Source organism: Lutra lutra, chromosome 1 (assembly GCF_902655055.1).
Source record: "Lutra lutra chromosome 1, mLutLut1.2, whole genome shotgun sequence".
NCBI classification, from domain to species: Eukaryota; Metazoa; Chordata; class Mammalia; order Carnivora; family Mustelidae; genus Lutra; species Lutra lutra.
This window is the reverse complement of record NC_062278.1, coordinates 123,705,684-123,849,862: the sequence shown is the minus strand read 5'-3', so window position 1 is coordinate 123,849,862 and position 144,179 is coordinate 123,705,684. Positions and strand designations below refer to the sequence as shown.

The following is a 144,179-nucleotide window of genomic DNA, read 5'->3' as shown; positions in this document are numbered from 1 at the left end:
GTTAAATTCTCTAGATTTTCTATGTTCTAAATCTGGGGAAAGAAAAGCCAAGAAAGGTTATCAAAGTTAACATTCCTAGTACTCACCTTGTATCAGGGACTCTTCTAAACTGTTAAACTCATTATCCCATTTATTCCTCACAATGACCCTGTAATGCAGGTATGGGGATAGTATCATCATTTCGCTAATGAGAAAACCTAGACATGGACAGGTCAAAGTGATTAACCCAAGGTCACTAACTTAGTAAGTGACAGAGCTGGGGAAAGGTTTGCAAAAGCCTCACTCTTTCTACCCCTTTGTTTCCCAGCCATAGAAGAGACAACACTTTGGCTGGTTGCAGATTAAGTGCCTACACCACATCCTGCACTGCAGTCCCCACCACCAGCCCTCTGAGGTGGTGCCTCCAGAGAATGCATCACTGAGTTTTCCAGAAGCTGTGGGTGATAAGGCACATGATATGGTCAACAGAAATGAGTTTTTGGCACATGATGTAATGAGCACTGGGTATTATATAAGACTGATGAATCACTGACCTCTACCTCTGAAACTAATAATACATTATACGTTAATTAGTTGAATTTAAATTTTAAAAAGAACACAGTAAAATTTGTGTAGATGGGGAAATTTTAATCATATATCTCCCACTCTCCCCAAAGGGTTGAGAAACTAAATGGACTTTAAGACAATAAATTTAAGAAGAAACTACTTGCCATGCTGAAAGTTTAGATGTGAAAAGTTTTTATATTCATCATTAAAGAAGAACTGGCAAACCTAAATAAATAAATAAATAAATAAATAAATAAACGAGTTTGTGCTCAGGGGGAAAGAGAACTACAACTGCTGCCTCCAACTCATCCCCCTCCACCCCTACCACTTACTCTTTTGCAATCCACCCTCCTCCCTCTGACATTCTGAAGTCAGTTTCATCCACTCACTGTTCTTACATTTGTTAACCTGGGCTAGAAAGCAAAAAGTCATCTCTGACTACTCCCCTCCAACCACTCCCTCAGGACCCACTGCCACCCCACCTCCCTGCCACATTTGGTTATCACAAAACCAAGCAAATATTCCTCTGACTTCAGCAACTACAGTTTTTTTTGTCATTTGGGTCCTTATTTCCTCATTATAAGAGTATAAGAGCATGGCTATCACTACCCAACTGATTCCAGTGTACTGTCTCTCTTATCCTGCCTTCTGTCCAAATCATCAAAAGGAACAAGCAGGTAAATGTGAAGAAAAAAGGTCGCATCACATTCCTTTTCCCTAGCCACACAGAGGCAACTATGATCTCCAGGTTCTTATGTATCTTTCCATAGACACACTATGCCTGTGTTTGTGTGTGTGTGTGTGTGTGTGTGTGTGTGTGTACATATACATACATAAAAATAGTGAACATACATATATACATATACATAGATAAACGTATGTGTGCATGTGCGTGTACACATTTTCTCCCTCATTCAGGTAGATTTGGTTTTATTCTACACCTAACTAAACAGCCTAAACATAAGACTTCTGCTAAGACAAGAGAGAAACCAGCCTTCAATATAATCCTTCATATTTTTTTAAAGATTTTATTTATTTATTTGTCAGAGAGAGAGAGAGAGAGTGTGAGCACAGGCAGACAGAATGGCAGGCAGAGGCAGAGGGAGAAGCAGGCTCCCTGAAGAGCAAGGAGCCCGATGTGGGACTCGATCCCAGGATGCTGGGATCATGACCTGAGCTGAAGGCAGCTGCTTAACCAACTGAGCCACCGAGGCATCCCATAATCCTTCATATTAAAAACATTATTGTATCAGTTTTTAGTCTCACCCATATACCAGCATTACTGTGCATTTTATAATAAAAATAAAATTCGTTGGCTTTCACCATGTCTGCCTGTTCACTCCATAAGAAAAAATACTTAGAGATGTGGAGTCTTGCACTATTCTTAGACACATTTTTTTAAAGAGAGAACATATGCAAGCAGTGGGGGGAGGGCCCAGGGGAAGGGGCAGAGGGAAAGAGCAAATCTCAAGCTGGCTCCAAAGCCAGCACAGGAGCCCAACATGGGGCTCAATTTCACAACCCTGAGATCATGACCCGAGCAGAAACTGAGAGTCGGATGCTTAACCAGCTAAGCCACCTGGCCATCCCTTTAGACACAAATTTTTAAGCCTCTCCAATTTGAACAAAGTATACCCTAGTTCTGGTCAATAACAGTCACCCTGAACTGGATTTCCCATTTCCTGTGTATCATTTTTTTTTGTCTTTCTTTATTTACTCCCTCACTTTGCTGGTACAATATGCCAGTAACTTTGTGAAGAAGAACATATGGGAAATTAATTTAACGAGATTTTGTGTATCTGAAAATGTCTTTATCCTACTTTCCCACTTAATTAATCATTTGTCTTAATATGGAATTTTTGATTGGAAATTATTTCCACTCTTTCTAGTTTCTAGAGTTGTTCTTGAGAATGCTATAGAAATTCTGACTCCTTATCTTCTTATGTGGGAGCTTTTAAGATCTTCTCTCTATGTTCAGTGTTCTTAAATTTTGTAATGATATGCCTATTCATCTACTGTGATTTACACTGAGGTGGCCTTTGTATCTGAAAATGTATGTCTTCACTCTAGGGGATTTTTCCTGAATTATTTTGCTGATTAATTTTTCTCCTGTATTTCACTGGTCTCTCATTCTAAGACATGGGTTCCAATATCAGATCTCCTAGACTGATCCTCCCATTTTCTTATCTTTCTCTCCTCCTTTCATCTTTCTGTCTTTCGTTCTATTTCTTAAAGATTTCCTCAAGCTTATCTTCCACACCTTCTATTGTATTCTGCTATCATATTTTAATTTTCAAGAGCTCTTTTTTGTTCTCTGAATGTTTCTGCAAAGAGTCTGTTCTTAATTGTTGCATATCATCTTTTGACTCTCTGAAGATGTTAATGATAGGTTGTTTAAGTCTATTTCTCCTACCTTATCCCTGTGTCCTCCAGGTTGTTTCTTGTGGTTTGTTTGCTTTGGTCTCTATCATCCATGTTGGAGGATTCCTCAGATGCCTAACGATGCTTGAGTGTCTGTTCATGATTAAGAGTAAGGAATTAAAAATTTGTTTGGAGGATCTAAGTCTGTGGATGAACTTGTTAACTTTAGCATTAGAGTAAAGGGACCTAGGTGAGCCTTGGCTGGGAAACCATATTTAAATCTTTCCTCTTCAGCTGGTAGTTTTCCAATATTTTGCCTGGAAGGTAGTAGTTTGGCTGTCAGCACTTTGGGAGCTGAGTGAAAGAAAAGAGATGTGTGTGTGTGTGTGTGTGTGTGTGTGTGTGTGTGTGCGCGCGCACATGTGATAGTGGTGGGGTTTCTGCAGGCTTTATTCAGTATGAATAAATGTACTTAATCTATATGCTTTCAGTATGGCAACTTCATCCTCAAATGTGTGTGATATTTCCCAGCTGAAACACTTTCTGCTTTACCCTTCCCAGAGAATGAGACTCTAGTCTTCTGCCAGGGTGGGAGAGGGCAGTTACCCAGTGGTGTGGAGTGAGAAAGGAGAGCTCAGCTCTAACTTACTATCAAACAAATTTTACCCAGTCTTCCTTATTTTGGCCCTTATCTTTCCACCCAAACTTCGCCCTCAATTTGTTCTCAATCCTGCCAGTTCCTGAGGCTTTTGATGATTCTGGAGTGTAAACTGGATTGTTTTTTGGGTTTCTGTACTGAGAGATAAGACTTGGCTGTCCGGCCTTATTAAGTTAGTTATCACTCATCCATCTATTTTTCAGATTCCAAACTGTCGTCTCCTTTCCTCTTCTTGTACTGTTAAATTTTTCCACTTAAATTTAAAAAATAATTTTTCTTTAATTTTAGTGGAATTTCGGAAGCAATGGAATTAGATGTGTGTATTTAATCTACCATTGTACCTGGAACTCCACTATTCTAGGACTCTACCATTGAGTGCTTTCAGTCTAATATCCAAGTCATCAACAATGTGTCTTGAAACTAACTCAATTCTTTACCAATTTTATTTTTCCCTTCTTCTCATCATATTGGAAAACCATGATATTGCCAGATTTAGCTACTAATAATTTCTGAAATACACCCTGTATTATCCAGGCTGTTTCCATTTATGCTATTCTGTATCTCCGGAATATTTCTCCCCATCTTCCTTTGTTTATTGGACTCTTGTTCATCATTAAAGCCTGGCTCAAATACCACTGCCTCTGCTGGGCCATATACCTAACGATGACACATATCCTTGGATCACAGAATACCCTTTCCAGCAATAATTCATTCCTATCCTAAAACTTTCCTTCCTTACCAAGCTCCATGATTTCTGGTCATTGGCTAATACACGGAGGAACTGCAAGTTTCCCAGGACAAATTCAAGCCACCAAATAAGCAAGTGTTATTTTGTTATACACACCTTTAGTCTTAAACCACACGGTCCGGGTAGTTTCATGCTCTACATGCCAACTTCTCCCAATCATCCTAGATTTGGCTTTTGACCACCCAATTGCCTCCTGTCCTTTCCATACCACTTAGACCTGACAATCACTTCCTTCTCCCAGGTTAAAATCTTAGTTTCCGGGGCGCCTGGGTGGCTCAGTTGGTTGAGCCGCTGCCTTCGGCTCAGGTCATGATCCCAGGTCCTGGGTTCGAGCCCCACATCGGGCTTTCTGCTCAGCGGGGAGCCTGCTTCCTCCTCTCTCTCTGCCTGCCTCTCTGCTTACTTGTGATTTCTCTCTGTCAAATAAATAAATAAAATCTTTAAAAAAAAAATCTTAGTTTCCTCACTTTAAGTATGGCTTGGATTCACTCCCTAAAAAAGCTGCGTCTGGCCACCCAGGATAATCATCCCTTGACCCATCTCAGCCTTCTGAGCCCATTATTTCAAAGCAGTCACACCAGACCAGATCTTCCCAGCCAACCGGAAGCAGGATTATAGTCACAAGGCCCTACACAGGAGGTAAAGGTGTGCCCTGTATCTACTCCTTAATTTTAGTAGACATCCTCATTAACTTAAGTAAAACCTCTCATTTCATGGAATCATATAATTTTAGAGCTTAGAACTCAAATAGTTCTTGGCCCTCATGGGAGGTGGAAACTGGATACCACAGGAATTGAGAAGCAGGGTCTAGAGAGATGTGGAAACAGAAAGCAAGACTCACTCAGAGGTGGGTAGGGTGGTGGCAAGGCTAAAACGAATAGAAAAGGAAAACTTTCTGTTTACAGCAACATTTCTGAGCCTTGCTACACTTTAAGTTTGCTAGCATGTAATAAGACACTTCTAATTATGTGAGCAGTTATTCTTGTCTGTTCCTTATACATTTCCTAAGAAAATATTTGTCTGCAAATAGTGCGTTAACAAGCATTAAGGATAAAAGGCACAGATAATGAATGAAATGGCAAAGAGATCAGAATCAGTAGTTTACACATCTTTTTTTTTTTAATTTTTTTATTTTTTCAGCATAACAGTATTCATTATTTTTGCACCACACCCAGTGCTCCATGCAATCTGTGCCCTCTACAATACCCACCACCTGGTGCCCCCAACCTCCCACCCCCCACCCCTTCAAAATTCTCAGATCGCTTTTCAGAGTCCATAGTCTCTCATGGTTCACCTCCCCTTCCAATTTCCCTCAACTCCCTTCTCCTCTCCATCTCCCCTTGTCCTCCATGCTATTTGTTATGCTCCACAAATAAGAGAAACCATATGATAATTGACTCTCTCTGCTTGACTTATTTCACTCAGCATAATCTCTTCCAGTCCCGTCCATGTTGCTACAAAACTTGGGTATTCATCCTTTCTTTCTTTCTTTCTTTTTTTTTTTTTTTTACAGCTTTATAAACATATATTTTTATCCCCAGGGGTACAGGTCTGCGAATCACCAGGTTTACACACTTCACAACACTCACCATAGCACATACCCTCCCCAATATCCATAACCCCACCCCCTCTCCCAACCCCCTCCCCCCATCAACCCTCAGTTTGTTTTGTGAGATTAAGAGTCACTTATGGTTTGTCTCCCTCCCAATCCCATCTTGTTTCATTTACTCTTCTCCTACCCCCTCAACCCCCCATGTTGCATCTCCTCTACCTCATATCAGGGAGATCATATGATGGTTGTCTTTCTCCGATTGACTTATTTCGCTAAGCATGATACCCTCTAGTTCCATCCACGTCGTCGCAAATGCAAGATTTCATTTCTTTTGATGGCTGCATAGTATTCCATTGTGTATATATACCACATCTTCTTTATCCATTCGTCTGTAGATGGACATCTAGGTTCTTTCCATAGTTTGGCTATTGTAGACATTGCTGCTATAAACATTCGGGTGCATGTGCCCCTTCGGATCACTATGTTTGTATCTTTAGGGTAAATACCCAGCAGTGCAATTGCTGGGTCATAGGGTAGTTCTATTTTCAACATTTTGAGGAACCTCCATGCTGTTTTCCAGAGTGGTTGCACCAGCTTGCATTCCCACCAACAGTGTAGGAGGGTTCCCCTTTCTCCGCATCCTCGCCAACATCTGTCATTTCCTGACTTGTTCGTTTTAGCCATTCTGACTGGTGTGAGGTGATATCTCATGGTGGTTTTGATTTGTATTTCCCTGATGCCGAGTGATATGGAGCACTTTTTCATGTGTCTGTTGGCCATCTGGATGTCTTCTTTGCAGAAATGTCTGTTCATGTCCTCTGCCCATTTCTTGATTGGATTATTTGTTCTTTGGGTGTTGAGTTTGCTAAGTTCTTTATAGATTTTGGACACTAGCCCTTTATCTGATATGTCATTTGCATATATCTTCTCCCATTCTGTCAGTTGTCTTTTGGTTTTGTTAACTGTTTCCTTTGCTGTGCAAAAGCTTTTGATCTTGATAAAATCCCAAAAGTTCATTTTTGCCCTTGCTTCCCTTGCCTTTGGTGATGTTCCTAGGAAGATGTTGCTGCGGCTGACGTCGAAGAGGTTGCTGCCTGTGTTCTCCTCGAGGATTTTGATGGATTCCTTTCTCACAGTGAGATCCTTCATCCATTTTGAGTCTATTTTCGTGTGTGGTGTAAGGAAATGATCCAATTTCATTTTTCTGCATGTGGCTGTCCAATTTTCCCAACACCATTTATTGAAGAGGCTGTCTTTGTTCCATTGGACATTCTTTCCTGCTTTGTCGAAGATGAGTTGACCATAGAGTTGAGGGTCCATTTCTGGGCTCTCTATTCTGTTCCATTGATCTATGTGTCTGTTTTTGTGCCAGTACCATGCTGTCTTGAGGATGACAGCTTTGTAATACAGCTTGAAGTCCGGAATTGTGATGCCACCAACTTTGGCTTTCTTTTTCAATATTCCTTTGGCTATTCGAGGTCTTTTCTGGTTCCATATAAATTTTAGGATTATTTGTTCCATTTCTTTGAAAAAAATGGATGGTACTTTGATAGGAATTGCATTAAATGTGTAGATTGCTTTAGGTAGCATAGACATTTTCACAATATTTATTCTTCCAATCCAGGAGCATGGAACATTTTTCCATTTCTTTGTGTCTTCCTCAATTTCTTTCATGAGTACTTTATAGTTTTCTGAGTATAGATTCTTAGTCTCTTTGGTTAGGTTTATTCCTAGGTATCTTATAGTTTTGGGTGCAATTGTAAATGGGATGGACTCTTTAATTTCTCTTTCTTCTGTCTTGTTGTTGGTGTAGAGAAATGCAACTGATTTCTGTGCATTGATTTTATATCCTGACACTTTACTGAATTCCTGTACAAGTTCTAGCAGTTTTGGAGTGGAGTCTTTTGGGTTTTCCACATAGAGTATCATATCATCTGTGAAGAGTGATAGTTTGACTTCTTCTTTGCCGATTTGGATGCCTTTAATTTCCTTTTGTTTTCTGATTGCTGAGGCTAGGACTTCTACTACTATGTTGAATAGCAGTGGTGATAACGGACATCCTGCCGTGTTCCTGACCTTAGCGGAAAAGCTTTCAGTTTTTCTCCATTGAGAATGATATTTGCGGTGGGTTTGTCATAGATGGCTTTGATAATATTGAGGTATGTGCCGTCTATCCCTACACTTTGAAGAGTTTTGATCAGGAAGGGATGCTGTACTTTGTCAAATGCTTTTTCAGCATCTATGGAGAGTATCATATGGTTCTTGTTCTTTCTTTTATTAATGTGTTGTATCACATTGATTGATTTGCGGATGTTGAACCAGCCTTGCAGCCCTGGAATAAATCCCACTTGGTCGTGGTGAATAATCCTTTAATGTACTGTTGAATCCTATTGGCTAGTATTTTGGCGAGAATTTTTGCATCTGTGTTCATCAAGGATATTGGTCTGTAGTTCTCTTTTTTGTTGGGATCCTTGTCTGGTTTTGGGATCAAGGTGATGCTGGCCTCATAAAATGAGTTTGGAAGTTTTCCTTCTATTTCTATTTTTTGGAACAGTTTCAGGAGAATAGGGATTAGTTCTTCTTTAAATGTTTGGTAGAATTCCCCCGGGAAGCCGTCTGGCCCTGGGCTTTTGTTTGTTTGGAGATTTTTGATGACTGTTTCAATCTCCTTACTGGTTATGGGTCTGTTGAGGCTTTCTATTTCTTCCTGGTTCAGTTGTGGTAGTTTATATGTCTCTAGGAATGCATCCATTTCTTCCAGATTGTCAAATTTGTTGGCGTAGAGTTGCTCATAGTATGTTCTTATAATTGTCTGTATTTCTTTGGTGTTCGTTGTGATCTCTCCTCTTTCATTCATGATTTTATTTATTTGGGTCCTTTCTCTTTTCTTTTTGATAAGTCTGGCCAGGGGTTTATCAATCTTATTAATTCTTTCAAAGAACCAGCTCCTAGTCTCGTTGATTTGTTCTATTGTTTTTTTTTGGTTTCTATTTCATTGATTTCTGCTCTGATCTTTATGATTTCTCTTCTCCTGCTGGGTTTAGGGTTTCTTTCTTGTTCTTTCTCCAGCTCCTTTAGGTGTAGGGTTAGGTTGTGTACCTGAGATCTTTCTTGTTTCTTGAGAAAGGCTTGTACCGCTATATATTTTCCTCTCAGGACTGCCTTTGTTGTGTCCCACAAATTCTGAACCATTGTGTTTTCATTATCATTTGTTTCCATAAATTTTTTCAATTCTTCTTTAATTTCCTGGTTGACCCATTCATTCTTTAGAAGGATGCTGTTTAGTCTCCATGTATTTGGGTTCTTTTCAAATTTCCTCTTGTGATTGAGTTCTAGCTTTAGAGCATTGTGGTCTGAAAATATGCAGGGAATGATCCCAATCTTTTGATACCGGTTGAGACTTGATTTAGGACCAAGAATGTGATCTATTCTGGAGAATGTTCCATGTGCACTAGAGAAGAATGTGTATTCTGTTGCTTTGGGATGAAATGTTCTGAATATATCTGTGATGTCCATCTGGTCCAGTGTGTCATTTAAGGTCTTGATTTCCTTGTTGATCTTTTGCTTAGGATGATCTGTCCATTTCAGTGAGGGGAGTGTTAAAATCCCCTACTATTATTGTATTCTTGTCGATGTGTTTCTTTGATTTTGTTATTAATTGGTTTATATAGTTGGCTGCTCCCACGTTAGGGGCATAGATATTTAAAATTGTTAGATCTTCTTGTTGGACAGTTCCTTTGAGTATGATATAGTGTCCTTCCTCATCTCTTATTATAGTCTTTGGCTTAAAATCTAATTGATCTGATATAAGGATTGCCACTCCTGCTTTCTTCTGATGTCCATTAGCATGGTAAATTCTTTTCCATCCCCTCACTTTAAACCTGGAGGTGTCTTCGGGTTTAAGATGAGTTTCTTGTAGGCAACATATAGATGGTTTTTGTTTTTTTATCCATTCTGATACCCTGTGTCTTTTGATTGGGGCATTTAGCCCATTAACATTCAGGGTAAGTATTGAGAGATATGAATTTAGTGCCATTGTATTGCCTGTAAGGTGACTGTTATTGTATATTGTCTCTGTTTCTTTCTGATCTACTACTTTGAGGGTCTCTCTTTGCTTAGAGGACCCCTTTCAATATTTCCTGTAGAGCTGGTTTGGTATTTGCAAATTCTTTCAGTTTTTGTTTGTCCTGGAAGCTTTTAATCTCTCCTTCTATTTTCAATGATAGCCTAGCTGGATATAGTATTCTTGGCTCCATGTTTTTCTCTTCTAGTACTCTGAATATATCATGCCAGCTCTTTCTGGCCTGCCAGGTCTCTGTAGATAAGTCTGCTGCCAATCTAATATTTTTACCATTGTACGTTACAGACTTCTTTTCCCGGGCTGCTTTCAGAATCTTTTCTTTGTCACTTAGACTTGTCAATTTTACTATTAGGTGACGGGGTGTGGACCTATTCTTATTGATTTTGAGGGGGGTTCTCTGAACCTCCTGGATTTTGATGCTTGTTCCCTTTGCCATATTGGGGAAATTCTCTCCAATAATTCTCTCCAATATACCTTCTGCTCCCCTCTCTGTTTCCTCTTCTTCTGGAATCCCAATTATTCTAATGTTGTTTCGTCTTATGGTGTCACTTATCTCTCGAATTCTCCCCTCGTGGTCCAGTAGCTGTTTGTCCCTCTTTTGCTCAGCTTCTTTATTCTCTGTCATTTGGTCTTCTATATCGCTAATTCTTTCTTCTGCCTCATTTATCCTAGCAGTGAGAGCCTCCATTTTTGATTGCACCTCATTAATAGCTTTTTTGATTTCAACTTGGTTAGATTTTAGTTCTTTTATTTCTCCAGAAAGGGCTTTTATATCTCCTGAGAGGGTTGCTTTAGTATCTTCCATGCCTTTTTCAAGCCCGGCTAGAACCTTGAGAATCATCATTCTGAACTCTATATCTGACATATTACCAATGTCTGTATTGATTAGGTCCCTAGCCTTTGGTACTGCCTCTTGTTCTTTTTTTTGTGGTGAATTTTTCCTCCTTGTCATTTTGTCCAGATAAGAGTTTATGAAGGAGCAAGTAAAATACTAAAAGGGTGGCAACAACCCCAGGAAAATATGCTTTAGCCAAATCAGAAGAGATCCCGAATTGTGAGGGGGGAGAAAGGGGATAAAAAGGGGTTCAGAAAGAAAGAAAGAAAAAAAAAAGAAACTATTAAAAAAAAGAAAGCCGATAAAGAAAAAATCTAAAAAGAGGAAAAATATATATATATTATATAAACTATTTAAAAAACGTTAAAAAAAGAAAACGGTAAAAGTTAAAAAAAAATTCAGCAGAAGAAGAGAAAAAGAAAAAAAAATTGAAAAAGAAAAAAAAATTAAATTAACTGCAAGGCTAAAAAATCATGGGGAAAAAGCCATGAGTTCCGTGCTTTGCTTTCTTCTCCTCTGGAATTCCGCCGCTCTCCTTGGTAGGTGAACTTGGTCCTGGCTGGGTTTCCCGTTGATCTTCTGGGGGAGGGGCCTGTTGTAGTGATTCTCAAGCGTCTTTGCCCCAGGCGGAGTTGCACCGCCCTTACCCGGGGCCGCGCTGAGTAATCCGCTCGGGTTCGCTTTCGGGAGCTTTTGTTCCCTGAGCGCTTTCCGTAGAGTTCCGGAGGACGGGAATGAAGATGGTGGCCTCCCGGTCTCCGGCCCGGAGGAGCCGAGAGCCCGGGGCCCCACTCCTCAGTGCGCCCTCAGAGAACAGCGCCCAATGTCTCCCGCCACCCTGGCCTCCGGCCACGCTCCGAGCTGACCGAGCCTGCGACCGGTTCAAGGCAACCCCGAGCTGAGAGTCACTCCTCGGCTCTGTCTCTGCAGCCTGCTTCCCCGTTCTAATACCAGTAAGCTCTGCGACACTCAGACACCCCCGATCCTTCTGCGACCCTGTGGGACCTGAGGCCGCGCTGACCCCACCTGGGCTTCCAGTTAAGCCTCTGGAGCGATGTCCCTCAGCGGAACAGACTTTTAAAAGTCCTGATTTTGCTCCGTTGCTCCGCCGCTCGCCGGGAGCCGGCCCCTCCCCCCGCGGTCTATCTTCCCGTCGCTTTGGATTCACTTCTCAGCCAGTCCTACCTTGCAGAAAGTGGTTGATTTTCTGTTTCTGGAATTGCTGTTCTTCTTCTCTTCAATCTCCCGTTGGATTTGTAGGTGTTTGCAATCTTTAGATAAGCTATTTAGCTGATCTCCCGCTACCCGAAGTAGTCTCAGCCTGCTATTTCTCCGCCATCTTGACTCCTCCCCCAGTAGTTTACACATCTTATAAAGCACATAAGATTTCCCACTTCTCAAATTATTTTCTATTAACCTACACTTCTGCTATAGCAATCAATAAATTGTCTTAAGTGAATGAGGAGAATACATCTCAGTTTTTGTAGGACCCACTTATAAAGTCTAAGTCAGAATCACAGAGTTGGGGGAACAATAGATGCTGTGGCTTGGGTCAAGTCTGTTTACTAATGATGTCTTCAGACAAAACTAAGTACCCGTGCCTTCTTCATCCTGGCACCATTTACATTGTTCCCTATTCACATATACACAATAACAATGTAGTATTTTTTATAAACAAGTGTAACATGACAAAGATTAGAGTACTTACTGCTTCTTAAATGTTTTATTGTGAAAAGAAGCCCTTTAAAAATATATATGAAGTTATTTCAGAAAGGTGCTCTCCACCATGGCGGTAGTGCCAGTTTACTCCTACCCACTGCATGAGGCAAAGTGGCTTCTTTTCCCATGATCTGATTGTATAACACTGCTCCTGAGATTACACACTGTGTTTACTGAGTACAAAGTAAAAAGTCACTAAATTGTCCTAACAGTCTATTAGACATGGAAAAAATATAAAAAGCAATTAAACTATTGGGACTACATCAAAATATAAAGCTTCTGCACAGTGAAGGAATCAATCAACAAAACTAAAAGACAACCTATGGAATGAGAATATATTTGCAAACGATGTATGTGATAAAGCATTAGTATCAAAATACAGAACTTCTAAAACTCAACACCAAAAAAAAAAAAAATCCAATTTAAAAATGGGCAGAAGAGGGATACCTGGGTGGCTCATTGCATTAAGTATCTGACTCTTGATTTCAGCTCAGGTCACAATCTCAGGGTCGTGAGTTCGAGCCCCATGTTGTGCTCTGCACACGGGGTGGAGTCTTCTTTAGATTTTCACTCTCCCGCTCCCTCTGTCCCTCTCTCCACTCTCTCTTTCTCAAGTAAATAAATAAATAAAATCTTTTTTCAAAAATAGACATAAGATATGAACAGACATTTCTCCAAAGAAGACATACAGATGACCAACAGACACATGAAAGGATGTTCAACATCACTCATCATCAGGGAAATACAAATCAAAACTACAATGAATGGGGCGCCTGGGTGGCTCAGTGGGTTAAAGCCTCTGCCTTCGGCTCAGGTCATGATCCCAGGGTTCTGGGATTGAGCCCCACATTGGACTCTCTGCTCAGTAGGGAGCCTTCTACCCCCCACCCACCTGCCTCTCTGTCTACTTGTGATCTCTGTCAAATAAATAAATAAAATCTTAAAAAAAAACTACAATGATATTTCACCCCACACCTGTCTGAATGGCTAAAATCCAAAACACAAGAAGCAAGTTGGTGAGGATGTAGAGAGAAAAGAACACTCATGCACTGTTGGTGAGAATGCAAACTGTTAACTGGTATAGTCACTGTGGAAAACAGTATGGAAGTTCCACAAAAAATTAAAAGTAGATCTACCATATGATCCAGTAATTCCACTACTGGGTATTTACATAAAGGATGAAAACACTAATTCAAAAAGATGGATGCTTATTTATTGCAGTATTATTTACAATTGCCAAATAATGGAAGCAGCCCATGTCCACTGAGAGATGAATAAAGAAGATGTGAGATATATAGATATATAGATATATATTCCATTATATAATATTCTATTATATGTAATGGAATATTATTAAGCCATAAAAATGAAATCTTGTCATTTGCTGACAGATGCTGGCGAGGATGCGGAGAAAGGGGAACCCTCCTACACTGTTGGTGGGAATGCAAGCTGATGCAACCACTCTGGAAAACAGCATGGAGGTTCCTCAAAATGTTGAAAATAGAACTACCCTATAACCCAGCAATTGCACTGCTGGGTATTTACCCTAAAGATACAAACGTAGTGATCCAAAGGGGCACGTGCACCCGAATGTTTATAGCAGCAATGTCTATAGCCAAACTATGGAAAGAACCTAGATGTCCATCCACAGATGAATGGATAAAGAAGATGTGGTATATATACACAATGGAATACTATGCAGCCATCAAAAGAAATGAAATCTTGCCATTTGCGACGACGTGGATGGAACTAGAGGGTATCATGCTTAGCGAAATAAGTCAATTGGAGAAAGACAACTATCATATGATCTCCCTGATATGAGGGAGAGGAGATGCAACATGGGGGGTTAAGGGGGTAGGAGAAGAGTAAATGAAACAAGATGGAATTGGGAGGGAGGCAAACCATAAGTGACTCTTAATCTCACAAAACAAACTGAGGGTTGATGGGGGGAGGGGGGTCGGGAGGGGGGTGGGATTATGGACACTGGGGAGGGTATGTGCTATGGTGAGTGCTGTGAAGTGTGTAAACCTGGTGATTCACAGACCTGTACCCCTGGGGATAAAAATATATTATATGTTTATAAAAAATAAAATTAATTAAAAAAAAAAGAAATCTTGTCATTTGCAATGACATGGATGGAGCTAGAGAGGGTAATGTTAAATGAAAATGGCCAATCAGAGAAAGACAAATACATGAGTTCACTCATATGTGGGATTTAAAAAACAAATGAACAGAGGGAAAAAAGAGAGACAAACCAAAAAACGAACCCTTAACTATAGAGAATAGATGGATTACCAGAGGGGAGGTAGGGAAGGGATGAAATAGGTGAAGGAGATTAAGAGTACACTTACCTATTGCATGGAGTACTGGGTGTGGTGCATAAACAATGAATTTTGGAACACTGAAAAGAAATAAAGCAAAATAAAATGGGAATAAAAAGAATATACTTACCTTGATAAGCATTGAATAACATACGGAAATGTTGTCACTCTATTGTACACCTGCAACTGATTTAACACTGTATATTAACTACACTAGAATTAAAATTTAAGGAAGGAAAAAGACCTAGATTCTTTAATAAAATGGAAACTTTAAGTATTCAGTAATAATACTGTTATCTTTCCAAAAAAATTAATAAATATATAAATCACAGTCTTTGATATAGTCACTGAGATGAAAAGATCCTTTTCTATTTCACAGATCCAGTACGGGGGTCGAGCAAAAGTAATTTCAGAAACGAGACACAAAAGACATGGAGCAGGAAGCAGAGGCTCTTTGCTTCCAGAGCACTGGCTCCCAAATAATCGGTATGAACTCTTTAGGTTCATATTTGCAACTCACAGCATATACCTGAAGGTTCTTATTAGAACATGCCAGGGTAGGTTTGCCATGCTGACTGGCAACACAAACTAGTCACATGCTGTTTTCACCAGTCCACCTGCCACTTTTTAACTGCACACATCAAGTATGTGCCCTTAGGCTTCAAGCCTCACAACCTTTGTAGAACAGTTGAGCTGTATCCACTTGATGGGAAAACATCAAGTCTATTCCATTTAAAAAAAAAAAAAAAACTAAAAAAAACTCCAAAAACCCAAACCTAAACAATCAAAACATGGTGGGTTTCTTTACTGATTTACTTTTTCCTCTACTTTTCAATTTATTTGTTGAATCCTTTTAGAGTCATAATCTCAGAGTTTGAGACTGTCATTGTTAATTTAGAAAGAAAAAAAGAAGGAATGCTTTTTTTAATGCTAAAAATAAATTCTATTCCTGTGCTGAAACCAGGCATGCATATTAACATCTGTCAGTGTCCATAGGCTTCAAAGAGTCTTGACCAGAAAAAAAATATTGTAGCAAGACTTATAGAAACAAGGTGACATGTCAATGAAAATTTTAAGAATTTCATTCTTCTTGAGTAATTGCTTATATTCAGAACTTACTAGATGTAACTTATTTGTAGCAGAAGTACAGGTAAGTTATAAAGAAAACATTGGGGACGCCTGGGTGGCTCAGTTGGTTAGGCAGCTGCCTTCGGCTCAGGTCATGGTCCCGGCGTCCTGGGATCGAGTCCCACATCGGGCTCCTTGCTTGGCGGGGAGCCTGCTTCTCCCTCTGCCTCTGCCTGCCACTCTGCCTGCCTGTGCTCACTCTCGCTTCTCTCTCTATGACAAATAAATATAAATAAAATCTTAAAAAAAAAATAAAGAAAACATTGCTTCGGGGTCTTAAATATTGGTTTGGTCAAATCATCCCAGAACAATGTAAGGAAGGGATGTTGCATCATTGCTATCATTGTCATCACCGTCATCATCATTATCATAGCTATTTACTGAGCATACCATATGTCTGGCACTATGTTAACCACCTTGGGAAGAAGAAAGAAAGGCTGCATCATCTTGCAGAAGTTTAAGAACTTGTTTGAGAAGGGAACACCAAAAGGAAAGCATGGTGAAGTAAGGTAGTATCTGAATTTAGAGAAGGGGGGCAAAGTATGAGCGCAGCAATGAACAAGTATTTTACTGTTTTGGGACAGGATGGGGAGGTATAGTCCTACATTAAGAGACAGGTATAAGTGATCACGAGGACAGAATTGGCAAAGAAAACTGAGAATACTATGAAACAATTTCTAAAGAAAGAATTCAGAGAAGAATATCTAGGTATCATGGAACTACTGCCAAAAGTGTACCCTCAAAAGGGATTTTGAGGAAACGAGAGTATTTCTCCCCCAGCTTATTGTTTGATTCATGCTTAAGCTGAAGATGGAGCCAGTCCCAAGAAAGCAGATCCAAGAGATGGCTAGATCATAGTGATGTCATGCAGACCCTGTTTCCAGCCACACCTTTGGTTAAGTGAGCCAATAGTTTTTCTCTCTCCCTCCCTCTTCTTCTCTCCTCCCACCCTTTCTTATCCCTCAAGTTGCTTTTCTTTCTTTTTTTTTTATTTCTTTTCAGCATAACAGTATTCATTGTTTTTGCACCACACCCAGTGCTCCATGCAATACGTGCCCTCCCTATTACCCACTACCTGGTTCTCCCAACCTCCCAGCCCCCACCCCTTCAAGACCCTCAGGTTGTTTTTCAGAGTCCATAGTCTCTCATGGTTCACCTCCCCTTCCAATTTCCCTCAACTCCCTTCTCCTCTCCATCTCCCCTTGTCCTCCATGTTATTTGTTTTGCTCCACAAATAAGTGAAACCATATGATAATTACTCTCTCTGCTTGACTTATTTCAACTCATCATAATCTCTTCCAGTCCCGTCCATGTTGCTACAAAAGTTGGGTATTCATCCTTTCTGATGGAGGCATAATACTCCATAGTGTATATGGACCACATCTTCCTTATCCATTCATCCGTTGAAGGGCATCTTGGTTCTTTCCACTTATTTCTTAAGTCAGACTTTCAATTCTTAATTGATATATCACAGAATGGAAAGTCTTGGTTCAAGCTGAGTCCAAAGGTACAACCAATATCTTCAAGCTACTCCCATCCTCGCTTCTGCTTCCTTTTGGCTTGGATTTTCTTTGCATTTTGACCTCCTCTCCTATCATAGGAAGATTCTTTCAATACAGCTAGGAAAGATGGTCACAAGAAGTTCCAGCTTCTGTTGTCTGGAGAATCTTTTTTGTCAGCCACAGCAGAAATATTCTTGAGAGAATGTTGATTGGGTTTGTTTGGGTCACAAGTTCATCCCTGAACCAATCACCATGGCCGGGGATTTCTGACTTTATTAAATAGGTCCAAGTATTGCTCTCTTCTCCCTCCCAAAAATCCCAGGGGAGTGGAGTCAACTCAAACTGGAATACAGTATAATGTTATATGGGGGAGAAGTGGTGTAATGGGTGTTGGTGCCCCATCCAGGTTCCCTTATCTGGACAATGCACCCATCCCCCTGGAGCTGTGAATGTTGACGCTAAACAACCCATAAACTGCCTTCTCTCTCTCTGAGACTTGCCCTTGGCCAAATAAGAACTTCCTCCCCTAATTCTATCTTTGAAATTTGATTTTATTCATTATGATTTTGAATTAATTTTGATTAACTTAAAATGTTGCGTTAAAATGGTGTTCATCTTCATTACTGACTCTTTGCCATCCTTCAAATTTTACCCTGCTCCACTCACCCTAGTCCTGGCCCCAGCTAAGAAGCTATTGCCAGCCCTCCACCATCCCCTCTGGGGACAGACCTCAGTCAATGATTAACTGATGTAAGGGTACAAAAGGTCGGGCCCCATTGCCTCAAGACAGGCTAACTCTGCAGGAGGAGCTTCCCATAGGATTAGATCCTATAGTTAGTTTCCAGCTAGGACCACGTTCTTGCTGGTTTTTATTCCTGCCTCATTTCTGCCTTCCTCTCTTTTTCTGAGAGCATTCCCTGCAAGTTATATGGATAAGAATGCCTGTCTTCAGGGAACCCTACTTAAAACAGTTGCTATCCGGAACAGTTCTAGAAAGTAGAAACTGAAGGTGAGTTTCTGTAGTTCAGTAATTCACCAGCTGGATAACAATGAGAACTAGGTTTTGATACTGCCTGGATGCTGTGGCAGTAGATTATTGAAACTTACCTGCAGTGAGCTATTCTGGGATCCAGACCCAAGAAGATGCATTAACTGGTACAATGTCCTAGCATTAAAGTCACCTAGAATCTCTAAAAAATTCCTAAGTCCAGACCACATAAAAGAGAATTACATCACAATTTCCTGGGAGGAAGGACATAGGCACCAATCTTTTTAGAAGCTTCCAGGTGATGTCAATGTGCTGACAAGTTTAGGATCCACTGTCTCAGGCAGTTGAGGGGTATGGGAGCAATAGTGACTGCAAGAAAGTACTGTGGAATCAGCTTTTGGAACTCACTAATTCTTTGCAGAGAGAAAAATCACAATTTTATTAATGAACAATTTTAAACAGTAGAAATGTCAGAGTATCTCTTTGACAACATGTAAAGAGACACTCTGTTTCCTACAGCTGGAAGGGAGACATGGCTGGAGACTAGGCTGAGGCTATATCAAGAACTTCAAATTGTCTGACACTCTAGGCCTATAGAACTGACCAGCTGTCTCCCCTGTTGAAAGATACTGCTCTCCTGCTGCTTAAAGGCTATAAGGAGATCTAGAGGAGGTAATGCTTTACAAGTAGAGTTGCCAGATAAGATGCAAAATGCTCTTGAATTTGAATTTCAGATAAACAGTGAATAATCTTTTAGTATCCCAGTCTCCTGTATCCTGTATTGTTACTTGCTAAAGCTGGCAACACCATTTTTTTTCAAGATTTATTTATTCATTTGGGGTGGGAGGGGCAGAGGGAGAAAATCATCAAGCAGGCTCCACATCCAGCCCAAGAGCCTGAAGCGGTGCTCAATGTCATGACCAATGAGATCATGACCTGAGCCAAAACCAAGAGCAGGACGTTTAACCGACTAAGCCACCCAGGCACTACTGGCAATCCTATTTTTAAGGCAATTCTTGCCCTCTTCATGGTCTGTCCCCACTTCCATCTGGCTACGGGACGCATCATTAATACTAGGGCTAGGTAAGTGCTCGCTTCGGCAGCACATATAATACCAGGGCTAGGTAAAACCTGACTGGGAAGTCTGACACTTGCTAAAGGAACAGGAGAGAAACTATACCAAAAGAGCTAAGGACCTGGCTGGCATATACTGGCAGGAACAGGGAAAGTATTCCTGGGAGTGAATCCTGAGGTGCTGGATAAAGGGAGGAGGAATGAAAATCTAGACAAGGGATTTAACACATGGCCCTAAGAGGATCTTGTGTGACAACTTCTAATATATTACTGAAATGGCACTTGAAGATTGGAGAAAAACATGAATGAAGTAAATGAAGTAGAGGTGTCAGAACTGTGATGGCAAAGTGTGGAGAAAGCCTCAGAAGGCTGGAATACTAGAGGGCAGGGGCAGCTCTTAAACCTCAGAGGTAATGGGTGTAATTAATGTGATGGGCAGCAAGACTGGAACAGTAGGTAGGGGACCTCACTGATCCCTAGAGATGACTCCTAAAAATGGTACCCCTCGGGGCAAGGAAATGGGCCACCCTCAGAGGTCCTGTTTAACATATGTAACCAAAAAGGATCAGAACAGATAAGAAAACTGAGGTCTCAAGCCCACCATCACCCCACATCTGGAGGTAATCTTTATCTTTGTGATAAAATTTTTTTGTTTGATTTATTATTTTAAAGCCTATGATGTACCCTAAACAACATAATTTAGTTTCCTTCAGTTTCCAACTTTTATATAAATAAACTTATACTCTACAGTTTTTTAGGTGTGATTAATTTCCTTCAGTCTATATTATGTTTGTGAGATTCATATGTATCACGAGTGTGCTCCATGTTATTCCATTGTATGAATATCCTATACAAGATCTGCTTTTGGATACCCTGCAACCAGGGTAGTCATACAGGCTCTCACACTCAGCAGGACCTGTTCTTGGTTTAATAATTTTATCTTTGAAATTTAGTTTTGTAAGGGAAGTTTGATGGAACAATGCAGCATGTGGTACAGGCTTGAAGTCTTGGCTCAAGAATGATCCTACCTCCTGCCATCTTCCTGGAGTAGGTTTCAGCCAACCACTCCCAACCCCAGTCTTTGCAGGCTTCCTGGCCCAGCCCCATTCAGCAATGGTTAACACCCTATCAGAGGTCTGGGCAAGGGCCCAGAGAGGGTCAGGAGAGTGTCCTACAGTATCTGGGTGTGGGCAGGGGGTGGAGTATGGTGGCAATCATCCCTCTAGGTTGGGAATGCCATGGTGAATTTAGAGGTAACTTGATGGAGACAAACCTCTCATCCACCTATTTCCAGGAATCTAGCACTTTCAGGCAGTTGATTCAGGAAGTTTCAATACTTTGTGGATTAGAAGGGGAGAGGACTGCCTCAATTTTGGGGGCCAGTTCTGGAAGCTGGTGGGAAGAGTAACCCAGCAGTTGGTGGGTTTTGTGCCTGCACCAGAGGATCTGTACTTGCTCCATGAATGTCCCTGAATCCAGTAAAGCATACATTAGAGAGCAAATCATAACCACCATGACAAATTGAGAGAAACCACAGAAGAAAGGAAAAAGCTTTCTTCTTGCTTTCAGAAGGTGCCCACGTTTTCATTTGGCACTGGGCCTGGCAAATGATGTGGCCAGCCCTGATGCTATAGTTTGTTTGTCCATTATTATTTAAATCAATTTGCAAACCTTAAAAATTGTACCCATATAAAAATGCATATTTAGGGGCTCCTGGGTAGTACAGTCAGTTGAGCATTTGGTTCTTGGTTTTGGCTCAGGTTGTGATCTCTCAGGGTCATCAGATGGAGCCCTGTGTGGGGCTCTACACTCAGTGCAGTGTCTGCTTAAGTTTCTCTCTCCCTCTGCCTCTCCCTGCCCTCTTCTCTAAAATAAATAAATAAAGCTTAAAAAATGTATAATTAGATGGGTTTGACATATTTATACACCCATGATGCTGCTGCCAAAACCAAAATTCAGAACATTTCCCAAAAGATTCCTAATGTCCTTTGCAGTCCACTCTTCCCTCCATCCTGGCCCCCAGACAACCACTGATCTGCTTTTTGTCATTATAGATTGTTCTACAGATGACAGGTTGATTTTCAAGAATTTTACATAAATGAAACCATACAATATGTATTCTTCATTTTTAATTAAAACATTTTATGGAAGTATAGTTGACATACAATGGTAGATTAGTTTCAGGTGTACAACAGTGATTCTATAACTAGTATGTATTATTCCTTTGTGACTGGCTTTTTGGACTCAGCACTGTTTTGAAAAATCTACTTAATCTTGATGGACAGTTGAATTTTTCCCAAGTACAGCTGTTATGGAAAATACCATTGTTGACTTTCTCACACACATGACCTGGTGCACCTGTGAACAAGTGTCTCCAGGGTTCATACATAAGGTCTTGGGCCATGGTTAGTTTCTATTTTATTAGATAAAGCCAACATCTTCCAAATTTGTCATTCCAATTTAAATTCCCAACAACATATATGACAGTTTTCCCTACTCTATATCCTTGTCAAATCTTGGTGGTGTCAGTCCATTTAACTTTTGCCAATCTAGTGGGTGTGTGATGACATTTCATTTGTGGTTGGTTGGTTTTAATTTGCATTTCCCTTATTACATTATTTCATATTCTTATTGGCTAATTAAATTTTGCTGTATTATGAGGTACCCATTTATACAGTTTTTATATTAGATCTAACTTTTTCTTTTTGATTCATAGGAGTTCTTTATATATCTTGATTCCTAGTGAGTTTTTCTATCAGTTTATATGTTACAAATATCCTCTCCTCTTCCATAACTTGTCTTTTCATTCTTTTTATTGTACCTTCTGAGTAACAGAAGTTCCTCATTTTAATGTAGACAAAAGCATCAATCTTTTCCTTCATGATCAATATTTTTTATATCTTAAGAAATTAGTCCCTACATGCAAATCATGAAGATATTCTCCTCCTGTGTTATCCTCTAAAATATTTTTGTCTTTTCCTTTCACATGTAAGTACTATCTACAATTTATTTTTTTTGTATCATTCGGAGTATATATCCCAAATAATTTTTTCTTCAATTTGGATACCCAATATTCCCAGCATTGTTTACTAAAAAAATCCACCCTTTCTCCACTGCTCTGATCTACTACCTCTGTCATAAGACACTTGTCCAGATATGCATGGATTCGTTGGGGAGATATCTGTTTTAGCTATTTATCTATTTTTCCATCCTTACACCAATACCACCACACTGTCTGGTTAGGGCTTACCAAGAAGTCTTAAGCTAAAGTCTAGTAAACAAGTTATTCCACTTTCTATCTTGACTAGTCTTAGCCATATAGCACTTTCATATACGTTTTAAAATTTGCTTACCAAATTCCACAAATAGATCTTTTTGAATTTTGACTGTTACTACACTAAATCTATGAATCAATTTGTAAAGAATGGACATCTTCACAAAATCATGTTTTCTATCCTATGAATATGGTAGAACTCTCCAATCACTTATGTCTTCTTTGGTGTCTTTCAATAAAATGCTTACATTTTCTTCATGGTAGCCATGCTCATTTGCCCATCTTTTGATAGAAATGATCCTTGGCACTTAATGTGATATTTTTAGTTTTCTTTCATGTCTAATGAACTGTTGCCATTATCGAGAACTACAATTTATTTTTGCACATTGATTTTTGTATCCAGAAAACTCCGTAAATGCTCTTGTTAATTCTACTAATTTATCTGTAGATTCTTTGAGGTTTTCTACTTACACAGTCATTTCATCTGAGACTAGTGATATTTTTATTTCCTTTCCAATCTTTATACCATCTATTTCTTTCCTTGCCTTACTGTATTTCCTAGGATTTTCAGTACAACACTGATTAGAAGGCATTCTAATTAGCAGGCATTGTTTTATTTTTTATCTCAAAGGAGATGCTCTCTAGTGTTTCACCATTAAGAATGTTTGCCATAGGTTTTTGTACAAATTCATTATCAGCTTAAATATATTTTTATTCTTAGTTTAAGAGATTTTTTATCCTATAACTATAAATGGATATTTAATGTTATCAAATGGTTTTCTGTATCCTTTGGGACAATAATACAATTTTTCTGTATCATTCTATTAATGTGGTTAATTATGTTCATAGTATTTCCAAAGTTATTTGATTTTATATTTCTGGGATAATGCAATTTAGTCTTGATCTTTTTTATATATGACTAGATTTGGCTTGCTAAATATTTGGCTTCAGATTTTTGTACCCATTTTCATGAGTCAGGTGTCTGGTAATTTTCCTTTCCTCTCCAGTGTTCTAGTGCTAGTCCAGTTTTTGTATCAAAAGTATATTAGTTTCCAAAAATGAGTTAGAGAAATGTTACTCCTTTTCTATTTTCTTTTTTCTTTTTTTTAAAATTAATTAATTAATTTATTTATTTGACAGACAGAGATCACAAGTAGACAGAGAGAGAGAGGAAGCAGGCTCCCCGCGGAGCAGAGAGCCCGATGCGGGGCTCAATCCCATGACCCTGGGATCATGACCTGAGCCGAAGGCAGAGGCTTTAACCCACTGAGCCACCCAGGCGCCCCCCTTTTCTATTTTCTAAGAGTTTGTCTCATACTAGAATTATTTCTTTTTGTTGTTGTTGTTGTTGTGTTTTGTTTTGTTTTGTTTTTTAAGATTTTATTTATTTATTTGTCAGAGAGAGAAAGAGCACAAGCAGGGGGAGAGGCAAGCAGAGGGAGAAGCAGACTCCCCCTTGAGCAAGGAGCCTCATATGGAGCTCAATCCCAGGACTCTGGGATCGTGACCTGAGCCAAAGGCAGAAGCTTAACCAAGTGAGCCACCCAGGAGTCCCTAGAATTATTTCTATTTAGAATGTTTGACAGACCTTGCTGGTAAAGCCATCTGTGCCAGGAGTTTCCTGTAAGGAGATTTTGACTACTGATTCCATTTCTTTAGTAGTATAGCACTATTCAAGTTTACTTTTTCTCTTTGAATCAGTTTTGTTTGCTATATTTTTCTGGGAAATGGTCCAATCTATGTAACTTTTCAAATTTATTGGCATAAAATTATTTATAAAATCTTCTTGGTGTGATTATTGATGTGTGCAAGATCTGTAGTGATGGCTCCTTTGTTATTCCTAATATTAGTTATTTGTACCTTTATTTTCCCTTTCTCTCTTTCCATGCCAACCTTTCTCCCATACATGAACTCAATGTCACCAGAGATTTGTCGATTTTATTAGTCTTTCCAACAAACTACCTTTTGGCTTTGTTGATCCTTCCTATTTTATACTATTTCCTACTTCATTCATTTTTGCTCTTATATTTGTTATTTCTTTCCTTCTACTTTCTTTTGGCTTAGTTTGTCATGCTTTTTCTAACTTCTTTTTTTTTTTTTAAGATTTTATTTATTTATTTGACAGAGAGAGATCACAAGCAGGCAGAGAGGCAGGCAGAGAGAGAGAGGAGGAAGCAGGCTCCCTGCTGAGCAGAGAGCCCGATGCGGGGCTCGATCCCAGGACTCTGAGATCATGACCTGAGCCGAAGGCAGCGGCTTAACCCACTGAGCCACCCAGGTGCCCCTCTAACTTCTTTAAATAGAGAATTCATCCATTGATCTTCAGGTGATTTCCTTTCTGATCTACTTACATAAGGCTATAAATTCCATCTAAAAACTGCTTTAATTATATCCCAATACTATGCCATGCAGCATTTATATTATTGTTCAGTTCAAGATATTTTCTAAATTCTATTGTGATTTCTTATATAACTCATGGGTTACTTTTAAATATACTTCTCATTATCTAAATATTTAGGGATTTTCTAGGGGTTTTTTGGTTTTGTTGCTTTGTTTTTACCAATTTTTAGATTAATTTTACATCATAATCAGAGAACATGAGCTGCATGATTCCTAGTCTGTGATTTATTTTGTTGTTCTTTATAGTTCAGTATGTTGTCAAATTTTTTAGTTTGTTCCTTTTGAGTTTGAAATGGAAGTACTTTTGTAGTTGTTGGGTACAGTGTCCTATATAAATACATTGTGTCAAATCCATTAATGTAGTAAAATCATTTAAATCCTTATTGATCTTTTTTTGTATTGTTATCCTATCAAATACTGAGAGAAACTTTTTAACTCCCCCATGATAGCTGTGAATTTTTCCATTTCTTATAATTCTGTCAATTTTTGCTTTGTATATTTTGAGGCTATATAATCAGATGCATTGTAAATTTTAAATTGTAATGTTTTCCTGGTGAATTAAGCCTTTTATTGTTATAGAGTGATTCTCACTACATATGGTAATTCTTTTTGTCTTTAAGTATACTTTGTGTTATGTAATTAACCATACCACATTTGTTGGTTAGTATTGCATACTGTATCTTTTTTCATCCTTTTAAGATATCTCTTAGTGTCTTTATGTTATAGATGTGTCTAAACATTTATTCTTAGTTTTTATAAATCCAGCTTATCAATTATTATTTTATTTATTGTAATTGTTGATATATTTTGCTTAAATATATCACTTTTTTGGTGCTTTTTATTTGTTCCATCTGTTCTATGTGAATTTTTCTCTCCTTTCTTGCCTTCTCTTAGATTAAGTATTTTCCAGTATTCTACTTTTATTCTCTACTAAGTGTGAAATTAAATATTTTGTTTCCATTATTTTAAAGATTTCTATAAAAATAACAAAATTAAAAATTAATTAAATTTTAAAAATTAAAAATAAACAAAAAAAATACAAAATTCTCAAAGTGTACAATTAATTAATTACCATTTCCTCTTGGAAAATACAAGGCCCAACTACACTTTTTTTTTTTAAAGATTTTATTTATTTATTTGACAGAGAGAGATCACAAGCAGACAGAGAGGAAGGCAGAGAGAGAGAGAGAGAGAGGGAAGCAGGCCTCCCGCTGAGCAGAGAGCCCGATGTGGGACTCGATCCCAGGACCCTGAGATCATGACCTGAGCCGAAGGCAGCGGCTCAACCCACTGAGCCACCCAGGCGCCCCCAACTACACTTTTAATACCATTTAAACCCCTTCCAACTTACAAATTATTGTTTATGTACTTTAACCATATCTTTTCTTTTTTTTAAATACCGTAGACATCATTACTGTTTTATATAGTCTATTTACCCACATGTTTACTACTTTTACTGTTCTTTATTTCTCATTAAACTCTAGGCATTCCTTCTAAGTATCCCTCTAGGATCATTTTCAGTCTATCTAAAGCATATGCATTAGGCCTTCTGTCAGTGAGAGTTTGCTGCTGAAAAACTCTGTTTTGATTACTAACACTTATTCTTAACAGATATAAAATTCTATGTTAGCAATTTTTTTTTAAGTCCAATGAAGATATTACCCACTGTTTTGTAGCTCTCCTTGTTATATGGAGAAGTCAACTGACAATCTGTCACTCCTTTGAAAGCAATCTATTTTTTTTTCCCCTTTCTGGCTTCTTTTAAAATCTCTTTATCTTTGGAATTCTGAAGTTTCACTATGATGTGTCTAGGTATAGGATTTCTTTTTATTTATGTTTCCTGGGTTTCATTAAGCTTCTTAAATTGCTGTATTGATATTTCTTTTTTCATTTCCAATAAATTTTGATCCATTATTTCTTCATATATTGCTTTTCCAAATTTCTCTTTCTTCTACTAGAGTTCTGATTAATTTATTCAGGTCTTCCCATACTATCCTCCTTGCCTCTTAACTTTTTGTCTGTGTTCTCCAGGGTTTTTTCCTCTAGACATTTTTTCCTACCCTATCTTGTAATTCACTAATTATATCTTTACCTATATCTAATTTGTTGTTAAACATTTCTACAATTCATCTACTGTGAGATACAATTCTTGGTCCTTCTCAAAATAAAATGGTTGTCATTCATTCATTCATTCATTCATTCAATTAACACTGAGTATTTACTATGTTTCAGGCACAGTGGATGAATAAACTTGGATATATAGTAGTGAATAAAGCAGACAAGACCCCTGCCCTCATGGAGCTCACAGTCTAGTAGAAAGAACATACATTTAGGAGGTACTTAAACATGCACACTCATTCATATTGTAGTAAATATGATGAAAGAGAAGAACAAAATATTGGGAGAGGAAATGGGTGTTGGAGTTTCCACTGTGCCTCTTTCACTTTCACGAAAGCTCGCATCATGATTTATTCTAATTGTCTAATACTTGTGGCTATTCCTCGGCTACCAACTCATCTTTTGTCTGACACTATTCCTCTCTGAGCCATCATCCCTAATAGGGATACACCCAAGTCTGACTTGGCTTCTCTTTCCCCTGGCTTCCCTGCTGACCTAGCATGGCATGAGTCAGTCTAGCTCTGAGAAACAAAGTTCTGAGAAAACTGAGCCAATGAAGAGGTGACAGAAAAATAAAACTCCTAGCGTAAGGGATTTGGAGCATGTAGGGGTGGAAAAATCACCCTGGAGTTGTCAGATGAACCTGATCCAGATAAAATACTCTGTGCTTAGATGAGCAAACAGATAGAGAAGTAAATAAAAGTACATTTTGAGTACTGTTTGGAACAGTGGCGCATAAATACCTCCTGTGCCTTGAGAAACCCTCACAGTAATAGAGATCTCATGACAAAACCAAACCTAAATATTTAGACTGTGAAAAAACAGAAAACCAAACATGCAGTCAATGAATCCACATTTCCCTAACACCAGAGTTTGGAAAATAAACCATTAAATTCTCAGGGTTTCAGGATTTTTAAAAGAAGTCCTAAAATGACAGGAAATTTCCTACCAGTGTCTTCCTTGAGCTAAGGGCATTTACCGTCAAATCTCTGTTCCACCAGCTACATGGTCTTAGGGAGACTGTTAAGTCTTATTCACTTTGAGCTCAATTCCTCATCATAAAATGTGAATAATAATGGGCCTTCTAGGGGTTTTGATACTTAACATATGATAGGCATTATAATTTTATAATAATTTTTTCAGCATCCAGCTCCATGCCGAGCACTTATTAAATGCTCAATAAATGTTTGGTTGTTCTATGAGATGTACTTTTATTATTGAAGCCCCCCTCAAATAGTGAGGTTACATCTCTAAGATAAATGAGTAGGTGGTATCTGCAGCCCCACAGAGGCTTTCAGAGGTCTGGTGATCAGATCTACAGAGAGTGACACAAAGGTACTACAAGACACATTCACCCAGCCAAGCCCCCCAAGCACGGAAAGGAAAATACTTTTTCCATTTACCTAGGCCAGGTGCTTTGCTTGACCTATCTACCTTCCACCTCCTTAGGTAGACATGGTCACAGAAATAGAACAATTTGCATTCTTTATTTAAATAAATAAATCATTATTTATAATAATTATTATAAACATTCTTAGTCTAGCTGAGCTAAAATGAAAACTCAAACTGACTAGAGGGGCTTTGCCAACCACCTGCTCAACATATAAGGTTGTGGTAGAGTAGGCAGTTAGTTAGACATGAGCTGCAGGCAAGAACACTGATAAATAGGTTGCACATTAGAAGACTGGGGGCACAGCATCCTGACTTTGTGGCTTTTAAGACCCCTCAACATCCTGGCCTTTCAGCTTCCAAGGCCCCAGGACTAACATACCAAGAGCCACCTATGCAGTACAAGCACCGTACCCTTCTATTTCTGCCTCAGTATAACCCATAGACTCATTATAATGCACATGCACTGTGATTTTAGTCCCACCATGGGGAATGCTGCCATGACTGTTCTGGTATAAACCTTGTAGGGTCAAAAACTTCCCCTCCCAACTTGTGAGAAAAATGTGCCAAATGTTTGGAAGCCCTTCATTAGAGACCACTCTCCATGATCCAAGACCCAGCTCACATAAAAGGAAAAGACCCCTGTAGCCTCAGGGCACACCTGAGGGGCCTGCCCTCTCTCCCTTCTTGGGGGTCTACTGTCCTTAACAAACTGCTTTGTGCTTACTACTTTCCTTCTGGCTGTCTTTATTCAAGCATGGATCCTCATGTAAATCTTTCATGGAGAATCCAAGAACCAAGACCTCCATTCACATAATGTAGACTCTCCAAACCACTAACAGTTGCATGGATTTAGCTTTACAAGAAGACCACTGACACAGTCCCAGGCCCTATACCTCTTTCCTGACCAGAGTTCTAGCCTACACCCTGGTGGTCTTCAGTCAGCTCATATGTTTTAACTTTCCCCATGAAGCAGCAGAAATTATCTTCTTTGTTCTGTCACCAGCTTCAGCTCCGTAGCTACGAAATGGCAAATCATGAACTGTCAGAAGATGGGGCAGGAGCTGTCTGCAAGGTCATCATCTCTGGCTGCCTCCCTGAGTATTTAATGGAAACTTAATCTCTAAGGAAACTTTGTTGTTAAGGCCCTGGTACCTGGGGTATAAGGAGACTCTCTTGGAACTACACTTGGTCCCAAACCAGTCTGTGGCACAGAAAAAGAAGGTATTCTCAGGGAAGGAGAGACAGTCTGCAGGGCTCCCCACCTGAAAACGTAAAGTTCACCTTAGAAAATTTGATGGACCTAATCAATAAATCGTCTAAAATTCAAGGAGATTTGCTCCTACCACAAAGAAAAATAAGGTCAGAATTTTTCTTCTCAAAAAAACCAAAGCTACTCTTTGGAAAGGAAGTTTGATATTTATAATTATGGGTTTCTTAGTAATCAGCCGGCAACAATTTTATAAATCAAGAATGGAGACAAAATTAAACACTCAGATATGAGTTTGATACATCATAGTTAAGGTCAATCCTGTGACAGTAAAATGGTTAATCATGGGTTTATAGCTGTTCGGTAAAACAGAAAAAAAAAAAAAAGATAATTTATTTCCTGAAAACTAAAGACTAGGCTTTCTCTCTAATCCCAGACCACATTATCCTGATAAATAAGGAAGTTGGGCTTATTAACAGGAGCTTAATAAGATTGCATCCCCCCCTTTAAATATCCTGAAGACATTGGTGGCTTTCCTCTCTAACATCAAACTGTGGTAAGCAACTCAGAGTCATTTCCTGCCCTGCTCTTGACTCCCGGCAGCAGCCTGTGGACATGGCTGACCAGGGCACAGGGCCATGATTCATCTATCTTCCAAGCATACGGATATGAGGGCAGCACCATCTCACAGGAAAGCACAATTTTGTCTTACATTGTTTAATGTGCTTCTGGGACAGCACAAGCTGTCCCTACGCTAAGGCTAAAGAATTTGATTTCCTCTCTTGTTTGTGGAAATGGGCTCCATATCTGACCCTATTTAATCACAGATTGATAATACTAAGCAGAGGCAGACAGCAGCACTAATCCTTCTCACTGAACTTAAGCCCAACCTCAGAATACAGACGTCTTGGCAGCCCCACTAATAAGAGTAGGCATGTGTGATTAAAACCATCATATATTTCCTCAGTTCAACAGTTCATATTATTTTTTCACCAGGAAAGGAAAACAAGTTACTATTTCAACAGTTAGCATGGAATTCTATTAAGGGAAGAGAACAACTAGTTCTCTTGTACATTCTTCTGATGCTTTTTTTTTTTTCCTCAGTGTTACTTTCAAATTCTCCTCAGAGCTCCCTAACTCCTCAGTCAGAATCCAATATAGACAATCATCTTAGTATTCCTGCAGACTTTGGGGAATGGAGGAAGAAGGATGGTGCCTATGTGAAATGAAGCACAAGGAAGAGAGGACCACAGATGCTGAAAGAAATGGTAGAAGCCAGGAAAGAGTAGAGAGGCAGGCTGCAGAGGGGATAAACTCAGAAAGAGGCAGACACAAGAGAATCCTGCAGACAATTGGGCAGGGAATGGGGAAACAGGTGTGTGAGTGTAGACGGCCTTGGGGGTTGTTATATGGTGAGTCAATCTCCATTTATTTATTTATTGGACTACTTTTCTGGTCTATTTTTACTGATATCTTCAAATTTTTCACTTTGTCTTATCTTTTTACAACAAGTTTATTGAGATAAAATTCACATGCCATAAAGTCCATCTTTCTAAAGTGTATAATTCAGTGATATTTAGTATATTCACAGAGTTTTGCACTGATCATCACTATCTAATTCCAGAAGATTTTTATCACCCCTAATGGAAGCTCCATATCCATTAACAGTCACTCATCATTTCTTTCTTCCACATAGCCCCTGGCAAGTACTAATCTACCTTATGCCTTAAGGATTTGCCTATCCTGGACATTTCATATAAGTTGAATTACACAATGCATGGCCATTTGTGTCTGGCTTCTTTCACTTACTATAATGATTTCAGTGCTCATCTATGTTGCAGAATGTTATCAGAACTGAACTCCATTTTATGTCAAACTCCATTAATTGGAGATACCGTATGTCATTTATCAATACATCAGCTGATGGATATTTGGGGTGTTTCCACTTTTGATTATTATGATAATGCTGCTATGAATATTTATATGTAAGTTTTTGGTGGACATATGTTTTCAATTCTCTTGGGCATATACGTAGGCTATAGGTATATACAATTAAACATACTTGGAAGTACTAGATCATACTTGGAAGTACTAGATCATATGATAACTCTCTAACATTTTGAGGAATTGCCAAACTGTGTTTCAAAGTGAGACGCCCCTCAACAGCATTTATTAAGAAGACTATTCTTGGGCACCTGGGTGGCTCAGTGGGTTAAGCCTCTGCCTTCGACTCAGCTCATGATCTCAGGGTTCTGGGATCGAGTCCCGCATTGGGCTCTCTGCTCAGCAGGGAGCCTGCTTCCTCCTCTCTCTCTCTGCCTGCCTCTCTGCCTACTTGCGATCTCTGTCAAATAAATAAATAAAATCTTAAAAAAAAAAAAAAGACTATGCTTAAACCTAGCCAAAGAGGTAAAGGATCAGTACTCAAGGAACTACAGAACACTCATGAAAGAAATTGAAGAAGACACAAAAAGATGGAAAAGCTTCCCATGCTCGTGGATTAGAAAAATAACCATCGTTAAAATGTCTATACTGCCCAGAGCAATCTATACTTTCAATGTTATCCCAATCAAAATTCCACCGGCATTTTTCAAAGTACTGGAACAAATAATCCTAAAATTTGTATGGAACCAGAAGAGACCCCGAATTGCTAAGGAAATGTTGAAAAAGAGAAACAAAACAAGGGGCATCACCGTTGCCTGATTTTAAGCTTTACTACAAAGTTGTGATCACAAGACAGCATGGTACTTGCACAAAAATAGACACATAGACCAGTGGAACAGAGTAGAGAGCCCAGATATGGACCTGCAACTCTATGGTCAAATAATCTTTGAAAAATCAGGAAAAAATATACAGTGGAAAAAAGACAGTCTCTTCATTATTATTTTTTTTATTTTTTATAAACATATATTTTTATCCCCAGGGGTACAGGTCTGCGAATCGCCAGGTTTACACACTTCACAGCACTCACCATAGCACATACCCTCCCCAATATCCATAACCCCACCCCCTCTCCCAACCCCCTCCCCCCATCAACCCTCAGTTTGTTTTGTGAGATTAAGAGTCACTTATGGTTTGTCTCCCTCCCAATCCCATCTTGTTTCATTTACTCTTCTCCTACCCCCTCAACCCCCCATGTTGCATCTCCTCTACCTCATATCAGGGAGATCATATGATGGTTGTCTTTCTCCGATTGACTTATTTCGCTAAGCATGATACCCTCTAGTTCCATCCACGTCATCGCAAATGGCAAGATTTCATTTCTTTTGATGGCTGCATAGTATTCCATTGTGTATATATACCACATCTTCTTTATCCATTCGTCTGTAGATGGACATCTAGGTTCTTTCCATAGTTTGGCTATTGTAGACATTGCTGCTATAAACATTCGGGTGCATGTGCCCCTTCGGATCACTATGTTTGTATCTTTAGGGTAAATACCCAGCAGTGCAATTGCTGGGTCATAGGGTAGTTCTATTTTCAACATTTTGAGGAACCTCCATGCTGTTTTCCAGAGTGGTTGCACCAGCTTGCATTCCCACCAACAGTGTAGGAGGGTTCCCCTTTCTCCGCATCCTCGCCAACATCTGTCATTTCCTGACTTGTTCGTTTTAGCCATTCTGACTGGTGTGAGGTGATATCTCATGGTGGTTTTGATTTGTATTTCCCTGATGCCGAGTGATATGGAGCACTTTTTCATGTGTCTGTTGGCCATCTGGATGTCTTCTTTGCAGAAATGTCTGTTCATGTCCTCTGCCCATTTCTTGATTGGATTATTTGTTCTTTGGGTGTTGAGTTTGCTAAGTTCTTTATAGATTTTGGACACTAGCCCTTTATCTGATATGTCATTTGCAAATATCTTCTCCCATTCTGTCAGTTGTCTTTTGGTTTTGTTAACTGTTTCCTTTGCTGTGCAAAAGCTTTTGATCTTGATAAAATCCCAATAGTTCATTTTTGCCCTTGCTTCCCTTGCCTTTGGTGATGTTCCTAGGAAGATGTTGCTGCGGCTGAGGTCGAAGACAGTCTCTTCAATAAATGGTGCTGGGAAAATTGGACAGCTATATGCAGAAGAATGAAACTCAACCATTCTTTTTCACCATAAAAGACCTCAACGTGAGGCAGGAATCTATCAAAATCCTAGAGGAGAACATAGGCAGTAACCTCTTTGACACAGGCCACAGCAACTTCTTTCAAGACATGTCTCCAAAGGCAAAGGAAACAAAAGCAAAAATGAATTTTGGGACTTCATCAAGATCAAAAGCTTCTGCACAGCAAAGGAAACAGTCAACAAAACAAAGAGGCAATCCACGGAATGGGAGAAGATATTCGCAAATGACAATACAGACAAAGGGCTGATATCCAAGATCTATAAAGAACTTCTCAAACTCAATCCTCAAAAAACAGATAAACACATCAAAAAAATGGGCTGAAGACATGAACAGATACTTCTTCAAAGAAGACATACAAATGGCTAACAGACACATGAAAAAATGTTCACCATCATTAGCCATCAGGGAGATTCAAATCAAAACCACATTGAGATACCACCTTACACCAGTTAGAATGGCCAAAATTGACAAGACAATAAACAACAAGTATGGGAGAGGGTTTGGAGAAAGGGGAACTCTCTTACGCTGTTGGTGGGAATGCAAGTTGGGGCAGCCACTTTGGAAAACAGTGTGGAGATTCCTTAAGAAATTAAAAATAGAGCTACCTTATGACCCTGCAATTGCACTACTGGGTATTTACCCCAAAGATACTGATGTAGTGAAAGGAAGGGCCATCTGTACCCCAGTGTTCATAGCAGCAATGGCCACCGTTGCCAAACTGTGGAAAGAACCAAAATGCCCTTCAACAGACGAATGGATAAAGAAGATGTGGTCCATATATACAATGGGGTATTATGCCTCCATCAGAAAGAATGAATACCCAACTTTTGTATCAATATGGATGGGACTGGAGGAGATTATGCTGAGTGAAATAAGTCAAGCAGAGAGAGTCAATTATCATATGGTTTCACTTATTTGTGGAGCATTAGGAATAACACAGAGGACATTGGAAGAAGGAGATGAGAAGTGAGTTGGGGGAAATTGGAGGGAGACATGAACCATGGGAGACTGTGGACTCTGAGAAACAAACTGAGGGTTTTGGAGGGGCAAAGGGTAGGGGGTTCCGTGAGCCTGGTGGCAGCTATTAAGGAGGGCACGTATTGCATGGAGCCCTGGGTGTGGTGCATGAACAATGAATCTTGGAACAGTGAAAAATTAAATTAAATTAAATTTTAAAAAGAAGACTATTCTTTCACCCACTGAATGATCTTGGCACCCTTGTCAAAAATCAGTTGACTACTAGGTATTTACCCAGAAGGATAATATTTACCCAAAGGATACAAAAATACTGATTTAAAGGGATATGTGTACCCCCAGTGTTTATGGCATTATCTACAACAGGCAAATTATGGAAAGAACCAAAATGTCCATCAACTGATGAATGGATAAAGAAAATATGTTACACACACACACACACACACACACACACACACACACACACTGGAGTATTACTCAACCATAAAAAGGAGCGAAATCTTGCCATTTGCAATAACACAGATGGAGCTAGAGTATTATACTAAGCAAAATAAATCACCCAGAGAAAGACAAATACCATATGATTCCACTCACATGTAGAATTTAAGAAACAAAACAGATGAACATAAGGGAAAAAGGAGAGGCAAACCAGAGAACAGACTCTATTGGAAGGTTAGGTGGGCGGGGAGATGGGTTAATGGGTGATGGATATTAAGGAGAGCACGTGTGATGAGCACTGGATGTTGTATGTAAGCAACGAATCACTAAATTCTATAGATGCAAACTAACACTACGCTGTATGTTAACTAACTAGCATTTAAATAAAAAACTGAAAAAGAAAAAAATCTGTTGGCCACAGATTCATGGGTTTTTTTTCTGAACTCTCCTTTCTATTCCATTGATTTGTATGTCTATTCTTATGCCAGTAGTTAGTTCATGATCTTGATGACCATAGTTTTGTAGTAGGTTTTGAAATTCTAAAAAATGTGAGTCCTCAACTTTGTTCTTCTTTTTCAAAATTGTTTTGGCTATCTCAGTGACTTGCAATTCCATATGAATTTTAGAATCAACTCATCAATTTCTATAAAAAGTCAGCTAGGATTCTGATAGGGATTACATTGACTCTGTAGACCAATTTGGGGAGTATTACCATCTTTTTTTGACTTTTATTTTTCAGTGTTCCAAGATTCATTGTTTATGCACCACACCAAGTGCTCCATACAATATGTGTCCACCTTAATACCCACCATCAGGCTCACCTAATAACATTAGCTCTTCTGAATTATGAACATGAGGTGTCTTTCTATGTATTGAGGTTTTCTTTAATTTTTTTCAACTGTTTTGTTATTTTCAGAGTACACTTGTTTTGCTGAAATTTATGCTAAGTATTTCTCTTTTTTGATCCTATTAAAAAAGTGGAATTTTTTCTTAATTTCATTTTCAGATTGTTCATATTTTGTGTATAGGAACATATCTGATTTTGCCTATTGATTATGTATTCTTCAACCTTGCTGAACTCATTTATTCATTCTTATAATTTTTACAGATTTCTTAATTTTGTTTTTATATAGATAAAGTCATAAGATAGTTTTACTTTTTTCTTCCCAACATGGACTTTTTAAATTTATTTTTCTTGCCTAAACACCCTTGTTAAACTCTCCAGTACAATGTTGAATAGAAGTGGTAGAGCAGACATACTCACCTTGTTCTTTACCCAAAGAACTAGTCTTTCACTTTAATGTATGATTCTCTAATTTGTTGACATATAACTTTTCATTATATTATCTTGTAATGCTTTTTATTTTTGTAAAGTAAGTAGTTATGCACCTCTTTCATTCCTTTATTTTAGTAATCTGTAGTTTCTTTTTTCTAGTTAACCTAGCTAAAGGTTTGTTAATCTTGTTGGTCTTTTCAAAGAACTAAATTTTTTATTTATTGATTCATTGATTTTATTAGTTTTCTATTCTCTTTTTCACTTATTTCTACTTTAGTCCTTTTTTCCTGCCTTCTGCTAGCTATGTGTTTAGATTTTCCATCTTTTTCTGTTTGTTTCTTTTGATGGAAGACTAGATTATTGACTTAAGATCTTTCATTCTTTTCCATATAGATGTTTGCAGCTATAAATTTCTAAGCACTAGTTTACTTGCATCCCATAAGTTTGGTGTGTTTTTCATCTCAAAAAATTTCTAATCTAGCTTATAACTTTTCCTTTGGCATAGTTGTTATTTAAGAGTGTGTTTTAATTTCTACATATTTATGAATTCCCAAATTTCTTCATGTAATTAATTTCTAATTTCATTCCACTGTGGCCAGAAAGCATGGTTTGTACTATTTCAATCCTTTTAAATTAATTGAGACTTAATTTTTTTTAAGATTTTATTTATTTATTTGACAGAGAGAGAGAGAGATCACAAGGTGGTGGGGGGTGGGGGTGGGAAGCAGGCTCCCTGCTGAGCAGAGAGCCTGATGCGGGGCTTGATCCCAGGACCCTGAGATCATGTCCTGAGCCAAAAGCAGAGGCTTAACCCACTGAGCCACCCAGACACCCCAACTGAGGCTTATTTTAAGGTTACAAACAAAAAGTACATGTATATCCTCTCTTTTATTTATCTTTGTAATTACCTTTACTGTGCTTTTTATTTCTTCATGTGGGTTTGAGTTACTGTCTGGTGTCTTTTCATTTGAACCTAAAGGACTACACTTAGTATTTCTTTTCCAGTTAGTTGACATATAGTGTAATATTAGTTTCAGAGAATGGTTGGAGATATTGTTTGACCACAATCTTATTGTGCATCAATACTGTGAGAGAGAAAATTTTAGAAAGAGCCAACTCAGGCAAGTAATATTCTAAATTTACCATATTCATCAGTCAAATCAGTCTGGGAGCCCAGACAGAAAGAGAACTTTAGCAAACTAGAGCTCATACTAAGGAAAGAAGACAATATGAGAGAGTCTTAAAACCTGTCTTTGAGGAACTGCTAAAGGAATTGAAGCACATAGCTCAGAGAAGGGAGTGCTGCTGCAGAATAACTGAAGAGCCAGCACATACTAGAAGAAGACTTGTTAGGGATGCTTGGATGGTTTAGATGGTTAAGTGTATGTATGTCTTTTGCTCAGGTCATGATCTCCAGGTCCTGGGATCTAGCCCCAGCTCAGCAGAGTCTGTTTCTCCTTCTCCCTTTGTTTCTCCCCCTGCTTGTGTTCTCTCTCGCTCTCTCTCTCTCTAAGTGAGTAAATAAAATCTTTTTTTTAAAAAAGACTTATTCTGTATTGTCCAGAGGCAGGAAGTATGAATTGCTAGAAGATGTCAGTTTGATATAAGTCAATTCAACTCAACAAATATTTATGGCACCTATTATATGCCAGGAATTGTTTGAGGCACTGGCAATAAAGTAGTGATCAAAATTTCTATTATCAAAGAGTTTACATTTTATTTATTTATTTTTAAATTTTATTTATTTGACAGACAGAAATCACAAGTAGGCAGAGAAGCAGGTAGAGAGAGAGCAGGGGGGGAGGCAGGCTCCCTGCTGAGCAGAGAGCCCAATGCGGGGCTTGATCCCAGGACCCTGAGATTATGACCTGAGCTGAAGGCAGAGGCTTAACCCACTGAGCCACCCAGGTGCCCCAAAGAGTTTACATTTTATAAGAGAGATAGACAATAACACACAAATATGTCAGGTGATGAGGTGATAATGTATCCTAAGAAGATAAATAAAGTATCAGTGACAACCAATTAAAAATGAAATTTTAAAATGATGCCAGATACAATTGTATCAAAAACCATCAAGAGGTGCCTGGGTGTCTCAGCAGGTTAAGTAGCCAATTCTTGATTTCAGGTCAGGTCATGATCTCAGGGTTCTGGAATCGAACCCCACTGGGAGCTCTGCACTTAGCGGGGAGCCTGCTGGAAGATTTTCTTCCTCTCCTTCTGTCCCTCCCCCCGACTTGCTCACCTACTCCCTCTCTAAAAATTAAATAAATAAATCTTTAAAAATAAAGGATTCCCTCAAATGCTTAGGAATAAATCTAGGAAAATTTGTGTAAAACTTATGCACAGAAAACTCTAAGTTATTAATGAGAGTAATTAAAGAAGACTTAAAAAAGTAGGAGAGTATTCATGTTTATGGATTGCAAGTCTATGAGATGTTAATTTTCCCCCAAATTGATCTATAAATTCAGTGTAATTCCAGTAAAAAATCTAGAGCTGTGTGTATGTGTGTGTGTGTTGACAACTTGATTCTAAAATGTGTATGGAAATACAAAGGAGCAATAACCACCCACATGATCTTAGAGAGGAATAAACTTAGAGAACTTTACCAAATTTCAAAACTTACTATAAAGCCACAATAAAAAAGGCAGTTTGGATCTCAACAAAACAATAAGCAAATACATAATGGGATACAATAGAGAGTCCAGAAACAGACCCACACATAATTGGGTATTTTATAACAAAGATGACACACAGAACAGAAGGGAAATGTTGATCTTTTCAGTAATAGTGCCAAGTCAATTGGATATTTTTGGGGAAAAAAGAAAGCTGACCATAAAAAATTTAATTCCAAGAGGATCATAGATCTTAAAGTAAAAGGAAAACAACAAGGCTTCCAGAGATAACATTGGAGAATATATTCAAGACTTGGTGTAGGCAAAGCTTTCTTAAGCAGGACCAAACACACTAACCATAAAGGAAAAGACTACATTTTCTTTGAAGATTTTATTTATTTATCTGTCAGAAAGAGAGAGAGAGCACACAAGCAGGAGGAGCAGCAGGGAGAGGGAGAAGCAGACTCCCCGCTGATGTAGGATGTAGGATGTAGCCAGATGTAGGATTTGATCCCAGGACCCTGGGTCATGACCTGAACCGAAGGCAGACATTTAACCAACTGAGCCACCCAGGAGCACCAGGAAAAGACCACATTAAAAATAAAACTCTTGTTCATTAAAAGGCAAACCACAAAATTGGAAAAGACATTTTTCATATCAATAATTGCAAAGAACTAGACTATAAAATGTATGCAAATGTTTAGCGCCAGAAGAGATTGTCGAAGAATGTTCTAAAGTGGTCAGAGTAATTTCTATTTCCACCAGTAGTAAATGAGAGTTCTTAGTTATCTTATTAACCCAGTAATTCTACTCTGATATATTGCTCAACAGAAATGCAAGCACATGTACACCACAAAATATCCATGACAGCATCATTTGTAATAGCTAAAAACTCGAAACAACTCAATGCCCATCAAATAAAGTGGATCAATAAATTGTGATACAGTCATATGAGAATACTCCACAGCAATGAAAGGAACAAAGTACTGCACAATATGGTTGAATGTCACAAGTTGTTGAGTGAAAAAAGTTAAATATAAAAGTATTTACTCAATGAGTCCATTAATATAAATATAAATATGGTGTTATAAATCAGGACAATGGTTACTTTCTGGGGTTTTTACCAAATGGAAAAAGGTACAAGTGCTGGTCAAGTTGTACATATTTCTAAACATGTGTTCTACTTCAATAAAACAAAAACAAAATGATTAGGCCCCATCTGAGTTTCTTAGCGCATCTTAAGAAGGATCAGGGTGGAAAGAGGACATGGGCTAGAAATGAGAGTGTGAGAACATCCTCTAGCAATAAGACAGGAAACTAGGAATCCAGGAGGAAAAACAGCCAAGGAGAAATTCATGGCAGCTAGATTCCTACGTGTTTGTAAAGAACAGAGTATTACATATTCATTTTTAAGTTGTGTTCTGGGCTGTGATTTGCTCCAACTTCTCTGACCCCCTCACCTTTCCCCCTTCATTTCCCTCAAGCCATATATAAAGTTCACAACACCCTAAAAAATGGTAAAGCAGAATCAAGAAACGGATGATGTGGAGAGAAAAAAGGACTATGCTCTTAGGGGATAGGAATCCCAGAGGAAGGCATCTCTGAAAAGGTAACACTCGAATAGAGATCAAAAAGAATGTTCCAGATTGGGAAAAGTAAATGAAAGTCTCTGAGGCAGGATCTGCTGCGCACATTCAAAACGCAACAAGGAAACCAGTGTATGGGAGCTAAGGAGGATTATAGGAGATGAGATCAGAGAAATAGCCAGATGACGCTGGCTTTTCTGGGCCATGAATTTTACTGGATTTTAGTCTGAGTGAGATAGGAAGTCATTACAGACAGGGTTTTGAACAAAGAAATGGCATAATCCAAGTTGTGTCAAACGTATTCTTCCAGTTGCCAAGGGAAGAACAGATTGCAGAGACGCAAGGAAGGATGCAGGAAAAATTAGGAGGTTTTCTAAGGGACACTGGCTTAGATGAAGCTGGTAGTGCTGGAGGTGGAGAAAAGAGGTTGATTCTGGCTGTATTTTGAAATTAGAGCCAGCATGACTTGCAGATGGATTGGGTATGGAATGGGAGGGAAAGAGAGGTCTTTCAGGGAAGCCTTTAACTTTCTAACCTAAGAGCTGTCCATTGAATGAGCTTCTCTGAAAGCAGTTATTCTAATGGAGGCAGTTACTCATTTGATCTGTTTGCTCTTTTCCTTCTAGCTTGCCTGTCAAATAAGATCCTAAGAGGAGGGGCGCCTGGGTGGCTCAGTGGGTTAAGCCGCTGCCTTTGGCTCAGGTCATGATCTCAGGGTCCTGGGATCGAGTCCCACATCGGGCTCTCTGCTCAGCAAGAAGCCTGCTTCCCTCTCTCTCTCTCTCTCTCTCTCTCTGCCTTCCTCTCCGTCTACTTGTGATCTCTCTCTGTCAAATAAATAAATAAAATCTTAAAAAAAAAAAAGGATCCTAAGAGGATTCCTGCCTTTAGAGGCAAAAGGCCCCAGTGACTTCTAAAGATATTCCAAGTACCAAATACTCTGGAGCTTTAAGGCAGTCCGATCGTGATCCTGTACTTGATGAATTTTTAGCCCATACAGTTGTAAAGTAAATTTCCTACACCAAAGTAACTTTTTAACTGCTGTGTACCTTTTTCACACATACGCATTTTTATACTTGTCAAAATGGGTCAAAATGAACAGCAGAGATAGCTGCTTTGGGGCAAGCAGACACCACACAAGCATGAGACTGGCAGATACTGATATTTGAAAGAAGGAAGAGATGCCTTGTCCTCCTGGCCTTTGGAAATCGTTATGAATACAGACTATACCAGAAGAAAGTGCAGTTAAAGAGCAAATGATTGAATTGTAAACAAACACCCTAACATTTTCAAACCCCCTCCCCCAAATGCTATCTCTTTCAAAGCAATTACCTTCAGAGTAATCTACCAGTGTTTCATAATAATACAATTGTCACATTGGTGCTGCTGTTGCTCAAAGTTCACCTGGAACCCTTCTTTGGGAATTTGTCCTAAACGGGAGTTGATGTGACTTTTTTCAAAACGCAGTTTTTCCAGTGGTCAAGTCTCTGGGAAGCTCTGCTGTCAAGAATCTCAGATTCTCCTGGTTGGCAGGAACGTCAGAGTTTATAGACTATCTAGTATGTTTGCCTTCCCATGTCATCACTAGTGACAAGCAGGCATCTAAATTCCGCTTCAGTTCCTGGAGGGAGGGCAATGTGGTAATACTGCCATGGCAGCCCTTTCAAATCTTCTCACCCAGCTCTGATTGTCAGAAAGTTTCCGTTCATTTTGAACTGAAAGCTGTCCCACCATACCTTTCATCCACTGGTCATAATGGAGTGTGAGGCAGTATTTCCCAAAGGTTAGGCATCTGTGTACCACCTTCATCATTTGGCCATTGCTACCATATCCAAATATCACTGGTCTTATTCATTCTTTAATATCTTTCTTTGAAGTTACCCAATTTTCTTAGGTAAGTAAACTTACCTTAAATGAAAGCTACAACATCTTGTAAGTGGAAAACCTGTATCAGTCAGAAATTAACAGTGTAAGGAATAATAACGGAAGGAAGCAAAAGCAATGATATTAAATTCTACTTAGGAACTGTTGCCTAGCAAAGGTGTTGAGCCTGAGGCAGGCTTTCTCTTTGTTAAAAACAGATTAGCAAGTGTTAGAGAGGTGTAAAGACAAAGAATCACAAAATGTTCTTCTTTAGGCATAATCCCTAGAATCGAGAGAACTGAAAAGGACAGAGCTCCTTTCACCATGTGATCCACTGTTATTTAACTTCCTCACCTGTATACCACTCAAAGCCATCTACTACATCCCCAGTGGGAGATGTACACACTGGAACTCACTGGCAAAGGGGTCAAACACCTTGGCTGTGGTCAAACTACTCAGATTTCAGGTCATGCTTCTGCCACCTCCTAACTGCTGTAAGCTTCAGTTTCTTCTTCTAAAATGTAATAAAAGCTCTTCAGAGTGATCCTTTCTTAATTAAAGACATTTAAACGTTATGCCCAGGTGTGAGTTGATCACAGAAAAGTATTAATTCAGCCCAAGGCTGCAGTGTCATTCAGTTTTGGGGCGGAATTATTTCAGCTTTTGGGCACTGACTACATTGTGCTTAAAGCCAACTACAATCTTCCAGACATCTTGATATGGACGCCTGCTGAGCCAAGTCCCCCACTGTGAACTTGCATTGCTGGGCATTTGGGCCTGAAGGAGGGCTTGGCATTTATTCTTATTAACTAGATTCTCCTGGTGCTTGAACATTTATGCAACTCCCCTTATGCTGCCTTTGAGGGGAAGTAAGTCAAAGGGCAGAACTTGGCTGTGATGAGGATGTATTTGAGAGACTACATTGAGTCTCTGCTCCTTTGAACCAAGAAAATGGAAACTTTTTGTGGAGTAACCACTACGTATCCGGCATTTTCCCCAAATACTTAACTACATTTAATACTCCAAGAATCCCTCAAGGTGTTAGCCCCATTTTACAGAGAAGAAATTTGATTTTTTTACTTGAAGTTGTTAAGCTTAGTAACTATGCAACTTTTTACTCTTTTGGCTTAATGTTATTTTGTAAACACTTCACCATGTTACTTCATCTTTTCCTTTAAAAATAACTATTCCCTGGGGCGCCTGGGTGGCTCAGTGGGTTAAGCCGCTGCCTTCGGCTCAGGTCATGATCCCAGGTCCTGGGTTCAAGCCCCACATCGGGCTTCCCGCTCAGCGTGGAGCCTGCTTCCTCCTCTCTCTCTGCTTGCCTCTCTGCCTACTTGTGATTTCTCTCTGTCAAATAAATAAATAAAATCTTAAAAAAAAAATAAAAAAAATAATAATAACTATTCCCCTCTTGTTCTAAAAACATTTTGAGGCACACATGCCTTGATGTTTTTCATTTTAAGGATTGTGCAATATCTCATTAAGTTATCTTCCCATAATTTATTTAACCGATTTCCTATTGTTGACAGTTTGGCTTTGTTTGTTTGCTTTTTGTGTTTTTTATTACCATTAATTTATGTAAAAAGATAATAATCTTGCTACAAACATCTACACATAAACATTATTTTGTTTTGGAAATTTCCCCAAGAATGAAATTACTGCATCAAAGGGATAGTTTTTGTCATTCTTTATAGATGCTAGCAAACTGCCCACCCAAAGGGGTATGTGTTGTTTGAGAATAAAAAGAAAAACACGGGCTTTCTACAAAATAAATTAATTTTCCCTACTGAAAAAATATTCGAGCGTCTGATAGGTGGCGGGCGCTATGCCAGGCGCCCGGGACTGGAATGAGCAAGGCATCGGTCCCCGTCCATGAGGAGCGCAAGGTCGGGTCGGTGCAGGAAACCACAAGCTACAGGTGCCTGCATCTGGCGGAGCAGGACCGCGAGTCTTTCGGAGCAGGAGCTTGGACAGAAGCAAGGAGGGAGCTGTTTTCGAGCACCGAGAAAGTCTCGCAGCGTACGCAGCGCTTGACCCGAGTCTTGCAGAATGAGTAAGAGTTTGGGCATGGGATTTGTATTTATTTTACTGTGGCTCTCTGGCCTTTTACCAGAAAAAGAAAAAAAAAAAGTTTCCCAAGGTTGGCACAGAGAACGTTGGTGGAGTCGCAAGCCCCCAACGTCTTAAAGCCTCTTTCCATTTTCGAGGAGGAGGGAAGGGGTTCTCTCCGACTGCGGGAGCAGGATCTGGGGTCCGGGAAATTCCTGGTGCGGAGAGGACAGGGGAGGACCTGAGCGTGGGACCCGCTGTTCTCGGGAGCCAGACCCATCGGGTGGCCCCCGGGAGAGAGAAGAGGCGCCCTGGGCGCCGGGCTCCAGAGGAGTTAGCGCAGCTGGATCTGGGCTGGGAAGACCGTGAGGGTGCTGGGGTTACCAGGGGTGCGAGGTTACGGAGCAGCGGGCAAGTGGGCTCCGAAGGAAGCTGGGCTCGGCGGACTGGGATCCCCAGGGGGCAGGCGGGCGGGGAGCGGGAGAGGGGCGGAGCTCCGAGGCCGGAGCCGCGGCGGCTGCCCAAAGGGTCTGCGGGGGCTGCGGTGGCCGCCCCGACAGCTGGCGCCTCTCCGAGACCCTGACCGAGACCGTGGGAGCTGGGCCCACCTGGCGTCCTGAGCTCAAATTCCTGCCCATCTTCGAGTAGATCCACAGCCAACGGGCCGACGCTGCCCCTGGTGAGGGAGCCCGGGCCAGGGCTGCAGGTAGGACCAAGGTACGCGAGGGGGGCGGGCGGAAAGTGCCACAATGCAGGATGGGCAGTGGCGGGGTCCAGGGACCGCATGGGCTCAGGAGCAAACGAAGGGCACCGGCTCAGGAGCAAACGAAGGGAACACCGGGTGCGTGGCTTGAGGGAAGTCAAGACCAAAGGCTTCCAGGCGCAGGACCGACTGTTCAGTTACCCGCAGAAGCTGCTGGGGGTCGCCCTTTCGGTTGAACGGGAGTGCGTACCAAGACACGGGCTGTGGGTAGTGTGCTATGCCTGAGCCTTGTTTCTGCCTGTGGCGTTGTCAGAAAGAACTCCCTTTCCCTGTGTCTTAACAAGGGACCGGGCAGCTTTCTAGTATGTTCGCAATGGAAAGGGAGGGCCACCGTGTCAGCATCCAGCCTCTTTAGCCAAAGCCTCCAGGTGCCTTGAGGACACTGCCTCTGTGGCACCAAATTAGGGTGTCAGACCTGATCACCAGCTGCCACATTCCCAGTGGAGAAAAATAAAAGGTACCACACAGTAGGGGGTCTTTTATTATTTTTTAGGTTATTTTAAAACTGTAATTTTAACAGATAACACATGCACCTGGTTTTTAAAATCAAATATTGCAAAAATATTGTCTTCCACTTTGTAGCTTATTTTTTTCTACTCATGTCCTTTCTTATTCTTGCTCTGTCCCCTCCTTTTGACTCTTTATCTCACCTCCTGCCTAAAGAAAGTACCAGAAGAAAATGACATCACTGCCACTGCCTGCATCTCGTAATCACCAGTGTTCCCCACTGGCACAGCCCCTGCTGTCTTCAAAGTCTTTCACTGGGGTAGCCCTTTGGGGGTAGGGAGCCCACTACTGAGAGGACACTTCATTTACTTTCCTTAACTCTCCCAGCCTTAGGGAAGAGTCCATGATGAGTGCTAAACTATGTTCTTTCCCTTAAACTAGAATTTCCAAGTGTGACTTAAGTAGAGTCGGGTACTGAGGGGAATTGATGAAGGGTATTTCCTAAAATGCACTTGATTTCCAGGAATTAACATCTCAGGAGTTCCTATTCCTGAAAACACAATTTTGCCAATTATGGCTCTTAGTAGCTTCTCCCTTCTCCACCCAGGCCCAACAGAGTGGCAGGCAGAGGATTCTTCCTCAGAAAGAACCTCAAAAGATGGATGTTTTATACTTGTGAGGGGGCTCAGGGACATAGCTTTGTGGCAGACAATGGAGGTGGGGAGGTGGTGGGGAGAGATGTAGAAGAAGGGTTAGAGAGGAACACAGAAGTAGGAAGGGAGGAGCAGGCCAAGATTCTTTTTTTTTTTTTTTAAGATTTTATTCATTTATTTGACAGAGATCACAAGTAGGCAGAGAGGCAGGCAGAGAGAGAAGCAGGCTCCCCACTGAGCAGAGAGCCCGATGCGGGGCTCGATCCTAGGACCCTGGGATCATGACCTGAGCCAAAGGCAGAGGCTTTAACCCACTGAGCCACCCAGGCGCCCCTGCAGGCCAAGATTCTTAAGAAGAGAAGAATCCTGAAGCATAGGGCCCTGTCATTTAGGAATAATCTCCAGATAATTTTGCTATGAGACCACACATGTGGCGTAACTTCTTGCTAACAATCAGCACAATCAACTCTGTTCCAATGCTTTTACTAGGCAAGGCCAAAATATATTGAGAAATGAAAAAAAAATCAACAAATAAACCCATTTTTATCTATATGACAAAATAGGAGTAGTTTAAATTATTTTTAAGAACTAATAGGTTTTTTAGGAGTTGTGTAGCGTTTAAAATAACCTAATAGGGGGCACCTGGGTGGCACAGTCAGTTAAGTGGTCGAGTCTTGGTTTCAGGTTAGGTCATGATCTCAGTGTTGTGGGATGGAACCCCTAGTCAGGCTCTGTGCTCAGGGCAGTGTCTTCTTCTTCTTTTTTTTTTTTTTTTTTAAGATTTTATTTATTTATTTGACAGACAGAGATCACAAGCAGGCAGAGAGGCAGGCAGAGAGAGAGAGGAGGAAGCAGGCTCCCTGCTGAGCAGAGAGCCCTATGCAGGTTCGATCCCAGGACTCTGGGATCATGACCTGAGCCAAAGGCAGAGGCTTTAACCCATTGAGCCACCCAGGTGCCCTGGACAGTGTCTTCTTAAGACCCTCTCTCCCTCTCCCCCTCCATCCTGCTCTCTCTCTCTCTGAAATAAGTATATAAATCTTTTAAAAAATAATAAGTAAATAAAATACCCTAGTAAGTACTCTAAGTCACTACATTTCGTTTATTTTGTTCATTTTATTCATGTTGCATTACCTAGACCTGGATCCCACACGTGTCAGAAAGTTCCGGTTGGGGAGAAGCTGCCACTTGTAAGAAGCCCTTTTTTTTTTTTTTTTAAAGATTTTATTTATTTATTTGACAGAGAGAGAGATCACAAGTAGGCAGAGAGGCAGGCAGAGAGAGTGGGGGAAGCAGGCTCCCCGCTGAGCAGAGAGCCCAATATGCGGCTCGATCCCAGGACCCTGAGATCATAACCTGAGCTGAGGGCAGAGGCTTAATCCACTGAGCCACCCAGGTGCCCCGTAAGAAGCCTTTTTGAATGGAGGTTAGTAAGGGAGTAGATTTGAAAATAAGGACTGATCCTTGTGGTAGAGTAGGGAAATAATGAGGAGGAATGAATTGACTACCAGCTTGAGTCTCATAAGGAATCAGGTATAATTCTTAAGAGAACATGACAATGATTCATTCATTCATAATGTTTATAGAGTGCCTGGCTATGTGTCAGTCACTGGAGGAAAAAATGGTGAAAAATGAGGGAAGATCTCTGATCTCCTGGAGCTTATAGATGCTTCAGGGAGGCAACTGTTAATAAAATAACAAAGTATTGAATATGTAATTACAAACTAAAATAAGTTCCCTAAAGTAAAGAAATAAAGTTCTTTGAGGGTTTATACAGATTGTACTGCAAGACCAAGGAAGGGTTTCTCAAGGAGGTTTCCCTTCCGCTGAGATTCCAGAGGAGGTGGAAATATTGAAGATATATATGGTTTTGAGATAGGAGCAGGATGTATCAGCTAGAAATTACATTTGGCTGCTAGTAATCAAGAAGTCTGACTGCCATGTAGTGTTTGCCATACAGCATGTGTATACATGTAGAACTAGCATTTCTGAAAATCTGGAAAAGGATTCCTTGCTGTCACAGTATCATCTGTGCTGTCTTGAGTTGGTCATGGTTTTCCATTGCTATTATTCTTGCTTTTAAATGAAGTTTGTAATTTCATTCTTATCAGTTTATTTTACTATGCATAATAAAATATGTGCATTGTGGTTCAAATATGAATCATCTATATTCCCATTGCTAAGGTAGATATGCATGTATCTGCCATACCAAATTTGACTTTTACATGACAACTCATTGTTATCACTTTTCCAGTGAAAAGAAGTGTGGCAGATAGACTACAATATCTTCTCTCCACTCTTATCCACTGCTGTAATTGGTAGGATGTCAAAATGTTCAGTTACTCTAAAGCTGCAAGTACCTCTTCAGAGTTTCATATTCAGTCCTTTAGTAAAAAAAAAAAAACACAATTAGTAATTGCATTGATGCTCTAAGTAAAAGCAATATAAATCTCACAATGTATTAACATGGGGTGCTCTGACCAAGCAACATACTTCACATGCGAACAAATATTTTCATTCGTCCAACAATATTTGCTGTAAATCTTCTATATGTCCAGCACTGTGCTAGATACTATCGATAAAATGGATTAGTAAGACATAGTCCCAGCATTTAAGGAATTCATAGAAGTTTAAGATGGGGGACTCATACTTACTCATGTAAGGATGGGAAAGCGCTGTGGTTGCCATAATGAAAGCATAATTAGGGAACGTGATACACAGGGAGCCGAGGGGTCTATTTCACCAAGGAGAGGAGGAGTTGAGGAAAGGTTCATGGATGAGTTAACACTTGAGATGAATCTTGAAAGACGAGACATTCCTCAAGATAAACAAAGGAAAGAGGGCACTATGAAAGAAGGGATTTGTATGGAAAAACAAACCAAAACGGAAGTGTGGAACAGCATGCCAAGGTCCAGGACATGCAAGTGGCTCAAAGAGCTGAAGTATAAAGAGCAAAAAGGGGCTCATGAAGGGATGAGGCTGGAGTAATGAGCAGACCAGGTCACGGAGAACCGGCATGCCATCACATGGATAGATGCGGGTTTTAAAATATGCACAGTGAAAGCACATAGACCCAAGTTTGAGTCACAGCTCTGTCACTTTCTAGCTGTGAGGCTTTGGTTAAGTAACTTGACCTCAATAAGTAATGGTAATGAAGGCTGCACCTCCCTTATTGGGTTCCTGCAAGAACTAAGGATAAGTCATGTAGTACCCAGCACAGATTGTGCATCTAGTTATTATTGGTGTGCTTTTTTTTTTTCATTATTTATCCTAATACAAAGGAAGCCACTATAGGGTTTTAAGTAGAGGAGTGACTTAATGAGCATTTTTATTTAGACCATAATCATTCTAGCTAAATAAGGATGCTGAGTTAAAGGGGGGGCAAGTTTGGAACAGAGAAACCACTTACAGAAATTATACCCATTCAGATGATGATGATGATAGCCTGAACCATGGTGGCCATGGCAGTGGCCATGGAGAAAAGGAACCAAAGCTTGAGATGTCTTCAAGGTAAAGTCCACAAAACTCAATTACTCATTACTTGTGGGGAGTAGGATTCTAGTCTGTCATTTTTTGGTTTTGTCATCTAAATGACTTTAGGATAACAAAAGGAAACCAGGTATCCACAAGGACTAGGGATCAGGTATCTAGGATGTGCTTCTGTGTAGAGGACTTAATGATTGGAACCAAAAAAACAAAAAACAAAAAACAAACAAACAAAAAAAAAAACAAAAAAAGAAAACCTGTCTTTGTAATTGAGAAGACTTCTTGACAACTTCTATGTTACAACATAAAATAATATCAGGAAGGCTTAGTTGATCCAGAACAAATAAAAGCCATTATCTCCCTCTCTCTCTGTCTCTCTCTGTCTCTCTCATCTCTAGGAGGCTTTTAGTTCAAGTTGAGTGAACATTAGATCTCATCCATTTGCCACTGTCATAAAGTGGCACATACAACACTCACTCATGCTTGGTAGTTTTGTTTTTCACTCTTGCCTGACACTAACCTGATTGAATTTTTTCTCTTTTTTTTCTCAAATGCCCTCTCACAATTCAATATGCACAAGCTAAGGTGCCTCTGTTAAAGCCAGTGAGAATTAGGGGATTTAGATCATCCCTATTTTATAATGCAATGTAGTCTTGCTAACCACATCATCAATTTCATAAGATGGAAAATTATCCAGATGTATGTGGTAGTGCTTGGTGAACCGTTGCTGGGAATTTTGTGCCTGTTTCCCCCAAACGTAGATCCTAGGAAATGCTGACTGAATGTTGGATTCACTTGCTTGAACAACTGTATCATTACTTGAAGCCACAGAAATGTACAGACATTATAATTAGGCAGGGCCAATGGGTGAGGTGGTAAAGTGTAAAATGAGGAAAAATAAGGTCTGCCTCTGCCCTAGACGGTCTAGAATTTGGATAAAAGTGGACTGTCCATCTCTGTGACTTTGGGCAACATACCTCACCTCTCTGAGCCCCAGTTTTTACTGGGGGATATTCCTTTACATATCTGTAAAATAGAGGTAATGTCTTCTTGAAAGGGTGGTTGTGAGGTTTACATGAACTATATAGGGAAAGTGCTTACCACAATGCCTGGCATATGGTAGCTGTTTAACTGGTCCACATCCTTTGGCTCAGCTCCTGTCAGAGATCTTTCCTTACATTGACAAAGCAGAAAGAATGATGATTTCTTAGGTTAAGTAACCTGAATTAATTGGCTTTTATGTGTTTCTCATCTATAATTGATTTTTTTCCCTAGGAACTGGGGTGGAAACCTGTTTTCCTCCACCCTCGGGAAATGCTTATCGGTATGATGGGGGCAAAGGTAATGTGATACCTGCAGGGAGAAAACTAATTTTAGCTACTCTTTCAACAAGTCTTTCACATGCATACAAGCAAAATTACTAACAGTAAGAAAATGAAGTGACTTGACTTCTTCCTCCCATGTCTTTTGTTGGTGGAGTTCCTAACAAGCATGTTTCTTGTTTACTTGCTGTTTTTCATGTAGAAAGAAAGAAGCAGGCTCAAAGACACAGTTATTGTTTCCCCCACCCCCCAACAATAATTGTGAGCTGTTGTCCTTAGGAAAAAAGTTGTTTTTCTCCTCTTAATGGAATTTGATGGTTGAAAAAATTATCATGTCCTCCATTTGGTTCTTCTAAATTTTCTGTATTTCGACATAAGCCTTTAGTTTAGTTCCACAGCATTGGTTGAGCTCCAGCTGCATGTCAGGCATTCAGTTAGCTCTACACACTCAGATAGGCCAGTCTTTTTTTTTTTTTTTTAATTTCTTTTCAGTGTAACAGTATTCATTGTTTTTGCACCACACCCAGTGCTCCATGCAATCCGTACCCTCTCTAATACCCACCACCTGGTTCCCCCAACCTCCCATCCCCCGCCATTTCAAAACCCTCAGATTGTTTTTCAGAGTCCATAGTCTCTCATGGTTCACCTCCCCTTCCAATTTCCCTCAACTCCCTTCTCCTCTCCATCTCCCCTTGTCCTCCATGCTATTTGTTATGCTCCACAAATAAGTGAAACCATATGATAATTGACTCTCTCTGCTTGACTTATTTCACTCAGCATAATCTCTTCCAGTCCCGTCCATGTTGCTACAAAAGTTGGGTATTCATCCTTTCTGATGGAGGCATAATACTCCATAGTGTATATGGACCACATCTTCCTTATCCATTCATCCTTTGAAGGGCATCTTGGTTCTTTCCACAGTTTGGCAACCGTGGCCATTGCTGCTATAAACATTGGGGTACAGATGGCCCTTCTTTTCACTACATCTGTATCTTTGGGGTAAATACCCAGTATGCAATTGCAAGGTCATAGGGAAGCTCTGTTTTTAATTTCTTGAGGAATCTCCACACTGTTCTCCAAAGTGGCTGCACAAACTTGCATTCCCACCAACAGTGTAAGAGGGTTCCCCTTTCTCCACATCCTCTCCAACACACGTTGTTTCCTGTCTTGCTAATTTTGGCCATTCTAACTGGTGTAAGGTGGTATCTCAATGTGGTTTTAATTTGAATCTCCCTGATGGCTAGTGATGATGAACATTTTTTCATGTATAGCCATTTGTATGTCTTCATTGGAGAAGTGTCTGTTCATATCTTCTACCCATTTTTTAATATGATTGTCTATTTTGTGTGTGTTGAGTTTGAGGAGTTCTTTATAGATCCTGGATATCAACCTTTTATCTGTACTGTCATTTGCAAATATCTTCTCCCATTCTGTGGGTTGCCTCTTTGTTTTGTTAACTGTTTCCTTTGCTGTGCAGAAGCTTTTGATCTTGATGAAGTCCCAAAAGATCATCTTCGCTTTTGTTTCCCTTGCCTTTGGAGACATATCTTAAAAGAAGTTGCTGTGGCTGATGTCGAAGAGGTTACTGCCTATGTTCTCCTCTAGGATTCTGATGGATTCCTGTCTCACGTTGAGGTCTTTTATCCATTTCGAGTTTATCTTTGTGTACGGTGTAAGAGAATGGTCGAGTTTCATTCTTCTACATATTGCTGTCCAGTTTTCCCAGCACCATTTATTGAAGAGACTGTCTTTTTTCCACTGTATATTTTTTCCTGTTTTGTCGAAGATTATTTGACCATAGAGTTGAGGGTCCATATCTGGGCTCTCTACTTTGTTCCACTGGTCTATGTGTCTGTTTTTATGCCAGTACCATGCTGTCTTGGTGATCACAGCTTTGTAGTAAAGCTTGAAATCAGGTAACGTGATGCCCCCAGTTTTATTTTTGTTTTTCAACATTTCCTTAGCGATTCAGGGTCTCTTCTGATTCCATACAAATTTTTGGATTATTTGCTCCAGCTTTTTGAAAAATACCGGTGGAATTTTGATTGGAATGGCATTAAAAGTATAGATTGCTCTAGGCAGTATAGACATTTTAACAATGTTTATTCTTCCGATCCAAGAGCATGGAATGGTCTTCCACCTTTTTGTGTCTTCTTCAATTTCTTTCATGAGTGTTCTGTAGTTCTTGAGTACAGTTCCTTTACCTCTTTGGTTAGGTTTATTCCCAGGTATCTTATGGTTCATGGTGCTATAGTAAATGGAATTGATTCTCTAATTTCCCTTTCTGTATTTTCATTGTTAGTGTATAAGAAAAGATAGGCCAGTCTTGATATCCAGATCTCCAGTCTGGTAGCCCTTGTGGGAGAGGATGGGTAGGGAGAGGAGGGGACGTGCCAGCTGATCAGAGAGAGCCAGTGAGAGCGGAACCATCACACCAAGGTTCTTTACCACAGCTTCAGACCCCCAGTCCATCAGAGCTCCTTCAGGTCAGGATCCTAGTCTGCTCCTCCCTATACTGCAAACCCCTATCCAAGGGAGCCCTTTTGCACTGTTTGTGAATGGAGAGTTCAAGAGATAAAGGTAGTGAGGAGGCCATATGCCTTCTCTTTCTTTATTCTTAAAAATGAAAATATTCCAAATAAATTTTCACTCTGCAGTTATCTAATTATTACCTTCATCTTTTGGGAAGCAGCACAGCCTAATGGCTTAAAGTCCAGACTTTGGAGTTATACTGCCTGGGCCTGTGTCCCAGCTCTACAGCTTTCTAGCTGTGTGACCTTGGGTGAGTTATTTAACCTCTCTGTGCTCCAGTTTCCTTATCTATAAACTGGGATTATTAATATCACCTACTTCATTGGGATTTTTTATTGAGTTATAATTGAGATACATTATATTAGTTTCAAGTACACAACATAATGATTTGATATTTGCATATATCGCAAAATGATCACCACAATAAGTCTAGTTAATATCCATCACCATGAACAATTTTTTTCTTGTGATGAGAACTAAGATCTACTCTCTTAGCAACTTTCAAATATGCACTACAGTCACCATGCTGTTCATGACATCCCTGTGACTTTTTTTTATAACTGGACATTTTTACCTTTTGAAGCCCTTCACCCATTTCACCCACCTCATTTCGCCCACCCATTGGTTGTTAAAAGACCTAAAAGAGCTAACACACATTGTTCAACCTTATCCAGCACAGACAACAGGTCTTATTCGGTGTTGAAACTCCAGAGTCCACTGGAGGAGCTGAATGAAGGAACAAATCTCAAGATGTAGACTGCTATAGCACTCAGTGGTGATAAAGCACTTTCCTAATATTAACTCATATGATCCTCAGAACATCTCAGGAGGTCAATAAGGGAGATGCACAAGATAGGCATCATCATCTTACAAATGAGAAAAACAGGGCACTGAAAGGTGGAATGACTTGCGAGAGAAAACATGACTATAGATAACAGAGAGGATTAACACTCCTGAGTACATTTATTTCTAGCCCTCGACTCTTCCCACTAGCTGACTGTCTCTTGATTGTATGCAGGTTTCATGGAACTCAACTCCACGGATATCTATTAGCAAAAGTGAACACACATAGCTCTTATAGCTTTCTGAAGAAATGAACTTCTTACTGTAAATATACTCCCTCAAATTGTAACTTCAAGCTAAACTTGAAGTTTGGAAAGTTTCTTTTTGGAGGTGTGAGGAGGAAAAAAGGATTTTTTATGGGGATGAGGAAATTCTTTTTAAGTGTGAAAGTAGCAGAGAATCATGAAGGAAAATATTAATAGATTTTATTACTTAAACATTTAAAATACTATGTATAAAAGTCATAATTAAAAGGAAAACAAACTAAAACAAATCAGGCCAAATATGCCAAAAGGTTTAAAGTTTCAGTATCTAAAGAGCGCATAGAATTTAATAGAAAGAACATTGAAACTGTGGTTTCAACAAAGTGGGCAAAGGATTTAACAGTTCTCAAATAAAGAAAAGCATGTGGTTGGTGAGTATATACAAATGTTTTAACTTTACATGAATAAAAGAAATAAGAATTTTTAAAAATGGTATGCTAGTTTGTTTATTAAAGATACTAAGACTTTAAAGATAATATAGGTGGAGTGGGATGAAATGGCTACCCTCGTAACACATTATCTGGAAAACAATTGTCTTAAAATTTTTGTGGACCTTGACCAACGATTTCAGTTTCTGGGACTCCATCCTAAACAAAATATCAGGATTATGGTTAGAGTCTTATATCTGAAGAGGTCCCCTACAGCGTTTATTTATGAAAGTGAAATGCTAGAGACAACCTATATGTCCACTAGAAAGGGAATGGTTATATCAGTTATAGTTGGGGGCGGGGGAAAGCAACATAGTCTAGCAGCTAAAAACATGGATTCTAGAGTCACACCACCTGGGTTCAAATTCTGGCTCTGCCACATATTAGCATGTAACCTTGGAAACTTCTCCATGCCTTACTTTTCTCCTCTACACAAAGAGGATGACAAGGGTACCTACCACATAGGCTTGTTTTGTGGCTTGAATGAATCAATATCATTTACAACTCCAAAATCCTCAAGGCCCTGAAAAACCCTGAAAACCTTTGGGGCTAATGTTTTTTTATAACTTTATTACCAACAAAGCATACATGAACTGACATAAACTGACATAACCTAATCCCACTTACTGTACCCATATTCTGTAACTATCATCTATCTTAATCATTTCCCATAGTTTTACGTTCCATGCAGAATCTCTAAAGTTCTTTATAAATTAATAACCTTCATGGGCTTGTGGAAAGATTAACTTTAAGGTCAAAGTTAACTGGAATCAGGTGTACCTACTTTGAGCCAATCTCTTGGCCAAGAAATTTTTCTAATTCCTCCAGCCCAGGACTTTTAAACTTTAAGGATGGAAATATTCTTCACATGTAGATTGCTGAGTTCCACCCCCCAGAAATTCTGATGAAGTAGCTCTGGAGTAGAGCCAAATGTCTGTAATTCTCACCAGTTCCCAAGGTGATACTGGGGATGCTGATCCATGGACCACACTTTAGGTAGCCCTGCTCGGATCCATTTCATCTTTAATTTTTAATCACCCTTTACATTGTACCTTTCTTATTTGAACATTTACATTTCTGGAAATCTTCAACTTGTTTTTTATGTTACTGTTCTCCTATCCTCTCCTTCCTATGCTGTGCTTTTATCTCCAGAAGTAGTCATGTACTAAAATTTTCTATCACTTTCCAAGCACTTACGATGCTCCAGTAACTGTGTAGTGCTTAATTCATAGTATTTTTTTTCATTCTTTCAACCATCCTCATTTTAGAGGTGAGAAAACTGAGGTACTAGGACTCCTAGTAAGTGAGAAGAACAAGTCCTCTTGGCCCCAAAGCCCAAACCCTTTCCATTTCACTGTCCTGTCCGTGGTGGTACATGTCACCAGGTCTCCAGTCAACATGGCTTCTCAGTCCTGCCTCAGCTGCCTAGCTCCTGCCAAGTCCCCAGTCGAGAACCTCCTCTCTCATCATCATCTATCCAGATCCCATGCGGGCCTTCTATACCAGGAAGCTTTCTCAGCTACACCTGCCCACAGCCAAAAACCCACCACATCTTATGTTCCTACCTGACATTTATCATATGTGTTTGCATTTTCATATTAAGGGATTTTTGTCTTTCTAACTGAATTTGAAACTCCTCGAAAGCAGGGCCCATCTCCTGCATCTTTGGATCCCTTGTGGAGTAGCCATTGTGGGGACTGATTGCTTCCCTTACCCACACCCCCCTTCCTATTCTTCTCCTTTCCTATCCTCCATCTCTACCTTATCCCTTCCTAATTTGGTGAAATCAAGACACATCAACAAGAAGTCAAAAAATAAGCCAACCTTAACCCTCTTTCCCCTCCCTTGTGTTGCAGCTATGGGTGACTTGCTAGTGTTTACCCTGTTGTTCTACAGTATCATGAGAAGGAACTTTTCTATGAGACCCTGTGTTTGGCAGAGAAGCACTAGCAGTGCCCTGTAACACCTGGTTCTTTTTTGAGGGTTTCCAGACACCCTCCTCTCCTTCCATATTTCCTCAAATTCCATTTCCATTATTTTACTTCCTAATTTCATTCTGCATCCTTCATTGAATGTCTTTACCCAAGTGTGTCAGGAGTTCTCAACTGCCCGCTCCCAGTTTGTACATCTGTGGAGCTACTCCCCCCCCCCAATGAAATCTATTAGGTCAGTATGGTGGGACCCATTCATTTTGTCTGCACACTTTGGTTATTTTCTCCCCTCCCTTCTCCTTTCCTTCCCTTCCTCTTTTCATACCTGCCTTCCTCCTTCTTTTTGAGGTCACTATTCCTGTTATTGCTTGAGTGGTGTTATCGACCCGCTAGGACAGCTTACACATGTCAGGGCTTAAAATCTTCCTTTTGTAATTTTCCCAGAACTTGTTATTATCTCCTTGTAAGGAGGGGTCTGCTGAGCAGCGGGGGGCCTCCTAACAAAGGGATAAGCTTTCCCATGGCGCTTTCGTTCCTCCCTGTCCATCAGTAGGAGAGTGCTCATTTGTTTGTGTTGTAGCCTGGTGCAGCTATGATGCTAAAATGACACCACTAGGACATAATTGTAGAGTCAGTTCATTTTCTAATTGAAGAAGGCTTCTTTCTGACCCACATTAATGAGGCGGTTTCGTGGTAGCCCTGATGCTTTCCTTTAGTATCCCTTGTAATCTGAATTCCTTCTCTGTGGTGCCTCATTCCATGTGCTATTGTTGGTAGCTTTCAATATGAAACCATAAGAAAAAAAAATTCTAAGGAATACCATTTACTGTTTCTTTAGTGTTCATAATGTATTAGACATTGTGCTGAGCATTTTTATAACTTGCTTTGTTTAATACCATCAAAAACTTTAGTTAGGTATTATCCCAATACAATGAAAAAACTGAGGTTTAGTGAGGTTAAATGGCTTGCCTGAGGTCTCATGGCCAGTTAGTAGAACAGCCTAGATTCAAACCTATGTCACATAATTCCAAAGCCCATAGTCAAAATTTAGTTTTGGGGAGTTTTGTTCCATTCTTCAAAAAATATGATGATTTTGCCAAAAGCTCTCTTGTGTATTACCAAGACAGTATAAATGGAAACACCCTTATTTGAAGGCAATTTGGCAACAATATTATAAGCTTTTAAAATGTTCTTTTCTTTTAATCTAGCAATTCCCATGCCTGAATTTATACTAAGGAAAGAATAATTGATATGTGCAAAGGTTTAACCCTAAGGAAGGTTAGGGAGGCAATATTTATAATACGAAAATTTGAAATATGTTCCATGTCCAACAGAAGGGAATTAACTGTGATACACAGAGGTAATGAAATACCAAGTAGTCATTATAAATTATTTGGAAAAAGAGGATATTCAGTGGCATATAAATGTGTTCATGATATAGTTTCATGATATAGGATTTCAGATTACATCCATTTTTATAAAAACAGATATGATACAATAGAGTCAAAGAGAAATGACACAGAGCTAGAGACACAGATATGTAATATATATTAAAAAATGTGAAGAGTTGTGAGATTAATGGAATAGAATTCAGACTAATTTTTATTTTCTTCTTTTATCTGTGTACTTTTTAAATTGACACTGATGTTTTTTAAAATTTATTTTCCTTCTTTAATTAGAAAAAATGCCCGTGTGTTGTCTGAAGACACGGAGTCTTTGGAACTGCATCTTGCTCATTCCCTCTGTTTTGCGTTTTTATGCTAAAGACTTCTTGGATTGTTCTTTTTTTTTTTTTTATCATTTTTTTTAATTTATTTTCAGCATAACAGTATTCATTGTTTTTGTACCACACCCAGTGCTCCATGCAATCCGTGCCCTCTCTAATCCCACCACCTGGTTCCCCCAACCTCCCACCCCGCCACCTCTTCAAACCCTTCAGATTGTTTTTCAGAGTCCATAGTCTCTCATTGTTCTTTTGGCCCATCCCCGTGCAGGGCTGAGCTGGGGAGCTGATCGTATGTGCTGGAAATGTTTGCATGAAGCTAAGCTCTTGTCTGGTATTTTGTACCTTGTGGTTCAGGTAGCAAATTTATAGCTTGTTTGAACCAAATCCTTTTCCTGGTCTAAATGAACTAAATGCTGTCTCCCCTTCCTTCTGTTGCCTGGTTCTGTGCCCGGCAACCCTTATGTCTCCTGTAGAGCAGGAGCCAGCCACCACCTTTCCTCACCTTCACTTACACTGTGAAGAAAATTTCACTCTTTTTCTTTTATTACAAGATCTTTGACTGTGGTTCATATTTGCCAGTGCTCTTTTTATATTTATAATTTCCTCCACAAAAACCTTTTCTACAGACCGTTGAGTTCCATCTTCTCAGCTTCCTTAATAACTTTTTTTTCTTAATGCAGGTTTTCATTTGTTTTTTTTCTTAGACTCAGGGCACCTTGGTTTCCTAACCAAGAGACACCTCCCAACTGCCTCTTGCCGCTGACTCATATACATCTCCTATACTTATCACATTGTCTCCCCTTCTTTCAGGTCTCAGGGTGTCTTTGGAAAGCACCTCCCATTCTTGCTTTCTTTTTGCTCTCATCGCTTTGATCATCTGTCTGCTGACTTCCTTCATTGACCGTTTAGCAGTCCCCATTTCTGCTTCTAGAGAATGTATCTATCTGTCTCTCATCTATTTATATCCTTCATTTAGCTGGTAATCTTTAGTCTAATCATTTCAGCCTTTCATTCGGACCTTCTCTGAAGTGTTTTTTCAGATATTTTTAAAACAAGTTCATCACTCAGGCTCCTGAAGGAGATGTGGAGCTTTCTGAATCGTGCCTTCTTCTTTAGAGCATAATCAATTGTAGAAGGACTAGTTTAACCTTAGAAAACAAAATACTAAAACAAAACATCAACTAGCACTCTCTGTATTTTAAAAAATGTGTATATTGGGTGTTTTTTTAATTTTTTTATAGCAAGTAATCTTTGAAAAGAGCAAATCATCCTTTACCAAAAAAGCTTATGACACAGTATTTCCACATCTAGGAATTAATCCTAAAGAGATAATCAGACAAGTGTTAAAGAAGTATTTAAAGATAAGTTAACTGAAATATTGTTTGTAATAGGAGAAAAAGAAGAAATATCTTAAATGCCCTGCAATAGATGACTGGTTACACCATTAATCACTATGAAGCTGTTAAATATGATTGTTAATTATTTATGAAACAAACACATTTGTTGAATGAAAAAAAAAATGGGTTGCAGTCCAGAATGTATAATATGATACCTTTCTATAAAATTATACATGTATGTGTATTTTTTTAAAGATTTTATTTATTTATTTGACAGAGAGATCACAAGCAGGCAGAGAGGTAGGCAGAGAGAGGAGGAAGCAGGCTCCCTGCTGAGCAGAGAGCCCGATGCGGGGCTCGATCCCAGGACTCTGAGATCATGACCTGAGCCGAAGGCAGCGGCTTAACCCACTGAGCCACCCAGGTGCCCCATGTATGTGTATTTATAGTCCCCAGAAGGAGGGCTCCTGGTGATGGACTCTTCGGGTGATTTTTAATTTTGTTTATTTTGATGTCTTCTTTATACCTTTGTACATTGCTTATATATATTTCAATTAGTAAATATTGCTTTTAAACCAAAAAGAACCCTAGTTTCTTTTCTTAATACATTACAAAACTAACTACAATTTTTGATTCTTCCTTTTATATTTTCCTAACATTTTACAGTGAAAATATCAAACATTGCTTGATTAATTATGAAGTATGTCATTCATACTAGAACTATGTAATATACATGTATGGTTTAAAGAGTAATAATAAAATAATCAGTTTAAGAAAATTAATCCTTTGGAACCCTTCTGTGCCTCTAATCAAACCCATCCTGTTCCTTCCTCCAAAAAGGAAGGAATTTGTATTTCACATTCTCTTACCTAATCATTTTATGGAATATAGGTGTATGTTCAGTTGATTATGCTACAACTTGTGTTGCTTTAATGCACACTAGTTCATATGCAATGAGTAAAAAGGGGAATTATGTCAATATACACAAAAGTCACACTGTTTATATAATATTTTTCTCCCCACATATATGTTCTGTACTACTAAGGAGCAGTAGCTAACTGTAAAGTATGCTTACAAGGCTGAATGCAGCAAGCTGAGAATTTCTGTACACAAAACTTACCCACCCCAAGTTCTTCTCTTGGCTCATTTTAGCCTCACTCTGTCTGGGAAGTGCTTGCACCTGTCTAGGAAATGTTTATTACACAGTTCTTCCTGAACTTCAGGCTTAGAATCTTTGTCCCAAATCAGCTTCCTCAACCTTCCTTCAGCCTTCTAAGAAGCTATTTTCCTCTTTTCTGTAAGATTAATTCTGATATTTGCAGACATCTTTATTTACTAAGAATGTAATATATCTTCTAACTAAACTAATGTTTTTACTAGGATTTTTATTGGTTTTATTAATATTCTGTTTACAAAGTTATCTGGAATTTTTTCTATATTTTCCAGAGGAAAATAGTCCATAATCTCTGTTATTGTTAATGCATGGTTTTACAAAATGAGTGGCTTTTTAGTATATATATTATATCAGAGACACATTGTATCCCTTAACACTATTGTTCAATTTGCATTGTTTTGAATTTTGTACAGATAGAATCATGCTATTTGCATACTTTAATGTGTACTTCTAAAAATTTTATATTTGTGAGAGTAATCCATGTTAATGACTATAGCTGTGGTTCATCCATTTTCACTGCTGTATAGAATTTCACTCTAAGGGGGTAACAAAGTTTATCTATTCTCCTGTTGATCAGCAGTTGGTATTTGCAGTTCTCTGGTGTTATTTTTAAAATGTTATAAACAGTTTTGTACATGACTCCTTGGCACATATGCTGCAAGAGTCTCTAGTTCATTCTACCTAGGGATAAAAATGCTAGGTTTAGGGTATGCACATCTTCATGTTTCCTAGACAATGTGAAATAGACTTCCAAAGTGATTTTACCAACTTAAACTTCCACAATTATTGTATGAGAGTTATCATTTATCTACATCCTTGCCAACAGTTGAGTGGTTGCCAAATTGTTATGGTTTTAAATTTTTTTAAGATTTTATTTATTTGACAGAGATCACAAGTAGGCAGAGAGGCAAGCAGAGAGAGAGGTGCGGGGGGACGGGGAAGCAGGATCCCTGCTGAGTAGAGAGCCTGATGCGGGGCTCAATCCCAGGACCCTGGGATCATGACCTGAGCCGAAGGCAGAGGCTTTAACCCACTGAGCCACCCAGGCTCCCCTATGGTTTTAATTTGATTACCGATGTGTATGTATTTCTTTCCTTGTCTATTCATAAGTTTTTCCCTCAGAAATGCCTGTTCATGTCTTTTGCCCATTGCTTTTCCATTGGGAGGCTTCTATTTTCCTTTCAATAGGAATGTTGTACATTCTGACTACTACTCCTTTTTCAGTTACATTGCTGCAACTATTCCCTTCCTGTTTGCAGCCTGTCTTTTCACTTTACAGGATCTTTTTATGAGCAGTTCTTAGTTTAATGTAGCTAAACTACATTAACTAAAACTACATTAACTAAAGTTAATTTGTCATCTTTCTTGTATTATTTGTAATTTTTAAACTTCCTTAAGAAATCTTTCCATACTTGGGTTATAAGACACTCGACATTTTCTTCTAAAAATTTTTTGTGCAAACCGTAAACTTTATTAATGGAAAACGGAATGGCTTATTAATGGAAATCTTGTCTTAAAAATGGCAGAGAAGGTCACATTTTTTTAAAAGTGGATTTACATGGTAGTGAGCTGCATCATGGTGGCAGGATTTGCTTTCATTTCTTAAAGGATTCCACGAGTTCAAGGTTACTCTGGCTCGAGATTCAACTGTGCACCTGCCTGCCTGGAAACTCGGAATGAGTGGGGTTTAGTAGTGGCAGAGGAAGTAGGAGTACAGGTGGGGGTGGGTATGTGGGACTCAGCTGCCTTGCATCCTTTGCCTATCACACCTAAACCCTCAAGACATTTGCAGTTGATTTTTGTGTATGATCTGAGTACAGGTCCAAATCCACTCTTTCCACACAGGTAACTAGTTGTCTCAACACTTTTTAGGTACAGTCCACTCCATCTCCCACCAATACAATATCATCTTAATTATCAAGGTTCTGTGTATCCATGAGTCTCTTTCTGTGTTCTCTGTTCTATGCTATTTGTCTTCCCTGCCATTATCAACTATCTCAATAATTCCAGCATAATATTGTTTTGGCCAGCTGGTAAGATGAGCCTCCCTTCCCCTTTCTCTTCTTTGGGACTATTGACTATTTTAGGCCTTTGTTCATCCATATAAATTATAGAAGCAGTTTGTCAAGGTGTGTACATGCAACACACACATACACATATCTGTTGAGATTTTAATTAGAATGTAGTGAAGCTATAGATCAATCTGGGAAGAACTGACATGATAACAATATTGAGTCTTCCATGAATACAGGAGAGATCTCAATTTATTTAGATTTTCTTCAGCGTCTTTCAATAATGTGAAATTTTCTCCAAAAAGTTCTTGCACATCTTTAGTTCATTCTCTTCTGAAGAAACTACTTTTTTCTATTATAAATAGTATCTATTTATAAAGTATATATTTGTTATTGATAATTAATAGAAATGCAATTGGCTTTTATCTACTATATAACTGGCAACTTTGCCAAATTCTCTTATGAATTCTAGTTATATGTATGTAGATTCTAAGATTGTCATATTGCCTATAATTGATACTTTTATCTTTCTTTTCTAAATCTTACATTTCCAATACATTCCTATTATATTACTAAATTGTCTAAAACCTCTAAGAAAATGTTAAAGAGAAATGATGATGGGACATCCTTGTTTCTAATTTTAAAAGGATGGCTTTTAACATTTCATCATTATATACAGCGTTTGACATTTCTAGCACAGAGATGCCTTCTATATTGGAGCACACTTTTTTCATACTTGATTAGGAAGACCTCAACTCAAGTTTAGACTTGGAACAAGAGAACAAGAGGCAAAATCATATGCCTTAGATCTAGATTACTTAGGCTAATGTAGTATAGAAAAAGGATTTTCTATGTGGCCCACTAGAATTTGACATTGGGGTTTGGAGCCAAAGCCCTATATTCTCTATACAAACGTTTTCCTCTGAGACTTTGAGGGCAGGATTTGAGTAGTTCTGAGTCCCAGCCAAAACCACTTCCTAATGCAGTGGATTAGTATCAGAATCAAATGTTGGTGGGCCCCACCCCAAAGTTTATGACTCAGCAGGCCTGGAGTGGGGCCTGAGAATTTGCATTTCTAAGAAGTTCCCAGGTGATGCTGATGTTGAAGGTCCATGCACCACACCTAGAAAACACTGTCCTGGGGCACCTGGGTGACTCAGTTGGTTAAGCATCCAACTGTCAATCTCAGCTCATCTCTTGGTCTTGGTCTGAATGCATGTCTGGACTTCAGCGTTGTAAATTCAAACCTAACTTGGGCATGGAGCCTACTTAAAAACAAACAAAACACTGTCCTAATACCATCTCCTTAAAACATCTCAACAGTGACCATCAAGAGACAAGGAAACAAAATTATTAAAGTGCTTGAGAAAGCAAGAGGCAGACTGTAACCATGAATACCAGCCCTGGACTCCATGACTGGAGGATGACAGATGGTCAGTCCAAACATGGGAGAAATGAAAGAAGGGGGAAACACAGGAGGAAATGGGAGATTTGGGACAGAACAATGGAAGAACTCATAGGAAAGTATGAAGGAGACCACAAATAAGCAAATAAATCCGGGGGTGCTGATTATTCAGTCTGCATCCAACAAAGGACATGGAGGGGAAGGAAGACAGTGAGACCTGCATAGCTTTTGGGAAGGGCAGTGATGGGATGGCCATTTAAGTGAAAATTCTTTGCTAAGATCTGTTCCACAAAGAGGTGGGCCCCTGCCAACTAAGATAGTAAGTGCTGGATAAATCAGAAACCTAAGCCCCAGGAAGTAACAGATTTAAGCAGATAAACTGGGTTTATTCTTAAAGTAACTAAGAAAATGTAAGGTACCTCAGGCAGACAAGCCTTAAAGTCATGTTCATTACTTCAGGAGCTGCAGTCCCTACTAGAGACGCTTTTACTTGGACTTGGGGCCAGTGAAGTGGCAGGGGTGGGACAGGGAAAAGGAAGAAGTTGGATTCATTGCCCTAGTGGAGGGAAAACAATATAGGCATGTTGCCTATAGGTAAACTCAAGTAGTTTCATGTGTATACGTGTATAAAAACCATTGAGAATTATATCCCTATGAAGGATTTTTATCCCAAATTAGTTCAAACAATTTTTAAGCAAGTTGTTTCATTACTCTGTGATTCATTACTCTTGTGAGGCTAGAAGTAAAAACACTTTAATTTCTAAGAAAGAAAGGTGCAGTATAAATTCAAGGTAGTTCTTAGCATTGTAGATTCTTCTAGTGGGACATGGAGATCATCTGTCCACACTCACCCACGGCCCAATGTCCCCTCTGCTTTCCTCACACCGGCTCCTCCAGCCTCTTCCTGAACACTTTCACACCCTCACTTTGGGAGGCATATATTTCCATTGTTGCATTGTCCTAACAGTTGTAATAGGAAACTTTTCCCATGCCTAGTAGGTATAAGCCTACTAGGTTTATAGCTTGTACAGTTTTGATAGTTAGAAAATTCTTTCTTACTTCACACCAAAATCTGTCTCCCTGGAATATCTGCCTCTCTGTCCAGTCCTATTCTTTGTACCCACCGAGAAAAAGTCCAAGACCTCTTTCAGCATCCTGAAGACTCCAATCATGTCCCAACTAAGAGTTCTTTTCTCCCAACAATCAGTGTTAGTTCCCACAACTGTTTCCTCCTCATGGTTTCATTTTATTTCCTTTTTTTTTAATAATTTATTCATTTATTAGAGAGAAAGAAAGAGCATGATTTCAGGGGGAGCAGAGGGAGAAGGACAAGCAGACTCCCCACCAAGCTCAGGGCCTGACAACACAGGGCTCCATCGCATGACCCTGAGATGAGGATCTGAGCAGAAACCAGGGATTAGAAGCTTATCTGACTGAGTCACCCAAATGCCCCATCACTTCATTTTCAAGCTTTTATTGTCCTATTTGCCTTCTCTGGACAGAAGCCAGCTTGTCTGGATCCCTTTCTCAATGACTGAAATATACATACCTGAACACCGTGTGGCATAGCAAGTGTAGGCCAAGGGTAGGTATGATAGGGTTCTTGGTCCTCCTGGTCCTTGTTAACAACCCACTGCTTTAGTAGTCACATGACCCTGTGACTCATATATTGGCTATAAACACTATAGACTCCTTCTGTCTTTTTTCTTACTATAGGAGTATAGTTGCTAAGCCAGTATCAAAACACCTATCTAAATTACTCAAATCAACACTCATTTTCTTATCCATCAGTTGGACAACCATAGCAAAGAGAGGTCAAAGATAATTTAAGATGACTTGCACAAGCTGGTTCCTGACTATTTCAGCTGTGGTTTCTAGGAGGTGCAAGCCCTCCACTTGAAGATACCTTTCTCATTTCTTCCATGTGCTTCCTTCTCTTAGCCAAATTCTGCCAACTGCCCTGGACCTTTATCAGTGCATTTTCTACCCACATTTAGCTCAACACCTGACCCTGTGTTATTCCCTCTTCTTGAAAACTCCAAGGTGACTCTTAGAAGTACTTGCATATTTGTTGTTGTAGTATGCTATTTACTTATTCTTTTGTCCCTCTGAACTTTCATTTACCAGATTCTTTCAGTTGCTCTTTTAGGTTTGTCGATTCTACTTTATGACTCTGCTCTCTTTTTTTCTGCCTCAGTATTCACTTAAAGATCCTTTTAAGAGTCTTTAATGGGGACTGTCTACTTTGCTCATTAAAGTCTTTGATTTGCGCTGGCTTCTAAAAAAAAAATGTTTTCTTCAGAACTTCTCTAAAAATATGCTACAGTATTTTATGGTATCTTAAAAGGGGGTACAGACAAGCAGTTTCAGAGCTGGAAGAGAATCAAGTTCTCCAATCTCTCACTTGGATGACTAAGAGGATGCAGACATAACCTTACTGTTCTCTCTTAGTTCCGTATGTTCAAAAACCCCAGGGAGACAGTGGACTAGAAAAAAAGGGTGAGAGTGGATTGGGAACATTAAGATCATCAAATGACACATGCTGAACACATCTAAGTCCCAACTCTGGCCCAACAGAGAAAGATGTACTACTATTCAGGTAAACTCAGTTGTCATTCACTCTGTACGTGGATTGTACAGGAATGCTTTATAGTCTGGACTCAAGGGTGAGAATTTAGCCAAATAAAATCTCTTTTGGCTGCTAAGGAGTCCTTGGAGTGAAAATAACAAAGAAAAGACCATGTACCCTAACTGGACACATGGCAACAGAGCAGTAAGGTCGGTTCTTTGTTTGAAAGCACCCATAGCACAGTATTTTTTCAATGACTGGACTAAGGGTCACACCAAAGTCCATGATAAATGACTTGCTTTTCTTCTAAGTCATTTATTAACCTCAGGATTGTGGAATGCATCACCAAGAGACTAATATTTACCACTGGAAGGACATAAACCAGAGTTTTCTGGACCCCAAAGGGGGAGGGTAGAAAGGAAGTAGGTTTATCCTTGCCTTTGCTATTCTCCCAAATATGGCCACCTCACTACCGTGAATAACAGATGGATAGAGAGTCTTTGACCAAACATATGAGAAAGCTGAGCCATGCTATGATTAAAGCCCCCTGACTCCAAGAGTAGCCAAAGTCCCAACGAACAGTTGGGCTATGAATGAGGCATAAAATGACCTACAAATTTATTTTAAATCAACATACAGGTGTGTGCACAGACAAATTAGTGTGGTCTCCTTTTAAGTAAAGTCCCTTGAAAGGCTTTCCACTTATTGCATGAGGGTTATATTGCTCAAAAGATTTGGGGGGATTTGGGTGCAGGAAAACACACTTGCACACAAATGACAGTCATTTATATTTACAAGTTAGAAATAGCTGCTAATATTTCGCTATATTTGCTTTCAACATTTTTCTTTAAGAAATCTGTTTCTATTGTTTCTCATTAAAGCAAAACATGGCTTCTTATAGATATTTCAAGTAATCCAGACAAGAACAAAAATTGAAAGGTTTTTTAAACACCTCAGGGTCCATCATTAATATTTGGTGTAAATTCCAATAATTTCTCTATATATGCCATTCTTTTGAATTTCATCAGTTTGTCAATTGACAAAGTTTCCACCTTTGAGAAAGTTTTTTATTCGATTTTTGGAAATAGGTCAAAGTTGCCAGGAGCCAGCTAAGTCTGGTGAATAAGGTAATGATTTACCTGAGTGACAAGATTTTGGTGCCAAGTCAGGTGTAATTGGTTTTCTTGGACAGAGAGGCACCCGTTGTCAGAAGCTCTGAACTCCAAGAGCTATCCTCTGAGGGGCTGTCTCTGCAGGATGTGTACATGGGGTGGCAGAAGCCTTGGGAACCATAAGCTCTGGAACCAAGCCAGGACTGAGTCCCATGTAAGCTATGGGCCTTGATCCTTACCCATGAGGAGCCTCTGTTTGCTCATCTTTAATGGGATGTTCATAATATCCACTTTTCATGAGCAGTTATGAGAATCTAATTCAATCATGGACATGAAAGCACTTTTGCAAACTGTCCAGACCTGTACAAATGTAAGGCACTATTATTTAAGTATGTGTGTCAAATTAATCTTATTTCTTGATGGGCACACCTCCTACACACACAGTCTCCATGGACGGCCACATCATCAAAACATAAGTGGGTAGGACTATTCTCTTCCCTTCTAGTTTCCTTCAGCTGGAAGTTTATCCCTTCAAGGCTGCCTTGCCCTTGACCTCATGATATTTTACCTGATTTTTCCAGTACCTGAGCATAGGCAAGGGAAATCAGAGAAGAACTGGTGAGACATTGTTTAAATCACCACCACTGGCATTTCTAGCTTTCAGAAGCCTGGGGGAAAGGAAGTGGTAAATGATCTCAGTCTGGGATGCCTGTTTTGGAATTTTAAAAGGATCTGGTAAATTTATCATTTACCTGAAATATTTTTTTGACATTATCTCTCACAGAACAAGGAAATCTGAGAACAGTTAGGAGTTCCCATGATGCATTAAAAAGGGCAAGAAACTAAAATCTATAGTTGTCACATCCTCAAAAATGGGCATAATAACTGTACCATCTTAATAGTTGGCTGGGAGGACTAAATTTTTTTAAGATTTTATTTATTTATTTGATAGAGAGAGAGAGAGAGAGAGAGATCACAAGTAAGCAAAGCAGCAGGCAGAGAGAAGGGAGGGAAGCAAGCTCCCTGCTGATCAGAGAGCCCGATGCAGAGCTCTATCCCAGGACCCTGAGATCATGGCCTGAGCAGAAGGCAGGGGATTAACCCACTGAGCCACCCAGGCACCCCTGGAGTACTAATTTTAGGCACTATTTATGTAGCCAGTACAGTCTGACACATAAAAAGTCCTCAATGTTAGCTAGTATTTTTGGTGTTATTATGAATACAAAGATTTGAATTTATAGACTCTTAAGTTATAAAGATGTCAGGACATGCTATCAGCAAATTTTGGCACGTAAAAGAATACCTCAGCAATAATGAGCTAATGTTACTTATATATACAGATTTAATTTCACCATTTGGATTGTTTTACAATTTATATTTTATTCATTCAACATGTATTTATTGAGTATTTACTACATATAAGGCATTGTGCCATCCGTTGGAGATACAACAGAGAACCAAAGAAACAACACTCTCATCCCCATGGAGCTTACAATGAAGGCAACAAGCACAAACAAATACTTATTCGTACAAGCGGTGCCTTCCTGGAGCCGGAGTGGGAACTGATTCAAAACCTTGGTCAGGGCTAGGCCAGCAATGAAGGTTAGAGTGGCAAACGCACCAGTTCAAGGTTAGAGGGATGAAGAGATACCATCTATGATACCAGTTTGATGAGACATTTAGTGGATGATGCAGACATGTGAGCTCTATTGTAGAATACCAAATACAATGAACTCAATGTTGTTTAGCTTCTTGTGATTTAGACAAGAGGAGCTTCTACCTTAAAGACTTGGTTTGCTCTAGAGTGTGAGGCCTTGGGGCAGCCTCCCCAGGAATCTACTTGCCTTTCTGATCCCATTCTGTTTCTCTCCATCTCAACATTGTGCACATAACGTAAAATATTCAGAATTCTGTGAGAAGTTTCAGTTCAGTATTGCCATACCGCTCTGTCTGCATGTACATATGTATATACACACATTGGGTCAACCATGATAAGCATGTGTGGAAGTTGTGGTGTGAGGAATAGCTACATCCAGGTGCATTAACCTGCAGAGCAACAAGCATCTCCATGCTTGCTACGAAGTTAAAGAATAAGCAAAACTAATCTAGAGTGATAGAAATCAGAATAGAATTTGAGGGTGTAATTGGGAGAAGGCATGAGGGAGTCTTCTGGTATGCTGGGAATATTCTTTGTCTTGATCTAGATGGTGTTTATATGGCTGTTGTACATTTGTAAAAATTCACCAAGTTGTAGTTTTATAATTTGTGAACTTCATTAAGTTATGCTCAATAAAAATGTTTTTATTAGAGAGAGAAATAGAAGAGATACCTGAACCCAAAGCACATAAGACAAAAGGATGGTCCATCCTAGTAACAATCCAAAGGAGTAGCAGTGTGTCTCCTCTCAGAGCTTGCTGGCATCTGACCTCTCCTTCCTACCTTGCTTCCAGTCTCAATCCAGAGCCAATGTTAATGCTACCCAGCCACATATAGAAAGGTTGGCAATTTATGCCAATAAGTCAGGTCCAGTGAAGTGTCTGACAGTACTGATTATTTCCAACTATCGGGAATTCAGCGAGACACAGACTGAAAATTTCTAGACAAATCCAAAGCAGCATCCCTGTTAGTCATCATCAGTATCCCTGATGATCACAGTTAAATACAAATAAACAGAACAATCATGGAATACCAAGGATTTACAGCACTATTAACTTGAAATCCTGGAGAAGAAAAACAATAAGAAAAAGAAAATTAACAGAATGAAATTATATTTGTCTTGCCTTTCAACCTTATTTACTGTGTCCTTTTCTTGAAGATTCTACAATTCACATTAGGCTATTGAAGGCACTGATAAGCCCTATAGTCAGCAAACATGTTTACTCTTATTTTATACAGTGTTTCCTTACATATTTGATCAAGAACATTTTGGGAATCTAAGGTTATCATTTATTTTTTTCCCCTCATATTCTTCCTTGGAGAATCATCAAAGTTCACCATTCCAGATGCCATCTTGGTGCTATAAAGTCTCTCTTGTCTTATAAAGCAAGGAGGATGTCTGTTGAGCACATCTCCAGCCTCTCCCTACAGCTTTAGGACATCTCAGCCCATAGCAAATTTTTACCTAGATGGTCTACATTGTACAGAATGGAGATCTAAAAGGAGTTCAGAGGGAACTCTGAATTCATTAACCTTTCATTCAATGAATATGAAGAATGAAGCTGGTGGTATGAAAAGGCTCTATTTCTGCAGTTTTTATTAAGCCACCTTGAGAACTGAACCCTGAACTCAATGAATCTTAATGAACAACTATGGCAAGTTTAAAATACCTTTTACTCACATCTGTCTTATCTGTCATTTAACTCCCATCTTCTCCCACTTCCTTTTAGATCCATGAAGCTAGCACATTTTCCACACAAACACCTGAATCCACAGTGATTTAGACCCTTGCTTCCTGCCACAGACACATTAGCTGAGAATTCTCCCAGAAAGGGAGAATGGGGCTGGCTACTTTCTTCTAGGACTGAAGTGGGGTTGGGCTTTCTCTGAGAAGTCCTTTAAAAGACAACATCATTATTTCAGAACAGATTCTACAGAGAGGTAATGAAGGCCCTTGGGAGGATCCACGCCCAGCTGGAGGTAAAGACAATTCACTTTGTCTAGACCCTTGGTTTTCTCATTTGCTAAGTGATTCCCAAAGTTCTCACCAGCGCTGATAGTCCACGTACCCAGGGTGTGTGCATAGGTGCCTGGCAGCTTGCCCACACCACTTGCCCATGAGAGGCTCAGGAAGCAAGGAGGATATCTGTTGAGCACATTACTGTATCATTTCTTAAAGCAAACAAAAACAAAACGGTTTTCTATTGGCATCTAAATGACTCTCTGGCCAGGTTAATGTGACCACTTCAAAGTAACAAGCCCTTCCTGAAATGTACATACCTACGAGGGACACCAGCAGTCTGAGGAAGGAGTGGATTAGAATGGTCCACTGGAAGAACACTGAATCAGGAATCTGGAATCTGGTTCCAGCTGAAGCTTTGCTAGTTACCAGCTGTGTGATATTGGGCAAATCACTTAAACCCCCTCAATCTCGGGTAATCTTGTTGTGGCTCTGGTTGTTTGTTTTCAGCATTATGAGCCTAACACTAGGAATCCCTTCCCTGTCTAGCTCACAGAGATGTTAATAATGCTCCATTTTTTCTTTCTATGTCTATGCATATTTTTAAAACCAGTTAGTTTCACTGTACATGCTGTTCTGTAAATTTGTTTTTAATTTATTTAACAGCATATTATGAGAATTATAATATGCCTTTAGGTGGTTTTATTACCTGTTTTTAAGGACTGCACAGTCTTCTGAGATTGTACCATCTTGGCATGCCAATCCTCACTTGTGGGACATGGAGTTCCATTTTTGCTATTAGAAATAAATAGTATTGGGATACCTGCGTGGCTCAATCAGTTGAGCATCTGCCTTTGGCTCAAGTCATGATCCCAGCATCCTGGGATTGAGTCCCACATTGCGCTCCTCACTCAGTGGGGAGGGAGGGAAGGATGAATTGAGGAGAGGAAGGGAAGAAGAAGGAAAGAAAAAAAGGAATAGTATTGCCAAGTGCAGAGTAAAGGAAAGAATCTGGTCTTCTCGAATAGAGATCGGATCTCTCATGGGCTACTTATACAGACTCATCTATCTCTGGCGGGAACTGAGATCCCAAGGACAGAAAGGACTGAAGGACTGGTCACTTAGAGGAGAGGAAGAGGCTCAGGAGAACAGGGCAGGAGCTGTATACCATCTGTTTATTAGGAATTGAGGTACCAGACACTTGTATGTCTGTTAGAACAACCCTATGAGATAACGGTTGTCTCCCCATTATCTAGGGACATTAACTAGGCCGCCCTAGCAAGGGTGAACTGAATGTGCGCTCCTGGCTACCAGCGTTAGAGGGGAAGCTAAGAGGGGACCACAACTACCTGCTCCTGTGCCTTCACCCTCTCTACTCCCCAGCAAGTATCCTCCCTTCTCTCCCCCATCTACATGTTCCATCCCCCGATGCCCTACTCCTCTCTGGTACACCCCCCAGATACCCACTGACTTATCCTATCCGGAATTCCCAATCACATATTTAGCATTTTATTATAAATGATCTAACTCTCAGATCCTTTGGGTTACCACAGTTGATTAACACAGCCTTGCCTGTGTGCAATAAAGGGCCTACAAGATAGAAAAACTCCTGTTTTTCTGAAAGTATTGTTAAAATTTAATAATCCCACAATACAGTGAAGATAATCTATGCCAAATGCTTGTTTTATTGTGAACAGTCTTAAATTTAAAATATACACTTTAAGTCTGCTAAACGTTTTTTGCCAGCCTCTCTATTTCTCTCTCCCACTTCCATCCCACCCTCAAAATCAGGATGCACACTAGAACCAAAATTTCCTACTTCCCTACTGGAGTGCGTTTATAAGGTTTGTTTGCTTTTCGGCTTCCATTCCTTACCTAATCAATGAAGTGACAGAATGAACATTCACATTCTATTCCTGGCACTGCCAAAGTCTGGCCATGTGCCTTTGGCAAGTTGTCTCCCCTCCCTGAGCCTCAGTTAACCCGTTTGTAAATGACAGATTCAGACTAAACATAGACATGCCGCCTGGATTTTACTGGATTCCGATTATGTATTCATTTTGCTCAGAGTGTGTCTCTGGTCTTAAATTATCAATGACTCCTAAAGGAGCCTAAGGCCTGGGGAGGCGATCCCCCAAACTGGCCCGAGGCGCGTAGGGGCGACCGTTTACGTGAGTCCCCTGCCAGGAGCAGGAAAGTGCAAAGGCAGTGTCACCTCTCGCGTTGGGGCCGGCGCGCAAGGCCATAGAGGACCTCTCCCCCAGCTCCACGCATTACAAGTCAAAACAACCTCACTTCCTTGCTGACGCCACGGCCAGGCTGAGGCTGGAAATCGATCTGCGATCTTTCTGCTCCAGCACAGCCGGGCCCCGGGCCCATGCGGGCGCGTGGACGCGCGGGCGAAACGGCTGGGAGCTGCGCCGGAGCGACGGGCGGGGGCTGCTGACGGCGGAGAAAGGAGCCGGCTTCCGCGAGGGGCATCCTCTCCAGCCCACTATCCCCGCAACCCAGGACGGTTGCTGAGCCCGGGGGCTGGGCGAAGGGAGGAGGGAGACCCTCTCACCCGTGGAAGGCGAGGGGTGGGGACAGGCAGAGTGGCCAGCCCTCTGCTAAGGTTCCGCCCCGCAGGACTCACCAAATCGGTGCTGTCCCAACTCAATCAGGGGGAGTGGCAGAGCCGAGACTAGAACCAGAGTCTCCTGACCCCTTCTAGTTCTCTGTCACCAGCAGGGTTTCCCAGCCAAAAGGCTTTTTCTTGGTTTCTCCACAAACATACTTCCAAGTTGTTGCACTGACCTATCAGACTAATACATAAAGCATCAGAGATTTGCGCAGTTGAAACCTGAAACCCATCTCTCCCTTTGGGATCTACAGCGGACCTTCCTTGCTTGTTCTACTTGCCGTTAGCTCAGAACTTCTGCAGCTTTCACACTGTCATCTTCTGGCCTATGGTCACCCTGGGAGACATGAGAAAACGTCCTGATCATGATCCCACTGTAAGAGTGTGTCACACAGCTAATATCCACCCTGTGGACAGGATGCTAACTGCATCTCTAACCCAGCTGCTGGGTGGCACGTCTGACTTTCTGCTCCAGTCCTGTCTCATCATCATACACTTGCTATCTGAAGGTAGCTGTAGGGTGGGTGAGCTCAACCTGGTGTATTCTGGGACCAGAGAGAAACAGCAAAGTGACCTCTCTGCTCAATTAAAGTAAGGCGAGGGGCGGGGTGGGGGGTGCGGCATTGCTATCATCATGTTAAGACGCAACATTTATCAAGTATCGACTGCGTGCTAGGCTCTGTGATAAGTTCTTACAAGATTATTTTAATGTAATCCTTACAGTAACCCCACCATCATTCCTGTGTTACAAAAGAGGAAACAAAAGCACAAAAATTATACAGCTTGCTCCAAGTCACCAACTAGTCATTGTCAAAGCAGAGATGAGAACCCTGGGTTCATTCAGAGCCTGTGCCTTCAACTGTTATGCCCTGTTGTCTCTCATGATGGAATGGACATTTTGATTTTAAGGGAAAGGATAGCAGATGGGGAATAAGGAAATTTAGCTTCCATTCTTGCCCTGCCTCTTCACAGACGTAAGAGAGCAGTACCTCTCCACAGGAAGAGAAACCTCCAATCACATCACCTTGCTTTTAGGGTATATGAAACACCTGAAACATACAGAATTATGTGCAGATGTGCATTTTTTCTGGGAAGAGCAGACATAGTTGCATCGGCATTTCAGAGAGAGGCATATAAAAAAGTGGTCTGGACTATCTCATCTTTATAGCCTTTTTCTTGCCAAACAGCCTACTCTACACTGTCTTCTAACATTTTAAATAATGATGCAATAGCAGCTTCGGACTCCAGGACACCTCTCTGGTTCAGGGATGTGAAGGGCTCCTGGCTTCATGCTGGCCTTTCCAGCACACCCGCATGTCCAGATAGTGATCACAGGAAGGACGACATTGGGATGGGATCATCAAATTCATCCTCTACCTATTTGCAACACCTCAGCATTTTTGCTTTAGCCTGTTGTATTCGTTACTTGCAACCAGACTCTAAGTTTGTATAGATGCACAAAGAAAAGATTTCAGAATCCTTTTTAATTATACTATAAAAAGAATTCTAGTGGTGGAAACTCCACCAGGCTTGGGGTAAATTGTCCATTCATTATTGACAACCTGCACTGTCCAGAGCATAGGGCAGTGAAAGACCAGATCCCTGACTGCCTGGAGATTCAGAGGGACTAGCAGGGAAATGCTAGGAAGATGGAGAGCACTAGGAAGAGTGAGGCCTAGAGAGACAGGAGGGGCTTCCTTGAGAGGTGATGGAATTTGAGCCAACCCTGAAGGATTAGTAGGAATGAATTAAGCCAGATATACAGGTCAGAGGAGTGGGGGAAGAGCACCCAAAGCAGAGGAAACAGTTTGTGGAAGGGACCTGAGACAATAAAGAACCTGGCCCGTTGGAGAAAGTGAAGGGCTGGGCACTAGAGCACAGGAAGGAGAGTGGTATAGGCTGTCCCCACATCTACAATGAGGCTGCTGAAGGAGGCAGGACCAGCGTATGCAGGGCTCCTGGAGTCAAGAAACATGGGTCCCAGAACCAGCTGTGTGATGCTGTGTGTGTGTGAGAAAGAGAGAAAGAGACAGTCCTAACTGGCTGTGTCATGTTAGCAAGGCAGGCGACATCTCTGATCTTCCATTTCCTTAACTTAAACATGCAAGGTTCGAACTAGATAGCTTCTTTTTTTTTTTAATATTTTATTTATTTATTTGGCAGAGAGAGATCACAACTAGGCAGAGAGGCAGGCAGAGAGAGGGGGAAAGCAGGCTCCCCACTAAGCAGGGAGCCTGATGCAGGGCTTGATCTCAGGACCCTGGGACCATGACCTGAGCTGAAGGCAGAGGCTTAACCCACTGAGCCACCCAGGTGCCCCCGAACTAGATAGCTTCTTAAAGTCCTTTCTGGCTCCACTATCCTGTGACTTTTGTGACTTTAAGGAAGTGAAAAAGAGTGAGTCAGTGAGACTAACTGGTCAGTGAGAAAGAGAAAACTGGCCCCTGATACTGGGGAGATGGGTGGCACTATCAGTAAGTCCTTGATGTTTTCCTGCCAAACATAAGCAACTTCATAGAACATCACCATCAAACAAGACCAGTCTGTGACTGTGAAGGACAGAGACAGAAAAAAAAGCACTCCACAATCATGTCTGAGTGCAGATTTAAAAAAAAAAAAAAAAAAGTTAACATTATCCAAACCACAAAAACAACCAAATATCCCCCTATCCTGGCTCAGATGACTACTGCATCTTTTCAACTGCAGCTTCAGCCTCACTCTAGTCTTCCTTCCCTTTAGACAAGAGTCTCTAAGATGCCCTCCCCAAATTCCCCTCACACAAGCCTCAGCCCTGTAGTTCTTCCTACTACCTTCTCTGAGATGACCCACAGTTCTGCTTCTCCGCAGTGAGTAACAAACCACACTTGTCCAACCATAGGGCTGTGCCTCCAAAAGGGCCAGGACGAGGGCCAGCCATCACAACCAGTGCCTCTCCCATTCTGCACCCTAGGTGCCTCCCTTCCCTCTTGTCCTGGTGGTGCCTGGCTGCAGGGCATTGACATAAGTCCCCTCCCCTTCCAGTGTTCTCTAATCTCCCATCAAGAGCCCTACTCTGAGCTTCAGGGTCTTGGGAAGTGGGGCTGTGATGAGGAGGAGAAAAAAAATGAGAGAAATGCAAGAGGACAGCTTCACAAAGGAATCTGCATCCATCAATGATAAAAGCAGAATGAAAGTGATCTCCAAAGCAAACACTTCTTCCCTCCTTGAAGTGCTGGGCCTCCTCCTTTCAGGCCTCCACCCTGCCAAGACCAGGCATAGGCTTCATGGGAGGTAGTAGTATTTCTGTTTCCCAACCAAACCACACCAATCATACCCTCCCTTAAGGTCATCTTCATAGGAAGGTAGTTGGTTCCCAGGGAACTGACTCATTTGGCAGCATCAAAGGGGGTAAAAATTGTTGCTGCTGGTGATTCAGTGTCTCAACTTGGACTTCCCATCTTTAGCTACAGTTTTTTCACTGGGGGGAGTCCCCACCACACAACCCACTCCATTCTCTTCATGTGAGAAAATCGCAAACAAACAAGACCCCTGATGTCTCCTGAGTGAGTCAGATGGCAACCAGGGAGAAGAAGTGCCCTGTTTCTCTGGTCACAAAACAGGCTGTTGGACTCATTGCCCTAATTGAAAAGGCTAATGGAATCAGCTCCTTTGAACTTGCAGAAACCATCGTGCATACCAGGCACATAACTATTTCCAACACTGTCAGCCTACAGTCATAGCAAAGATGAAGTCTTCTCTGTGTTCAGTTTACTTCAGGGGGCAGCAAACTCTCTGTGTAAAGGACCAAATAGTAAATATTTTAGGCTTTGTGGGCCAATGTCTGTTGTAACCACTCAAATCTGCCCTTGTAGCACCAAACCAAACATAGATAATATGCAAGTGAATAGGCCTGCATATATTTAAATAAAATGTTTACAAAAAGAGGTGGGCCAAATCTGGCCACAGTTGGCCCCTTGGTCTAATATAGTCAGCACATGGGCATAGCTGAATAGGAACAGAAATAATAACCTTTACCATTACTTTTAAAAGAGCTTATTTCTCATCAGAGAGACTGGGAGAAGTCTTATAACCCACTTTGGAGACTTCAGAAAGACAAAAGAAAGCAAAAGAGACAAAGAAGAGAGAAGAAAATCAAAATAAAATAGGATTTCACTTCAAAAGAGGAATGGAGGCATCAAAGTGGAAGGAGATCTTTGTAAGGCCTCTGTGGCCTCCTCTTACCCCAGCAGGTCTTCGGGAGCCTCTCACAGGCTGAGGAGCAAGCAGAGAGACACTGATAGTGCACTGGATAGCCACAGACTGTTGAATGTTCAGGACCGTTACAGCTTCTGAAGGAGAGGTCTTTCTGAGCCCCCAGAAGGGCTGACAGAGTGAGCAGAAGACAACAGGGCGTACGGGACAGAGGGGATTTGTGAAAGTGACTTTTCTTCTTTTAAGATTTTATTTATTTGAGAGAGAGAGCATGCAAGCAGGAGGAGGGGGAGAGCCAGAGGCAGAGGGAGAAGCAGACTCCCTGCTGAGCAGGGAGCCCAATGTAGGGCTCAATCCCAGGATGCTGAGATCGTGACCTGAGCCGGAGGCAGACACTTAACAGACTGAGCCACCCTGGTGTCCCTGTGAAAGTGACTTCTAATGGCCACATGTACACAGGATCCTGGGCCTTCCTATCTGGAGCTAATCCACCGGTTGTGAGGAATATATATCCATTTGGCAAATCTGAAAGAGGAATTTAATAATGAAAAAATTAAGTTTAAAATTAGAGCTCCCAGGGTGCCTGGGTGGCTCAGTGGGTTAAGCCTCTGCTTTCAGCTCGGGTCATGATCCCAGGGTCCTGGGATCGAGCCCCACATCGGGCTCTCTGGTCAGCGGGGAGCCTGCTTCCCTTCCTCTCTCTCTGCCTTCCTCTCTGCCTCCATGTGATCTCTGTCAAATAAATAAATAAAATCTGTAAAAAAAAAAAAAAAAAAAGTTTAAAATTAGAGCTCCCAAGATTCTGCCAGAGAAAGGGAGAAGAGAAGGATCACTAGATAGGTAAATCCCCTGGCTGGGAGAGAAGGCAAGAAGTGGCCAATCTGTGGTTAATGGCCATTTTCTATAGTTCACAAATCATGCATACTTCTTATAGATGCAGAAAGTCACCCTAGCTACTGAGCGTTGATTTATGAAGTATGTTTCCTGGAATACTGGTGTTGTAAGATGTTAACAATTATTACATGAGAAAAATTTCAGAGAAACTGAAGAATAAATTGACATTGACAGGAAACTACTGTGTGTGTGCGCCAATGCATTTCTGCCTTGTTACGTTATGCTTAGAAAAAAAAAGTTATAACATTGGGGAAAAAAAGGTTCATTTTGAAATTATTCTTAGGAACCAGATTTTCCAGAGCCAAGAACAGACTACTAACCTATGCTAATGCAGATAAAAATGAATTGTTTAAAATAGTCTAGCAGCAGTTCTCAAACTTGAGTATACACTGGATATAGAGCTTATTAAAACCAGATTGCTGGACCCCCTCCCAGAGTATCTAACTCACTAGGTTGGGGTGGAATGCAGGAATTTCTGTTTCTAACAACTTCCCAGGTGATGCTGTGGCTGATGTGGTAGTCCAGGGACTTTACTTTGAGACCCACTGTCCTGCCCCCAGCCCAGTGCCTGACAGATATGAGAATCTATTCAATATTACATTTCTGCCTGAGATTTACCACATTGCAGGAAATCAGTTAGATGGGTTTCCACCACATGTGAGGGTATGCTGGATAATCCAGCTTCAAAGTCAGGCTTATGGAAACATATGTGGCCTTATTTGGGGAAAGTGTTACTATACTTTGAGATTGTCTTCTCCAAAACAGCTTCAGGTGTCTAGTGGACAGTCTTCTCATGGGGGCAAATGAATGTAGCATGTTCCATGTTTTTAATGTACCATGTTTTTAAATGACAACTCATGATCCTCCAACAAGTACAGATTTAGAGATGCCAGTTATTTCCTGGCATTTCTTACCAGGGGGACGTTTCTTCAAAAAATAGAAACAAAATTCAAAATGAATGTAACAGGGGTCGATTGTTCTTCAGAAATAAAATTCAGTTTGAACAACTGCAATGTGATATATCTGGAGATTTTTTAAAATACCAGTATAGATTCTGACAGGACTGTGAAACAAATGTATATTAAAAAAACAAGGAGAACCCAGATGACCAGAATGTTGATGCGAGTCACCCAAATTATAGTGTGTGGACAAAAGGCAGCAAACATGTCCTGAGATCTGTCACAAAAGGGCAGGGACACAATGCCTGTCAACCTCAAATCGGTCTCAAGCATGGTTCCATTTTTATTAGCATACTCTAAAGACTGACATGAAGAGGTTAGAAAAAGTTCACAGGATATTAGCATATATCTCTAGAAAAATATGAAATAGCCCTAAGCAGAAAGGTTTGAAAGAAATGTGGATTGTTAAGCCTGGAAAAAAAGGAAGGCAACTCTATTGCACCTTTAAATGAATTAGAGTTTTCTGCCTCTGGACTTTTGCTGCAGTGATAATGTAAGCTAAAGGAAGTAGCCCTAATTTTTAAAATATATGTGATTTTGGTTAACTTTAAGGCAAAATGTTCTTTAAAATAGGATGATGGGAGTATGTCATTTTGGGCCTTAGATTTTGCAAGAAGCTAACAGAAGCTGGGATTTTCACAGAACTCTTCCATGATTCCTGCACAGACAAGAGCAAACCTGAAGGAAGTAATTGTCATTATCACTGAAACAGCCCAAATGCCCACCAGTGGGAAAGTGCATGAATAAATTGTGTATATTCACACAATGGGCTATTATAAAGCAGTCAAAACGATGAACTATATAGTAACACATAATAATTGAATCTTATTAATATAACATTAAGTGAAAAAAGTCTCAGAAGATTACATGTAGCATGATGCCCTTTTAAAATGTTTAAAACAATTAAAATAATTTTAGTGCTTCTTAGGAATACATGTAAATACAACATAACCATATAAAAGGAAAACAAGAGAGATGGCTACAGTGAGAAAGACTGGCAATATCACCGGTGGGCAACGATATGGGTCAGTGGAAATTCTCATTTACTGCTGATGGGAAGATAAACTGGTTACAACCATTTGAAAAACTTTTTGGTATTACCTACTAAGTTAAACATACACAAACTCTATGACCCAGCAATTCCACTTCAGGCATATACTCAACCTATTTCTCAAAAAGACATATTCAATAATGTTCACAGCAGCACTACTCACAAAAACCCCAAACTGTGGGACATCTGGGTGGCTCAGTCTGTTAAACGTCCAGCTCTTGATTTCAGGTCAGGTCACAGACTCAGGGTTGTGGGATCGAGCCCTGCATTGGGCTCTGTGCTCAGCGTGGAGTAGGCTTGATTCTCTCTCTCTCTCTCTCTCTCTCTCTCTCTCTCGCGGCCCCTCCCCCTGCTTGCGTGCTCTCTCTCTCAAAATGAATAAATAAAATCTTTAAATAAAACTGTTCATAACAGGGGAATGGATATTATGTGCAATATAGTCATATAAAAATGCTATATGACAATGAGAAGAAAACAAACCATGGTTACACAAAACAGTATAGATGAATCTTGCAAACATAACATTGGAAAAAAGAAGCCAGACACAAAAGAGTATATACTACATAATTCCATGAGTATAAAGTTCAAAAACATGAAAAACTGATTTGTGATGGTAAAGGTCAGGCTACTGGTTACTTTGGATGAGAATAATGACTAGGAAGAAGCATGAGTGAGGTCTCTGGGGTTCTGGTTCTATTTCTCAATCTAGTTTCTTGGATTCTGGTTTCATGGATGTGTTACATTGTGAAAATTCACTTATGATTGGTGTATATGTCTTGATGTCTTATATTTCAATTAGAAGTTTGAGAGACAGAGAAGAGAGAAAAGGAAGGTAAAAATTTTATTTAAAAAGAATGGGAGATATGAAGTAAAAAGTGGAATGGATGTAAAAATGGAAATAAAAAGAAGTAAAATGGAAGTAAAAAGAATGAAGAAGTAGTATGCTTATGGGTTAAGCATATTTTTCAAAATATATTTCAAAGTATATATAGTATGACTAGATAGTAAAATCATTTTTGCAGTGTTTTTCCTTCATATTTAATGTTTATATCTATTTACATAGCCATCTTTTTTTTCCTTAGGCAACCTTTTTTTTTTAATTTTTATTCAACCTATTTTTATTATGAATTTATGTGGGATAAGGAAAACTCAAATATGCCTATCCCAACCTTTTAAATAACATTTTACAGTAACATGTTTTCTGATTTAAAAAATTATACGTTTTTTTAAGTTTCAAAAACAAAAACAAAACAGGAAAAATCCATAATTCTACCACTGAGAACAAGTCACTCAACATTTTGATGTATATCTTCCCAGTCTTCATTATGATTAAAAAAAAAAAAAAAAACTTTTAAAGCCAGGGTTGGTGGGGTGGAGGGGAAAGCAAAGAAATGATGGATGTGTGGTTCAGGATGATGGTTTATTTGGTGGGAAAGACATAGGAGCACAGGATGCAGGAGGGGAACCTACAGGGAGGGTACTACTAATGTTCTTTGGGATGCTTATTTATTATTAAAAATAACTTAAAAATAAAGAAATAAAAGTGAGTAAAGGTGATCAAAGGATATAAACTTCCAGTTACAAAAAAAGTAAGTCATCAGATGTAATGTACAACATGGTGACTATATAGTTAATAATACCACATTGTGTATTTGAAAGTTGCTAAGAGATTAGATTTTAAAAATTTTCATCACAAGAAAAAAAATTTATAACTATGTGTGGTGGTGGATGTCAACTAGACTTTTTGTGGTGATCATTTCACAATATACACAAATATTGAATCATTATGCTGTGCACCTGAAACTAACATAATGTTATATGTCGATTCTATCTCAATAAAAAAATCTCCAAACAATACTAGAGAATCAATGAACAATGGAAGTAATTTAAATAATAAAAGAATTCAGTTAGTTATCAACATATGTAATTAACATACAAAAGTCAACAGCTTCCATAAACACAAATAATAGCTAGAGAACATAATGGTAAAGAAAGCGCCATTTATAATAGCAACAAAAATAATTACTTAGGAATAAATTTAAGAAAAATGTGCAAAACCAATGAAAGGAAACACTCTTGAAAGACATGAAATTACTCTTGAGATAAAAGGAAAGGCATCCTTGAAGTTCTTGGATAAGACAACTGAACACCATAAAGATGTCAATGTAATACAATCCCCATAAAAATATCTACAAGCTTTTTTTATGAAGCTGGACAAGTTGATGCCAAAGTTTATAAGGAAGAACAAGCATGCAGGAATAGCCTAGAACACACTAAGAAATAAAAGCTATAAATGTAGACTAGTCCTACCAGGTAATAAACTGTACTATGAATACCCCTAATTAAAACAAGGTGCTACTGTGGCACCTGTGTGGTTCAGTAGGTTAAGAATGCGACTCTTGTCTCAGCGTAGGTCTTGATCTCAGGGTACAAGAGTTCAAGCCCCATGTTGGGCTTCATGCTGGGCACGAGCCTACTTAAAAACAAAAACAAAAACAGCTACTGCCACTGCCATAAGAATAGCCATACAGACAAGGATAGAATAGATAAAAGTGGTATCTTCAACCACAGAGCAAAGATGGGCTATTTATTTACTTATTTATTTTAGATAAGCTTTTTAATAAATGTTGCTGGCACAACTAGGTAGTCACTTGGAAACAAAGGTAAAATCAGACCCATATCTCATATTATACACAGAAATAAACTCCACACTGATCAGGAAACTAAATGTAAAATAAAAAAATTAGATAAAAAATAAATTAACAAATTAGAGTGGAAAAAAATATGGTGAGCTCCTCTATAAACTCAGTGTAGGGAAAATCTTTCTAATATTAATTCAAAATCCAGAGACAATAAGGGAAATAATTCATAAATTTGACCACATAAAATGTATTTTAAAGTTTCATGGTAAAATAAAGTCAAAGAACTGCCAAAGTAGATGAAAATATTTGTAACGGGGACCTGGGTGGCTCAGTAGTTAAGCATCTGCCTTTGGCTCAGGTCATGATCTCAGAGTCCTGGGATCGAGCCTCACATTGGGCTCCCTACTCAGTGGGAAGCCTGCTTCTCCCTCTCCCACTCCCCCTGCTTGTGTTCCCTCTCTCGCTGCCTCTCTCCGTCTGTCAAATGAATAAATAAAATCTTAAAAAAAGAAAATATTTGTAGCATATCCCACAACTTAAGGTATTATATTAGCTTAAGGGCTAATATCCATAATATATAAAGAACTCTCAAATTTTGAGGGGAAAAACCCAAAACTCTGAAAGAATAATGGGAAAGATAAATGAACAGAAAAATTTTTCCATGAATAAAAATAAAAATAATTTAATAAATAAAAACAGAGCAGGTATGGACCAGTGGTGAGGGTGTATCACCAACTAAGGATTATGATTAATCCAACTCTATGTACCTAGGGGCCAGTCAAAACTCTAGGAATCCCCATAATAGATTTTATGCTGAAAATGAAAGTAGCTTAGTCTCCTAAAAACCTAAAATGCTATTACTAAGATACATTTGGGTGCCCAGATAAACAGGGGAAAAAAGAAAATGACTTCCCTTCCCTTTTGTTGCTGAATCTCACAGTTTTCCCCATGGGTTCTGAATTCCAACTCCCACACTAGGTAGGAGTGGCCACCATGATCCAAACATTGAGGTGTCAGAAGGTTTCAGGGTGAACCAGTTATTCTTCCCAGGTCCCTTCCACCTCTAAAATTCTGATACCATTTTTAATTTTTTTATTATGTTCAGTGAGCCAAAATATAGTGCATTATTTGTTTTTGAAGTAGTGTTCAGTGATTCACTAGTTGCATATAACAACACCCAGTGTTGATTAAGGACCTGGTCTCCCAAAACAGTGGCTCAAATCTACCCCCTCAGTTACTGAGGCAAGAATGGCTTTCCCAGACCCCCTCCTCCTAACTGCAGTCGTCCCCGGGGGCACTTCTTATTCCCCATAGCAGAACCCCCGATATTTGTTTCTGTGTTTATATCATTGCTTATAAAAATGAAAGATTTAATAGGGTGAGGAAATGGGATGAAATAAGCACAGAAGGAAAAAGCAATATGTTGAGTAATGTTAGAACACAAAAATGCACTCTTTGATTTCTATATTCTCTAGAGCTGGAACTCAAATTTGGCTTCAGCTTCCTAGCAGGCAGAGCAGAGAAGCAAACAGGAGGAAAGAGAAGATTTGATAATGCCCATAAAATTGGAGCCAGTTTTTCCAAAGACCGCATTTCCATTTGCTTAGAGCTGTGTCCCAGCAGTACGTTTCAACAGGCTTCTGCTATCAGCCCGTGAGAGCCAACAGCTAAATAGCAAGGATTTTTGCAAGTCGGTTGTTAAATCATTAGTAGCTTGAAATCTGCCAAGGTGGGAACATTCAGCAAACACTACAAATCAGGTCATTTTCTCTTTCATTTTTTTTTCCTTTTCTTTCCCTATTTTTGCCTCCAGAGAACCAGTTTACCAGCACACCCTGCATTTTCCAAAGGTCCTTGTAGGGGAACACCATTCTAGGTCAGAGTTGCTGCAAGTGGGAGGGAGAAAGGTTTGGTGTACAAGCTTGTTGAATGCCATGGAAACATCCTGCAGGAAAAGAGAGGAGGAACATTTACGCCCAAGATCAGAGAATGACTGGACCCCACCCCCTCTTTCCAATACCACCCTTTGGAATTTCATTCCCAGGATTACAAGAAATGCTATGCCCAGGAGGGATGGACATGCCTCCCCATTCAAAAATGCATCCAGAAAGACTGGGGAGGTCCCAGGGAAGGATATGATGCTTTTCATGAGGTTAACATTTCCCAAGACTGTGTTTCACAGCATTGTTAATAAGAGTCCCATGCTGAAATAAATTTCAGAATGAGTGGGTTAAAGTTATCTTTAATGCAGGACTTCTCAAAGCCTTTGGGAGGCAAATGTGTCCTTGTGGCACAGAATGTACATCAATTCCCAAACTTACTTTACCCGAGGACACTGTAGTAGCATATCTTGGGACACCAGGCTAAAAAACACCTGGCTCATCAGTGTTCCTTGCTGTTTTGAAAAGTAGTACCAGGACATTATTCCACAGATATATTTTTTTCATATAGGACTTGAAGCTCTGACATTTTTCTTTATAAAGACATGAGTTGCATATCTTTGCTTTTCACCTGAACCATTTAATTATGCCCATAGGTGTCCACATCCATCAGCAGAGCTTACTTAAGACATGAAGGGAATCATTTTAGGACAAGAAATTTCCTAACTCATAGCCTGTGTCCCCAGGAACTCACTCTGTCCTGTTGTGGAAACCAGGCATCGGCAATGTCAAAGCCCAAAGCCAGCACACATTTCAACTTCTAAGACTACAGCAGAGAATGAACATTTCTCATCATTTTTTAACCTTGACTTTTTCACCTTCCCTCAACTCCCATTCCATTTCCTTTTTTGTATTTTTCCTTCTTCTTCAAATAGCTTTATAAACTCCCAAGATGGTTTACTGTGATGTAGGCAGCCTACATATATATTCATTCACCTAATCATTTATGGTGTCTTTCTGGATTCAGGGCCACGAATGGGAAAGACCAGACCATGTTGTCACAGAGCTCATAGTACAACATTAATGAATGTTCATTTCCTCTCCTACTTATCTCCTTTATTTGCTTTGCCTTGGCTCTTTCTCCCTATTTTGCTTGACACTCTATGCTGTTCCTCCCCACTCTTGTTCATCCTTTCTCCTCCCTTCCTTGATAGCTTTTTCCAATGACTAACAGGAACCCAGCTCAGCTGGTTTTTATCACGCTCCTGTCCTTGCATTTTTCCAACTCAATTAAGCCATTACCAGGACTAAATGAGGCATGGACTCTCCAAAAGTCACACCTGTTGTCAGGGAGATGGAGGGTAAGAACCTGTGCAGCTGGCGGGCGAACAGCGAGCCGGGCTGGAGGGAGGCAGCCGAGTGTGACTCGGCAGCTTGTGTTCCTCCAGTGCTGAAAGAGGGCCCTCATTTTAAAACAAGATGTCCCTTGCTTTAATACAGAAGGAATGAAGTCTGACACAGACCTGAGGATGGTCACATTAATGATGACAGATAAGATGTCTCTAATTTTTTAACAAATGCACCCCAGGTGCGTATAAAAACCCACATTGTGGATGTGTCCTCAGCTAGAGGTAAAGAAAGCTGTAACCAGAGCCAGGTACATGGGTTTTGTGATTATTGGTTGAACTTTCTCAGGTTTTTCCCTATTCACCCTCATTAAAGTGTACACATTTCACCTTTTCTGCAATGGTGGCTTCACACCTTACTGTTACTGTTCTTTATGGTCAGTATGACAAAAGAGGCCAAAGATTATAGTATAATAAATCACAGACAAATCAATGTATTCACTGTATGTAGATAAATGATTTCTACTGGAAATCAATTTTGGTTTCATAACCACCTTTTTTCTCTAGGCAACCTAGAATTTTTATGTCTGCATGTTAGGAATCAACAAATTCTAGTTTTTGAGCTTGTCATGCCTCTAATTTACTGAGTGGTTTTATTTATTTATTGTTTTATTTATTTATTTCTGAGTCGTTCTATGTTTAGAGGTCTATGCTTTGGTTTTGTCTAGCTGAAATGTAGACAAAATCATTCTTCTCTAGAGTTACACAATTTCTGGAAATGTTAAAGCCAAGGGGTCAAGAACCAAAGTGGTTTTTACTTTGATGGAAATCGAAATGTTGCAATGTTGTCTTCTAACCTTGCCCTTCTATCCTCTATTCATTCATCCCTGACTCTGGAACTTTTTGGACAAATTCAAGTTCAAGAGATATTGACACTTTTCAGTATCAGGTACCATGTTCAGTACTGAGAAGGCAACTGTGATCATGATGAAGATCCTCCCCTCGGGAACCTTTGGTCTTGTGGGATGACCCTTCTCTATTCTGTCCTACAATTCCCCCCAGACAACTGTTCGTTTTTACTGGTCATGTTTCGTTCATTCTTTCAGCAAATATTTGTGGGGCACATATTAAATTCTAGGCATTATACTTGGTGCCAAGCTACAGGGATGAGAAGAGATAGGCCATATCCTCAAGAAGTTTCTGGTCCCCACTTTGAATTAATTCTCCTTGAAGTAACTTCTGCCTCTGTACTTTCTCAACATCTACTTCATGCCTCTTTCTAGCATTTGCATCACTACTTATAACACGTATCTTTATCTCCTTTTAAACCATGAGTACCTTGAAGGCAACAATCTCAACTTTCTCTCCTAGGTTCCTCACATCCCCTAGTGTTTAACACATTGTGGCAGGGCTCAATAACTGTTTTTGAATGAATCAATAATTTACAAATTAATGAACCTATGGAGCCATAGATCAATCTTCCTGATCTCCCATCCCACATCTCTTGGATTAGGAACTCACCAATCAGTCATCTGTTAGTACTGAAACACTCATCATGATTTCAAGGACCTTCTAAACATAAAACCAGCTGGTACACGGGTCATTTCCTCTTCCAAATATATTTGCCTATGAGATAAAGAACAAATACTAGCTTCAGCTTGTGTTTACAATACTTTTTTACAGGACGACAAACATGATTATATATGATTTAAATGAAATGAACTTATAGTAAGGAAAACAAATGGGTTCACTTGCGACTCTTGGATAGATACTGTTAATATAGCTACAGAAAGAAGAAATATAACAATGGCTTAAACGAGCTAGAAGCATTTTCTATCTGTCATGTAAAAGTCTGGGAACAGTCTCATACAGAGGTTCCGCTCCATGAAATCATCAGCTCATGGCACCATCATTCCCTAAGATAGGGTGCCTGGGTCAAGATGGGCTCCAGCTGTCACCTAGACCTCCAATGCAGCAGAAGGAAGGAAGATGGATGAAAAGACAAAGGACAAATACGAACTCTTAAGCAGTTTCTTGGAGGCTGCCACAGGCACCTCAGCTGACATCCCACTGGTCATAAAGGAAGTTGAGGGAAGTGGTTTTTATGTCAGGTAACCACATGTCAAGCTAAAAACGATTTTAGTGTGGCATAAAAGGAGTACAGACAGGAGGGATACAATCAGATGTCTTTACTGCAGATACTGCAACTGAAGTGTTAGTGACTAAGGATTTATGTACTTTGAATCCTGCAAGCTGAAGTCACAATGAACTCCAAGTGTTAATTCACTGTGCTATGATCACAGTTGATACTGCTCTGATTGTCACTATCAATGACAGCAGGACTGAGGGAGAAGGAAAAGAAACCTTTTGCAGTAAGGAAACTGGGGGGGGGGCAGTGGGAGTCTGGGAAAGTCGGCAGCAACAGCAGTGGCAATAGCAATCGAAAGGGGAAGACAGGGTGGAGAAAGACGGTAGAGTCAGCGGGACAAAGTGGTTGGATATTGGAGGAAAGAAAGAGGGAGGATTTATAATGATTTAGCTTTCAAACAAATTAGACCCTAGTAATTGGACTAAAAAGGGCAGTTTGGAGACTGCATTGGACTGGTGGAGTTAACTGCTACAAATTGACCCGAAATCTCTCCTTGATCTATTACTTCTCACCATGAATTTTCTTTTGAACAGACTAATGAAGTTAATAAACTTCTCCAAGTAGTTAATCTTTCACAGGGAAAATTTAACAGGTCTTAGTGACCTACCTTAATCAGTAATAATGTTCACTCTCCTAATTCAGTACACTACTCCGGACTCCTTAAAATTCTTAGTTCTTGAGGTATTCTTAATTCAAGTGCCAGAATTTCTCACTTAAGTTGAATATATGGAGAATCTAGAAAATAAAGTTGGTACTGCAGTTGTGAAATTTAAAATACACTGGATGTTTAAAGGACGTGACACAATGCCTGGTTCAATAAATGCTAGTTTTTGTCTCCTTGCAAAGTGCTTTTTTTTTTTAATGCATTCATTCAACATTTAGTCAGCACTTACTATTGCAGACATGGCTAAATGCTAGGGAACACAGCTGAATTTAGTTCTTGAAACCAAAGTTATCATTTTTTTTTTTCACTTCTGAATGTTGAGATAAATTCTGATCCCCTATACCAATGTGCCTGCCTACTGGACTGGGAGTTCCTGAGGGCAGGGAACATGCATACATTGGTTACCTTTATATTCCCAGTCCTTAACACATGTATTTATTAAATGTATGAATGAATGCATGACCAAGGTCCAAAAAATGAAGCCAAAAATCTAAACGCAGGACTGGAGTCAGAGAACTATGGTAGTTCTGGATGGATCATGGATGTTCAGACATGAAGTCATGGAGAAGTTCAGACATTATGGGAGACAATTCCATGAATGCTGAGTGTCCGTGGGGGTACTCCTTCCACATGGGGCCCAGCATCTGCTAGAATGGCTATTGGAGGAGGTAGGGTTCCTAAAGGGCAAGAGGCAGCATGTGACATGGGAAATCCAGGCTGTGCTCCACCCCTGAGCTGGATGCCTCAGTGTGGGGCTGTGTCTGGCCCAGAGGAGTTCTTTTCTCCATTCACGCAAAGGTCCCAGTTTGCCAAGCTACACCCTGTGGATATGAGCACCTAAAAACTGAAAGATTAGAAATTTTCCAGGCAAAGTTTAGGCCAGAGGGACCAAAGAGGGGGAATGGCATGTGTGAGGTCTGAGAATTTTACAAAAAGCCTGGTGTACTTGAAGAACTGAAGGCATTTTGGGATGACTGGGGCATGGAGTTCAAAGAGAAGACCACCAAGAGTGAAACTGGATCACAGCTAGCATTTTCCGTGAGTTTACTAGTTACACTGTGTTAATGACCCTTCATGCATATTTATTCAGATCACAGAAAATGACTTTACCAAAGTCGTATGTTAGAAAACAGTGAAACTATGATTCAAAGCCAGGTTTAACTTCAGACCCTGTGCTCCAAACCACACGTTCCATGGCATCCAAAGATTTGCAAAAGCCGATTGCAAAGGAATGAAACTGGAGGCAGGAAAGTCTATGAGGAAATAGTTGCAGAAATCCAGATACGAAATGCTGGCAGACTTAAGATGGCCTTGGAAATAGAAAGGAGTAGATGATTTCAGAGATTTAAGAAGCACAATCCACAGGACTTGGTGGTTGTTTGAATATGAAAGGCAATGATGAGAAGAGGGAGGAGGCTAGGATGACTCCTTATTTTGTGTCTTTGTGGGTGGTACACCATTTGCTGAGATTAAAAAACAATGAAGTATGGGGCACCTGGCTGGCTCGGTGGGTTAATCCTCTGCCTTCAGCTCAGGTCATAATCTCAGGGTCCTGGGATCAAGGCTCACATCAGACTCTGTTTGGCGGGGAGCCTGTTTCTCCCTCTCTCTTTGCCTGCCTCTCTGCCTACTTGTGATCTCTCTTTCAAATAAATAAATAAAATATTTTTTAAAAAAGAAAGAAAGAAAACACGTGAACATATGGGTAGGTGGAAAAGGAAAAAAGGGGAGAGGGAAACAAGCCATAAGAGACTCTTAATGATAGAGAACAAACTTAGGGTTGATGGAAGGAGGGGGGTTGGGGATGGGCTAGATGGGTGATGGGTATTAAGGAATGCAATTGTGATGAGCACTGGGTATCGTTTCCAAGTGATGAATCACTGAATGCTACTCCAGAAACCAATATTGCACTGTCTATTAACTACCTAAAATTTAAATGAAAATAAATGAATAAATTTAAAAAAATATTGTATTAAAAAAAAAAAAAAAAAAACAATGAAGTAGCAACCAGCAACCTTGGGAGAAAGGTGAGTTTAGAGCCTGCCAAGTTGGAAGCACCTGTCATCCAGGTGGAGATGGCCACATGACAGTTCAGTACTGGCCCTGAACCTCAGGAGAAGCTGTATAGTTACCCAACATGAACATATAATTGGTAATTGACCCAGAAAGTGGGTGATAGGGTGTAGAGAAGAACAAAGATTTCCTAGCAGAAGGACTTTTCCCTAGATCCAGCTGTTAAGCCTTATCAACATAATCTGACCTTTGATTTATGGGCATCTTCTACAAGAATCATTCCTCAAAAGTTTACAGAGTATTATATTATAAACTGAAACCAGAAATCTATGATAAGGTACAAAAATGGGAATCTACTATAATAAAGAAAGAATAAAAAAATGGCCTTTTCTGACATTTTTGATTGATTTAAAGCCAAATTTAAAATTAAATATGACTATTCTGTATTTTCTGTAAGAACATAGGTGCTGAATAAAATATCATTTATATAACAATAATGCAAGGAACTACTTCTACTAAGAAAATTCTATGCATTATTCACGCAGAAGAATGAATGAATTAAAATCCAGCAATGACATCAGTGGAGGCCTTAGCTTATCAATTACCTCTTTAAAATGTGGCCTCACAACTGAACACAGTCCTTCTCCAATATGGGCAAGTAAAGTTTTCTGTATCTTACACATAGTGCTATAAAAATGAGACTCTCAGTCATGCCTTACCCTCCTGTTACCCATCAGCCTCTCTAAATGGAAATTCTAAGCCATGTTAGTTGCAGTCATCATAACAAGACGGGATTTAGGCTTAGCTGAATTCATTTTATCTCTTTTCTTTTAGAAAGCCTCACAGACACCCTTTACGTGATGTGGCTTCTAAAGACTCAAGGACCACCCACCTAGTAGTCTGCAAAGGCAAAGGCAGAAATGGATATTCAAACACCACAGCCTCCGTTCTGTTATTAATTACTCTGTAGACATGTGCCCACACTGTAGGGAGTGAACTGCACCAAGGGGGAAAGTTCCAGGGGCCCCCAAACCACCAGCACTCTTGTTTTCCCCCTGGAGAGGAAGCAGAACTATGGCGTTTTATAGCTGCTGTTTCATCCTCTTGGCAAGTACCTGGTGCACTTCTGCCTATGGGCCTGACCAACGAGCCCAGAAGAAAGGGGACATTATCCTCGGGGGGCTCTTTCCTATTCATTTTGGAGTAGCAGCCAAAGATCAAGATCTAAAATCAAGGCCGGAGTCTGTGGAATGTATAAGGTAAGGAAATGAGCCAAGTCAAAGACTCTCTTCTATTGTAGAAAAACTGTACCAAACCCAAAGTAATTTTTTTGAAACTTGGTTCTCTCTTTTTAAAGATGGTGATTGGTAGTCATGCTGAAATCACTCCATTCCCTTTTTAAAAGAAATTTTTCAAAAAGTAGAATGTCAAAAATATTGAGTAAAAAAAATCCATGGCCTGTTAGGGATATGTGTCCAGTCACTTCGTAAATGAATCGTCATTGTTCATCTAGCAGCAGTGTTGCTGAATGAAAGACTAAGTACCTAGATGGAAATTTACTACAGGTCTTGCAAACCTGAGTAGTAAAATCTCCCATTTACCTTAAGTGCCCCAGGTATGAAAGTCAGTAATACCTGAGTGTTGGCTGCCTCACTCTCACTTTTTATTAAAAAGGATTTTAAAGTTGAAAGAAACTTGATTGTTGATATGTTGATATGATACAGGCATCTTCAAAATGCAGACCGCAGGATTTTGGAAGTCCTTCTTATAGAAGGCTGCAATCCTGCTACTTAACACAGAATACACCTAACGCCAATGGAGAAAACACAGAATCTATCCAAGTGTCTCACTGAACTCTCTCTTCAGTTATTGGAAGACAGCTATCATGTCCCATTGAATCACTTCTTTTCTGCGCCTGAGTCTTGGTTTTCTGAACAATTACTTCATGACATGATTTCCAGACCCCTCACCATTTTCATAGCCCTCCATCTAATGTTCCCTAATTTATCATGACTATGATACGGCATCTAGAATTAGGCACAATTCTTTCAAACAAGATCTGACTTCTGCAGAGTAGAATGGACTGTGTATTACTTCCCTTCACAAGGGTATCAGAGACCAGGAATGCACCCCAAGTTTTTACCCAGCTTTTAAGAGAAAATACCACTTTCTCTCTAAGACTTGCAATGCTCAAAAGGGATCCTGCATTTTTTCCTACTCTTCCTGTTTGCTGGAAAATGTAAATGAAAACTACAATTGCTCCAACAAAACTGGATTTCTGTTCATGTTTCTAATGAAAGCTGGAAAATTAGATAAAATTTTCACATTTTTCTCATGAATACAGAAAAACTAAGTACAGAATTTCAATTATGCTGATTATATACCTCACATAACCTATGTGGACATATACCCTCTTTGTTGTGCCCTACTGGACAGAGTGTGTGCTACATACATACTTAAGATCAAGTAAGAAACCCTGAAATACTATATTTTTTAAATTATATTTAAGAAAGACAATAAAAGGAGTATAACTGTTTTATGTAAAGAAATAGCCTATAACCTCTCTAATTTTGCAGGTTTAAAACAAATAACTAAAAAAATAAATGATGGAAACATAAAGAAAATAACTAGGAGAAAATGTCACATTAAAAGTTAGGAACCTACACAATACAGCGGAGTATATAGCAAATTGTATTTTTTACCACCTGTCATTGAGTTCCTGTAATCTACCAGGTAAAGAAAGAACTTGAGGAGTTGTTACATTTCTTCCTTTGGGCATGGATACACTGATTCCACATAAACTTCTAGCTCTTACTCTGGGCCAAATCCCGAGAGATGAAAACTATGTCACTGACCCTACTTCTCTTTGTTAAATCTGCTTGATATTTATTTAAAATAATGTTCTTTGAAAAACAATGCACCCTTATTTTTAAAAACAGAATATATAAATAAAGGAAAAGCCACAATTTTTATTTTTTTTTATTTATTATTTTTTTTAAAGATTTTATTTATTTATTTGACAGAGAGAGATCACAAGTAGACGGAGAGGCAGGCAGAGAGAGAGAGAGGGAAGCAGGCTCCCCGCTGAGCAGAGAGCCCGATGCAGGACTCGATCCCAGGACCCTGAGATCATGACCTGAGCCGAAGGCAGTGGCTTAACCCACTGAGCCACCCAGGTGCCCAAAAGCCACAATTTTTAAAACCATCCCTCCACCACCCAGAAATAACCAGTTTGTAAACAGCCCTTGTAGATATGTTTGTTAGTTTACAAAGATGAGACTCATCATTTCCCCTTCCCCTTTAACCTCCAATAATGTCATAACCTAAATTTGTGACCCTGCAAACCTCAAGTAATTTTTAGGCTCCAACCTATTAAAATCCTAATCTTATTTATATTTTCTCTAATCTTTCTTTAATCTGTATTATTTTTTAATACTTCACATTATCAACTTCAAATTCTTTGCTGGATGAAGCAGAAACAAATTATTCATTCTATTACTACAATCTTTGTTATCATTACTCCCTCTGTGTAAGGACCAGAGTGAGAATTTTACATAATTATCTCATGTTCATAGCCACCATATAAAAGGTAGGCACTGTCCCCATTTTACAGAGAGGTCTCTGAGTCTCAAAGAACACATCACGAAACAAAAGGGTAACAGAGCCATGCATGATTCAAGCACAGCTTTGCCCAGTCCCTACTCTCAAGGCATTGACCAGAAAGCCTCCCATTTTCTTCCATTTCTTCTTTCTTCCAGGTACAATTTCCGCGGGTTTCGTTGGTTACAAGCAATGATATTTGCCATTGAGGAAATCAACAGCAGCCCAGCCCTTCTTCCCAACATGACACTGGGATACAGAATATTTGACACCTGCAACACCGTTTCTAAAGCCTTGGAGGCTACCCTGAGTTTTGTGGCACAGAATAAAATTGATTCTCTGAACCTTGATGAGTTCTGCAACTGCTCAGAGCACATCCCCTCTACTATTGCTGTAGTGGGAGCAACTGGCTCGGGCATCTCCACAGCGGTGGCAAACCTGCTGGGCCTCTTCTACATCCCCCAGGTACATGTAGGGCAGCAGGGTAAGCTGTGGGGCAGCAGGGTAAGCTGTCCTCAGGTGGGGCAGCAGGTAAGCTGTCATCGGGACTCAAAGAGCTGCCATGCCCACTGTCCATACAGCTTGCTATTTTCCTACCTCTGGTTTACATTAGCACAGAAGGCCTTTTAATTAGTCAGGGCACTGTACCATGACCATTTGGGATTTCTGAGACCCTAACATCAATCATGTCAACTAAACCTTCACAACTCTTCCAAAATTCTTTTAAAAATACCGTGTATAAAACTTTGTCTTTTTTTTTTTATCAGAGTGTTCAGTTATTTACTTTTCACTCCCTTCCTTCAGTGAATGCCCACTCTTCTGATTTTACTAAAAGGAATGAGACCATGTGATGTAAATCCCACCTTTCAAACTCAAAATATCTGTCCCTAATCCTATTCCCTTAAAAGTCTACCTCTCTATCTTCTGGTTAAGGGTTTAGCTCAGGGGGAAGAAGAGTATACTTCCTCACAGAACAGGAACTTATTCACTACCTTGCACATTCTAGAAATGGAAAATATTCTATTTCATTCAACAAATATTTATAGAACATATATGAATAAATAGTATCCATCCTGCAGGAACTCAGCCTAGGTGGAGAGATGTCTATATTTTGAAATACTAGTAAACAGTTCACTGAAACAAGTGCTATCATAAACATTTATTCAAAGTTGCATATTTTCCCCCTGTGAAGTACACCTTTTTGCATGTTAATATTCACAGATCTATGACATCATTTTATAAGAGTGAAAAATTGGAAACAACCTAAATGTCCATGGATGGGAGAATCAACTCAAATGTAACATCATTTATGACAACTTTTAAGTCAAATTATAAACAATAATTGAATTTATCATTTTCAATGTCTAATATACAAAATTTGTAAGAGTACCTTTCATAAATTCACATTTATATGTTGGGAGTCTCCATTTCTTTGGTGATAGACATTATCCTTTTATATACATGCGGCAACTCAAAAAGTCTTGTCATCATTTCCCAAATCCTTACTTCAGGGAATTAAAGGTGCTTCCCATGGGGAAGCCCTGACTATAACTTTTGCACAAAATGATCTAACAATGCCCTTATCAGTAAATGTGCTGGGCAACATGCAAATATGCATCTTATAATTTTGGCATATTGTACAGAATCTTTTTTAAATATACAAAATGAGTTCTTGTAGCCAACAAGGCATAAGATATAATCACCACCAAATAAATAAAGAACCCAAAGTAAAGGTTTAAATTCTTTGTGGCCTGGATGAAAGATGACTTTAAGCTAAATTGGAATTATTAAAGTGAAAACTATAATAATTCTCAGTCAAAACAATGTTAAGTGTATCCACAGCAGTGGTTCTCTGCTGTGACTGCATGTTGGAATCACACGGGAAGCTTTAAAAATGCTGATGCTTGGGTCTCACACCCCAGAGGTCCAGGCTTAGGTGACAGGAGAAGCAGCCTGGGCGGCAGGAATTTTGAAAGCTCCCAAGGTAATCCTTCTCTGCAGCCAGGTTGGGAACCGCTTCTCTGCAGGGTGGGGGCAGAGGCCCAGGGGTAATTCGTATACCACTCATGCCACCAAGTGGATACAATAGGGCAGACCAGCTGGACCAGTTGTGGTTAGAAGTTTTCTGAATCATTCATGAACTTTTCCCCTCTGACAATAAAAAAAAGTTTTGTGTGTTTTTAAGGGTTTTTTGCTCTGTTCTGTTTTGTTTTGTATTTTGGTGGGGAGAACAAGTAATGAACTAGTATTTTTGCCCACTTTTCTGGTTCCTTTTAAAAAACTGGACAAATATTATAACTCTTAATTTTAAGAGAAACCTATCCATAGTAGATATATTTGTTTGTAATTTTAATCCTTTTAAGATGCTTATCAATCCACTTTTCAAAAGAAGAAGTAAACAATAATGGAGGAATTTACAAAATGCCTGAGTAGGTTTTTCATCTGCAAATATCTGATTCAGAAGGTTGCTGTTTATGTCTGCAAGTAGAGCTCTGTAAAAACAGTAACATCTCAACAAATTACTTAACCTAACTACCCATACGTCATGAACTCTCGTAACAGCAAGAAGGAACTTATTCCGATAAAAGGAAAAAATGTTGATTTCCTATTATAACTTCCATAATCAAAGCTCTTATCAGAAAAATCATGCCCCCTTAATAAAGATGGCCCTGGTCTGGGCAGAGGGAGAGGGTGAGTGAGAATCTTAAGCAGGTGCTATGTCCAGCACAGGGCCTGACACAGGACTCAATCTCACCACCCTGAGATCGTGACCTTAGCAGAAATCGAGCGGGACGCTCAACTGACTGAGCCACCCAGGTGCCCAGGCTCTGATCTTTCATACACCAATGTCTTTCATGTTTTTGATGTAGAAACTATTCATTGACAAGAAGGTATATATTGGGAAATTCAAGGAGGGCACATGACATGATAAGCACTGGATGTTATATGCAACTAATAAATCACTGAACACTACATCAAAAATTAATGGTGTACTAGATGTTGGCTAATTGAATTTAAATTTTTAAAGAAGATCTAAAAAAAGGAAAATTCATTTTAAAACATTAAACATAGAAAACTAATTGTTTCAACTGGTGAGAATTATTATTAAAAGGACATTCCCCCCAATTTTTTCAACTTGGCTTCCTTTAAAACCTCTCTAGAAAACTAGAGAACAAGAGATATTAAACACTCTTTCATTACCAAAAGAGAACAAATGGAGGGAGAGAGAAACTAGGCAGAATAGGAAAGAGGAGCTTCCTTGGAGCTCCCCTGAAGAGCTGTGGGTTTATAACCCACAGGGAACCTCATTCCTTCCAGAAGTGAGTCACGGACAAAGTGTTCGTCATAGTGAAGGGGAAGTTAAAACGTTTAGATCAGAACATGGATATATTATAACCAATGAGGCAGCACAGAGGAAGTTAGGAGCAACTACAAAACAGTGTATAGAAGACTTTCCTTGATAGGATAAGTAGATTCCACTACTGCTGGGTTGACTTTATGACCAGACCCATTTCTGAAGGTAGCTCTAAAGAATCACCCACTGGGAATTAGAATGCTCCCTGAAAGACAGATGTTTGAGGGCTTACACTGGAGAGGAACAGATACTGGCTGTCTTCACCCTTTCATCCTGTCTACCATGAACAGCATGTTTGATAAATTAATGAATGTTCAAAAAACCACCTCTGCACAGCCTCATTCACTGGTACCTCACTCACTTATATATTCTTTCCAGGTCAGCTATGCCTCCTCCAGCAGACTCCTCAGCAACAAGAATCAGTTCAAGTCCTTCCTCCGTACCATCCCCAATGATGAACACCAGGCCACCGCCATGGCAGACATTATTGAGTATTTCCGCTGGAACTGGGTGGGCACAATTGCAGCTGATGATGACTATGGCCGGCCAGGGATTGAGAAGTTTCGAGAGGAAGCGGAGGAGAGGGACATCTGCATCGACTTCAGTGAACTCATCTCCCAGTATTCTGATGAGGAAGAGATACAGCAAGTGGTAGAGGTGATCCAGAATTCCACAGCCAAAGTCATTGTTGTTTTCTCCAGTGGCCCAGACCTTGAACCCCTCATCAAGGAGATTGTCCGGCGTAATATCACAGGGAGGATCTGGCTGGCCAGTGAGGCCTGGGCCAGCTCTTCCTTGATAGCCATGCCTGAGTACTTCCATGTGGTTGGAGGCACCATTGGATTCGCTCTGAAGGCTGGGCAGATCCCAGGTTTCCGGGAATTCCTGCAGAAAGTCCATCCCAGAAAGTCTGTCCACAATGGTTTTGCCAAGGAGTTTTGGGAAGAAACATTTAACTGCCACCTCCAGGAAGGTGCTAAAGGGCCTTTGTCCATGGACACTTTTATGAGAGGTCATGAAGAAGGTGGTGGCAGGATAAGTAACAGTTCCACTGCCTTCCGACCTCTTTGCACAGGGGATGAGAACATCAGCAGTGTGGAGACCCCTTACATGGATTATACACACTTACGGATATCCTACAATGTCTACTTAGCAGTCTATTCCATTGCTCATGCCCTGCAAGATATATACACATGCTTACCTGGAAGAGGGCTCTTCACCAATGGTTCATGTGCTGATATCAAGAAGGTGGAGGCTTGGCAGGTACATCCTTCACTCAGATAGCAGTTCACTGTGTATTAAGGCAGAGTTGGGTGGATCCAGGCAAGAGACAGATAAAGTGGTTACCTCAGAAAGGCAGTATTTAAATGACATTGCTATACATAGCTTTGGATTCAAATTGCCTTTTCAAACATCTGAGCAACTGACTTCCACAAAATTAATAGTCATTTAATTTGACTATCTGTTTAAAGACTTGACTCAACTGTTCTTTAGTCCAGCAGTTCAGAATACTTAGAATATGGCCTCTAAAAGTTTTTAAATAGCCTGGAACAGATTTAATACTGTGTCAAGTATTTTTTAAATGCTTAAATTACAAATATTGTTCCCTTTTAGCAAGTATTTATTGAGTACCTATTATTTCCATGTACTAAGGGACATAAAACTAGTGTTACTGTGTTTAGCCACTACTTTTACCATAATATTATTCACAATATAATGTGCTGGAACACCCAGTAAGCCAACTAAGTTTAGGACGCTAGCAAATCAAGGGCATAGGGAAAAAAATTCTTCTTAAAAAGATTTGATATTGGATATTTCAAAAAGAAACACTGAAGTAGTTATCATAGAAAATGATTAGATGAAGGTGGAATTTCTATACCTATTTTATGGTTTAGTCTTGTTTTGTATTTTTTATTTGAATTACACATAAAGAGACATCATAATCTTTTTCATCTCATAGAAATTCTGAAGATAAAAGTTTGGCTGACTTAAATCCTACATAGCTGTTATGTATTGCATACCTTGATTTTTCAACCAAACCTCATTTTACACTCTTTTTGTATTTTCTTCAGTTCCAGACTGACCTATCAGAGAGTGCATGATCATTAAGGGGAAGGGAAGGGGACATTCCTGAACATGAGTTGAATCACCCAGCCTCCAGCTTCAGCTCCAGCTCCCCAATCTACTAGCTGTATCATCCCTAGCAAGCCATGCTTTAAGTCAGTCTCTTCATCTGTAAGATGGCCCTAATATTTAGCCTACTTTCCACTCAAGGTTCTTTTGAAGGTGAAATGTGATGACATATGTGAAAGCAATTTATAAATTTTCAAGCTCTAAATGGATGGTGATTATTATAGTAGTATTAGGCCTCTAATTAAGCTATCAGTTAGGTTGAATGGTAACTAAAACAACTGTGTATGTAGAAACCAACTACCAACTACCACAGACCCTTGGAAAAAGATACCAAGAAACAAAGAATGTATAACCTATGTCAGTCATTTTAGAGCTCTCATGGGATCAGGAGTGACTCTCTAGGGTGACAGAATGAGCCAGGATTGCAAGTACTTCTTAGTCCTTCTTATATAGAGAAAATCTTACTCAGATGTCATTGTTGGCTAAACTTTGTCATCTCTATGAGGTACTTAAAAGTTTCTTTCCTTACACTGCACCACCCTCTTCCTGTACTCTGGCCAAAAAAAAGAAAAGAAAAAAAAAAAAGCCAGGAGGAATTCTAATGACAGTCAAAAACAAAAAAGACTTGAGGAGCCATAATGATAAGGAGTGGAGTTTTAAAAAGGAGGAATAAAGGGACAATATTTTACTAAATACTGTTGTCTTTCCTCCCTTCCCTTCCATGTCCCCTAAAAGGAAGACTCCAGTCCTTGAAAAGCCTATAGGACAAAGGTGAGGTTGAAGGGGGAAGAGGCTTCCAGTAAGTAATTTGACAGTTCTGTTCTTCAATAGCTCCTCTCCAAACAAGGAAGTAAGATCCAGATGGTTAAAATCAAAGCTTAGGCATATGTGAAAAAAAAACTGTAAGAAGGAGGTTACAGTCAAGAGTTTTAGTTCCATACAGTAGAAAACCCAAACCAAATTGGCTTAATCAGAAGAAACTCATATTATTAGAGGCTCATAATACTGAAAACTGGAGAAGTATTCCAGATACAAGTAGATGTTTTCATCTCTATCTATGTTCCTTATTCCCCATGGTTAGCAGTTTTCAGTCTCTACAGTAGCTTCAGGCTCATAAAGTCTTTACTGTTAAGCTCTTACTTCCCAGGATCTCTTGTAAAATTCCCAGAATTTCCCACGTTGATTGAACAGTCCAGGATCACACATCCATCCCTGAAGCTAGGAGTGGAATCCTTTCAAATTATATAAACAGAGTAAGAGGGGGAGTGGATCCCCAAGGGGAAATCAGGATGCTGTTACCAAAAGGAAGGAAAAAAGAGAGGCGAAGTAGGCAAAATAAAGAGCCATCACACAGACACCTTGGCCAACAGGTTAAGTACAGGTTAAGATGTGCACTCCTGGCTCACACACAGCCTGGCACAATTCATCCAGCAGAGAAGACAGATAGGAAAATAGGGGCACAGCTTTAGGGAGGAATAATGTGGTCATTGGCCAAAAAGTCCAGGTACTTGCTGTAAGTCTCCTGTAAGCCTCGGGAACCCACGCAGTTGGTGGGCATTCTGGAATTTAAGATATTGGCCATGTCTGTATCTATCAAGAGATGGACTCACAATTATTCACTCTCATTATGAAGACCTACATGAAAACCTATCACCTGATCAGTATACATAATCTCATCCAAAGATCTCAGCCTGGAATTCCACCCCCAAGAATTCTCTCAATTCTCTTTTAAGCCAACCAGCCTGACACATCCCCACAAAAGCATCTATGAGGTTTTGTTATAGCATTTTTGCTTATATCATATCCCACACCTGAAGGCCATCAATTTTCATTTCCTGTATCCACTGTCCACCACAAACTTTTAACCCTTTTTCAAAACTTTCTCCTAGAAGTCTTTGCAAGTCATACTCCCACACACACTCTTTATGGCCACTCCTTCTTCCTCATTTTTGCCATTTATATACTCAACTTAAGCTTCTATAACTCTTCAGTTGACTGAAATAAATTCTTATTAATTAAATTTCTCATTAAATTGGGTCAATCACGAGTTTTTTCTTTTGTTGATCTTTGCTCCCCCTAAAATTTGTCAATCAATTCATATGCCTTAAAGTATCACTAACAGATAATTTATGAACATACAATATACAATTCCCTCCTGACCTCTTTGGAGATGCCAAGCCCTTCTCCACTGCTCCTCTCTCTCTTCACTCTGACTCCTCTAATGTACTGCTCAGAACTATGGCCAGAACACCTGACACCTGAGTATGTGTAGAATAAATGAAAGAAAGAACAGAAATCTAGTTAATTTGGCCTTGCAGAAAACTGTTCAATCCAACAACCCATCCTTGAATCAATCACTCTAGTCCAAGTACTCTAGACTCTGATTGGATAAGCCTGTGCGACATTGCCCAACAATCAAATTTGTATGGAACATTATGTAAGGAAATATGGAACCACCTTCTTCTTTCTCTCAGGATGATTGTACATAAGGCATACTTTTCCCCCACCTTAAACCAACCGCTCACTAGTCAAAAAATAGGTATGCATAAAGACAGAACCACAGTGATAACAGAAGTCAAATGGAATTGATCATTCCGGGAATTGCTAGTACTATTGGGATTTGGAGAGGGGCGTGAATTTTAACCAGAAAAGATGGGGGTATATAAGGAAATATGGTTGAGAGTAGAGAAGGGAACTGGTCCTGGATCTTCCCAACACTCTTAGTATAAGAAGTGGGCAAGAAACAATAGTCTCTTTATCTGTGTAAACCATCCCCCTTCACCCCTGTGTGAATGGGGTGCTTTGTACCATCCCATCCCATTTTCCCTCTGTGCTCTGATGCCAAGTGTAAGAGCTGGAAATCCTAGATGACAGTGGGGGGGGTTTCTAGTCTCTAGTCTTTGGTTTAGTTCAATTAAACATTAGAGTATGTGCCAAGAGGTGGTTCCCACTTATGCTTATAATGAGCAAGTTTGACTTTAAAATCCTTGAGAGGAAATACCCTAAAAGGCCACAAGATGGAAATAGTACCACATAAAAGACAGTATATGACCATTTCAGTGTTTACACGTTGTACTTTGTCCTTTTCACAGTGTTTAGTTTTATGAGCCCATCAATTTCGTCTGGATATTATCTTCTATGTTTAAGTCTTCCCACTAGCTGTTTTCCTTTCTCTTCCCCTACATTTATTCTTATTTTCCCCATATTTCTCCCCAAGTAAAATAATTTAGAAGCATATTATACTCGATTATAATCTCAAGTAAAATTTTATATTTTCTTTTTTAATGGAATTATTAGTCCTTTCTTTTAAAATTCCAGAAGAGTGCTCTGAGGAAAATACCTAAATTATTTTGTAATGTATATTCTCTTTTGTGGGTCAATGAATATCACTTTAAAGATCCCCTATATTGCTTTTAAGGGTGAAACAGTTTCCATCTCAATCTTCCCTATTATGCAAAGGTATTAATGTAGAAAATTAGGTGTTCAAAGGCAAAACTTGAAAGTCAACATGTTAAAAGAAACATTAAAGATGTCTAAAAAGATGACTTAGACATATGACTTAGAAAACAAATAATTGACTCTTAATGGACAAGGTACCAATTTTGACTAGAAAAATTCAATACTCTTGATTTTATTTATACACCACCTATGAGGATGAAACTACAATACCATGCTGGTTAGGATTTGAAATAAGGACAAAAACAAAAGATATCATCTGAGATAGGCCTTGAAGGATGGACCAGATTTTTGGAAAGGGTCTATTCCTTGGAGAAAATGTCAAATTCAAAGGCAAATGTACAACCACATAGGTAAATCCCCAAAACATCATGTTGAGTGAAAAAATCCAGACTTAAAAAGGAGTCATACTCTTTTTATTACTACACTTATATGATATCCTTTCTCTAACAATAGAAAAAAAGAACCACTTTCTCTAATGATAGAAAGAAAACAGATCCACAGTGGCCTAGGGCTCCAAGTGGGGGTGGGGACTAACTGTAAAGCGACATCCGGGAAACTTTGGGGATGATAGCAGTGGTGGTTATACAGGCATATTTACCAAAACCCAGAACTCTACTTTTAAAATAGGCATATTTTATCCTGTGTAAACTATACTTCAATATAGTTCATTAAAAATATAAAACAATGAAAAGTCCCTGGAGTGGGCAAGCTCATGCCATGCATGGAGACGGATGTTATTCGGTATAGACCCCTTTCCCGGTTAAGGCCTTTTGTGTTGCCACAAGCATTATACTTGTCTCCATGATCCCATTTTAAAAATAAACCCATCTTCTCAACTTAAATTTTATACTAGTTAACCTGTTGTAACTAGCAATAGACAATGTAATAGATTGAGTATCTAGTTGACAGTTTGGACACTAGAGCCAAACTAACTAGATCTAAATCCCAATTGCTACTTAACAGTTGTATGACCTTGGGCAGTCACTTAATGTGCCTGTGTCTCATCTTCCTCACCTGAAAAATGGAGATAATGAAATGTATAAGTTCATTATAAGGATGACACTAGTTAATATGTAAAAAGTGCTTAGGATACTACCTATACATAAGTGTTCATGTTAGTATTAAATATTAGTCTTGAGTATTATTCTTTTGGAGGTGAGGAGGTGAAGAAAGTCAGACCCAAAGAAACCAAAATGATTTGCCCAAAGTCATATGTCTAGCCAATAAGAAAGCCCACATCTGCCCTAGGCAGTCTGTTCCCCTGATAACACCAATATCGCCACTGTTAAAAGAACCATGTACCCAACTGTCCCTCTAGGCATAGGCTTTCTAGCTCCTAAGTGACTGCTGGGTCAGCCAATGGCTTTGCAATGAAGACAGTGGTCCATACCTTAAACCTGGATGATCAGCAGATCACCATCCTGAAACTGATTCATATAGAGACACAAAGACAAAGTACAGTGTGCAAATAAGTAAGAGTGGACACAACGGACCAAATTAGAGAATGCCAAACATCCCTTTGTCCATCTTGAATATAACTGTATCTCTTATCACTAAAAAAGTCCCTGTTTGGCCCATATTAGGTGCTTAATAAATACTTGTTGAATGAACAAATAAGGAAAGAAAGAGAATGGGACAATGGTAAACACTGAGAGAAGACAGCGGTTAAGTGGATAACTACAAAACAGTATACAGACATAGGCACAGAAAAAAGAAAGTGAGTGATCTGAAAGAAGTTAGCAGAAAATGCTCTTGCAAAAAAACCCACAATAACTCGGACTTCATAAATTTGTGCTGAAATTTACCTCTTCATTATCAATGAGATAAATGATGGGAAAAATACCACTTCAGTAAGGATTTTAAGAGTATAAAAAAAGAGTACAAACAGGATTATTGATACATGAAGATACAGAAACAATTAAATTTTATTCTTATTTTTAATTGACACAGGCGTCCTAAGAATCGGGAACAATTTTTTAGCCATTTTATTCTTATTTTTAATTGACACAGGCGTCCTAAGAATCGGGAACAATTTTTTAGTCTGATTTGTACCAATGAATCTCCTTAAAAGGAGAAAAGACACTTTTTAAAAAAATCCATTTTCGCATTTTCTTTTAAATTTTTAAAGGGGGGGTTGTCCTTCCTGCAATTAGTTTGAATTAATTTACCACAGCTAATTGAATAATTCTGTTTCTCTCTCTATTAAGGGACTGCCAGTCCTACATTTTAGGTGTTGGCCGCTCCCTTCACCTTCTGGCATACTCTGTCATCAATCTTACATGGAACAGTTGTTTGGGGGACTTACCCTTTTTTAAAATCCAGGATGTTTTTCTTTTTAATTCAGAATGTATGAACTTAAGTTACAGCTATATCTCAAAGGGAAAAATTGTGTTGGTTTTTAATCCTATAGTATAATTTTAAGTATTTTGCTCTTAAAAACAAGTTTAAGTTACAACTGTTTATATAAAAGCCTTAATTTTTATGGTCTTCAATGAAGTTTTTCAAAAAGTGAATCCTAAGTCTTTTCACCTTATTTGAAAGTCCTTTTGTTTGCTTATTTGTTTTTGTTTGTATATAGAACTTAGAACTTTATCTTTTCAGTCTGAATCAGCAGAATTCAGCCAACTGTACTGGCTAGAACCTCCATTCTATAGCTACAATGTATAGCCACAGTGAGAATGCACATTCTTGTTTTGATCCTGATCTTAGAGGAAAAACATTCATTCTCTCACCACTAAGCATAATGTTAACTGCAGGTTTTTCATAGATGTCCTTTATAGGATTCAAAAAGCTCCTTTTTACTCCTAGATTATGGAGAGTGTTTATCAGGAATAGAGATTGGATGTTATCAACTTCTTTTTCTATATTTATTGAGATGATCAGATGGTTTCCCTTTTGTAGTATGTTAATATAGTCAAATGTTAAACCAACCTTGCATTCCTATGATAAACTCTACTTGGTCACAGTGTATTTTCCTTTTTGCAGATAGTTAACATTTGGTTAAGAAATTTTGCTTCTACATTCATGAGAGATATTGGTCAATAGTTTTATTTTTGAGTACTATCTTTATCTGGTTTTGGTATCTGAGTAATACTGGCTTCAAAGAATGAGTTAGCAAGTACTGCCTCCTTTTCAATGTTCTGAAAGAGTTTCTGTGGAATTGGTATTACTTCTTCCTGAAATATGCGGCAAAATTCATCAGCGAAGCCAGCTTGGGCCAATTTTCTTTGTGGGAAAAATTCTGAACTGTAAATTCAATTTCTTTCAAACTTATAATGCTGGGGCACTTGGCTGGCTCAGTCAGTTAAGCGTCTGACTCTTGATTTTGTCTCAGGTCATGATCTCAGGGTCATGAGATAAGCCCTGTTTTAGGATCTCATTAGGTGTGGATCCTGCTTAAATTCTTTCTCTCCCCCCCTCTCTCTGTCCCTCCCCCACAGCTCTCCATGTACACATGCATACTCGCTCTCTCTCCTAAAAAAAACAACACTTATAGGGCTATTCTGGTTACCTCTGAAGACAGCTTTGATAGTTTGTGTCTTCCAAAGACTGTATCTCAATTGTTAAATATATTCACATAAATTTATTTAGATTATTGTGATGAAATTGTTATTAATATTCTCAGACTATCTGCAAGATCTTTAGTGCTCTCACTCCTCTCATTATTTTTTTGGAATTATGCATCTTCTCCTTTTTTTCTGATCTATCTGTGTAGAGATCAACTGATTTTACAGATCTTCCAAAGAACCAGTTTATGTTTTAGTGACTTTCTCTCTATTTTCCTGTTTTCTGTTTCACTGATTTTTGCTCTGATCTTTATTATTCCCTTTTTCCTGCTTTATTTGAATTTACCTTGCTTTTCTTTTTCTAGTTTCTTAACTTGGAAAGTGGGTCACTGTTTTGAGACCCTTCTTCTCTTCTAACATAGTAATTTTAGTGTTACAAATTCCCTCTAAATGTTGCATTAGCTGTAGCCTCCCCCCAATTTTTATACACTATGTTTTCATTTTCATTTAATTCAAAAATATATTCTAACTTTCCTTTCATTCCTTCTCAAATGCATAGGTTATTTAGAAGAGTGTTACTGGTATCTGAGTATCTAGATTTTCCAAATATCTTTCTGTTGTTCATTTCTAATTTAAATCCTCTGGAGTAAAAAAATATACTTGGTTTGAATATTTTTAAATTTATGGAAACTTGCTTTATGATCCAGAATATGGTTTATCTTGGTAAATACTCTATGTGCCCTTAAAAAGAGTGTGTATTCTACTGTTATTGGCTTCAGTGTTCTATAAATCTCAATTAGATCAAGTCTGTTGATCAAGTATTATTCAAGTCTTTTACATCCTTATTGATTTTCTACCTACTTGCTCTTTTAACTAATACAGAAACTATGTTGACCTTTTCTTATTTATCCTCAGACTAGTGAAAACCTCATCATGGTTTGACATTACCTGACAAATGCAACAGTATTAGTTTAATACCCATACTATTAACCAAACATTCAACAGACATAGTTTGAGTATCCATTAAAATTCAGGCCCTCTACAAAACACTGGGGATAGAGAAAGGAATAAATCTTCTTTAGAGGAAATGTGTCTAATCTTAGGTATAAAATGTCTAGCCACAAAAATTCTGGATGCTTCCTTTTCTGGATAAGATGTTTGTACTGCTCTTACCTTCTGCCTACCATTTTTTCCCTGTTCCATTTGAGGTTAGAATTGCAATGTCTCATTAGTAAATTCTCAACATCAAGTATGCTCAAGGTTACCTTGTTGTCAAGGTCTCCACCTGCTGCTAGATACCAGCTCCACTGGGAAAGTCATATTTGGATATGTGAAATCCCTTCTGATACATCCTCTTTTAAACAGCTTTTTAAAGATATAATTCACATAACATACAGTTCACCTATTAAAGTGGTTTTTAATATATCTGCAGAGTTGTACAACCATAACCATAATCAATTTAGAACATTTTCACCACATTAAAAAAAAACTTCATATCTTTAGCTATCACTCCAACCCTTCACTCCCCCATTAGTAAATAACAACAAATCTACTTTCTGTCTCTATATATTTGGATATTTCTGGACACTTCATATAAATGGAATCATAAAATATGTGGTCTGTGTGACTGACTTCTCCCACTTATCATGTTTTCAAGGTTCATCCATGTTGTAGCATATATTAGTACTTCATTCCTTTTTATGGCTGAATAGTATACCATTATATGGATATAATAATTTGTCCATTAATCCAACTGAAGGACATTTAGCTTGTTTCCACTTTTTGATTATTATGAATAGTGCTACTATAAACAATTGTGTTCAAGTTTTTTTTAATTCAATTATCCAACATATAGCACATCATCATTTTCAGATGTAGTGTTCAATGATTCATCGCTTGCATATAACACCTAGTGCTCATCACATTCCATGCCCTTCTTAATGCCCACCACCCAATTCTCCTACCACAACCCTCAGCTGGTTTCTCAGGGTCAAGAGTCTCTCATAGTTTCTCTCTCTCTGGTTTCTTCTCATTCAATTTTCCCTCCCTTCCCCTCTGATCCTCTGCATGATTTCTTATATTCTGCATATGAGTGAAACCATATGAATATTGTCATCCTTTGACTTATTTCACTTAGCATTTAATAGCCTGCAGTTCCATCCACATCAGTGTAAATGGTAGGTATTCATCCTTTCTGATGGCTGAGTAATATTCCATTGCATATATAAATTACATCTGTTCATCTGTTGAAGGACATCTTGGCTCCTTCTGTAGTTTGACTATTGTGGACATTGCTACTATGAACATTGGGGTGCAGGTACCCTTCAGAACACTGCATCTGTATCTTTGGGGTAAGTACTAAGTAATTCAATTGCTGGGTTATAGGCTAGTTCTATTTTTAACTTCTTGAGGAACCTCCATACTGTTTTCCAGAGTGGCTATATTAGCTTGCACTCCCACCAACAGTGTAAGGGGGTTCCCCTTTATCCACATCCTCACCAACATTTGTTGTTTCCTGTCTTGTTCATTCTAACTTAATGGCTAACACTAGTTAGCCATTCTAACTGGTTTAAGGTGGTATCTCATTGTGGTTTTAATTTGTATTTCTGATGACAAGAGATGTGGAGCATTTTTCCATGTGTCTATTGGCAATTTGTATGTCTTCTTTGGAAGAATGTCTGTTCGTGTCTTCTGCTCATTTCTTGATTGGGTTATTTGGGTTTTTCTGGGTGTTGAGTTTGATAAGTTCTTATAGATCTTGGATTCCAGCTCTTTATCTGATATGTCACTTGCAAATATCTTCTCTCATTCCATAGGTTGCCTTTTAGTTTTGTTGACTGCTTCCTTTACTGTGCAGAAGTTTTTATCTTGATAATGTTCATCAGTGAACCCAATAGTTCATTTTTGCTTTTGTTCCCCTTGTCTTTAGAGATGTGTCTTGCAAGAAGTTGCTGCAGCTGAGTTCAAGTTTTTGTGTGGATATAGGTTTTCATTTTTCTAGGGATGGCACATAAGAGTAGAATTTCTGGGTTGAGTGGTAACTCTATTTTTAACTTTTTGAAGAAGTGTCAGAATGTTTTCCAAAGTGTCTGCACCATTTTACATCCCCACCAGCAGTGTATGGAGGATTCTGATTTCTCTACATTCTCATCAACCCATTATTATCTAGTCCTATGCCTTTTATTATGAAATCTAGCCTCTGTGCCTTAGCTCCTCTTTACCTATCTACTTTATTTCCCTTTGTTCTCTAGCACATACACAAATTTTAAGAAGCTGGTTTCTTTATTGCCCCCATACCACTTCATATTTATTGCTAACTTGATCTTTGTCCATGCCTTTCCCACTGTTCTTAACACCATCCTTCCTTCTGTCCTCTGCCAATCCAAATTTCTACCATGCCTCAAGCCTGCATTGAGATTTTTAGTAGCCCTTTTTAATTTCCATCTCTCCTGAATATAACTGTATTTAGAGCTGATACCCCATAAGTTAGAGCTTAACTATATTTTATCTCACATGGTTTGTTATTTCTTCCAATATTTATGTCTTATTCCTTATCTCTCTAACCCATTTGTAAACTCCAAGAGGACTATATTACTAAGCCTTATACTACTGCAGCCTAGTTCAGAACACATAGTAGATACACTATAAATATTTATTGTTGATTCATCCTAACAGCATACAAATCTCCCCTTATATTTAAAATGAGGTTTTTAGTGGAAACTTTAAGAAAATGGTTTTTTATTAGCTCCTTCTTCATTCAAATTAAGATTATGGTAGAAATCTCCATCCCAGGCCAATAGAAATGCAAAAGGGTTATAGCCAGTGATGATCTTTGAGTCAGTTTTCTGCCCAATTTGACCAATGTAGAAGAAAACCATTTAATTATAAAATGATTGTCCCTGTTCCTTTTCCTATTCACCCACTGACGCCTGGAGAGTTTCACTGCAGAGAACCTAGAGACAGAAAAAAGGATAAAGGCAGCTTGATGACTGGCATAATTGAGAACCAAGGAATTAAACCTGAATAGAGAGTAAATTTATACTAAATACTCTAGCTTTACCACTACATATGTTTTTAAGATTATTCTTCAAATAAGAGTGATGCTTTTTAAAAAATATATTTAATGAGGAAATATTACTGACAAATACTTGCCGTGGACCCTCTAAACAATTTATATTGGAGGCAGGATGATGTGGTAGGAAAAGCTCATATTTCAATCATAGCTCAAGAACTTCCTAGCTTCTGACTGGCAAGTTTCTTGACCTCTCTATGCCTGTTTCCTCATCTATAAGATAAAGATAATAATAGAGTTGTTGTGAAGATTAAAAGAGATATTGTGTAAAGCATTAGTACAGTGCCTGACACATAGGAAGTATAAACAAGAGGTAGTTCCCTGCTTCTCCACTCTTTTCATCTCCTTTTACACACAACAGAGCAAAGACAGAGTTAGCACAATTGTGGAAATGACCACGAACCCTGTACAATTAGGATAAAACCCTTGCACTGAAAAGTAATGGTGGGTATGTGGGATGAAAGTATAGGTTTTGGAAGCTACTTAGAGAAGTTTGAAGCATATTTCATCTGAGACATGAGAGATCCCCAGCAGGTTGTGGGAAGAGAATGATTGTGGAATGGAGACAGATATACTGACCATGTCAGAAAGGTTCCAGGGTGGGTGGGAGGAATGAGGTTCTAAGTGCTGCAAAAGAGGGTCAGCCTCACAGAGTAGAAGGACTGTATATTCCTCTCAGGGGAAGAAAGCTGTGTCAGGACAGGGTTGTGTTGGGGTAGAGACAAAAGTGACACCACAGACACCACTCTTTATAGGAGACCAGATCATTCCAAGAGCAAGGAGGAAAAAGAAGGAGAGCTGAACGTATAAAAAAGGAGCAAATCTGGGGTACCTCTCTGCAGACAGGATTAAGAGCTCAGTAAAAATGAAAGAAAAAATATAAGATTGATGACCATTGAGGAAAGCTCTGGAGAACACAGGTGGTATGAATCCTTAGTAGGATTCATTCTCCATCTTTTTGAGGATAGCTAAGCAGTTCTGGATGCAGAACAGAAGAACAGGTAGCAAGGAGTGAGGTACCCCCTTTCCTCCATAGGTCTGGACAATAGTCAGGGCAGCCAGAGTCTAGCAGGACAGCAATGAGGACACTAAAGGAGTAAATCACACAGAGAAGGTTAGGTGAGGCACCCAGGGTGCTATGTTTGTGTGCATATGTGGTCTGCCATAGACTCTGTCCCCAGACTTGTCCCAGAGTTGTTTTGAGAAAATTCAGGTAACTCCTTTCCCCGTTTAATTTTCCTTATAATAAGTGTTTATTTGAAAATAATCTCATTACCAATGTATTAAAAAGCAGTGTCAACTTTGGAATGGAATGGAACATTAAAGCAGCCCTCAAGTAGTAGAACACTCAAGGTCTAGCTCAATCAGCTCAGTTTGTCATGCACATTAATATGGATAATGGGTGCTAGGCCCCAGTCAGACTATCCACTAGACAAATACAACCCAAAATTTTTTCCCAGTGTCAAATTAGATGCTGGTTTTTATGAAAAAAGGGAGAAGTGCCTCTAGATGTACTTCTGGGACCACCAAACCACAGAATAGAAGTCCATACCAAGGGTTGTAGAGACCCTTAGAAGAAGTCCATACCAAGGTTTGTAGAGACCCTGTAGCCTCTCTGGCCCAGCACTCTCCTTACAAAAGTGAAGAAACATGCTCAGAGTTAGAGAATGATAAAGCCCATGACTTGTGAGGTGCAACAGAAGCAAGCATCCCTACATTCATAAGCAGGACTGTGTCTTAATCTCTCTTGGTGGCTCAGTGACCCCTGGCATGTCCTACATGAAAGGGGCTGAGTGTCCACTGCCTCCTCCAAGCCATGTCAGGGGCATATGGGAAGCAAAGCCAGAAGCCGAATGATGCTACAACAGAGCACAGCTGTTAAGAACGCAGGCTTTGCACCATTTGCTAACTGTGTGACCCTAAACAAGATACTTCCATTTCTATGCCTCACTTTCCCCATCAAAAAAATGGGGGTGACAGTACTATTTGCCTGACTTCAAGAAAGTGTTTCCTACCCCAGTTACAATTTGAATACCAAGTAAAGCCCATGGCTTACCAGGGCTGTTGCTAACACATATAAGTACCTTAGTGTAAATTAGAAAAAGTGTCTCTTCCCAAAATATTTAACCATACATGGCAGCCTTGTGGCTTGTACTCAGAATCTTCATTCCTCTTTAGGTCCTGAAGCACCTACGGCACCTAAACTTTACCAACAATATGGGGGAGCAAGTGACTTTCGATGAATGTGGTGACCTGATGGGGAACTATTCCATCATCAACTGGCACCTCTCCCCAGAGGATGGTTCCATAGTGTTTAAGGAAGTCGGCTATTACAACGTCTATGCCAAGAAAGGAGAAAGACTCTTCATCAATGAGGAGAAAATCCTGTGGAGTGGGTTCTCCAGGGAGGTATGTGCTCTCCATCAGAACAACAGATGGCTCTACCATGGGCAGGAAATTGTGCTTGGCCTTGGGGGGAAGAGGGTTGGGCTTCACCACTGGACTTGAAAAATGGTAAGTCCACTTCCTTCAACTCACTAACTGTGCACTGCCAAGGTTCTCTGTGAAATCTATCAGTGTCTAGTACACTAAAGAGGAGAATCCTCAGAACCTGAGCCCCATACCTACTATATTGGAAAATTTGTTATTCTTTATAGATCTGACTCCTTGGCTAAATAGCTAACAATTTTCTTGCCTAAAACTTTCCCCAACTAGAGCAAAATATTTAAGCAAATATAAACATCATTCAAGGCAGAGCCTGGACTATTCAGAGTTAGTTCCCTGTCATCCAAATAGCTCAAGACGGACTTATAAATCAAAAGGACCATTTCTTAGAAGATATATGGGTTGGTGACTTGGGAAAGAGAAAATCTCTGAGAGTACTGTGTTACTATGTTTGAGAGTGCTAATGTGTACCATCCTTCACTATTTCTTTTCCTTTCTTTCCCTCCTCAGGGTCCCAGGAAACTTAGAAATCCTCAGGTCCAATACTGCCCTTTCTATCCCTCTTTCATTAGAAGATAATGCCAATCATCTTCTATTTGAGTTTTTTAACAAAAACTTCTTGTCAAACCAGTTATTTCTTTTCTGTTAGAACAAAAAAAAAATTATTTTATTGTTTTCCCTGTGTTTAACTTTCTAAGATGTTTCCAAACCAGGCAGAGAGGTGGGAAGAGAAGGGAAGAGTCTTATTAAAGAGACACTTTGAGGGGCGCCTGGGTGGCTCAGTGGGTTAAGCCGCTGCCTTCGGCTCAGGTCATGATCTCGGAGTCCTGGGATCGAGTCCCGCATCGGGCTCTCTGCTCAGCAGGGAGCCTGCTTCCTCCTCTCTCTCTGCCTGCCTCTCTGCCTGCTTGTGATCTCTCTCTGTCAAATAAATAAATAAAATCTTAAAAAAAAAAAAAAAGAGACACTTTGAAAATAGCATGAGCTCTTCCATGTTATCTGACATGATCATATGGAATGAGGCAGAAGTAGAGCTTCTGAAATGGTGAAGCAACAAATTAGACAAAACTGTCAAAAACAACCATTTAAGGATCTGGCAGTCAACCAAAATCAAACAAAAGGTGAAGTGTCTTTTTAAGAAACACTAACGAAATTCCGATATGAGAAGTCTAGCATTTTAGTTTTGGGCAGCTCCCCAATTATTTCTAACAATCTGGTTGCTGTTTCTTTTAAGTTTTCTATGTGGACAATCATATCATCTGCAAATAATAAGTTTTATTGAGTTATTTCCAATATTTATGCCCTTATTTTTCTTGTCTTATTCCACTAGCTATGAACTCCACAATGTTTAATAATAGTGGTGATAGCGGGCATTCTTGTTTTAAAAGAAATGCTTCTAATATTTTCTCATATAGAATGATGTTTACCTAAGAATTTTCTATATTACCCTTTACAAGTTAAAGATGTTTTTTCCTAACTCCTTTCTCAGTTAAGTTTCTAATCATGAGTTCATGTTGAATTTCATCAAATGTTTTTTTCTTCATCTATTGATGATCATATGATTTTTCTGCATTAACTTATTAAGGCAGGGGATGACATTTATAGATTTTTCTAATTATAAACTTGTTTGCATTCCTGGCATAAACCCAACATGATCATGATATATATTGTTTCTTATGTCCTTTGAGTTTGTTAATTGTTTTGGTACTTTTCATCTTTTTTCAAGTGGTGAAAAACAGTTACATTCTTTCCAGATCCTTTCAGATTCCTTATACTTAGTATATAGCTCCAGACTTCTGTGTATTTTTTCCTTCCAATAACCAGAACTCACCACTCTTTTTCAGGAGACAACCAGCAGGCTAATGGAACCCACTTTGCCCACAGGCTCAGAGAGGTAGAAGAGCCTAGGAATTTACATTTCCCTAAGAGGACCCTTAAAAATGAGTGGTGTGGAAGTATGAAAGCCCTGGCTCCCTTTTCCTCAGGTCAGGAGAGCTCTGAGGAATAATTTAGAGTCCAGGTTTCTCCTGTGGGATCAGGCAGAAGCTAATCTTTGAGGGTCTTTGCTCAAGATCACACCCTTGTTGTCTTCTTCCCTTCTGTGTCTGACTTGCTCCATTCTCTTCCTGGTTCCCTTGAGAGAACTTTCTTTATAAACTACTTGTACACAGATTCTCAACTCAGGTATGCTTCTGAAGACAAAGTAGTGAGATGAGCCTGTAATTTCTTTTTTTTTTTTTTTTTGTTTTCATACTGCTCTTGTCCAGTTTTGGAATCAGGGTTACACTGCCCTTATAAGAATGAGTTAGATGTTCCTTTTTTTTTTTTTTTTTAAACCTTTGGTAGAGTTTATGTAAGATTAAATTCATCTGTTCCTTGAAAGTTTAGTGTTATTTGCCTGTGGTAAACATAGAAACCGAGTGATCATCTCGGTTATGAATATGTGGTGGGGGAGGAAGCAAGGGGTAGAGGAAACCATACAGTTAGGTGTAGGTTATTGTTCTGGTCCAAGCTTTTGTTTTGGGTGGTAATCATTAAAAATGACTAAAAGAGATTGAAACATGAATAAATAATGATGGGGAAAAAAAACAAGGATTATGATCAATCAAATTCCATGCACCCTTAGTCCACTAGGGAAATAAACAAATAAATAAAATCTCTGTTACCTGAAATTAATATAGCTATTGCAGTTTTTTTTTTGGTTAGTAATTGCCTGACATATCTTTCTGATCCATTTACTTTTGACCCCTCTATGCCTGTCCTGCCTTCCTTGCTGAATGGTTACAAGTATCTCATAAGTCTCCCTATAAAGCCTAAAGTAAAATTGCAGGAATTACAATTCACTACAAAATTCAAAGTCTCATTTTCAAACAAATTTCTCATCTCAGCATCTCCCCTTGTAATTGTCCTATTGTGTGTAGGTCCATATCCCTGTATCTTTTAGTTTGTCTTAAACTACTGTTTCCATGGAAAGTAAACAGGTGTCCCATTCTGAGACTTGGAGGGAATGGAACAGGGGATTATTTAAAGTGGATTTTGGTCACTGTGTGGAGTCTCAACAACTAATCTTTCCAGAATCCCATGAGTGAGTGAGTGTGTGTGTGTGCACATGTGCAGGCACTTGCCCATGGACATCTCTCCTTTTCATAGATAACAGGAACAAGGGTCTCTGGGGCTTCCTCTGTCTGGAATGGGCCTGAAGTCTGTTGTAGTGGTCCTTGTGCACAAACTCCTCCCCTGTACTTACGTCAAAGGAGCTGTGAACCTGATCCCACAGCTGCAGCCCTTTACTTTTGTGCTCTCGGTTCTCCAGGTGCCATTTTCCAACTGCAGTCGAGACTGCCTGGCAGGGACCAGGAAAGGAATCATTGAGGGGGAGCCCACTTGCTGCTTTGAGTGTGTGGAGTGTCCTGATGGGGAATATAGCGATGAAACAGGTAAAGGGACATGCCCTCATGGACACCATGCAAAGCTTTGTCCACTTTGGGGCCCTGAGGTCAGTGATGTCCCTGAAAGGGCTACGCTGAGCAGGTACTTAGCACAGTGTCTCAGTGAACAAGGTATGTCTGAAAGTCACATTGGGCCAAGCACTGAGGGGGATAGAAAAGAAATATTAGATGTCTTGTAATACAAAAAAGCTTAAACATCTTTCTTTTACTTTGATACCACTCTTCAACATTGTATTCCTTTTCTTACAGCTCAGGAGCCCTGAACAGACAAAGTTCTGTCTGTTCCAGACTACAGAGTTCATAGGCCATGATATATTGCCTGTTGGGTGTCTGGCATTGCATTTGCTGTCTACTTATGCTTTTCCTGTGCCTCAGTTTCTTCATCTATAACATGGGAAAAATAAGCCCATTTTATAGAGTTTGGGAAATCAAATGAGTTAATGTTAGTTTAGCAAATGGTAAGTTCTAGATAAATATTAAATAAAAACCTTACCTGACATATCGGAGGCACCCTGTAAATATTAACTATAATTATTATTATTGTTATTATTTCATTTCATCCTCACCACAATAATGGGATTATTTTTTCCATTACAGAGATGACTCAGAGATGAAACTGAGACTCAGGGAGGTTAAGGAGCCTCACCAAAGCTACACAGCTAGTAAATGGCAGAGCCAGGATTCTCATCCAAATCTCTGACTGAAAGCCCATGCTCCTTTTACTCCCCAAAACTGCATGCTATTTGAGACATAGGAGAGACTTAATAAATGTCTATTGTCTGAATGAGTCTGCAGTCTCCCTCACTGGAAAGGCATAGATGTGGAGTAAGGAAGGCAAGGTCTTTTGTGTAGGATACTCTCCCTTGCTCTAAGAGGAAGTCTATTCTGACATGTCCACAGAGCCCATCCATATATGCAAAATGAGTCAGGCTGAGTACATATCACTATAGAAAGTTGATGAACTATGCTAGACACCTACTGTGTAGGTAGCCACCTGTCCGGAAAGATGGATCCTTCCCTGCTATAAGCTATCAGCAAGTGGTGCTAAAGAAAACATGTGGCATGACCCCCCACTGTGTATAAAGGAAAAAATAACAGAACTATTATAAATACATGAAATTAAATAAGTATATTATTAAACATAAGTCAGAGTTCAGTGTGTTTGTAATGTAAAAATCACAATTATTTCATCAACAAAGAAAATTTAAAGTGACCACATCCAATAACCTGTATACCCTTACCACCACACTCAAACTCACAAATTACAGTCTATGCCATACAGTATCTAACTCTTTCCTGGAATAATTATAGATGCAAGTGCCTGTGACAAGTGCCCCGATGACTTCTGGTCCAATGAAAACCACACTTCCTGCATTGCCAAAGAGATTGAGTTTCTGTCCTGGACAGAGCCCTTTGGGATTGCACTCACTCTCTTTGCTGTGCTGGGGATTTTCCTGACAGCCTTCGTGCTGGGTGTCTTCATCAAGTTCCGTAACACACCCATCGTCAAGGCCACCAACCGAGAGCTCTCCTACCTCCTCCTCTTCTCCTTGCTCTGCTGCTTCTCTAGCTCCCTGTTCTTCATTGGTGAGCCCCAGGACTGGACATGCCGCCTGCGCCAGCCAGCCTTTGGCATCAGCTTCGTCCTCTGCATATCATGCATCCTGGTGAAAACCAACCGTGTCCTGCTGGTGTTCGAAGCCAAAATCCCCACGAGCTTCCACCGCAAGTGGTGGGGGCTCAACCTGCAGTTCCTGCTGGTCTTCCTCTGCACTTTCATGCAGATTGTCATCTGTGTCATCTGGCTCTATACCGCCCCACCCTCAAGCTACCGCAACCATGAGCTGGAGGATGAGATCATTTTTATCACATGCCATGAGGGCTCACTTATGGCACTGGGCTTCTTGATTGGCTACACCTGCCTGCTGGCTGCCATCTGCTTCTTCTTTGCCTTCAAGTCCCGGAAGCTGCCAGAGAACTTCAATGAAGCCAAGTTCATCACCTTCAGCATGCTCATCTTCTTCATCGTCTGGATCTCCTTCATTCCAGCCTACGCCAGCACCTACGGCAAGTTTGTCTCTGCCGTGGAAGTGATTGCTATCCTAGCAGCCAGCTTTGGCTTGCTGGCCTGCATCTTCTTCAACAAGGTCTACATCATCCTCTTCAAGCCATCCCGTAACACCATTGAGGAGGTGCGCTGCAGCACTGCTGCTCATGCTTTCAAGGTGGCAGCCCGGGCCACACTGCGCCGCAGCAACGTCTCCCGCAAGCGGTCCAGCAGCCTTGGGGGCTCCACGGGCTCCACGCCCTCATCCTCCATCAGCAGCAAGAGCAACAGTGAAGACCCCTTCCCACAACCCGAGAGGCAGAAGCAGCAGCAGCAGCCACTGGCCCTGACCCAGCAAGAGCAGCAGCCACAGCAACCCTTGACCCTCCAGCAGCAGCCACAGCCACAGCCGCAGCCACAGCCCAGGTGCAAGCAGAAGGTCATCTTTGGCAGTGGCACCGTCACCTTCTCACTGAGCTTTGACGAGCCTCAGAAGAGTGCCATGGCTCACAGGAATTCCACGCACCAGAACTCCCTGGAGGCCCAGAGAAGCAACGAGACCCTGAGCAGACACCAGGCATTGCTCCCGCTGCAGTGTGGAGAGACAGACTCAGAACTGACTTCTCAGGAGACAGGCCTGCAAGGGCCTGTGGGTGGGGACCACGGACCAGAGACAGAAGACCCCGAGGAGATGTCCCCGGCACTTGTAGTGTCCAGTTCACAAAGCTTTGTCATCAGCAGTGGAGGCAGCACTGTCACAGAAAACATACTGCATTCATAAAATGGAAGAAGGTGTCCAGTCAGGAAGGATCCAGAGGGGCTTCCTGGGAACACATTCTCTGACAGGAACGAGGAATCACCCCAGACTCCTTTCTTTTGTGGAAGGAGGAATAAAACACACCAAACACCTCAAACTCTGTCGAACTGTTTGAAATAACAGTGAATTGACTCATGTTCCCTTTAAAATTAAAAAAAGAAGAGGAGCCACGTGACTCTGTGGTTGGATATGTCAGAGAGAACACCATAATCAGATTTGCTCTTCACGTCTCTTCTCTGCTCTTGTCCTCTGTTCTATCACACCCAAAAGCCGAGAGATGAAACAAAGGCTGTAAACAACCCACCTATTCCCTTCTATTTTCCTTAACACTGAAATGCCTACTCTGAACATTGTAGACACCCTGGCCCAAAGACAAAAGTGTGCAGAGTGACAAAACATCAGGCTGGCCACCATTAAATTTAAGAGTCTGAAAGACAGAACGTCACCAGTGCTATCCAGCACCTCGACAATGGGAAGAACTTCAAATGTTCAAAACCATAAGGTGACCATGTCCCCTCTTATTTATGAAAACTGTAAGATATTTGGTCTCCTACTTGCTGCTGCTATCATGTAACATCTAGAAGGTTAGCATCCCTCCTGTATGAACTGCATTTGGTCAAGAATATGATAATGATGCCATGTTTAGATTCCAGGATCACAAGAATCACCTCAGATTGCTGGGAAGGGACTGCATGAATCCAATGAGCTGTATCTGTAATTAATATTCCTAACATCTAGTTTTATCTTTAAGAAAATGCTTCTGTTATAATAGTTCATGGACAATATAAACTGAAAAAAAAAGTCACAGTCTGGTTAATAAAAGGCAGTATTATTGAGCTCCTTGCCCACCCTTGCCCACCCCACCACCTTCACCTCCATGAGCTAAGACCAAGTGAGTCCCAGGGATCCAGAAATTCCCCCCATCCTGCCCCCAAGGCTTTCTGAAGCCGGATCCACACCTGACCCTGTGGAGAATAAGCTTCCAATCATTAGCCTCTACCAGTTGCTGGGGTAAGAAAGTGTGATTCCAAGAGATCTCTCATAGAACCTTAGCCTGGCACTCCCCCTCCACACACACCAAATACCATACCTGTATCCCCTCCAGAAATGGGGATCTGCCTATGGGTGGTTAAAGTGATTGAATGGCACAGCTTCTTCTGAGCATTCAGACTCTGGAGCCAGAGAGACCTGGGTTCAAGCCAGTCACAAGTTGGGTGACCACAGGCAGGGAACCTTAATCTCACTAAGCCCCAATTTCTTTGTCTCTAAAATAAAGGTAATAATCATTCTTTCCCCACAGAGCGCTTATGTGAATTAAATGAGATAATGTATGTAAAGTACTTTAGCATGGTGCCTAGCACATAATAAACACTCAATAAATATTAGTTAATATTATTACTGATATCGCAATTATTTTTTTCACTTGCTTAGAATATAAAACAAACTTTGTTTTACCATTCAGATTTTAATGACAAGTCCACTGATGACAAAAACTTCCTTCATAATAACCCCCAAGAATTCTGGGACCTGGTTCAAGGGATTGGGTCAGTCCTAGCAACACTGGCTCTGGGTGGCAAAGCCAAAAAGTCAGTCAGACCCCCAGAGGTCCCCATGCTCTGCTTCTCTGGTTCCAGCACCAAGGGAAGACTGTCACCAGTTTGGCAGTAGTTTCTTAGCTCACTCTACATGCTGCTCTTAAGGAAAGCCAAAACATAGCAACTAAATCTATGTGAGGCCTCAACTTCACAGCTCTTGAAGACTTCTTCCTCTGACACATTCTAGGGCACCGTGTGGGTGCGTGTCTGGAACATGTTGGTGAGGTATCTGCTCCCCAAGCCAGGAAGGGCACCAGCCACAGTCCCCATCTGCTGCTCCTGCCCTCATCATACCACTGAGCAAGGCACAGAGCTGCGTGAAGATTTACATTTAACATTTTACTTCACCTTAAAACAAAAACAAAAACAAACAAACAAAGGTAACTGAAAAGTTTGAGGGCTTGGCTTTTATGGATCAAAATAGCCATGGAGAAACACACTTTGCTGTGCAAAATGTCACCCCTTCATCCTTCAACATGCAGCTCACCCATGTTGCTGATCTGGAGGGGGCTCATCAAGAAAACATGCAACATTTACATTAAGCTCCATTTCACCAAGTGCTTACAAATAAAACTATTTCCCAATATTCTTGTCAGAATGGCAGACTCGACATCATTGTCCTCATTTACATGCTGCAGGCACAACTCTCAGACAAAATCAGTGGGGTAAAACATGAACTTTATTTTTCTGTAACAACCTAGTTTCTATCTCAAATTCCCATTCAGCCTAGTGACAGCCCAATTTATCTTAATTAAATTGGGGTTTTCTCAGTAACTTCAGAGTTTTCTGAATCAATTCAGAGGCCTCCCCCTTCCATGAGAAGTTTGCTATCATTGCAAAGAATGAGGAGGGGTCAGGAATACAAGAAGTACAGGTTTGGATGAGTCACGGAACAAAGGTGAATTCCAAGGACAGAGAGAAGAATTTTAGCCTTGAGAGGAGCTGCTCAGCTAATGGTATAAGTGGAGAACAATTAGAAAAGACCAAATAGGGGCAGGAGACTGGGTAGAACAAGCAGAAAGTGTATTCAGGGACTAGCGGGACAACTGTGACCCAGGCATCAAGTGGGCAAGGGGTACCACCTCCTGTGCTGAAATGACCACCATATTTGTCCCCTCCCCTGAATCATGCACAAGAGTGGGGAGAGTTTGGATGGAGGTAAGGATACCTGTGTATAACAAGAGCTGAATTAGAGGAAGCGGGTGGGGGAGCAATAGAAATTATTACCAGCAATCTCCCTCTGAAACTGGGGCATTAGCTACCTGGATAACTACCTAGAGTAGGAGGCTAGAACTAATACAACAATTAACTCTACGACTGATTTCCCAGCAGATGGAGTGCAAATATTTGTGAGTATAATGGATCAAAGCCCAAGAATAACCCTCAGGGTTGGAACAGGATTTGATCCCTGATAGAATTATCAGGAAGCGTTTCTGGAAGAATGTGATTCTTGACATCAACCCAAAGATGTGGTTATTGCTCAAAATCTCCCAATTTTCTTTAAATGTTTTGTTTCTATCTGACCTATAAAAATATTCAGATGTTTTTAGACATTGCTGCTTGTGGTGGACCGATCATTTCTACCTCTTTAGAATTATCTATAGTTCTCAAGTTTTGTATATTAAGCACAAAATTGTATCAGAAAAATTAAGAAAAGAATTTAAAATTGCCATGAGTGAAGTTTAAAGCAGATAAGCAAACTATATTAGATAAGAATTATCCAATTAGGTCAATTTCCACCCTATAAAGTTTTGCTCAAGCTATAATTAGTTCAAGGACTCTTCAGGACTATTTTTTTTAAATCATTTTTTAAATTTATTTTCAGCGTAACAGTATTCATTGTTTTTGTACCACACCCAGTGCTCCATGCAATCTGTGCCCTCTCTAATACCCACCACCTGGTTCCCCCAACCTCCCACCCCCCCACCTCTTCAAATCCTTCAGATTGTTTTTCAGAGTCCATAGTCTCTCATTGTCAGGACTATTTTTAGTTAAGTCATGAATTATTGTTTTTTATTGTTAGTCATGAATAGGTCGAGTACTGGAGTAGTGAAACAGCAGGAGTGGAATTCTAAACAGCGTTACAGATAAACTATATATGTCCTTAGGCAAAGTATCCAATTCATTTGTCTCAGTTTCTTATGTAAAGAGGATACAATATTACCTGCCATAATTGTTTATTTGGCAAATAAAATAACTGACATAAAAGTATCCCTCCCCCCTTCAGGAGTATAGGAAAAAGATAGAAAATCATTAAAACCACAGATGACTGAAGTTTAGAAGTTTTGCTTTTAGAATCTCAAAGAGTTCAATAATGTCTTCTATCAGGTTTCTTAGTTGGACACAATAAAATTCATTCTAGCTAGTCTAAGCAAAAAAAAAAAAAAATCTGTTACAGGATATTAAAATGCTTATAAAATTATGATCATCCAAGCTTGGATGCTACACAATCAGGAACAATGCAGCCAGGAGAAATACCTAATCCCTCCACGGGGTTCTTTCAGCAAGAGCCTATTTCCCCTGCCTTCCACTTAGCACCCATGGCATAGGGAAATGGACACTGGACTCTTCATTGCAGTTGGAGGAACCAAACTTTTCTACCACTGTGCTTGGCCCCATTCACCTCAACCTTCCAGGCCTCCCACTGGCTCTGGGAGTCTGGAAATGGGGCTTTTGCTGTCCAGCCTCTACAGTATAGGAAGACCTGCTAGGACAAGGTCAAGAGGATGATGGACAAGCCAATTTGCAGTACACCATGCTCACAAACAAGGCATTTTTAAGATCAAACAGAAAATGAAAAATACATTCTTCTGAGAAAAAGCAAGAAAAATAGGATTCCCTTTCATCTTAACAGCTATGATAGATAAAAAGTTACTACCCTGAAAATAGAGCTGCAGCTGGCATTTTGCCATTACAGGCTGCTAGCAGATAAGAGAGAGCATGTGGGAAGTACTTCAGGTGGGGATACTGGAGGGGATGGGATGAGGGAATTATGTGCTCGATCCTAAGCCCATTAGTACTATTTGACTTTCTAAATGATAGGCATATTTTGTGTGTATCTGTCTGTATGTATCTGTGTCTGTTTAATAGCCTGGAGAAAAATACATAATCGTTAAATAGTGATTGTGCTGGGTGTTAGAATTATGAGTGATTCTTATTTTCCTTTTAATATTTATCTGGGTTTTTCCATTAATTTCTTTCTAAAATCATGGTTTGTAGCAAAACTAGAAAAAAGTGTTCTTGGATTATCAGATGTAATATTATCATGGTCATGTTTTTGTTTGGCTGGGTTTTTTTTTCTTTCATTTGTTTTACTTTTTATTTAGAAATAATTTTTAAACTTAGAGAAAATGTGTAAAAGCAAGTACTACATATAACCCTTTACCCAGATTCACTTACTGTTAATATTTTACTCTATTGGCTTTGCCATATGTACTACGGTCAGTTAATAAGATGTGATGTAGGGTGAAGTATTTACAGGTGAAATCATATGATGTCTGGGATTTGCTTTAAAATATCATAATGTGGGCGCCTGGGTGGCTCAGTGGGTTAAAGCCTCTGCCTTCGGCTCAGGTCATGGTCCCAGGGTCCTGGGATCGAGGCCCGCATCGGGCTCTCTGCTCAGCGGGGAGCCTGCTTCCTCCTCTCTCTCTCTGACTGCCTCACTGCCTACTTGTGATCTCTCTCTCTGTCAAATAAATAAAAATCTTTAAAAAAAAATAAAATAAAATAAAATATCATAATGTGTTGGGACACCTGGGTGGTGCAGTTCATTAAGCATCCAACCCACTGGTTGCAGCTCAGTTTGGATCTCAAGGTCATGAGATTAATCCCCTGCATTGGGCTCTGCACTCAGTACAGAGTCTGCTTAAGACTCTCTCTCCCTCTGCCCCTCCTCAGCCCCTACACTCATGTGCACTTTCTCTCCAAAATAAATCTTTAAAAATAAATAAATAAAATAAAATATCATAATGTAAGGAAGAAATAAGTATATAGGAAGAAAAGAAAGAACAACAGAAAGTTAATGGTTGGTGAAGTTGGGTAATGAGTACATGGGGCTCTATATTTCTACTCCTTTTACTTTTGTTACGTTTTTAAAATTTCCATAATAGAAGATGTTTTTAAAAATCATTCCAAAAAATGAGAATTCATCAGCCAAAAAAATCACACAATAGAAATTCAGTGATTTGACTGGTCCCAGTTTGTCACAAGAGAAGTCAGTCCATCAAACACTCAAACAAGAACCTGAAAGTCTGCCAAGCAGCTAAAATGTTAGTTGAAAAGCAAAAATATTTAAATAAAATTAAGATATTTATAACAAATTTCAAAAAGTAATTCTTTGAAGCATATCAGAAAGGCCTTCTTGGAGGGTGATAAAGACCAGTCCCTCTGGATCTTCTGACGTCCTCTATTAGGATCTATCCTTAGGTAAATTAACTTCAGGCTGGTTTCATTTTCTGGATTGTCCTTTGGCAAAAGGTTTAAAGTTTTTATAAAGATCCTTCTCAGCCTTCGTGCCAATAGTTTCTCTTTTATGTATACACCCCTAAGAAAATAATCCAACAAGAAACAATTAATTAAGCAGCACCATATTCCAGCGACATGAGAACCCACCTGAGCCACACGCCTGGAGCCTGCACCCAAGGGAGCACTAACACACTGCTGAGGTTCTGGGATACAAAGAAGAAAGAATCCAGATGCCCAACATCCAGGGCATGGCTAAGGAAATTACACTATAATCCCATTGCAGGAGAGCCCACAAACAACAGATACAACAAGCGTGTATACTATATCAAAACACATCATCAAGTTTAGAAGTAAGGTTAAGGGGGAGAGCAGAATAACACAAATGAAGTTTCATTGAAAAGGAAGAAGAGAAAATACAGGGAAGGAAAACAGAGTATTGTCTGCTTGCTTCTTTCTTTTTCAATGTTATATAACATCATTGAAAAGAGGGACAGAAAGAAAAAAGGAAGGAGGGAAATAGAAAAAAACAAGACTACATGTAGTATTTTATCTACAATTTAAGGATGAATAAAGCCAAGATTATAGTGGACAGCAGATGAGAAGAAACATTTGTGAGTTCTTGAGCAAAATCCATCAGAATTCTTGACTGGATAAGCTATGGACCATGTTAATCCATTTCCCTACATCCTGGCCCATATTAAGTGACCTTAAATAAAGTGAAAGGTTGGAGTGCCTGAGTGGTGCAGTCTGTTAAGCGCCTGACTCTTGGTTTCAGCTTGGGTCATGATGTCAGGGTCATGGGATCAAGCCCCATGTCAGGCTCCATGTTCACTGCAGAGTCTGCTGGGCATCCTCTCTCCTTCTCCCTATGCCCCTCCTGCTTGTATGTGTGCTCTCTCTCTCTCTCTCTAAAGATAAATAAATATTTTTTTAAAGAAAAGAAAAAACTTCTAAGCTTTTTAAAAAAGTTTTAAGTGGAAGATAAAACATTCAAAAATATTTTTTTTGAATGGCCTTTTCCATTCAATTTATTTCTGTATCAAAGAATAATTTTAAAACACACATCTTTGTTACAAAGATGTGGTAAGTAAATTTAACCCAAATATAAAACAAACAAAATATTATTAGCATCTCTCAATCTCTTTTCTAGTCTCTTGACATTTCCCTATCCACCTAAATCTGCTCCATGGGCCTAATTCTCTTTTCCCTAAGTGAAAAACTTGGGTATGACTTTTCTGGTAACTGTTAGGTGATACAAGATCCTATTCAGTAATTCAAATGTCTAGTTTCTTGTTATAGTCAAACTCTTGGTTTAATTTAGTCCTCCTCCCATTCCCTCAGCTCCAGCTTCCTGCAGAGAGAGAAGCCATTAGTCAGGGAAGGGGCTCTGGTCAGCCATTTCCCTATTTATCCCACAAGTGCTCTGCCCTCTCCTCTTGACATATATGGCTATCCTCTCAGGGATGGGGCACAGAGAGAAAGAAAAAGTAAACTGGGCAGGAAAGTCCCCATACTGATTCATACCCAGCAGGTGTTTACAGATTACTCTTGCTCATGAGTATTTCCATGTGTTCCTTAGAGACCCCCTCCATTGCTGGGGTCCCCTTTCCTGCAGGTTCCTTAATGTGGGTGATGCACTCTCCTCACTCCCAAATATTCCACAGTATTTCTAGTTTCTCTGTTTGCTCACACAGGTGGCCCTCTTAGTCAGGATCTAAGAACATGCTGAAGATAAGCTCTAGGTTCCCATTGCCCTGAGATTCCTTCCTAAGTAGCAATGGCCACTGGGAAGAATAAATAACACAGTGTGGATACACAAAAAACACTAGTTTGCTAAAACTTGGCACAACCACATAGCTGAGGTTCCCAAGATGTTCTTAAGCTCACAGGCTTCTATAATAACTGTTATTTGGAATTCAAGACCATGCCTTCAAAATCACTTCTTGGTCTACTGCACAAGCCCCTCCCAATCTCCTTCCAGACCTTCTCCAAGGTGGAGGTTGCAGATTTTCCCATTATAACATCATTAACTTAGAGTAGGCCTCAAGAGTAGAGATTTTGACTTAAACTGAAGCCTCTAATACACCTGGTTCAACTGTAGATATTGTCTTGGTTCAACAAACTGTTGTATACCCAAGATTCTGTAGTTTTTTCCTTCTTATTTTGTCTGACTGCCCCCCAAATCCACCTAAACTCACTAATTTAAAACATTTCACTCTACTAACTAAAACCTCATCATTTTCCTTTCCCTAGATTTCCCTACCTAATCAATAATATCCAACAATTTTCATTTGCCATTTCAGAAAACCCCACCAACGTGAGTGGGACAGATTGTATTGTATTTAATGAGACACCAATAAGTCTGATTTTGCTTAAGTCTGAGAAAAATAGCTGAGCCAGAAACAATTTCCATTGCATTAAGAGCTATAAAAATTATCAAAATAAGAAGTCAGCACCCAGAGGGGCCTGTAGATGCTAAAGTGGCTGTACACCACACCAGAGCTTCACATTTTTGTAAAGTATGAAGTCTTGACACTATATGAGTCTGGATGTTCTCATTTGAACAGATAACCCAGAACCAGGTATGTGTGACCCACCTATGTTTAAGGATTCTTTCACCATACCTTCAAGTGACAGAAAAAGAAAACTAGAATTTAAGAGGTTGAGTTGAGGTGAATTACAAGATTTGAGCCATTTAGATCCTCCAATTATAATCAGAGAAAACACTTAATTTCCTTATCAAAATAAAAGAAAACTAGTAAATGAAACTATCTGACTTCAGATATATCAGGGTTCAATACAGCATCGCCTTTTATTGAATTCCAATGCAAAACAAACGTATAAGGTTGCAGTGTATTGGAAAGACTCTTGAGAGTAACTAAAAATTCTTGTCAGGTCACCACCTGTCACAGAATTGTGGCCCCAAATAATGTCTTCGTCCTAACCCCTGGAACCTTTGAATATGTTATGTTACATAGCAAGAAAGAATTGTTATATATGGAACTAAGATTCTTATTAGCCGACCTTGAAAAAGGAAGAATATCCTGGATTATATCCAGGTGGACCCAGTGTAATCACAGTAGTTTTTAAAAATGGAAGAGGGAAGCAGGAAAGTCAGGGTCAGTGTCAGAAAGATATCTGAAGATGTTACACTACTGGCAACATCTTGAAGATGAAGGAAGGGACCAGAAGCCAAGGGATGCCCTAGAGAAACTGGAAAAAGTAAGGAATAAAGCTTCCCTTAGTCTTCAGAAAGGAATGCAGTCCTGCCAACACCTTGATTTTAGCCAAGACCCATGTTGGACTTCTGACCTCCAGAACTGTAAGGTAACAAATCTCTGCTGTTTGAAGCCACCATATTTGTGGTAACTTGTTACAGGAGCAATAGAAGTCTACTATATTTAGCCTTTTTAACATGTCAGTTGGGACTGGCTCTCCTGCTCTGACATTCTCTGGTTACAAGGCTTCCAGAGTGATAGAAGAAACAGTAAAATCATTTTGTGGCTTCAAACCACTGCAACTTCTGAAAACTTTCACATGATAATAGGAATTGGTTGTCATCAAATTAATTTGACTATATACTCTTAAATTCAAGTGACACTATAAAGAAAAGTTAGACAAATTGAAAATATTGGACATTCTATAAGACAACTGTCCTGGTCTCTTCAAAACATTAGTATCATTATTTAAAAAAAAAAATTTAGGGATGGGACAAGGTGGAGAAGGAGTTGGCGGCCCTATTTCAACTGGTCCCTTGAATTGAGCTGGATATCTACCAGACCACTCTGAACACCCACAAAATTAGCCTGAGATGTAAGAAGGTATATCTGGATCTCTACAAACAATATCTCCGGCAGTTGGTTTCGATGTATGAAGCGGGGAGCCATAATTCTGAAGGCAGATATTGGAAGATAAATGGAAAGGGGAGAGAGCCTCTAGGATCCTGCACTCCTGGAGGGCAAAGTCTCCCATGCTGGGGACTGGGTACAGACTCACAGATGGTTAGTAGCAGGGAAAGGACTTTAGGGCAGCTCCCCAGACTGAAACTGGAAACTGCAGCGGTATGTGTGTGAACTGGGGGCAGCTGGTGGTTTTAGAAGCACAAAAGGCAGAGATGTGCCTGGACCTAGAAGCAAGGGATGGGAGTGCTGCCATGGGGTGCACAACCCAGGACACTGCAATTTTTGGCAGCACAGACAAAAGTAGAGACAGTGCAGCTTGTAGTGCTTACTGAAGAACAGGCTGTGATCTCTCTGTTCTGAGACAGAGGTTTGGATATGGTCATTTCTGCTCTGACCCTCAGAAGAGATATGGAAAGCCACCAGGAAAAGCTGCCAGAGAACAAAAGTCCCCCCAAACCGGTTTTCACTGAGCTCATCCCCCCCCCCACAACAGGGGCAGGGCAACTCTGCCCAAACAAGGTTGCCTGAGCAACAGCACAGCAAACCCCTCCCCCAGAAGACAGACTGAAAGAATAAGAGGCCAACAACCCTAATGTCCTTATAAAACTTATAAAAGTTTTATAAGTCCTTATAAAAGTTGTGGTCAATAATTTGTAATCTGTAATCTGTACATTTCCTCAACCACCCCTCAACAGAATGACTAAATGGAGGAACCCCAACACAGGAAAAATTTAGAGACTGTGACCTCTGCCACAGAACTAACAGATATGGATATAAACAAGATGTCAGAAATAGACTTCAGGGTAACATTATGCAGCAACAATAGCTAGGATGGAGAAAACCATAAACAGCAACATAGATTCTCTAAGGGCAGAGAGCTGATCCAGCAGACCTTAAAAATGCTATCAATGAGATCCAATCTAATCTTGTTACTCTAACAGCTAGGATAAATGAGGCAGAGGAACAAATTAGGGATCCAGAAGACAAACTGATAGAAAAGAAGGAACAGGAGGAGGCCTGAAACAAACAGTTTAGAATCCATGAAAACAGAATTAGAGAAATGAATGACACCATGAAATAATCCAATGTCAGAATTGTTGGGATCTCTGGGGCGGGGGGTGGGGGTATCTAGAATATATGTTTGAGCAAATCCTAGCTGAGAACTTCCCTAATCTGGGGAATGAAACAAGCATTCGTGTCCTAGAGGCAGAGAGAACCCCTCCCAAGATGAAGGAGACTAAACCAATGCCCTGGCATGTAGTAGTAAAACTCGTGAATTTTAAAACCAGGGAAACCATCTTAAGGTCAGTTAGGGGAAAAAGATTCCTTATGTACAGAGGGACGAACATCAGAATAATGTCAGATCTGTCCACAGAGACCTGGCAAGCCAGAAAGGGCTGGCAAGACATATTCAGGGCACTAAATGAGAAGAACATGCAGCCAAGAATACTTTATTGGCAACACTCTCATTTAGAATGGGCAGAGATAAAAAGCTTCCAAGACTGGCAAAAACTGAAAGAATATATGACCACTAAAACACCCCTGCAAGAAATATTAAGGGGGGGGGGGTTCTATACAAGGAGAAAAACCCCAAGAGTGATGCTGAACAGAAATTTACAGAGACAATCTATAGAAACAAGGATTTTACAAGCAACATGATGACAATAAAATTGTATCTTCCAATAATCACTTTCAATGTCAATGGCCTAAATCCTCCCATAAAAGAACACAGGTTTCCAGATTGGATAAAAAGACTGAACCCATCTATATACTGTCGACAAGAGACTCATTCTGAACCTAAAGATACATCCAGACTGAAAGTGAAGGGATGGAGAACCATCTTTTGTGCCAACAGACCACAAAAGAAAGCTGGGGTAGCAATTTTCATATCAGACAAATTAGATTTTAAGCCAAAGATTGTAGTCAGAGATACAGAAGGATACTATATCATTCTTTTTTTTTTTTTTTTGGATACTATATCATTCTTAAAGAGTATACCCAACAAGAAGATCTAACAATTATTAATACTATGCCCCCAACATGGGAGCAGCCAACTACATAAGCCAACAATATTAACCAAAATAGAGACATATTGATAATAATACATTAATTGTAGGAGACCTCAACACTCCACTCTCAGCAATGGACAGATCACTTAAGCAGAAAATCAACAAAGAAACAAGAGCTTTGAATGTCACACTGGACCAGATGGACCTCATAGACATATACAGAACACATTCCACTCTAAAACAATAGAATACTCATTCTTCTCGAGTGCACATGGAACTGTCTCCAGAATAGTCCATGTACTGGGTCACAAATCAGGTCTCAACTGATACCAAAAGATTGAGATTATTCCCTGCATATTCTCAGACCACAATGCTTTGAAACTAAAACTCAATCACAAGAAAAAGTTTGGAAGAAATTCAAACACTTGGAATCTAAAGACTGTTCTGGTCAAGAATGTTTGGGTCAACCAGGAAATCAAAGATGAACTGAAACAATTCATGGAAACCAATGAGAACCAAAACACATTGGTCCAAAACCTATGGGATACTGCAAAGGTGGTCCTAAGGGGGAAATACATAGCCATCCAAGCCTCAATCAAATAGATAGAACAATCCCGAATACACTAACTAACTTTATACCTTAAAGAACTGGAGAATCAACAACAAATTAAGCCTAACCCATGCATGAGGAGGGAAATAATTAAGATTGGAGCAGAGATCAAAGAATTAGAAACCAGAAATACAAAAAAAAAAAAAAAAAAAGAAAGAAAGAAAGAAACCAGAAATACAGTAGAACACATCAACAAAACTAGAAGTTGGTTCTTTGAAAGAATTAATAAGATCGATAAACCACTGGCTAGACTTACCCAATAGAAAAGAGAAAGGACCCAAATTAATAAAATTATGAATGAAAGTGGAGAAATAACTACTAACATTAAGGATACAGAAACAATCATCAGAAATTATTATCAACAATTATATGCCAATAAGTTAAGCAGCCTAGAAGAAATGGATGCCTTCTTGGAAACCTATAAACTTCTAAGTCTGAAAGAGGAAGAAATTGACAACCTGAATAGACCAATACCCAGTAATGAGATTGAAGCAATGATTAAAAACAACAACAACAAAAACAAAAAATCTCCCAAAAAACAAAAGTCCGGGGCCTGATGGATTCCCTGGGGAATTCTACCAAACATTCGAAGAAGAAATAATACTTATTTTCCTGAAGCTGTTTCAAAAATTAGAAACAGAAGGAAAACTTCCAGACTCTTTCTATGAGGTCTGCATTACCTTGATCCCCAAACCAGGCAAAGACCCCAGCAAAAAGGAGAATTTCCTTGGTGAATATGGATGTCAAATTCTCAAAAAGTTCCTAGCTAACAGGATCCAACAGTACATTAAAAAGATTATCCACCACAACCAGGTGGGATTTATTCCTGGAACGTAAGGGTGATTCAACATTTGCAAATCAATCAATGTGGTAAAACACATTAATAAGAGAAGAGAGAAGAACCACATGGTCCTCTCAATTGATGCAGAAAAAGCATTAGACAAAAACACAGCATCCTTTCCTGATTAAAACTCTTCAGATATAGGGATAGAAGGAACATTCTCAATTTCATAAAATCCATCTATGAAAAACACACAGCAAATACCATTCTCAATGGGGAAAAGCTGAGAGCCTTTCTCTTAAGATCAGGAACACGACAAGGATGCCCACTCTCACCACTATTATTCAACATAGTACTACAAGTCCTAGCAACAGCAATCAGGCAACAAAAAGAAATAAAACGTATTCAAACTGGCAAAGAAGAAGTCAAATTTTTCTCTTCACAGGTGACATGATAGTTTATGTGGAAAACCCAAAAGACTCCAGCCCCAAATTACTAGACCTCATACAGCAATTCAGTAATGTGGTAGGATACAAACTCAATGCACAGAAATCAGTTGTTTTCTTATACACCAACAATGTAACTATAGGAAGAGAAATTAGAGAATCGATTCCACTTACAATAGCACCAAAAACCATAAGATACCCTAGAATAAACCTAACCAGAGAGGTAAAGGATCCATACTCTAGGAACCACAGAACACTCATGAAAGAAATGGAAGAAGACAAAAAAGATGGAAAAATATTCCATGCTCATGGATCAGAAGAATAAACATTGTTAAAATGTCTATGCTTCCCAGAACAATCTACACTTTCAACGTCACCCTGATCAAAACACCACTGGCATTTTTCAAAGTGCTGGAACAAACAATCTTAAAATTTGTATGGAACCAAAAAAGACCCTGAATCGCCAAGGAAATGTTGAAGAAGAAAAGCAAAGTTGGGGGCATCACGTTGCCTGATTTCAAGCTCTATTACAAAGCTATGATCACCAAGACTGCATGGTACTGGCACAAAAACAGACACATATATCAGTGGAACAGAATAGACAGCCCAGATATGGACTCTCAACCCTTTGGTCAACTAATCTTCGGCAAGGCGGGAAAAAATATCCAATGGAAAAGACAGTCTCTTCAATAAATGGTGCTGGGAAAATTGGACAGCTATATGTAGAAGAATGAAACTGGACTGTTCTCTTACACCATACTCAAAGATTAACCCAAAATGGATTTAAGACCTCAGTGTGAGACAGGGAATCCATCAAAATCCTAGGGGAAAACATAGGCAGTAACCTCTTCGACACTGGCCAAAGAAACTTCTTTCAAGACACATCTCCAAAAGCAAGGGAAACAAAAGCAAAAATGAACTTTCAGGACTTCATCAAGATAAAAACCTTCTGCACAGCAAAGGAAACAGTCAACAAAACAAAGAGGCAACACACCGAATGGGAGGAGATATTTGCAACTGATGCTACAAAGGGCTGATATCCAAGATCTATAAAGAACTTCTCAAACTCTACACCCAAAAAACAAATATTCAAGTAAAAAAATGGGCAGAAGACATGAACAGACACTTTTCCGAAGAAGACACACAAAAGGCTGATAGACATATGAAAAAATGTTCATCATCGTTAGCCATTAGGGAAATTCAAAGCAAAACCACATTGAGATGCCACCTTATACCAGTTAGAATGGCAAAAATTGACAAGGCAAGAAACAACAAATGTTAGAGAAGCTGTGGAGAAAAGGAACCCTCTTACACTGCTAGTGGGAATGTAAGTTGGTATAGCTTCTTTGGAAAACAATGTGGAGGTTCCTCAAAAAATTAAAAATGGAGCTAACCTATGACCCAGAAATTGCACTACTGGATATCAACCCCAGAGATAAAGATGTAGTGGGAAAAAGGGCCATATGCACCCCAATGTTCACAGCAGCAATGTCCACAATAGCCAAACTGTGGAAAGAGCCAAGATGTCCTTCAACAGATGAATGGATAAAGATATGTTCCATATATACAATGGAATATTTCTCAGCCATTAGAAAGGATGAATACCCAGCTTTTGCATCAACATGAATGGGACTGGAGGAGATTATGCTAAGTGAAATAAGTCAAGCAGAGAAAGCCAATTATCATGTGGTTTCATTTATTTGTATAACATAAGGAATAGCATGGAGGACATTAGGAGAAGGAAGGGGAAAATGATGGGGAGGAATTCGGAGGGGGAGAGGAACCATGAGAGACTATGGGCTCCAAGAAACAAAATGAGGATTTTAGAGGGGGAGGCGGGGGGGATGGGTTAGCCCGGTGAGCGGTATTAAGGAGGGCATATATTGCATGGAGCTCTGGGTGTTATACACAAACAATGAACCATGGAACATTGCATCAAAAACTATACTGTAGGGGCGCCTGGGTGGCTCAGTGGGTTAAGCCGCTGCCTTCGGCCCAGGACATGATCCCAGGGTCCTGGGATCGAGTCCCACATCAGGCTCTCTGCTCAGCAGGGAGCCTGCTTCCCAATCTCTCTCTCTCTCTCTCTGCCTGCCTCTCCGTCTACTTGTGATCTCTCTCTGTCAAATAAATAAAATATTAAAAAAAAAACTATACTGTATGGTCACTAACATAACATAATTAAATAAATAAATAAATAAAACTATCTTACACACACACACACACAAATTTTTTAAATCTTTCTAAATTATTATAATTTAGAAAGATTTAAAAAATTAAATTATAATCTAAATTACAATTATATAATATTCTAAACAGTGCCTAAAGTAATATGTTAAATTTGAACTTGAGGGAAATTTGGGAAGTATAAATATGGACTGGTTATAAGATAATATTAAGGAAGTACTGTTAATTTTCTCAGGGATAATAATACAGTTATGTCAGAGAATGTCCTCTTTTTTAGGGATACTCTTTAGGGGTAAGTAAATGATCACAGTATCTGTAATTTTAAAATGTTTCACCAAAAAGAGATATATATTTAAATATGTGGCAAAATATTAATTATTTAATCTGAGTGGTGGTATACAGGTATTTATTGCACAATTTTCCTGTATGTTTAACAACTTTGTAATAAAAAGCTGGGAATGTTTTTTGAAATTTATTTTTTAGAACTGCTTTTAAATGTTTGTTGAACTATTGCTCAGAAACTTTACATTTTATCTTAATATGCCTTTTGTGTTTGGAACTTTCTAAAATTATTTGTAGGAACTTAGATTTGTGGCTAGGCTATGGCAAGATAAGTACTATCATATGTAAAGTAGTTTAAATGAGTTTCCAGTTAGAAAGCTGATGGGAAAAAAGTGATGTCATTCTATGAATCAGTGGAAAATTACTGCCCTGTAATTAAAGAAAGTAACCTGGTAGAATGGGGATTTTTGGTCTCAGCAGTTCAGAGATTTTCATTTCTTGCTTTTGCCAAGACAAGGGATAAAAATGAAACTCTGAAATAAGAAATGGAAACTTATGGAAAGTTAAAAAAAAAAAAAAAAGACAAACACAAAAATTATTCCCTAAACCCAACATCCTAGAACCAGTAGCAGAGGGAAACTACAATAAATTTGTGTTATTCAATTTAACTAAAGTCTCAGAACTGTGCCAGCCATTTCCTATTGACATATTACTATAAAACGACATCAGAGAGAATTAAGAAATACCATTCTAGTCAGTATAGAGATAAGTACAGGATTAGCTAGCAATACAATGAAAAATACTTCTATGTAGTTTGTCTTTTGCACTTTATTTAAAAATACGATTGATAAACATTTCCTATTTGTATTAAAGCAATAAAACTTTTTATTGAAATTCTCAAATGAGGGGCACCAGGATTGCTCAGTTGGTTAAATGCCTACCTTCAGCTTGGCTCCGGTCATGATCCCGGAGTCCTGGGATCGAGCCCCATATCTAGCTCCCTTCTCTGGGGAGTCTGCTTCTCCCTCTCCCTCTGCAGCTCTCTAACGTGTGCTCTTTCTCTCTCCAAATAAATTAATAAAATCTTAAAAAAAAAAAAAAGTCTTTCCTTAAAAAAAATATTCAAATGATGTTGTTAATTTTTTTTAAAGATTTTATTTATTTATTTGACAGAGATCACAAGTAGGCAGAGAAGCAGGCAGAGAGAGGGGAAGGGAAGCAGGCTCCCTACTGAGCAGAGAGCCTGACGCGGGGCTCAATCCCAGAACCCTGGGATCACAACCTGAGCCAAAGGCAGAGGCGTTAACCCACTGAGCTACCCAGGCGCCCCATGATGTTGTAAATTTTTATCTGAAAAATGTACAGCTAAAATCTACAATGAAATCTGAGCAGAAAATTAAAATTTGAGCTCATGGATAGCACAACCAAGATATCTGCTGTCACCTAGTGGAGAAATGACTGAATTACAGGAAAACCCTGTGATAAGTACGTAGGGGAGATTACCAGTATCTAGTTTAAAGCATGAAAAATCCTTCTAAATTTTCTATTCCAGAATCTCTGTTTCTTATATTGATGCACAAAAAAATTTAACTTCTCCCATTATGTTTACCAAATAGACCCGGTTTATTGCACATTCTGAACACAATAGGCTACATACTCAAATAGCTTTGCTTTTCTCCCATCCCTCACTATCTTTGACCAGGCTTTGCTGAATCTTTTTTTCCCGTCGCTTAACAACATTTTGGGCAGAATCTGTATTTCCAGTCACTTTTACTTATTAAAAATTCTAGTATTAGTAAAATTTGAATTTCACATCCAATTTAATGATCACACATTTTCCTCATCCCATCAGCAGGCCAACCTTGGCTTGAGAGACTCAGAATGAGAAATAGCTATGGTCTGTTCTTTCACTCCTACCCTTCTCCCTCTTCTTGATCTGAAAAGTGAAAAGTAACAAGTGTCTCTAACTTATCTGGCCACTCATATCATCCTATCTTGGCTGCCTTCACTTATCTGGCTAAAGTGACTGTCAATGTCAATAAATGGATAATATATACCAATAGCATTTAGAGCCATCAGCTGTCCTCAGAGGCAGGGCATTGTCTTTGCCCCTGCATAGGTAAAGAGGAGTCAGAAATTTAAGAGAGCCGGTGATTCATTAAAGTTCATATGACCCATAGAGTGAGCATGAGTCCCCAGGTCTTCCAACTTGTTGGTACCAGGGCCCTTTTTATATAGTTTTTGTGGTAAGTACAATCTGACTACAGGGGTACCTAAGTGGCTCAGTTGGTTAAGCATCCAACTCTTGATTTCAACTCAAGTCATGATCTCCAGGTCATGAGAGAAAGAACCCCATAGGGTTCTACACTCTGTTTGGGATTCTCTCTCTCCCTCTGCTCCTTCCACCTGCACACTCTAAATAGATAGATAGATAAATACAATCTTTTTAAAAATCTGACTACATGAGGAAGATAATAGGCAAGATATAATAATGTTACTTTAAATAACTATAGATTATTTCTTAGCTCTGATATTTAAAAAACAAGCCTAATTAAACACCATTAGCTTAAACAATATAAAAAGCATTAATTAAATAATGTAGGTCATTAATGTATACCATTAGTAATGAACCAATATATCATTTTAGAAAGATTAAAAATGAAAACATAAAGAAAAGCTTATAGAACAATTGTTGATTCCAGGTCTGTGGTAGAAAATATACAAGATCAATCTATGACATCTTTTTGTGCCAAAAAAGCAAAGAAACTATTAAAGACTACTGAAATTCCATCAAAAAGATATATGTGGCATAACACAAGCACCAATAAAAAGATAATGATGGTTACTGACAAACATTTCAGATACATAAAAATGCATGAGTTCATAATAATACCCTTCCAACCTCCCCCCCCCAAAAAAAGGCATTGGAAAAAAAAAAAAACTAATTGTTACCAGTGGAAGTTTCCAGGGCTTCAAATCATTATCTGTTAACTGATAAATTAAGGGAAAGAATCAAGCATTTAGTTTGACTTTTCCTATATGAACCAACCGAATTTCAGGGTAATCTAATAGTTAGTGAAAAATAGTTACTGAAAAATTCTTCTTTATAAAACAATTTAGTTATCAATATATAATAATGCATTATATAATCATCAGTGTAAGTATAAAGTACATCAAAACTAATTAAATTGTATATCTCAAAAATGTACATTTTATGATATACCAATTAGACATCAATAAAGTTATCAAAAAATAAACATAATCACGACCAAAAATAGCAAAAGAAATGAGAAGAAAATCATCATTTTCCTACACCCAATAAATTAATAGGTCAAGGGTACGACATCAGTGAATGTTAAAACTATTACACTAAAGCCTGATAGGTTTCTAATGGAGGACCAGGCTTACTCACCTAAACCCAGAGAATAATGTCTGTATCACTGAAGTGGAACAAGACATTGCATATTTCATGATCTATTGCAATGGGAAGTATATAGCATCCCCATGAAGTATTACTGCATAAAATAATGAACCCAATCTAATCAAGACTGAGGTGTAATTAGCAATTTACAGAAAATATGGAATATAAAGAAAGTAGGTTAAATGACAATATGAGGCAGCGAGCAGCCAAATCCTAGATATGTAACATCATATGAGATAAATAACCTGGTTTCTCCAATAAATCAATGGAGAAAAAGAAGGATACTATTTGAAAAGAGATTTAAAATAATCACAATGTAAGTGCCTCATTAGAGCATTAGGTAGCGCATCAGTCTCATAAGATAATCACAATGTAAAAAAACTAGACATTAATGGCAAAACCAAATATAAAAAGGCCATTCCACCTTGAAGTTAAGAAGGATTTTATTAAACAGAGCAGAAAGAGAAATTAACAAACCCATTTACAACTGTACCAAAAATAATAAAATACTTAGGAATAAACTTATCCAAGGAAGGGAAAGACCTGTACTCCAAAAATCATAAAACAGTGATGAAAGACAATGAAGATGGATACAAACAAATAGAAAGATATACTATGTTCATAGATTAGAAGAAGCAATATTGATAAAATGTCCATAATACCCAAAGCAATCTACAGAGTCAAAACAACAATTTTGCACAGAACTAAAACAAAGAATAATAAAATTTATATGGAACCACAAAAGACTCCAAACAGCCAAAGCAATTTTGACAAAGAACACAGCTGGATGTATTACACTCCAAGATCTCAAGACATACTACAAAGCTGTAATAACCAAAAAATCATGGTACTGGCACAACAGACACACAGGTCAATAGAAGAGAATAGAGAGCCCAGAAATAAACTCACTCTCATGGTCAATTTATCTATGACAAAGGAGGCAAGACTATACAATAGGGAAAAGTTAGTCTCTTCAACAAATGGTGCTGGGAAAACTGGATAGCTACATGCAAAACAATGAAACTTGATTACTTTCTTACATCATACACACAAATACACTCAAAATTAATTAAAGACCTAAATTCAAGACCTGAAGCCATAAAACATTCAGAAGAAAGCAGAGGCAGTAATTTCTTTAACATTAGTCGTAGAAACATTTTTCTAGATGTCTCCTTGAGGAAAGGAAACAAAAGCAAAATTAAACTATTGGAACTACACCAAAATAAAAAGCTTTTGCACAGCAAAAGAAACCATTAAGAAAACAAAATGGGAGAAGATATTTGCAAATGATAAATCTGATAAGGGATTAATATCCAAAGCATATAAAAGAACTTACAAACTCAACACCGAAAAAACACAAATAGTCTGATTAAAATGAGCAGAAAACATGAATAAATACTTCTCCAAAGAAGACATCCAGATGACCAACAGCCACATGAAAAGATACTCAAGGGGTGCCTGGGTGGTTCAGTGGGTTAAAGCCTCTGCCTTTGGCTTGGGTCATGATCCCATGGTCCTGGGATCGAGCCCTGCATCAGGCTCTCTGCTTGGCAGGGAGCCTGCTTCCTCCTCTCTCTCTCTCTCTCTCTCTCTGCCTACTTGTGATCTCTGTCTGTCAAATAAATAAATAAAATCTTTTAAAAAAAAATACTCAATATCACTTATCCAGGAAATGCAAATCAAAACCACAGTGAGATATCACCTTACATCTGTCAGAATGGCTAAAATAAGAAGCACAAGGAGTAAGAAGTGTTGGTGAGGATGTGGAGAAAAAGAAATCTTTGTGCACTGTTGGTGGGAACACAAACTGGTATAGCCACTGTGGAAAACAGTATAGCATTTCCTCAAAAAATTAAAAAGAGAATTACCATATGATTAAATAATTCCAATACTGGGTATTTACCCAAAAAAACCAGAAACACTAATTTGAAAAGATATGTACCCCTATGTTTACTGTAGCACTTTTTACAATAGCCAAGATACAGAAGCAACCCAAGTGTCAATGAGTAGATGAAGATAATGTGTCATATATACATACACACACACACACACACACACACACACACATATATGTATAGATACACATATTCAGCCATTAAAAAAATGAATGCAGTCTTGCCATTTGCAGCAACATGGCTAGGGCTAGAGCTAGAGAGTATAATGCTAATGAAATAACGCATTCAGAGAAAGACAAATACCATATGATTTCATTCATATGTGGAATCTAAGAAACAAATTTACAAAGAAAAAAGGAGACAAACAAAAAACTCCTAAATACAGAAAACAAACTGGTGGTTGCCAGAAGCAAGGTGGGTGGGGAAAAGAGTGAAATAGATAAAGGACATCAAGAATACACTAACCTTGAGCACTAAGTAATGTGTAGAATTGTTGAATTATTATGTTGTATACCTGAAAATGATATAACACTGTATGTTTGAAAAAAGAAAAGAAACTTTCTATTAAACACCTTTTGGGTGGAAGGAAAAATATTAATAGTTTTCCCTGAAATTTACTGAGTTTGCAAAAAATAACGAGACTGAAACACTACATATTAGTATCTATGAGATCCACTTAAAAGTGATCTGAGGAAAATTCATAGTCTTAAACACTTACAGTAATTACAATTAAAGAATGACAATAAGTGAATTAAATTCACACTCAAAAAACTAGAAAAATATAAACAGTAACCAAAAGAAAGGATAAAGAAGGAACTAATAAATCTAAAAACCAAAATTAATATGGTAAAGAACAAA

The 144,179-nt window shown here is 39.4% G+C and overlaps 1 protein-coding gene across 4 annotated transcripts; it reads left to right on the top strand.

The window, feature by feature from the left end:
* Positions 1 to 44,653: 44,653 nt before the first annotated feature.
* On the top strand, positions 44,654 to 123,095 carry CASR (calcium sensing receptor). 4 transcript variants are annotated; one of them, XM_047735332.1, is made up of 7 exons: positions 44,654 to 44,819; positions 93,678 to 94,102; positions 96,602 to 96,908; positions 100,177 to 101,061; positions 115,147 to 115,377; positions 118,727 to 118,850; positions 120,174 to 123,095. In XM_047735332.1, the coding sequence occupies exons 2-7, from the start codon at positions 93,918 to 93,920 to the stop codon at positions 121,688 to 121,690; spliced, it is 3,249 nt and encodes a 1,082-aa protein (XP_047591288.1). In that variant the 5' UTR covers positions 44,654 to 44,819; positions 93,678 to 93,917; the 3' UTR covers positions 121,691 to 123,095. The 4 variants fall into 4 exon arrangements, with proteins under 4 accessions (XP_047591288.1, XP_047591310.1, XP_047591294.1 ...); XM_047735338.1 differs by lacking the exon at positions 44,654 to 44,819 and adding an exon at positions 45,289 to 45,521; XM_047735345.1 differs by lacking the exon at positions 44,654 to 44,819 and adding an exon at positions 87,006 to 87,016.
* The last annotated feature ends 21,084 nt before the right edge of the window (positions 123,096 to 144,179 follow it).

Bases quoted from the DNA above. Each gene is read 5' to 3' on its own strand.
- CASR (XM_047735332.1), top strand. From the start codon at position 93,918: ATGGCGTTTTATAGCTGCTGTTTCATCCTCTTGGCAAGTACCTGGTGC. The intron at 96,909-100,176 runs GTACATGTAGGG...TATTCTTTCCAG, and splicing joins GCCTCTTCTACATCCCCCAG to GTCAGCTATGCCTCCTCCAG. The intron at 115,378-118,726 runs GTATGTGCTCTC...TCGGTTCTCCAG, and splicing joins GGAGTGGGTTCTCCAGGGAG to GTGCCATTTTCCAACTGCAG.